The sequence below is a fragment of the Sorex fumeus genome, unplaced genomic scaffold (assembly GCF_029834395.1).
Source record: "Sorex fumeus unplaced genomic scaffold, SorFum_2.1 ptg000030l, whole genome shotgun sequence".
Lineage (NCBI taxonomy): Eukaryota > Metazoa > Chordata > Mammalia > Eulipotyphla > Soricidae > Sorex > Sorex fumeus.
This window is the reverse complement of record NW_026606087.1, coordinates 4,030,314-4,174,492: the sequence shown is the minus strand read 5'-3', so window position 1 is coordinate 4,174,492 and position 144,179 is coordinate 4,030,314. Positions and strand designations below refer to the sequence as shown.

The 144,179-nt window shown below is 40.3% G+C and overlaps 2 protein-coding genes and 1 non-coding gene across 6 annotated transcripts; all 3 read left to right on the top strand.

The window, feature by feature from the left end:
* The first annotated feature begins 15,762 nt into the window (after nt 1-15,762).
* Nucleotides 15,763-15,869, top strand: LOC130025606 (U6 spliceosomal RNA). The gene has a single exon (XR_008792741.1). It is a non-coding gene; the product is annotated as a U6 spliceosomal RNA (small nuclear RNA).
* A 40,862-nt stretch (nt 15,870-56,731) lies between these two features.
* Nucleotides 56,732-122,962, top strand: FAR1 (fatty acyl-CoA reductase 1). Of its 4 annotated transcripts, XM_056116225.1 has the most exons (13): nt 56,732-56,801; nt 56,832-56,886; nt 84,594-84,789; nt 89,311-89,486; nt 96,240-96,419; nt 97,995-98,172; nt 100,378-100,422; nt 100,540-100,658; nt 103,174-103,241; nt 105,007-105,178; nt 114,999-115,128; nt 119,065-119,192; nt 121,412-122,962. In XM_056116225.1, the coding sequence occupies exons 3-13, from the start codon at nt 84,601-84,603 to the stop codon at nt 121,572-121,574; spliced, it is 1,548 nt and encodes a 515-aa protein (XP_055972200.1). In that variant the 5' UTR covers nt 56,732-56,801; nt 56,832-56,886; nt 84,594-84,600; the 3' UTR covers nt 121,575-122,962. The 4 variants fall into 4 exon arrangements, with proteins under 4 accessions (XP_055972200.1, XP_055972198.1, XP_055972197.1 ...); XM_056116223.1 differs by lacking the exons at nt 56,732-56,801; nt 105,007-105,178 and adding an exon at nt 105,453-105,624 and having other exon boundaries at nt 56,802-56,886; XM_056116222.1 differs by lacking the exon at nt 56,732-56,801 and having other exon boundaries at nt 56,802-56,886.
* On the top strand, nt 101,564-102,967 carry LOC130025372 (DNA mismatch repair protein Mlh1-like). The gene has a single exon (XM_056116330.1). The coding sequence runs from the start codon at nt 101,825-101,827 to the stop codon at nt 102,965-102,967; it is 1,143 nt and encodes a 380-aa protein (XP_055972305.1). The 5' UTR covers nt 101,564-101,824.
* Nucleotides 122,963-144,179: the final 21,217 nt, after the last annotated feature.

Here is a 144,179-nt window from a genome sequence, read left to right as displayed (position 1 = left end):
GCACGTGTGGCTGGCCTCTAAGCCATGGAGCAAAATTCCTGGTACTAATCTCAGCCATTCTTGGGTGTTAGTCTCCTATTTTGTTACTTTATGTTCCCCAGATGAATGTAATCTTTCTATGTCTATCCCTCTCTTTTTGACTCATTTCACTTAACATGATACTTTCCATGTAGTACCACATGTATGTAAATTTCATGACAAGAAATAGCTAAGAGGACTGAACCTCTCACTCAGGCCACATCTCTTCAACTTCATCGTTCTTCCTTCATTAACATATGCCTCAGAGACCTGGGCCCTACGAAAACAGGATGAGAATGCTATTTGGGTCTCCCAAAGAGGAATCGAAAGAGCTATGCTTGGAGTATCACGCTTCACTCAAGTGAGAGAAGGAATCCAGAGTTCCGATGATTGAGAATCAGGGACTCTGTTTCGTTTGCCAATGCGTCAAAAATCAGATGGGCCAGAAACGTAATGTGATTTGGAGATGACCGCTGGACTAGAGCCATTACTGACCGGATTCCATGGGATGTCAAAAGATTGTGTGGCCACCCATCTACGAAATGGTCAGACTTCTTTGTCAAGACCCTGAATGATCAGTTTGAGGCTCTTCGTGTTCCTGGAGCGAGCAGATGCCATTGGGATACACTAGCACGAGACAGGGATGAATGGAGATGTTACTGGCGCCTTCTCAAGCAAATCGATGAGTAAAGGGATGTCAAGTGATCAAGTGATCAAGTATCCTGTTACCATTCACTCTGATGTCCTGACTTCTATAAAGGACCATTGTAATTATATTATATACACCCAGATCATAAAGGATAATCACCCCACTTAAAATTTATAATTTAATCACATCTGCAAAGGTTTTGTCATATAATGTAATCAATAAAAATCATTGATTTTTGTGGGGGACACTAGACTGCCAAATTACTTTTCTGACATTTTTCACAGAGATTTTGGTCTGTAACAAAACTATGTGTAAAAAACCCCCTATTTTTCAAAGAATGAAGAAAATTTAAAGTAATATACTTATAACCTTGGAGGTATGAAGTCCTTAAACAAGCCTCAGAAATTTAAATCAGAATGACATAACTTGTCCTAAGACAATTGAAAACTTGAAAAATTCAGAGTTCAATTCCTCCACAACAGCAGTAAATTAAACTAGAAAAACAAAACAAAACAAAACAAAAAAACCCAAAAAAACCTCTACCAAAACCAACCTTTTCAGAAGTCTAGAAACTTACCAAAAATTTACACTAGCCAGGCAAATGATTAATCAATAAAAACAACCAGATTAATCTGAGTAAAAGAGCTTTCTATCATTGTTATTTATTTATTTAATACGTTTTATTGGATCAGCGTGAAATATAGTTACAAACTTGAATGATTACATTTCAGTCATACAATGTTCCACCAGCGCACATTTTCGACCACCATTGTTCCAAGTGTCCCGTCCTCCACCCCCACCCTATCCCACTCCCTGCATCTATGGCAGGTACAATCTTTATTACTCTCTAATTTGGGGCATTATGATTTGCAATACAGACACTAAAAGGCCATCATGTTTGATCCTTGGTCTACTTTCAGCAACATCTCCCATCCCAGGCGATCCCTCCGATTATCATTTACTTGGTGGTTCCTTCTCCATCCCAACTGCCTTTTCCCACAGCATGTGGGGCTGGCTTCCAAACCATGGTGTGATACTACTGGCCCTTATTTCTACTGTCCTCAGGTGTTAGTCTCATGTTATGCTACTTCATATTCCACAAATGAGTGCAGTCATTCTATGTGTATCCCTCTCTTTCTGATTCATTTTCACTTAACATGATACTCTTCATGTCCATCCACTTCTATGCAAATTTCATGATTTCATCTCTTCTAACATCTGCATAGTATTCCTTTGTGTAGATGTACCAGAGTTTCTTTAACTAGTCATCTGTTCTCTGGCACTTGGGTATTTTCCAGATTCTGGCTATTGTGAACAATGCTGCAATAAACATACAAGTGCAGTTGTCATTTCTACTGTGTTTTTTGCATCTCTGAGATATATTCCTAAAAATGGTATTGCTGGTTCATATGGAAGCTCAATTTCTAGTTTTGGAGGAGTGTCAATATTGTTTTCCAGAAAGGCTGGATGAGTCGGCATTTCCGCCAACAATGAATGAAAGTCTCTTTCTCCCCGCATCCACACCAGCACTGGTTGTTAAGAGCTTTCTATCATTGTAACATACTCATTCCTTCTATTCCTATCTCCTTTCTTTTAGCAATAGCTTGAATCTTCAAAATAACATCCTGGATTCTTGGTATAGGTTCTTAGTACTAGAGTGCAAAAGAGTCTCTAAGAAAAGAAGACATAAATGGGGGAAAACAAAGAAAAATGAACTTAAGGAGTTCTACCATGGTAGGTAGTTAGGCCTTGCAGGTGTTTGAAAGATTCCTTGAGATTTCTGGTCAAAGGACTAGCTTTTTTTCACCTTTCTTGGATATCTCTCAAGACTGAGTAGCTGCCTGGATAGTGTTTGCCAAAAATATGCAACAGGGTCCAGAGAGATAGTGCAGCAGTTTAGGTATTTGCCTTCCTTGCATACAACTGACTCCAGTTCAATTTCTTGTTCCACATATGGTCCCTAATGGGGACCTCCAGAGCTCACTCATGATCATAGAGCCAGGAGCGTGAGTAGGTGTGGTCCCATGCACTAGGTGTGGTTTCACTCACTCCCATCTCACTCCCTCTTGCCAAACCAAACCAAACCAAACATTTAAAGGCAAATACTATGTGCTGCTGTTGGGGTGAAAGATAATGTATGAGTCAAACTACAGAAAAAGAAAAATTGGGAGGAAAGGTTGGTAAAATGCTTTGGAGAGCAAGGTTTGAAAAGCCCCCACGTATTTCTGGAATTCTAAAGACTGGGCTTATGCCTACGATTAGTGTTTGTTTAAAAACAACCTGAGAACTCCTTGAGCACTCAAGTTGTCTGCATGTTCTGCTCAAGCAGTAAATTAAAATCAATGAAGAAAAATTTGTATCTATGTGAGTTTTGCAAGTGTGAAACTGGAGGATTTTCTCTTATTGTGATTTCATAAATTTAAGGAAATCTCTGTCCAATTACTAGCTACTAAGATATTTGAACAGAAACTTTATGACTCCACAAAATAAGAAAGAGACAGGTTTGTAAAACTGATTCAGAAGTAAACAAAAACTATAATAAGTAGCAATAAAAAAATCCTAGGAAGAGATTGTGACTTCTGGAGTTGTCATGGTATAATATTCATAAAGTGTTTTCTACAGAGAAGTAAAGAAAACCAAGCAAAGAAAGCCTTTTTAAACATAATATCAATCAAGAGAAACAAATCATTAAAAAAAAAACCAAATTCTGGAGCTAAAAAGTGCAATAACTAAAATGTAAGAAATCACTTGAAGGTTTTTTAGATTGAAGCATGCAAAAGGATCCAGTTCCAGGGCTTCCCTTTGTGTTCATGGTGCGGGGCTTCAGGTTGAGGAGAGTGCAGGCCTGGCTGCAGCACTCACACCTGGGTTTGATTTTAGAGGGACACGATGAGGGGTAGAGCCTGGCAGAGGACAGGGTTCCAGTGGCAAAAAGCTGCAGGGTTCTGTCCCAGGGCTTCCTAAAGTAAATTATTTTATACCTGCTAAGGGCGCAGGCTTGTGGGGTGGGTGAGAAACTGGGAACTTTGGTGGAGGGAAGGTCACATTGGTGGTGGAATTGGTGTTGGAACATTAAATTTCTGAAACAATTGTATTTTAAAATTTTTTTAATTTAATTTTTTTAATCACTATGAGATAGAGCATTATAAAGCTGTTCACAAATGGGTTTCAGTCATATAATGTTCCAAAACCCATCCCTACAACGGTGTAATTTCTCAGCACCAATGTTACCACTTTTCCTCCCATCCCCCCAAAATACCCTTCACCTCAGTCTGCCTCTATGACCTCAGTCTGCCTCTATGGCAGGCACCTCTCATCTCTTTTTCTCTTTCTTTCTCGTTTTAGGCATTACGGTTTGCAATACAGATGCTGAAAGGTTATAATGTCTTTTTTTTTTTTTTTTTTTGCTTTTTGGGTCACACCTGGCGATGCACAGCGATTACTCCTGGCTCTGCACTCGGGAATCACCCCTGGCAGTGCTCAGGGGACCCTATGGGATGCTGGGAATCGAACCTGGGATGGCCGTGTGCAAGGCAAAAGCCCTACCCGCTGTGCTATTGCTCCAGTCCCTATCATGCCTATTCTTTTACTTATTTTCAACACTCAATTCCTGTCCAGAGTGATCATTTCCAACTAAAGTTGTATTACGGACCCTCCTTTATCTTAAATACCCTCCATCCTGACACCGTTGTGGTAACATTGACCAGTACTCCTGGCCCACTTTCCCTGGCCTTGGATATTAGTTTCATACTATTTTTTTTATATCCCACTAAATGAATGCAATCATTCTATATCTGACGCTCTGTGTCTGACTCATTTCACTCAGCATGATGCTCTATCCAATTATAGGCAAATTTCATGACCTCATTTTTTCTAATCGCTGTGTAGATGTACCATAATTTCCTAATTTCCTAATCCATCATGTAGATGTACCATAGTTTCTTTATTCAGTCGTCTGTTCTCCGGCATTTAGGTTGTTTCCAAATTCTGCCATTGTGAGTAGTGCTGCAATGAACACAGAAGTACAGATGGTGTTTCTGCTATGTGTTTTTGGGTCCCCAAGGTATATTCCCAGCAGTGGTATTGCTGAGTCAAATGGGAGCTTAATTTCTAGTTTTTATGAAGAATGTCCATATTGTCTTCCAAAAAGGCTGGACCAATTGGCATCCCACCAGCAATGAATGAGGGTCCCTTTACCCCCTGTATCCTCTCCAGAACTGGTTGTTCTTGTTCATTTGGATGTGTGCCAGTTTCTGTGGTGTAAGATGATACCACTTTGAGGTTTTAATATGCATCTTCCTGATGATTAGTGATGAAGAGCATTTTTTCATGTGCCTTTTGGCCATTCAAATTTCTTCTTTGAAAAAGTTTCTGTTCATTTCTTCTCCCAATTTTCTGTGGGATTTGATATATTTTTCTTGTAAAGTTCTACCAGTGTCTTGTATATATTTGATATCAAACCCTTATTGGATGGGTATTAGGGGGAATAGCTTTTCTCATTCCATGGTCTGCTTTTGTATTTTGGTCACTACTTTTATGTGCAGAAGCTTCTAAGTTTAATGTAGCCCCATTTGTTTATCTTTGCTTCCACTTGCTTAGTCCGTGGTGCTTCATCTTTGAAGATGCCTTTAGCTCCAATGTCATGGAGGGTTTTGACTATGTTTTCTTGCAAGTACCTTATGGATTCAGGTCTGATATTGAGGTCTATAATCCAATTTGATCTGAATTTTGGGCATGGTGTTAGATAGAGGTTTGAGTTCATTTTTTACCATGTAGTCGTCCAGTTTTCCCAGCACCACTTGTTAAAGAAGCTTTCCTAGCTTCACTTCATATTTCTTGCTCCTTTGTGAATAAGTGATCATATATTTGAGGGTCTGTGCCAGAATATTCAATTCTATTCCGTTGGTCTATGGGTCTATCTTTATCTCAATACCATAATGTTTTAATTATTGAAACACCTGTATTATCAAAAACTTTGTAATTTTTTGGTAATGTTTCAACAAAATTTCAAACATTAAAAAAAGAATTTTAAGACTCACCATCATACAGATTTCATGTAATGTGATGAAACTAGATGAGATCTAGCAAGGAAAGATAGATAGAGGAGAAACCTGGGCATTAATCCTTGGTGGATTTCAACAGATGCTGAGGAGGGAGAATCAACAATGGAGCCTCTAAAGGAAACATCTTTGAATGAAAGAAAATCTAAAGAGTCTGATACCCTGAAAGCCAACTGAATAAATAATTAAAAAAAGAGGAAATGTTCAACTGTGTCAAACACTTGAGGTTACACTGTTTCGTGTGACTGAGCTTATCAGAAAAGATTGAGAAATGATCTTTGAATTTGGAAACATGAATATCAATAACTTTGCTAAAGTTGCTGGCAACATGACTGGAGTAGATTAAAGGTGGAATAGGAAGAATAAAAATAGACAACTTTTAATTTTTTTTAAATTGTAGTAATGTTTCATTATGACGTTATATAAATTTCAGGTAGTCATCACTGAAAATGTGTCTTCACAGTCACCACTAAAAGTTCAATTTAAACAATTTTTTGTGATATTTTATGTAGTAAATTAGAACTGGGAAGTAAAATAGCATTTTTTACATCATCTGGTAACATTAAGAGCATATATGATCCCCTCTCTAACATGCTCTGCCTTTTGAAAATCTTGATACTGTACATACGCTGGCATCGGATGCATCCATTGAGGACCTGATGGTGCAAACGCGAAAGATCAAGTATGACACCATTCCTCTGACCGAGACGAGAAGGCATCAATCACATCACACCGTTTTTGACACTGGGGAAGAACTGTTCCTTGGAACAGGTGACAAAATAGGCATTGGTGCTGTCGGTGTCCTTGTCAACATGAACTTGGCCATGAGCATTGATTCATTTGAATGCCTAACAACCCGAATTGGACGATTACGCTTGAATAGATGTGGCTCACTGCCCACAGTTTCTATCTTCGTTGTCTACGCACCAACATCAAATTATGATGAAGGAGAAATTGAGAAGTTCTACATGGAGCTGGAGAAGTTCTATAAAGAAGACCATACATTCTACAAGATCATTGTTGGTGATTTTAATGCCAAGATAGGACCAAGAGATCAGCCGAAGAACTCCACATCAGGACCCATGAATGGAACGAACAGGGTGAGAGGCTGTCTGAGTTCATCATGTCGACCAAGACGATCCATGGTAACGCACAATTCCAGAAGGCCGAATCTAAACGTTGGACATGGGAGTCTCTCGGTGGACAGTTCCACAATGAAATTGACCACATCATATTCAATCGATGGTCTTGCCTGACCGATGTCGCTATTGTCCCGAAATTACAAACAGGATTGAACCACTGTCCCCTTTGTGCAAAATTTTAGTTCACAGAGCGCAGAGAAAGGGCTGCAAAGCTAAAGAAGAGAACTCCCAGAACGACCACCAACTGGGATCTCTTTGGCACTATTGCGACAACATGGGAAGATGCCATTGTTGACAACATTGACAAAGAGTACAATCGACTGGTTCAGCACCTACATGATTGTGCGAGGGATGCCAAGAAAGAGATAGCTACAAAAAGATGACTGTCTTCAAAAACTCTCGAGTTCATTCACCAACGTGACTTAGTGCAAGCCTCAGGCAACAGCAAGCGAACTTCGAGCTCACAAAGTAGTGCAGAGAAGTGATCAAGGAAGACCTCAAAGAGAGAAGAGCAGCAGTGCTGGCAGATGAGGCAGAAGCTGGGAAAAGCATTCGCAACGCCCGCCTGTCCTTCGGCAACTACAAGACCAAGATGACTGCCTTCCCACATCCTGATGGATCTATCACATCTTCCAGAAGGGCAACGGAGATTATCCATGACTCCTACTCGGATCTCTTCAATAGCCACATCCACCTGCCCACATACCAAATTCCACAGGATGGATATGTTGTTCCCAAAGTTCTCCCTTCTGAAATCTGACATGCCATTTCATCAGTAAAGAAGCGAACAGCACCCAGCCCGGACAAGGTCAGACCTGAACACCTGAAGAACCTGCCGTCAGTACTCATCAATACACTGGCTCGGCTCTTTACATGATACCTGTCTGAATACAAGGTTCCATCCCAATGGAAAACCAGCAGGACTGTACTACTGTAAAAGAAGGGAGACATCCACGACATTGGCAGCTGTCACCCTATCTGCCTGTTGTCTGTTGTCTACAAGCTGTTCACTTGAGTCATCCTGAATAGGATTGGCAGAACACTAGATGAAGGACAACCATGCAAGCAAGCTGGGCTCCGAAAAGGATTTAGCACAATTGCCTACATGATAACTAAGCTCATTGAGGTTTCTCTGGAGTTCAAGATGCCACTCTGTCTAATGCTCATTGATTTAAAGAAGGCCTTTGATTCTGTTGAGACTGAAGCTGTCATCGAGGCCCTAGCCAAACAGGGCATTCAAAGTCAATACAGAAGTATCCTCCGTGAGCTGTATTGCAGATTCACTACCAGGATCTCACCATTCTACAGGGAGGTGATCATTGACGTCAAGAGAGGGGTTCAGCAGGGTGATACCATTTCACCAAAACTCTTCAGTGCCACCCTCAAGAACGTCATGCGACGACTGGAATGAGAAGGAATGGGAGTGAAGATAGACGGTTGGCAACTACACCTCCTCTGCTTCACTGATGACATCGTTCCTATAACACCAAACATCAGCCAAGCGGCACAAATGCTGGTGGACTTCGATCATGAGTGTGGAATGGTCGGACTACAGCTGATCTCACGGAGACAATATTTATGAGAAACGGTCTCATTCCTGACTTTCCATTCACTCTCAATGGGTCAAACATTTCCGAATGCAACAGTTATGTGTACCTAGGTCGAGAAGTCAACATGACGAACGACCTGGCACCTGAGTTGCGCAGGAGGAAGAGAGCGGCTTGGAACGCCTTCAAGAGCGTTGAAGAAGCAGCTATGAGGACAAAGACCCTCCAGCTCCGGGCACATCTCTTCAATTCCACCATTCTTCCTGCATTAACATATGCCTCTGTCACCTGGGCCCTCCGAAAACAGGATGGGAACGCTATTTGGGTCTCCCAAAGAGGAACTGAAAGAGCTATGCTTGGAGTACTTCGCTTCACTCTAATGAGAGAAAGAATCTGGAGATCCTACCTCCATTGATGGTCAAGAATCAGGGATGCTGTATCATTTGCCAAGGCGTCAAAAATTAGATGGGCTGGACACGTAATGAGATTTGGAGACGACCACTGGACTAGAGCCATTACCAACTGGATTCCACGGGACATCAAAAGATCGTGTGGCCGCCCACCTATGTGATGGTCAAACTTTTTCGTCAAGAACCTGAATGATTGGTTTGAGGCTGTTCGCGTTCCTAGAATGAGCAGACACCATTGGGCTACATTAGCATGCGACAGGGATGAATGGAGACATTACTGGTGCCTGCTCGAGCAAATCGATGAGTAACGGGATGTCAAGTGATCAAGTGATACTGTGCAAAAGGTTTTACTATCTTAACTTGTTCTCTGAACTTTTGTCCATTTATATGGTTCAGATCCACACACATCAAATTGGGTTAAGTATAGAGCAACTAAAACTCAGATATTCCCTGATCTTTCTCCTTTATGAGAAATTTATCACTAGAAACTATCTGTTTTCATTAGCATTCTTCCCAGGGATTCCCTAATCAGAATCACTTCTAGTGATTAATGATGCAAATTCCTTATTTCTACCCCAGACTTACAAATCAGGATCTCTTTAAGTACACACACATTTGAGAACTATTGCTACTTCTTCCTATTTTCTTTTTGGTTCTTGGCACTTACTTAACTTTGCATTATTCTCCTAATATCGTCCTTTGGCATTCCTTACAATGCAGGGCCCATTTCACACATACTACACTATGTAAGTTTGAGATATGACTCTGTTATTTACCACCTGGCAATATGATCTTTGAAAATGTATAAAAGATATTCTATTCTTTACCTCTTTGTCCCACAGTACAGGATATCAAGGAGCAGTCCTCAACTGATTAAGCTACCTTGCAAGAACAACTAGATAGAAAACTTTGAGGTTGGGGGTTGGAGCAATAGTATAGTGGGCAGGGCATTTGCCTTGTAAGTGTCCTACCTGGATTCAATTTCTGGTATCTTATACAGTTTCCCAAGCACCACCAGGAATAATACCTGAGTGCAGAGCCAGGAGCAACCCCTGAGCATTGCTGGATGTGGTCCCCAAATCATACCCCCCCACACACACACAAAAAAAAGAAAAAAAACCCTTTGAGGCCGAATAGTCAAAGTCTTCTCTAGGTAGTACTAGAGAAGCTGAATTAAATAAGCCATGTAAGCTTTGAATATATATATTTTAAAAAGTTGTTAAGGAGCAGTCAAGAAAGTGTTATTTATTAAAGATACAAAGTGAGCTGGAGAGATAGATCAAAGGGCTAGAGTGCTTGCTTTGCAGTCGGAGCCCGAGGTTTAGTTCTCGGTACAACATGGTCCCTCAAGCACTATATCAGGAGTAGCCTCTAGTGCCAATGGATGTGATCCACCAAAAAAAGAAAAGAAATATACAACTATCTGTGAAATAGCAAAATTACAAAGAAGCTTTAACAGATATTCAGTGACTTAATAAATGAGTATGAAATAAGGACAATTGTTACTGTCACTGTCCTCCCATTGTTCATCAATTTTCTCGAGCGGGTACCAGTAACGTCTCCATTGTGAGACTTTGTTGTTACTGTGTTTGGCATATCGAATACGTCACGAGTAGCTTGCCAGGCTTTGCCGTGTGGGCGAGATAATCTTGGTAGCTTGCCAGGCTCTCTGAGAGGGGTTGAGGAATCAAACTTGGGTCAGTCATGTTGACCACTTGCAAGGCAAACGCCCTACCCGTTGTGCTATCGCTCCAGCCCAGGGCAATTGTAATTAAGCAATATGTGATTAATAGGTGAAATCTTGCAAGAGGTAAATAGTGCTAAGAACTAGATGGGTCAGTTTGAAATATGTCTGTTTTTCAGTCACTGGATGATGTTAAGCAGTAGATTACTCAACTTATTTATTGATTTATTTATTTGCATTTTGGGTCACACCTAGCGATACTCAGGGGTTACTCCTGGCTCTGCGCTCAGGAATTACTCCTGGTGGTGCTTGGGGGACCATATGGGATGCCTGGGATTGAACTCAGGTCGGCCATGTGCAAGGCAAACACCCTACCTGCTGTACTCAACTTCTTTAAATTTAAACTTTTTTCCCCATCTGTAATAATAATGACAATAATAAGCTATTGTTTGCATTGAGTAAAAAGAATTATTTATAGTGTCTATAACAGAGTATATTTAGTAAATGGCACTTTTTTCCTACTCTGTTCTCTCATGGGAATCTAATTTTTAATTAAATATTCCAATATTTAAAAAAATAATTCCCCATAAAATATAGAGGGAAATTAAAAAACTTGATGTGGGTTTATGTCTTGATGTGTAGGACCCAGGTTCTACCCTACCACCAAATCAAAACAAAAAAACAAAAAATCTCTAAAATATTGATGTGGAGACCTGGTTCTAAATTAATGTTTTGAGAGAAGTTTGAAGCCTATCATGTTCTATATTAGGAAGCCAAGGGATTTAGTGACTCGTGGAAGAGACCCCTAGGTTTAATAAAATAATAGTCTTGTCAATAGAGATCTAAGGCCAAAGCCTTCCCTCCCTGCAGAGGAAAAATTAACAAATCCAAATGTGTTATTTTTTTAAATTTAGGCCTTATGATTTTCTAGACTATTAATAATGGAGTTTCACGCATACAATGCTCTAACTCTAATCCCATCACCAGTGTACCGGTGTCAGCATCCCTCCACCAATGACTCAAGGTTTTCCTAAAGCCCTTTTTATTATTTTGTTTTATTTATTTTGCTTTTAGGCCACACTCGGTGGTACTCAGGGCTTACTCCTGGCTCTGTGCTCAGGGGTTACTCCTGGTGGGCCTGGGAGACTATATGGGGTGCCAGGGATCAAACCTCGGTGGACTGTGTAGAAGGCAAGTGCCAAACTGCTGTACTATCTCTTTGGTGCATCTGAAAACTCTTCTAAAAGTCAGGATTTTTTGGGGGGGCGGAGGGGGGACTCAGAGTAGGAACCATTATAGCTCAGAGACAGTTCAGACAATAATAATTAAACAAATATTTTGAAAAATAGCAGAAACTCAAAAGTTTTCCTGAAGATGCAGTGAGAAGGGAAGAAATTTTAAGATCTTTTCTAGTCTCTAGGCTTTTTAAATTAATCTGTTGAAAACAGCTGCCTCACTGTTTAGTGAATCCTTTCTGCTGCTTTGAATTTTAGACACTTGATTTGCCACTAGGACAGATTGTGGCAAATATATTTCTATTTATTAAAAGCAGAAATCCAATGAGGAAATTGTTCTGCTTTTTGTTGCATTGTTTGTGGAGAGACTGGACAGCCAACCCAAAGGACACAATGTTCCCTCTCTCAGCTGCACCAAGCTCCTTTTAGTGGTTAAGACTTATTTGGCAAGGTATTGAATACCACAAGGAGAAATAAAGTTATTTATTGTATTTCCAGACCCAACCATGATCCGACTGAGTAACTCTTTGTATTATATGAAGACCTCACCTGAGGTCAAATGTACAACGCTGAGACTGGTAACCTCCCAACTAAAGAACACACTAAGCAGAAACATCAACAAGCTGCAGAGATGCCTTCAGATCCCATGCCAGGCTGAATCCCATATCTGGGGAACTCCGGAGAAGGGCGGATGAGGAATCGAACCCACCCAAACAGAGCCCTGGCAGCCGAAAACCTCCAGAACCCAATCCATGCTCATGGCGGATCTCTAAAGGGTTGGATGAGCTTCATTCATGAATATATCTGTTGAAAAACTCAGGTATGCAGATTCTGTGACCCAAATCTCGAGGGTTCTCACAGAGTCGGGGCTGGGTGACCTACTGCCATACCCCTGTTCTTCTAAAAGCCTGGTAGTCATGCCCATGAACTGCCTCTAGCACCATATAAACTCACTAACTGGCCATGATCCAGAGACTCACAAATAAATCTTGGAAGAGATCAACAAGCTGCAGAGATGCCTCCAGACCCCAAAGTCACCATTCAGTTAAAAATTTAACTCCAGCTGTATCATGTTATTTAAAATTTTAGAATTCCTGGAGTGTGTGGGTGCATTCATGGCTGTACAACATATCATACTCTATACCACTGATGTACAGGAGTAGGACAACACATTGGATGGGATGTTAAGTTGAAGACAACCAATCTTGATTAAAAAAATATTAGCACACAAGGCTCAACCTGTAACAACATGTTAGTAATCTCTTATATAAGGGCTTAATGAATACAGAGTGAGATACAACAGTTTTACACACTTTCTTGTAAGGAAACCATTTTTGATAATTTTTAGTGAATTATAAATAACAAGCAATACAAAATAAATTATTTAGTGCTTGGTATTGGGGCAGCCTTGGATGGTCGTTGAGACAACTAGACATGGTGATGGGAAGGTCTAATGGTGGTGGGATTGGTATTAGAATATTGAATTTAATGAATTATTGCGAACAACCTTATAAAAATTAAATTAAAATTAGAAAAGAACATACCAAACATAGGTTTTCCCTCATCCTTTGTAGAGGGATGTCTATGTCACTATATATTTTCTGCAGTAAGTAAAATAAGAATTTTCTTTTATTATTATTATTACTATTAATTTTATTTATTTATTTTTAATGGAATCACCATGAGATACAATTATAAAGCTTTCATGTTTGAGTTTCAGTCATACAATGATTGAACACTCACTTCTCCACCAGTGCACATTTTTCACCACCAATGTCCCTAGTATCATCCCCCATCCCATCCCTCCCTCTGCCTCTATGGCAGACAATTTCCTTCATACTCACTCTCTACTGTTTTTTTTTTAATTTGGGGGTTGCATTTATTTAAGACTTTTTACATGCCACTTTTAAAAGTATCCACATAGCCTCATAAAATGATCAAGTATCAACTTGATAGTGAATTGGTACTTAATGGTACTTAATAGTTTTCTCAGAATGACAAGTTACACTTGGTCTCCAGATTATAAAATCCTGTGTTCTCTCTCTCTTTTTTTTTAATTTTTATTAGTGAAACACCATGAGGTACAGTTGTAGACTTACAAATTTTTGTGCTTGGATTTCGGTCATATCATGATCAAATACCCATCCCCCCACCAGTGCCCATTTTCCACCACCAAGGATAATATCCCTCCCCCCCTATTCCCCCCATCACCCCCTGCCACTGTGGCAGGGCATTTCCTTTTGTTTTCTCTCTCCTTTTGGGTATTGTGATCAGCAAAAGAGGCATTGAGACTCACTCTCTACTTTTGAGCATTATGGTTTGCAATACAGATACTGAAAGGCTATCATATTTGGTCCTTTATCTACTTTCAGCACACATCTCCCATTCTGAACGATCTCTTCAACCCTCCTTGATGTAGTGACCCCTTCTTCAATCCAGCTGACTTTTCCCTTAGTTCATGAGGCAGGCTACCAACCATGAGCAACATTCCCGGCCCTGTCTCTATTGTCCTTGGGTGTCAGTCTGATATTATGCTATTTTATATTCCACAGAAGAGTGCAATAATTCTATGTCTGTCCTTCTCTTTCTGATTCATTTCACTTAGCATGATACTCTCCATGACCATCCACTTATAAGCAAATTTCCTGACTTATATTTCCTAACAGCTGCATAGAATTCCATTGTGTAGATGTACTAAAGTTTCTGTAACCAGTCGTCTGTTCTTGGGCACTCAGGTTGTTTCCAGATTCTGTCTATTGTGAACGGGATGCAGCGATAGCACAGCAGGTAGGGCGTTTGCCTTACAAGTGGCCAACACGGCCAACCCAAGTTCGATTCCTCTGCCCCTCTCGGAGAGCTCAGCAAGCTACCAAGAGTATCTCGCCCGCACAGCAAAACCTGACAAGCTACCTGTAACGTATTCGATATGCCAAATACAGTAACAATTGTCACAATGGAGACGTTACATGGCCCACTCAAGCAAATCGATGAACAATGGGAGGACAGTGGGAGGACAGTGACAGTGACAGTGGCTATTGTGAACAGTGCTGTAATGCACATACAGGTGCAGATGTCACTTAGTAAGAATTTTCTTACAAGAAACTGAATCTTACAGAATAATTGGATGATGAAAATTTTTATATTACAAATGGTTTTTGTCATTTAGGGAGGGAAAAATAGTTTACTTTCCATAGCAGATCTTCCTTGCTGTGTTCTAAGAAGTATTTCTGTGTGCAACTTTCGTTTTTTGGGGGTCGCACCAGTGATGCACAGGGCTTACTACTGGCTTTGTTTTTTGTTTCTAATTAATTTTATTGGCTTTTTGGGTCACACCCAGCAATGCTCAGGAGTTACTCCTGACTCTGCACAAAGGAATTACTCCTGAGGGGGGCTCGGAGGACCACATGGGATGCCAGGAACCCAACCTGGATCAGCTGCATGCAAGGCAAATGCTCTACTCGCTGTACTATCAATCCAGTACTGTGATCAGGGTTCATTCCAGGCAAGGGTTGGAGACAATATGGATTTTCAGGGATCGAACCCAAGTTATCTGCATGTAAGACAAGCACCCTACCTGTTGTACTGTCCTCTGGTCCCTGTATGTGACTTTATCATTACGTGGATATAAGTCAGGTATCTACTAACTTTGCTCTGAGAATTAAAATACCAAAGTAAGAGTATTTCAGCATACTGAAAGATTCTGTAATTTAGGTAAGAACTCAGTCATTTGGTCTCTCAGAAAATCAGAATATCCTACTCTCAAATAAGACATTTTTGCTAATTATTTTTAGCTAAAGGCAAGGTTGATAAAGAACATCAAATTGAGTGAAGGATCTCTGACATCCTTTCTACATAAAAACAGATCATAAACATTTCCCTGACAAAAGTGCCCTTTCATATGTGAAGTAACACTGTAGCACTGTCCTCCTGTTGATCATTAATTTGCTCAAGCGGGCACCAGTAATGTCTCCATTGCGAGATTTGTTACTGTTTTTGGCATATCGAATACGCCACGGGGAGCTTGCCAGGCAGCACATATACTAAAATTGGAATGATACAGAGAAGATTAGCATGGCCCCAGCGCAAGGATGACGTGCATATGTGAAGTAGAGAAGAATATCCTTCTCATTAGAAATTCAGGTCTATTCCTAAGGACTTACTGTTTTCTTGTTGTTTGTTTTTGTGCCTGTTTTTTTTTGTTTGTTCTGTGCCTGTTTGTTTTTGTGCCTGTTTTGTTTGTTTTGTTTTGTTTTGTGCCTGATTCTGTATTTTGTGCCTGTCTCTGCATTCAGGAATTATTTCTGGCAGTGCTGGAGGTACCATATGGGATGCCAGAGATTGAACCTGGGTAGGCCATGTGCAATGCAAACAACCCTACCAGTACTATCTCTCTGGCTCCTTATTAGTATTATTTTTTAAAATAAAATTGAACATGAATTGTCTTCTTAATTTTATTTTAGAATGTGCTTTGTGGGAGCTCACACACAGTGGTGCTCAGGGACTACTCTTGCACTACTCCTGCACTACATTTAGGAGCCACTCTTGATGGTGCCTCAGGAACCATGTGCTTTCAAGGTTCAAACCTGGGTCCCCTGCATGAAAACCATGTGCCCAGCCCACAGAGCTGTCTCTTCACCACCTTTGCTTTATCTCTCTCTTCTCGCTCGCTCGCTCTCTCTCTGTCCTCTCTCTCTCTCTCTCTCTCTCTCTCTCTGTGTCTCTCTCTCCCCCTCTCTTTCTCTCTCTCTTTCTCTTTTATTTAATGCTGGTGGAGGTATACTCCATGTGGTGATTAGGCCTTACTCCTGGTTTTGCACTCAGAAATCACTCCTGGAGGGACACATCAGGAGACCATATGTGGTTCCAGCGATCAACCTTGAACCCACAACATGCAAGGCAACAATTTACCTGTTGTACTATCTCTCTGTCTTTCCTTATAAGTTTAGTAATGGCTTAAATATTTTTTTGTTTTATTTGTTTGTTTCTATTTTTACCACTAACCATGATGTTAGCTGTGTCTTTTTTCGAAAAATTTAATTTCCTCAATCCAATAAAGGGCAGATGCCAACTGTTGGACCTGGTGGAGGTAGGGGCAAAGTAGGGTACAGAGGAAGACATCATAGGAAGGAAACAAGGAGGAAGGGGGACCACAGTCATAAAAAAAAGATTGAGAAATACTTCTCCATATCATGTGATTTAGCTAATTTAAATGTATTCATGGTATACTACTAACCTGTTTTACTTAACCTTCTTTTAAACCCCATGATGTATGGATTTTGTTTAATGTAGTTGTGTTCTAGGACTATTGAGTACTATAATTCCTTTATCGTAGGAATGTTAATACACTCCCTTAAATGCAAATTATTTGCTAAGTAGTATTATTTATTTTGGTTTTGGAGCCACACCTGGAAGTGCTCAGGGCTTACTCCTGGCTCTATGCTCAGAGCATACTCCTGACAGAACTCATGAGACCCAATATGTGCCAGAGACAGAACCTGGGTCTGCTGCATGCAAAGGAAGTGCCCTGTCCACTGTACTATCTCTCCAGCTGGTGTGTTGTATTCTTGTCTCACATTTTCACTTTCTAGATATTGCTCTGTTATTTTCTGGTATTGGTATAGAAGAATAATAGAATTATTTGATTTCTCTCTCTTACAGATGACCTTTTTCTGTGTGAATGCCTGAAAATTATTCTTTAATCTTTGTAATACAACTGAATTTGACATGTTTCTCTCAGGTCATCTATTTCATACGACTTTTTTTCTGGAATAACAAGCGTTCTTTATTTTTTAAATAACATTTATTTGGGGGAGTTATTGGGGAGGGTGAAGCTATGTGTTTAGGTATTAATCATAGCAGAGGATAGAGGACAACATGTGGTGCTGGGCATTGAATGCCAGCCAGCCACATACAAACAAATGCCTTACTTACTGTTCTATCCTCTCTGGCCCCGGGTTACATTTCTTTTAATACTTTTCTATTGCCTTTATAAGGATCATTCATTTAATGATAATAATTAGTCTTATGTTTAATTACGTTTGTCCTCTACAAGTGGCTAAATTATCTTCAGTTGTTTTAACCTTCCTATTTTCTTCCCCTCTACCATTGTAGAGATTAATTAGATTTTATTTCGTTGTTTGGTTTTGGTGCCTGGGATTGAACCCAAAATTTCATACTTATGAGCCATGTGCTCTAGTGCTAAGCCATATCTAGAGCACTGGCCCCTAATCCACTTTTCTTCTGTGTTAGACTCTAACTTGACTTGTATTCATTCCATTTCTTACTAATTCATATATTAGAAGATAGTTGTTGTCAGTACTTAATTATTTTTTAAAGTTCAGATTGTATGAAGGGGGGTTGGTTGGACCACTTTCAGCAGTGCTCAGGAGCTACTCCTGGCTCTGTGCTCAGAGAACTATATTGGTGCTGGGGATTCAATTCAGGGATGTGGCTATTTTAGTCTCATGCAAGACAAGTGCCTTACCTCTTTGGCTGAAATATCTTTCTTAGTTTTCAGTTTTTGGCCTACACCCAACATTGCTCAGGGTTTACTCCTGGCTTTGTAATCAGGCTGTGCTCAGGGAACCATATGGGATGTCAGGGATTGAACCCAGGTTGACCATGTGCAAGGCAAGTGTCCTACCCACAGTACTATTGTTTTAGTCACTCCAAATATATTCCTTAACCCTGTAATCTACCTTCTCATCTCTTCTAACTATTTTATCTGATGTTCAAACTCTTATTTTATTGGTTTAGTAATGATATTAAATTCTCTTAGTTATAAACTACACATACACTTCTTTTTTGTTTCCTAATACTGAGCATATTTAAATATGTTAATTATTAAACATTCCACTCCCCTCTAAATTTTAAAAAACATTTTGGTAAGTTGCAGGCAGAAGAAGTATGTTTAATGTAGGTCCCTATTTCTATCATAACTCAATTTTTTTCAGATTTTTTTCTACAATAACAAAATCACTAACAAGGCTCTAAACCAGAACTTCTTTTTTTTTTTTTTTAAAGAAATCACCTTTATTTGAACACAGTGGTTTACAGAATTTTTTATAATGTAGCTGTTTTGGAATTCAACGTTCCAACACCAAGCCAGTGTGACATTCCCAACATCATAGTCCCCTACTCCCTGGTATATTTTTAAATTTATTTTTAATTAGGACACTGTGATTTAAAAAGTTGTTCATAATAGAACTCTTTCAGGCCTACAGTTATATAGCACTATTCCACCACCAGTGTTCCCACAGTCACTAGTATTTTATACTTTCATTCCATGTTATATTTTTCTTTTCTTTTTTTTATTTAATTTTTTAAATTGGATCACTGTGAGATACACTTACAAAGCTTTCATGTTTGAGTTTCAGTCATACAATGATTAAACACCCATGCCTCCACCAGAGTACATTTTCCACTAGCAATGTTCCAGTATCCCTCCTCACCCCCCTCCATCCCTACATCTTCTTCAGCTTCTTCTTTTTTTTTTTTGGCTGCGTGCAATATTTTATTTTTGATTTTTTTTTTTTAATTAGTGAAGCACCATGAGGTACAGTTGTAGATTTACAAATCTTTGTGCTTGGGTTTCGGTCACAAAATGATCAAATACCCATCCCTCCACCAGTGCCCATTTTCCACCACCATGGATAATATTCCCCCCCACCCCCCCCTCCCACCCTGCCTCTGTGGCAGGGCATTCCCCTTTGTTCTCTCTCTCCTTTTGGGTGTTGTGGTCTGCAAAAGAGGCATTGAGTGGCAATCATGTACAGTCCATAGTCCACTTTCAACATGCATTTACCCTCCTGGGAGGATCCTCCAAACACCCTTTATTTGGTGCTCCCTTCTCTATCTGAACGGCCCTTTCCTCTAGGATACCCGGCTGGCCTCTAAGCTATGGAGTAATCCTCCTGGTGTTGATCTCAGCTATTCTTAGATATTGATCTCATATTTTGTTGCTTTATATCCCCCAGATGAATGCAATCTTTCTATGTCTATCCCTCTATTTCTGACTCATTTCGCTTAGCATGATACTTTCCATATTGTACCACTTGTATGTAAATTTCATGACTTCATCTTTTCTAACAGCTACATAGTACTCCATTGTGTAGATGTACCAAAGTTTCTTTATCCAGTCATCTGTTCTTGGGCATTCAGGTTTCTTCCAGTTTCTGGCTATTGTAAAGAGTGCTGCAATGAACAAACAAGTGCAGATGTCACTTCGACTACACATTTTTGTCTCTCTGGGGTATATTCCCAGGAGTGGTAACGCTGGGTGAAATGGGAGCTCAATTTCTAATTTTTTGAGAAGCGTCCATACTGTTTTCCAAAAGGGCTGAACTAGTCGGCATTCCCACCAACAGTGAAGGAGTGTCCTTTTCTCGCCACATCCGCGCCAGCATCGGTTGCTTTTGTTCTTTCGAATGTGGGCCAGTCTCTGAGGTGTGAGATGGTATCTCATTGTGGTTTTGATCTGCATCTCCCTGATGATTAATGATGTAGAGCATTTTTTCATGTGCTTTTTTGCCATTCGGATTTCTTCTTTGAGAAAGTTTCTGTTCATTTCATTGCCCCATTTTTTGATGGGGTTGGATGTTTTCTTCCTGTGGAGTTCAACCAGTACTTTGTATATCCTTGATATCAACCCCTTGTCAGATGTGTATTCGGTGAATATCCTTTCCCATTCTGTAGACTGTCTTTGTATTTTGGTCACTGTTTCTTTGGAGGTGCAGAAGCTTCTTAGTTTAAGATAGTCCCATTTATCTATCTCTGTTTTTACTTGCTCGGCCAGTGGCGTGGCATCTTTGAAAGTACCATTAGCCTCAATGTCATGGAGGGTTTTGCCAACTTTGTCTTCAATGTACCTTATGGTGTCTGGTCTGATGTCGAGGTCTTTAATCCATTTTGATCTTACTTTTGTACATGGTGTTAGGCAGAGTTCTGAGCCCATTTTTTGCATGTAGCCATCCAGTGATGCCAGCACAATTTGTTAAAGAGGCTTTCCTTACTCCACTTCACATTTCTTGCACCTTTATCAAAGATTACATGATCATATGATTGAGGGAAGATGTCAGTGTATTCAACCCTGTTCCATTGGTCTGCAGTTCTGCTTTTGTTCCAGTACCATGCTGTTTTAATTATTACTGCTTTGTAGAAGAGTTTGAAGTTAAGGAGGTTGATTCCTCCCATTTTCTTTTTCCCAAGAATTGCTTTAGCTATTCGTGGGGGCTTATTGTTCCATATAAATTTCAGGAGTGTTTGCTCCATTTCTTTGAAGAATGTCATGGGTATCCTTATAGGCATTGCATTGAATTTATACAATGCTTTTGGTAGTATTGCCATTTTGACAATGTTAAGTCTCCCGACCCATGAGCAGGGGATATCTTTCCATTTCCTCATGTCCTCTTTTATTTCCTGAAGTAGCATTTGTAATTTTCTTTGTACAGGTCCTTTACTTCCTTAGTTAAGCTGATTCCTAGGTACTTGATTTTCTGGGGCACAATTGTGAACGGGATTGTTTTTTTCATGTTGCTTTCTTCTCTCTCACTGTTTGCGTATAGGAATGCCATGGACTTTTGGGTATTGATTTTATAGCCTGCAACTTTACTATACGACTCTATTGTTTCTAGGAGTTTTTTGGTGGAGGTTATTGGGTTCTCTAAGTATAGTAACATATCATCTGCGAATAGTGAGAGCTTGATTTCTTCCTTTCCTACCTGAATGCCCTTAATATCTTTTTCTTGCCTAATCGCTATTACAAGTACTTCCAGTACTATATTGAACAGCAGTGGAGAGAGTGGGCATCCTTGTCTCGTCCCTGATCTTAGAGGGAAGGCTCTCAGTTTTTCCCCATTGAGGATGATGCTTGCTGTAGGCTTGTGGTAGATGGCTTTAACTATGTTGAGGAAAGTCCCCTCTATACCCATTTTGGCTAGGGTTTTCATCATAAAGGGGTGCTGGACCTTGTCAAATGCTTTCTCTGCATCTATTGATATGATCATATGCTTTTTATCTTTTCTTTTGTTGATATGGTGGATTATGTTGATTGATTTCCGAATGTTAAACCATCCTTGCATCCCTGGGATGAATCCTACTTGGTCATGGTGTATGATCTTTTTGATGAGTAATTGGATTCTATTTGCTAGTAGTTTGTTGAGGATCTTTGCATCTGTGTTCATCAGGGATATCGGCCTGTAATTCTCTTTCTTTGTGGTATCTCTGTCTGCTTTTGGTATCAGTGTGATATTCGCTTCGTAGAAACTATTTGGAAGTGTTTTTGATATTTCAATTTCATGGAAAAGCTTAAAGAGGATTGGGAGTAAGTCGTCTTTAAAGATTTGGAAGAATTCACTAGTGAATCCATCCGGGCCAGGGCTTTTGTGCTTGGGGAGACTTTTAATTACCATTTCAATTTCCTTGGTGGTGATAGGTCTGTTCAGGTATTCCAGGTCTTCTTGGTTCAGCCTTGGGAGTCTGTAGGAGTCTAGGAATTTATCCATTTCCTCGAGGTTTTGATGTTCCGTGGCATAAAGCTTCTCAAAGTACTCCCTGAGAATCCTTTGAATTTCTGTAATTTCTGTTGTGATGACCCCCTTTTCATTTCTGATTCGGTTTATTAGGGTTTTCTCTCTCCCCTTCTTTGTGAGTTTTGCTAGAGGCTTATCGATCTTGTTAATTTTCTCAAAGAACCAGCTCTTGGTTTCATTGATCTTTTGGATTGTTTTTTGGGTTTCCATCTCGTTAATCTCTGCTCTGAGTTTTATTATTTCCTTCCTCCTGTTCGGGTTGTGCTCCTTTTGTTGGTCCTTCTCCAAGCTCTTAAGCTGTGAGGTTAGTTTATTTATGTGGGCTCGCTCCTCCTTTCTGAGGAATGCTTGTAGAGCTATAAACTTTCCTCTTAAGACAGCTTTTGCTGTGTCCCATAAGTTTTGGTAACTCGTGTCCTCATTTTTATTCGTTTCTAGGAATCTTTTGATTTCCTCTTTGATTTCCATTCTAAGCCACTCGTTGTTCAATAGCGCACTGTTTAATTTCCAGGTGTTTGATTTAGTTTTCTGTTTTTGTGTGTGATTTACTTCTAATTTAAGCGCATTGTGGTTTGAGAAGATTGTTGATACAATCTCTATCTTCTTAATTTTATAGAGGTATGTTTTGTTGCTCAGCATGTGGTCTATCTTGGAGAATGTTCCATGTACGCTTGAGAAGAAAGTGTATTCAGCCTTTTGAGGATGAAGTGTCCTGTATATATCTACTAAGTCCCTTTCTTCCATTGTTTCCCTCAGATTAAGTATGTCCTTGCTAAGTTTGAGTCTGGTTGATCTATCCAGAGGTGACAAAGCGGTGTTGAAGTCTCCCACTAGTATTGTGTTGCTATTGATGTCTTTTTCCAAATCTATGAGTAGTTGTTTTAAGTACTTTGCTGGTCTCTCATTAGGTGCATATACATTTATTATTGTAAGTTCTTCCTGTTGTACAGATCCTTTGATCACTAAGAAATGGCCTTCACTGTCTCTTATGACCTTCTTCACTCTGAATTCGATGTGGTCTGATATTAAGGTGGCTACCCCAGCTTTTTTATGGGAGCTGTTTGCCTGTAGGATTGTTTTCCAGCCTTTGACTCTGAGTCTGTGTTTGCTTTGACTATTACGGTGTGTTTCTTGCAGGCAGCAGAATGTTGGGTTCAATTTTCTAATCCATCCTGCCACTCTGTGTCTTTTAATTGGTGCATTTAGCCCATTGACATTGAGAGAGATTATTGTTATGGGATTTTTTTCCCATTGTTCTGTTGAAATTACGTGTATTTGAGGGGCCTGTCCTGTCTTAAAGTAGCCCATTTAGTTGTACTTGTAACCATGGTCTTGAGTCTATGAAGTTCCTGAGCTGTTGTTTGTCTGTGAAACTGTGTGTTGTTCCTTCTGTTATGAATGAGAGTCTCGCTGGGTAAAGTATTTTTGGAGAGGCATTTATTTCATTGAGTTTTTTCACTATGTCCCACCACCACCTCGGGCCCTGAGGGTTTCATCAGAAAAATCAGCTGTGAATTTTAAGGATGCTCCTTTGTAAGAGATTTCTTTCTTCGATCTTGCTGCTTTCGGAATTTTGTCTCTGTCTAAAGTTTTGGTCATTTTGATCAGGATGTGTCTTGGGGTATTTTTGTTTGGATTTCTTCTAGCTGGTACCCTTCGGGCCTCCTGAATGTGGTCACAAGTTTTCTTCAGCTCTGGAAATGTTGTAGCAATGATGTCTTTGACAGTTTCTTCTTCATCAGGGTTTTCTTCCTGTCCCTCTGGGACTCCAATAATTCTTATGTTACCCCTCTTGGCTTCATCACGATCTTCTCTTGCCATCTGTTCCCGAACTGTGAGTCTCTTTTCCATTTTCTGCTCTTTTCTGGCGAGTCTCTGAACTTCATCTTCAAGCTCACTGATTCTGTTCTCAGCAGCTGTTACTCTGCTTCTGAGGCCTTCCACTGAGGTTTTCAATTCGCCTACCAGGATTTTCAGGTCCGACATTTCCGATTGCATTTTTCTCATTTCTGCCTTCAAATCCTCTTGTCTTTTATTGGCATTGCTTTCCATTGTTTCTTTTAGTTCCCTAAGCATCCTAAGTAGCTCCCTTCTGAATTCCTTGTCAGAGAGGTTGTCTAATACTACAATACTGTTGGTGTCTTCTGGGCTAGCCTCTTTAATAAGAAAGTTTGATGGGCTTTTGCGTTGCTTTACCATTGTGACCAGTGTGCTTTAGTCCTTCACGTTCACTGTTACTATTCTGGTTGAGTGAGGAGAGAGTTCCCGGATCCGTTCAGCTTTGTTGCCGCGGGATCTGATGTTGCCTCAGTTCCCGTCCCGCACAGGTCAAGGGAGAAAATCGGCAATTCTAGGGGATCGAGCTAGCTGTGCATTCCCTGGGGGAGTCTCAAGCCGTGGAGCAGGCTGTACCTGGTTGAATGAGGAGAGACTGCCAGGAGCCGTTCAGTTTTGTTGCCGAACAATGGGCCTCGGTTCCCGTCCGGCACAGATTATACTATTCCCTCTTATAGTGGGAAAGGATTATGGATAAGGTTTTGTCGATGGTAGGCACCCTTCTAAGTTTCTGAGTTTGACGTTCTTCTCAGTCAGGCGTTATTCTTTGTTTTATAGCCGACATTGAGTGAAACTTTTGGAGGAGGTGCTATTTGAAACTGAACTTATACAGCTGTTTTCAAACAGGTCTTTGTTGGAACTGGAGGGGAGGGGCGGACAGAATGGTGGTCGGTCCCCCGGAGCTGGATGGGCACTTTCCCCACTGGGCTTCAGGCGGGAATCTGAGGCACGGCTGGGGGTGCAGGAGCACTTCCCGGCTGGCCGGCCCAGACCCACCTGGAGGGGAGGGGCAGACGGAATGGTGGTCGGTCCCCTGGAGCTGGACGGGCACTTTCCCCACTGGGCTTCAGGCGGGAATCTCCTTCTTCAGCTTCTATGGCAGACAATTTCCCTCTTTCTCTCTACTTATTAAATCAACTTATTAAATCTGCTTATTAAACTTTTTCTGCTCTTGAGCTCTTTTCACCTGAGAATTTTTTACTCAACCTCAATTATATATTATATATTCTTAATAATAAGGGCTGGAGCGATAGCACAGGGGTAGGGTGTTTGCCTTGCACGCAGCCAGCCAGGCCGAGCCGGATTTGATTCCTCCACCCCTCTCGGAGAGCCCAGCAAGCTACCGAGAGTATCTCGCCCACACGGCAAAGCCTGGCAAGATACCCGTGATATATTCAATATGCCAAACACAGTAACAACAAGTCTCAAAATGGAAACGTTACTGAGCCCGCTTGAGTAAACTCAGTGAACAACGGGAGGACAGTGTTTTTGTTTGTCTTAAAAGTAAATCAGTTAATAGGATAAATCATAAAGAAAATTTAAAACATTATTTTTAAAAACTACATGATCCTACATGGGGTCATGATCTAAAGTTTAAGAAGGGTATTTTTTAATATCACATATCTAGTAACTAGAGCCAGTCAGTTTCAGAGTTGGTTCGGTAGTTTTATAGATACAGGTTGTTCCATCTTTTTACTCTGCCATGTTTCAAAATCACAGGATGATTGCCACAGTTCCAAGATTCAAGTCCATAAATACCAGTATCCAAAGCAGCAAAAAGCGGGATGAGACTAAAAGGATATTATTTTTAGTGCTTTATATTTTTTACAAAAGAAAATCTTGATTAGAACATTTTTTCCTTCTTCCTTTGTGTCCTAAGCAGACTTCCACTTCCATTTTCCAGAAAGAGATCACTTGTTTTCCTAAATATGTTTGCTCTGTAGCATTGTCCTCCCATTGTTCCTCGATTTGCTCAAGCAGGCACCAGTAACGTCTCCATTGTGAGACTTGTTGTTACTGTTTTTGCCATATCAAATATGCCATGGGGAGCTTGAAGGCTCTGGCCGTGCAGGCGGGATACTCTCGGTAGCCTGCCGAGCTCTCCGAGTGGGTTGGAGGAATCTAACCTGGGTCGGCTGCGTGCAAGGCAAATGCCCTACCTGCTGTGCTATCACTCTGTCACTGTCACTGTCACTGTCACTGTTCTCCCATTGTTCATTGCTTTGCTTGAGCGGGCCCAGTAACATTGTGAGACTTGTTACCGTGTTTGGCATATCGAATACATCACGGGTAGCTTGCCAGGCTTTGCCATGTGGGTGAGATACTCTTGGTAGCTTGCCGGGCTCTCTGAAAGGGGTGGAGGAATCGAACTCAGGTCAACCATGTTGGCTGCATGCAAGGCAAATGCTCTATGAGCTGTGATATCACTCCGGCCCCCTAAATATGTTACTGATAAAAAAAAGAACTACATGATCTTGACTGATTAAAGCCAGTGATTTTTCAATGTAGGGTGATTTATTTATTTATTTATTTATTTATTTATTTATTTATTTAATGTAGGAGTACTGCTATTTATTCAACCACTGATTAGCTGATTGAATTGGGCATGAACTCCACCTTACTTTTTTTTTTCCATTTTTTATCACTTAATCACTTAATCACTTAACTTCCCGTTAGTCGTCGATTTGCTCGAGCGGGCGCCAGTAACGTCTCCATTTGTCCCTGTCGCGTGTTAGTGTAGCCCAATGACATCTGTTCGCTCCGGGAACATGAAGGGCCTCAAACCGATCGTTCATGATCTTCACGAAGAAGTCTGACCATCTGGAAGGTGGGCGGCCACGCAGTCTTTTCACATCCCGTGGAATCCAGTCGGTAACAGCTCTAGTTCAGTGGTCGTCTTTAAATCTCATTACGTGATTCAGCCGAAGAGAAGGACTACATGGAGGGCGGGATCCACAGATCCCGAAGGAAAAAAAAATAAACAGTTTCCAAAAAGAGCCGAGATCATCGGGAAGTCCGAGATGGGGTAGGTACCACATCCCGCCTCCCCCAGATGGAACCCCGGTGACCAGAAACCTCTACAAGCACAGCTCGAGTATGCGGGAACTAGGACTTTTCCTCAAAAACGCTGGGACTACACCTCCCAGGTAACCTCAGATTCCGGAAGTCACGCCCACAGCCCGCCCCCCAGCGCCATCTTGACAGCATTCAGCCGAAGAGAAGGACTACATGGAAGGCGGGATCCACAGATCCTGAAGGAAAAAAAAAATAAACAGTTTCCAAAAAGAGCCGAGATCATTGGGAAGTCCGAGATGGGGTAGGTACCGCATCCCGCCTCCCCCAGATGGAACCCCGGTGACCAGAAACCTCTACAAGCACAGCTCGAGTATGCGGGAACTAGGACTTTTCCTCAAAACCGCGCGGCCGCTTATGTGGCCGCACAACATCTCTCTATATACAAAGTGATCCATGGGAAGTAAACCACCTAATGTTTCTCTCTGAAAATATAGTTAAGCTTGGAGCACGGCCACAGCCCCAGAAACACAAGGACTTAATGCAGAACCCAGCAGCTTGGAGCAGAAAAGTGAACGGGCTATGTGTTAACCCAGGCCATCAAGTCTGCCAGAGGGGAAAGGGTGTTGGTCCCTTCCGCCCTCCTCCCTCTGGAAAGAAAGGTGGCGGCCACATGGGAGCCTTGTGGACAGCAGGTATGAACCGGGGGTGTGGGGGCGACTAAAACCTCATGGGAAGGGGGGCGTTCCGGTCCGTCCTTCACGCCCTACCGAGGTCACCAGTTGCCCCCCACGAGCGGCTCTCCAGCACAAGGACTTAATGCAGAACCCAGCAGCTTGGAGCAGAAAAGTGAACGGGCTATGCGTTAATCCAGGCCATCAAGTCTGCCAGAGGGGAAAGGGTGTTGGTCCCTTCCGCCCTCCGCCCTCTGGAAAGAAAGGTGGCGGCCACATGGGAGCCTTGTGGACAGCAGGTATGAGCCGGGGGTGTGGGGGCGACTAAAACCTCATGGGAAGGGGGGCGTTCCAGTCCGTCCTTCACACCCTACCGAGGCCACCAGTTGCCCCCCACGGGCGGCTCTCCAGCACGGCCACAGCCCCAGAAACACAAGGATTTAATGCAGAACCCAACAGCTTGGAGCAGAAAAGTGAACAGACTATGCGTTAATCCAGGCCATCAAATCTGCTGGAGGGGAAAGGGTGTTGCCCCATTTGCCCTCTCCTCTCTGGAAAGAAAGATGGCGGCCACATGGGAGCCTTGTGGACAGCAGGCATGAGCCGGGGGAGCGGGGGCGACTAAAACCTCATGGGAAGGAAGGGGGGCGTTCCGGTCTGTCCTTCACGCCCTACCGAGGTCACCAGTTGCCCCCCACGAGCGGCTCTCCAGCACGGCCACAGCCCCAGAAGCACAAGGACTTAATGCAGAACCCAGCAGCTTGGAGCAGAAAAGTGAAAGGACTATGCGTTAATCCAGGCCATCAAGTCTGCCAGAGGGGAAAGGGTGTTGCCCCATTCGCCCTCTCTTCTCTGGAAAGAAGGATGGCGGCCGCATGGGAGCCTTGTGGACAGCAGGTATGAGCCGGGGGTGTGGGGGCGACTAAAACCTCATGGGAAGGGGGGCGTTCCAGTCCGTCCTTCACGCCCTACCGAGGCCACCAGTTTCCCCCCACGAGCGGCTCTCCAGCACGGCCACAGCCCCAGAAGCACAAGGATTTAATGCAGAACCCAGCAGCTTGGAGCAGAAAAGTGAAAGGACTATGCGTTAATCCAGGCCATCATGTCTGCCCGGAGGGGAAAGGGTGTTGGTCCCTTCCGCCCTCCTCCCTCTGGAAAGAAAGGTGGCGGCCACATGGGAACCTTGTGGACAGCAGGTATGAGCCGGGGGTGTGGGGGCGACTAAAACCTCATGGGAAGGGGGGCGTTCCGGTCCGTCCTTCACGCCCTACCGAGGTCACCAGTTGCCCCCCACGAGCGGCTCTCCAGCACGGCCACAGCCCCAGAAGCACAAGGACTTAATGCAGAACCCAGCAGCTTGGAGCAGAAAAGTGAACGGGCTATGCGTTAATCCAGGCCATCAAGTCTGCCAGAGGGGAAAGGGTGTTGGTCCCTTCCGCCCTCCTCCCTCTGGAAAGAAAGGTGGCGGCCACATGGGAGCCTTGTGGACAGCAGGCATGAGCCGGGGGTGTGGGGGCGACTAAAACCTCATGGGAAGGGGGGCGTTTCGGTCCGCCCTTCACGCCCTACTGAGGCCACCAGTTGCCCCCCACTAGCGGCTCTCCAGCACAGCCACGACTCCAGAGCACAGAAACCAATTTCTTAACTATCTGACTTTCAGTATAAATACTTCCAGGGTCAATAAGTAAAATAGCAGAAATCCAAAACCAACATTTAATTCTTGAACCCAGCTGTAGAAAGCAAATCACGTCACAATGCTTTTTAGCATGTCTGATTTGGTGGGGGGGGGGTAAACTCTAAATAATAGTGGTGAATCTTTTATTGAAACAATGAATCTAATCAAAGCAGATAGAGTGTTAACTAGAATTCATCTGCCCCACAGGGACTGGGAGGGGTGGGGGGTGGGCTTTTATTGGGGTTCTTCATGGTAAAAAAAAAGTATTGGTAAAGGGAAATGTGTTTGATATTTGCATGACTGAGACCTAAACCTGAAAGCTTTGTAACCTTTCCCACAGTGATTCAATAAATAAATAAAAATTAAAAAAATAAATCTCATTACGTGACCAGCAAATCTGATTTTCGACACCTTGGCAAATGAGACAGCGTCCCTGATCCTTGATCGTCGACAGATGTCAGAACTCCAGATTCTTTCTCTCATTTGAGTGAAACGTGATATTCCAAGCATAGCTCTTTCTATTCTTCTTTGGGAGACCTGAATAGCGTTCTCATCTTGTTTGCGTAGGGCCCAGGTCTCTGAGGCATATGTTAATGCAGGAAGAACAGTGGAATCAAAGAGATGTGCCCGGAGCCGGAGGTTCTTCGTCCTCTTAGCTATTTCTTCGACGTTCTTGAAGGCGTTCCAAGCCGCTCTCTTCCTCCTGCGCAGCTCGGATGCCAGGTCATTTGTCATGTTGACCTCTCGACCTAGGTACACATAGCTGTTGCATTCGGAGATGGTCGTTCCATTGAGAGCGAATGGGGCATCAGGAACGAGGCTGTTTCTCATAAACATTGTCTTCGTAAGATTCAGCTGTAGTCCTACCTTTCCACACTCACGGTCAAAGTCGGCCAGCATTTGTGCCGCTTGGCTGATGTTTGGTGTTATTAAAACAATGTCATCAGCAAAGCGGAGGTGGTGTAGTTGCCGACCATCTATCTTCACTCCCATTCCTTCCCATTCCAGTCGTCGCATGATGTTCTCGAGGGTGGCACTGAAGAGTTTCGGTGAAATGGTATCACCCTGCCGCACCCCTCTCTTGACATCAACGATCACTTCTTTGTAGAATGGTGAGATCCTGGTAGTGAATCCACAATACAGCTCACGGAGGATCCTGATGTATTGGGCTTGAATGCCCTGATTGGCTAGGGCTTCAATGACCGCTTCTGTCTCAACAGAATCAAAGGCCTTCTTTAAATCAATGAACGTTAAACAGCGGCATCTTGAACTCCCGAGAAACCTCAATGAGCTTGGTTATTGTGTGGATATGGTCGATGGTGCTGAATCCTTTGCGGAACCCTGCTTGCTCGCATGGTTGTCCTTCATCTAGTGTTCTGCCAATCCTATTTAGGATGACTCAAGTGAACAACTTGTAGATGACAGACAATAGGCAGATCGGGCGATAGTTGCCAATGTCATGGATGTCTCCCTTCTTGAACAGTAGTACGGTCCTGCTGGTTTTCCATTGGGATGGAACCTTGCATTCAGACAGGTAGCGAGTGAAGAGCTGAGCCAGTGTATTGATGAGTACTGACGGCAGGTTCTTCAGGTGTTCAGGTCTGACCTTGTCTGGGCCGGGTGCTGTTTGTTTCTTTACCGACGAAATGGCGTGTCAGATTTCGGAAGGGAGAACGTTGGGAACGACATATCCATCCTGTGGAATTTGGTATGTCGGCAAGTGGACATGGCTATCGAAGAGATTTGAGTAGAAGTCATGGATAATCTTCTCCATTGCTGTTCTGGAGGATGTGATGGATCCATCAGGACGTTGGAGGGCAGTCATCTTGGTCTTATAGTTGGCGAAGGACAGGCGGGCGTCCTTTTCCCGGCTTCTGCCGGGAAATACTTTTCCCGGCTTCTGCCGCATCTACCAGTACTTCTGCTCTTCTCTCTTTGAGGTCTTCCTTGATCGCATCTCTGCACTGCTTAGTGAGCTCGGACGTTTGCTTGCAGTTGCCTGAGGCATGCGCAAAAATACGCTGGCAAATTAGCTCAAGAGTTTTCGAAGATAGGCGATTTTTTGTGGCTATCTCTCTCTTGGCGTTCCTCGCACATCATGGAGGTGCTGAACCAGTCGATCGTATTCCTCGTCAATGTTGTCAACAATGGCATCTTCCCATGTTGCTGCAATAGTACCAAAGAGTTCCCAGTTGGTGGTCATTCTGGGAGTTCTCTTTTTGAACTTTGCAGCCCTTTCTCCCCGCTCTGCGAAGTAGAATTTTGCACGAAGGAGATGGTGGTCCGATCCCGTTCGAAGTTTTGGGACAACAGCGACATCAGTCAGGCAAAACCGTTGATTGAATATGATGTGGTCTATTTCGTTGTGGAATCGTCCACCGGGAGACTCCCATGTCCATCGTTTAGATTCTGCCTTCTGGAACTGTGAGTTACCATGAATGGTCTTGGTCGACATGATGAACTCAGACAGTCTCTCACCCTGTTCATTCCATTCTAGGCCATGGATCCCGATGTGAAGTTCTTTAGCTGATCTTCTCGGTCCTATCTTGGCATTAAAATCACCCACAATGATCTTGTAGAAGGTGTGGTCATCTTTATAGAACTTCTCTAGCTCCATGTAGAACTTCTCGATTTCTCTTTCATCATAATGAGATGTTGGTGCGTAGACAACGAAGATAGAAACTGCAGGCAGTGAGCCACATCTATTCAAATGTAAACGTCCGATTCAGGTTGTTAGGCATTCGAATGAATCAATGCTCTTGGCCAAGTTTGTGTTGACAAGGACACCGACGCCTCCAACACCTCTTTTATCGCATGTTCCGAGGAACAATTCTTCTCCAGTGTTGAAAACAGCATGGTGAGATTCGTGCCTTCTTGTCTCGGTCAGACCAATGATGTCGTACTTGATCATTTGCGCTTGTACCATCAGGTCCTCAATGGATGCATCTGATGCTAGTGTACGTGCATTGAAAGTACAGACGATCATTTTTGTCTTCCTTCGTTGTGGCAGCCTACGTCGGCCTTGAGATTTTGTCGGCTTCTCCTTTCTCATCCTTCTCAGTGCTGCCATGTCGGTGAAGCCTTCAGGGTCAGGTGAATGAGACCAGTTGTAGTTACTGGTTTTGGCATATTGAATACACAGCGGATAGCTTGCCAGGCTCTTCCGTGCGGGCGAAATACTCTCGGTAGCTTGCCAGTCTTTCCAAGAGGGATAGAGGCTTTTGGGGTGACCTCTAATCACCCTTGTAGGTGTTACCATATTTGAACTCTATCAAATATGGTACGACAATTCCAGAAGATGGGTATTTAGTGTCTTATGATGTGTCGTGCGGCCGCAAGCGGCCGCGCGGGTCCAGAAAGCATCCTGGAGTGTGGCAACGGCTGGGTAGTGGAAGTAGTGTCGCATTTTTTATAATTTTATTTATTGAATCACCGTGAGAGCAGTTACAAAGCTTTTGGGTTTAAGTCTCGGTCATACAATGAAACACCTGTACCTAAAACTCCAGTATACCCCCATCCCACACCCACCCCCCTACTTGGGGGTAGATGATTTCCACATTACTTTCTCTCTACTTTGATCACATTCAATATTTTGACACCAGACCCACCATTATTATTTGGGATTTTACCCCAACACTCAGATCTGCTGAAAAGGCAACAGTAGAAAATTTGTTTTCTACTGCTGGTTAAGAATAGTATATGATGCCGCATGGTTGCAGTAGTGGCTGAGCCATTTTGAAATTCCAAAATTTTAACACTTAAATCTGAAGAGATTTCTGCCAAAATGTGATGGGTTCTGAGATTTGTTCTTGAGTCTTGGGGATCATGACCATTAAGCAGCTTTATCAGGAGCCAGAAAGACCGTTCATGGGCGGCGAATTGGGGTCTCACTGGGATGGGGAGGAAAGGGCCAGCTCCACACCCATCCCGTGAGGCCCCACGTGTCTTGTCACTGTGGGCCCAAAACTGACTGTCCAGTGGCCTCTGGCGGATGGTGGCCACCAAGCCACCTAGGAAGAGCAGGCAGAGGAACAACATCCTTCCCTGCCTGGGGTGTCCCAGTGACAGTAACCTACTGTGGGGTCCAGACGCATTTCTGGCAAAAGCCACTGGGTTCCAAGATTTGTTTCTGAGTCTCTGGGATCATGGCCGTTAAGCAGCTTGATCAGGAGCCAGAGAGCCATTCGTGGGCGACGACTTGGGGTCTCGTTGGGGTGGGGAGGAAAGGGCCAGCTCCACACCCATCCCTTGAGGCCCCACGTGTCTCATCATTGAGGGCCCAACCTTGATGTCCAATGGCCTCTGGAGGATGACGGCCATCAGGCTGCCAGGGGGAAAAGGCCAAGGCATGAAACCTATTTCGACCTGGGGTGGCCCAGCACCGGTAACCTACTGCAGGGACTGGACACATTTCTGCCAAAAGCCATTGGGTTTCGAGATTTGTTTCTGAGTCTGTGGGATCACAGCAGGTAAGCGTTCCAATCAGGAACCAGAGAGGCCATGACTTCAATTATATAGCTGAGCCCGAGGTGGTTTGTGGGTGTGTCCCCCACATACCTAACTTTTGGCCATTTACATTCTTGGTAAATTTTGTCCCAAGTTTTTGGGGTCTGGCCAAAGGCACAGCAGTAATTTTGGGGTATCTGGAAGTCTGAAGGCGCCATCAGGCTGTTGATGCACTCGCCTCACAGGTACAGATTGACCTGCTGGCAGCACCATATCCCCCATAGGATAATTTTTACCATGCAGGGAACATTTGGCAACAACATCTGGAAACATTTTTGGTTTTCACAGTATAAGAAATCTGTTACTCTCACACAGAAGTTAAAGGTAAGGTCAAGGCATGTTGCTAAACACTTTACAAGGAACACCATAGCTTATTACACTTATGTGGCCAAAGGTACTGAGATTGATTATATCTAGTATAATACAATGAGAATTGATCTCATTTCAAGGATTTGGCACACTGTCATGCAAACCAAAATCAAGGTTTTATTGACAAGGATGAAGAGTACTTGCCTGAGTATTTATCTATATTCATTATCTAGAAAGGCCACTGTAGCTTGTAGCACTGTTCTCCTGTTGTTCATTTATTTGCTTGAGCAGGCACCAGAAACGTCTCCATTGTGAGATTTGTTGTTACTGTTCTCATTTTCAGAGATAGTTTACTTTTATTATCAAAAGAATTGAACTTTCTATAGTCGAAGTTACATCTGCACTTGCTTGTTCATTGCAGCACTGTTTACAATAGCTAGAATCTGGAAAAAACCTGAGTGCCCCCAAACAGATGACTGGTTAAAGAAATTTTAGTACATATAATCAATGGAGTACTATGTAGCTGTTAGAAAAGAAGTCACGAAATTCATATACAAGTGGTACTACATGGAAAGTATCATGCTAAGCGAAACGAGTTGAAGGAGAGGGACAGACATAGAAAGATTGCATTCATCTGGGGGACATAAAGTAACAAAATAGGAGACTAACACCCAAGAATAGCCAAGATAAGTACCAGGAGGATTACTCCATGGCTTTGAGGTCAGCTGCACACGCTAGGGGAAAAGGCAGCTCAGATAGAGAAAGGAGCACCAAATAAAGGGTGTTGGGAAGTTCCTCTCAGGATGGGAAATGCCTGATGGGAGTAGACTATAGACCAAACATGATTGCCACTCAATGTCTCTTTTGCAAACCACAGCACTCAATAGGAGAGAGATAACAAAAGGGAATGCCCTGCCACAGAGGTAGGGTGGGATAGGGCGGATATGGGGTGGGAGGGATACTGGGATCAGTGGTGGTGGAGAATGGGCACTGGTGGAGGGATGGGTATTTGATCATTATAACTGAAACCCAAGCACAAAAATTTGTAAGTCTACAACTGTACCTCATGGTGTTTCACTAATAAAAATATAAGGAAAAAAAAAGGATTGAACTTTCTCTCCTTTGCCATATACAGGACAAAATTTAGATCGACCAAAGAGATCTCAGATAGATATATTAGAGAGAACTGCTTCAGAGGCACACAATCATGAAAAGAGAAAAGAAAGTGGAATTTAACAAGTGAAAAATACTATTGCAGAGTATTAGGATAAGAACAATAAAAATTAAACTAATCAAAACAGTTTTAAAATAAATGTGGTCACTAATGAATAAAAATGGATAGAAACTGAATAAATTAGAAAATAGTACATTTGTGGTAGAATGCGTAATTAATATATATATGTATATTTCCAGGGGCTAGAGCCATAGAACAGTGGCGTAGGATGCTTGCCTTACACACAACTGACCCAGATTCATTCCTGGCACTCCCTATAGTCCCTCAAATCCACCTGGAGTAGAAATCCTTGAGCATAGCCAAGTGTGGCATACACACACACACATACACACACATACCTAACGGGTACTGTGAGTACTATTTTACACAAAAAAGATATTTTAAAATATTATTTAGTTAAGATGTGAGATGGGGAGATTATTTTAAATTAATGTTGCAGGCTAAATGTAATCACAAAAATCCTTATAAGAGAGAGTGTGAGGGTTAGAGTCAATAAGAAATGTCAAGAAGCAGAAGTTGAAGTGATGTGAAGAAGGGACCATTAACCAAGGAATGTAAGTGGTCTCTTGAAACTAGAAAAGGCAAGGGAAGACTTTTCCTCCTTCTTCTACAAGGAATCCAGTCCTGCTGATACTTATTTGAGACTCAGCACCCAAAACTTCTATTTATTATTATTTTTTATTTCAACAAGCTTTTTTCCGTTTTTTATAATTTTTATTTATTGAATCTGGAGTGATAGCACAGCAGATAGGGCGTTTGCCTTACAAGTGGACAACATGGTCAACCCGAATTCAATTCCTCTGCCCCTCTCGGAGAGCCCAGCAAGCTACCGAGAGTATCTCGCCCACACAGAAAAGCCTGGCAAGCTACCCGTGACATATTTGATATGCCAAACACAGTAACAATTGTCACAATGGAGACGTTTCTGGGTCCTCTTGAGCAAATCGATGAATAACGGGAGGACAGTGACAGTGACAGTGGCTATTGTGAACAGTGCTACAATGAACATACAGGTGCAGATGTCACTTAGTAAGATTTATTGGAATCACCGTGAGAGCAGTTACAAAGCTTTCAGGTTTAAGTCTCGGTTATACAATGAAACACCGTACCTTCACCAGTGCCCATTCTTCACCACAAAAAAACCCAATATATCCCCGTCCCACACCCACCCCCCCACCTGTGGGGCAGATGATTTCCAAATTACTCTCTTTCTACTTCAATTACATTCAATATTTTGACACCAGACCCAGCAATATTATTTGGGATTTTACCCCAACACTGAGATCTTCTGAAAAGGCAACAGTAGACAATTTGTTTTCTATTTCTGGTTATGAATAACATATGATGTCACGTGGCTGCAGTAGTGGCTGCACGATTTTGAAATTCTGAAATTTTTAACAATTAAATCTGGAGAGATTTCTTGCCAAAACCTACTGGGTTCCGAGATTTGTTCTGGGATGATGAGTCTCTGGGATGATGGCTGTTAAGCAGCTTGATCAGGAGCCAGAGAGGCCATCTGTGGGTGGTGACTCGAGGTCTCGTTGGGACGGGGAGGAAAGGTATGGCTCCACACCCATCTCGTGAGGCCCCGTGTGTCTCTTCACTGCAGGCAACAAACCTGACTGTCCAATGGCCTCTGGAGGATGGCAGCCACTGAACTGCCAAGGGGGAGCAGGCAGAGGGACATCACCCTTTCCCCCCTGGGGTGGCCCGGCGACAGTAACCTACTGAGGGGTCCAGATGCATTTCTGGGAAAAGCTGCTGGGTTTTGAGATTTGTTTCTGAGTCTCTGGGATCATGGCCATTAAGCAGCTTGATCAGAAGCCAGAGAGGCCAATTGTGGGCGGTGACTCGGGGTCTCGTTGGAACAGGGAGGAAAGGGCCAGCTCCACCCCAATCCCATGAGATCCTGCGTGTCTCATCACTGTTGGCCCAAACCTGACTATCCAGTGTCCTCTGGAGGATTATGGCCACCAGACCACCAGGGGGAACAGGCCAAGGCATGAAACCTATTCCCACCTGGGGTGGCCCAGAGCCGGTAATGTACTGCAGGGACCGGTCGCATTTCTGCCCAAAGCCGTTGGATTTCAAGATTTGTTTCTAAGTCTCTGGGATCACAGCCGTTAAGTGGTCCAATCAGGAACCAGAGAGGCCATGCCAATACAGATTGACCTGCTGGCGGCACCATACCCCCTCATTTATTATTTTTAAGATAATAAGTTTAGATTGATTTTGCACTGCATTGTCCTCCCATTGTTCATTGATCTGCTGGAGTAGGCACCAGTAACGTCTCACAACAAATTATGAGACTTGTTGTTACCGTTTTTGGTATATCAAATATGTCACAGGAAGCTTGCTAGGCTTTGCTGTGCAGGCAAGTGACTCTCGGTAATTTGCTGGGACTCCGAGAAGGGTGGAAGAATCAAACATGGATTGGCTGCGTGCAAGGCAAACGCCTTACCTGCTATGCCATCGCTGAACATTGTATGGTAAACGACCTCTCCTCCACTCCCCAAGTAGCTATTGTTGATTGTTTACTATATGAAAGGCACAGTGATAAACAATATACAAAACTATTTATTACTTTCATCACCAGAAAGTGTTTCATTGGCATTCAAGGGTTACTTGTCACTAATCAGGCAGTCACAGGAAAATCACTTAAACTTCTTTTCATCTAAAAGTACATTTTTTGTGAAAGAAGAGAGAGGGTGGGCAAATTATTAGGATCGGTTTTTAAAAAGTGTGGATGTAGATAAATGTAAAGCTGCTATCCAAACATTGGATGGATAAGAAATTTTAGAGGTCAATGATGTGCAATGTAAAGGTAAATGCTTTATAATTAGACAAACTGGATTAGAATTAGCAACTCATGACTTAGTTATGTGCCTTTGGATAATTTTTAAAAAATTCCTCGGTGTTAAAGATCCTCATCTGTAAAATAGAGAACTTCAAAATGAAAGAGGGGCCAGAGTGATAGTACAACGGGTAGCATTCTTACCTTGCATGAAATCGACCCAGGTTCACATGAGGCTGATCCCTAGCATCCCATTTCATCCCCTGAGTCCCTCCATAAGTGATCCCTGAGTACAGAGCCAGGAGTAAGCCTTGAACACTGCCGGTCGCTGTCACTGTCACTGTCCTCCCATTGTTCATCCATTTGCTTGAGCAGGCCCAGTAACGTCTCCATTGTGACACTTGTTACTGTGTTTGGCATATCGAATACGTCACAGGTAGCTTGCCAGGCTTTGCCGTGCGAGCAAGATACTCTTGGTAGCTTGCCGGGTTCTCTGAGAGGGGCAGAGAAACCGAACCTGGATCGGCCAGAATGGCCACGTGCAAGGCAAACACCCTACCCACTGACTCAAAAACCAAATAGTAATAATTTAATTAAAGATTTTCCATAATCAGTAATAATACCTACCTATTTTGTGAAGATGTATTAATATGTCAAACATTTCATGGATATTATTTCTAAACCTCCTGACAGATGAGGCCCCTCTTTCATTTTATTTTTTCTTAAAGTTTAACAACTACTTTACATGGTGTTTAACATGTCCCAGATACTGTTGTGCTTTAAAATCTTAACTGAGAGGCTGGAGAGATAGTTCATTGGGTAGTGCTGACCCAGGTTTCATTCCCGGCAGCATATTTGGTTCCCCAAGCACTGCCAGGAGTAATTCCTGAATGAAGATAGAGGAGTAGCTCCTGAGCCATTTTATTCTTGGAAAACTGAGGTACAGAGGTTAAATAACTTGTCACAATCATATACATAGTCTGTGGTGGTGGCCAGAATACTATAGTTCAATTTTAGAGTGGGGGTTCCTAATCACTACATTATATTCTCAAACCAACCACTACCGATTTCATAAAGGGAAAAACTTGTAATTGGCTGCTTGAAGAAATTTGCTAGAATGATCAAATGGCTTTGTACAGAGAGAAGCTAGTAATAGGTGTACTTTGCTCTAGAGAATGGGGACTGAGTCAACATAAGTTTTATTTCCTGAAAGAGCCTTGCATTTATACATACTGTAAATATTTTCTATACATAGGTGTGGTTTGTTATCTGAGGTCTTTACAAATGTTTCTAGGAGGAGGCTTTTTCCTAGAAGCCTAAGGGTGTTCTCAAAAAGCACCACCCAAAGAATAGGAAACAGGAGATTAAGAAACAGTGGTTTCCACCTTGCTGGGTTAGAATGATAATGATCTAGTGATTATTTTGGGAGGCATCTGTAGCAATTCTATTACGAAAAATATACAAAAGGAGTAAGTACCTAAGAAAGAAAAAAAGAAAGTTAATGAAGGAGGAGCGAGAGATTAGATTAATCTCCTAAATTAATCTCTTAGGAGAGACTACTCTCCCTCCTCCTTCATTACTTAGGTAGGGGTATCTCCTATGAGATACCTCCTGTGAGATATCTCATAGGAGATACCCCTACCTAAAAATGAGACCCAGGCAATGATAATGTTACCCACACAAAAAAGGACATAATGAACATTTAACCAGATGTGGGAAGAAATTGACTAACATGATGATTTGTCCATTTCACCACCATGCTTAGAAAATTGACAACAGAAAATATCTAAAGAAATGTTATAAACATATTCTTCTTCTTCCAAATACCTATAAGCCAAGTAACACCAGGACATGTTTATCAATCAACTACAGTCTCAGTTGAAAATAGAGGGAAATAAAATAACAATAAAATGTAACCTTTGTCTTCCAAGGGCTTGGGGACTGCATCCAAGAATTTAATGGACACAGGAAGATTAACTGGAGGAAAACATACTAATTTATGTCAGTTTTATGTTACACGAGAGCTTGTAATCAAGAAATGGAGGAGACATGAAGAAAAGGTAAGCATAAATATTTGGAGAGATATCACAGTGGGTAAGGAGCTTGCCTTGCATGTAGTCAACCAGGTTTCAATCCTCAGCAATGCATTTAGTACCCTGAGTGATCCTGGGCACGGAGCCATGAGTAAGCCCTGAGTATTGCCAGGTGTGGCACCAAAACAAAACAAAACAAAACAAAACAAAACAAAAAGAATACTTTTAAAATAGATTGAAAAAAAAATAGGCAATTGTGGGAAAATAACTGAACTGTTTTGGGAGGCCAAGGGAAGACAAGAATTATTTTTTAAAAAGGTGAGCTCCACAGGACTCACGGCAGAGCTAGCCAGTCCTAAATCAGCCCTGTTTTGAGAGAGAATTCTGCCTATACCAGACCAATCCTACTGAAAAATCCTCACAAGGCATCTGTGACTCCTTAAATCAGTAGAGGCACTAGCCTGATAGTTTGAACAGCAGCACTAGCTCACTGCTCAGACTACCTGGAACTTTAGTGCTTAGCTCCCTTCGCTTAGCTTATCCTTAGCTCCCATAAAACACAGGAATATGGAAAAATGAAGGGAATTCAGATAATCATTGACCGTGGATAAATGTCCAGGAAAGTTCTTTAGTAAATCAGAATGTTTTTTTTAACACTTTAAAGGATGAACTTTTAACTTTTTAACACTTTTAACAACTTTGAAGGGTTTCAGAGCAACAATGCTCTGATGCTGTTGATGAACTTTTAACACATTTAACACCTTTTAGGATGATTTCAGTGCAACAATCTTCTTGATGTTAACAGAACAAAGTAAATTTTTGGAAGTAGATTAAATTTGCTCGAGTGAGCCCAGTAACGTCTCCATTGGAGACTTTGTTGTTACTGTGTTTGGCATATCGAATACATCACGGGGAGCTTGCCAGGCTCTGCCGTGCGGGCGAGATACTCTCAGTAGCTTGCCGGGCTCTCCGCGAGGGGCGGAGGAATCGAACTTGGGTCGGCCATGTTGGCCACTTGTAAGGCAAACGCCCTACCACTGTGCTATCGCTCCAGCCCCAATTCAATGTACTGAGTGAAAATAATTTGCAACTAAGAATGGGAAAATATTACATGCTCATGTATTGAAAGAATTAACATTGTTTATTTAAATAATGTTAGAGGCACATAAATAGATACCTCTTGGAGATCCCTGCAAGCTACCAAGAGTATCCCGCCCGCATGGGCAGAGCATGGCAAGCTACTCATGGCATATTAAATATGTCAAAACCAGTAATGACTACAGGTCTCATTCCCCTGATCCTGAAAGAGCCTCCAATCATTGGGAAAAGACGAATACGAAGAAGCTGCTAAAATCTCAGGGCTGGAACAAATAGACATGTTACTGGCGGCTGCTCGAGTAAATTGATGAACAACAGGATGACAGTGATACAGTGACACAGTGAACATTGTTTAAATGACCATTCCACCCAAAGCAGTATACATATTTTATCCAATTTCCATCGAAATTCTTATACATTCTTTATAAATTCTTATAAATTCTTATACATAAAGTCCCCGAACAACCAAGTCATTCTGAGAAAAGTGAAGTTAAATGGTATTGCATTTCCTGACTTCAAATTATACTGTAATGCATTAGTAATAAAAACAGGGTGGCATATAAATATAGACTTTCAGACCAATGGAACAGAAATGAGAGTCCAAAGATAAATGGTCAGATCTATGGACAGTTAGTCTATGAAAAAGCAGTTAAAGTCTTTTATTGCTCCACCATGAAGTGCAGCAATAAAAGACTTCAAAATGAATGATATTGGGACTGGGAAAAAAGAGACAGAAAGAAACTGGATTCATATCTCACACTATACATAAAATTTAAATCAACATACATTATAGACCTTGAGATTAGACTAGAATTGATAAAATATGTTGAGGAAAACAAAGGCAGAATTCTCAAGGATAAGGACCTCTTCAGTATCATTAGTGATTTGATGCCATTGGCAAAGACAAAAACAAATAGGACTTTATCAAACTTAAAAGTTTTTACATGGAAAAAGAAAGGTGGTTTAAAATAAAAAGACAATTGAATATAATATTGAACAAAATATTGAAATCTTATTGAATAGAATAAAATATTTGCACACTAGACATCAGATTAAGGGCTAATATCCAAGTTATATAAAACACAATCCTCAATGAACAACAAAAATGATGAGGTTCATCAAAAAATTAGAAGAGGAGATTAACAGACATTTCTACTATAAGAAGATACAGAAGATAAGGCCAGTAGGCAATGAAAAAGGGTTTATTACCATATATTAGGAAGTTACAAATCAAAATGATGATGAGATATCATCTAACACAGTGCTAATAGCATATATTAAGAAGACTGAAAATAACCAGAGGGACATAGTGAAACTGGGGCTGTGGTGAAAAAGGAACTTTCATCAACTATTGGTTGAAATGTCATCTGGTTCAGTGTCTATGGAACTTTCATCAACTATTGGTTGAAATGTCATCTGGTTCAGTGTCTATGAAAAACCACATAGAAATTTTTTAAAAACTAAAACTAGAGTTCTCTCTGGAAAGAAAGATGGCGGCCGCACAGGAGCCTTGTGGACAGCAGGTTTGAGCCAGGGGTGGTGGGAGCGGCAGGGACCTCATGGGAAGGGGGGCGTAATGGGCCGTCCTTCACGCCCGACCGAGGTCACCAGCTGCCCCCCACGAGCGGCTCTCCGGCACGGCCACGACTCCAGAGCACAGAAACCAATCTCTTAACTATCTAACTTTTAATAGAAATTCTTCCAGGGTTAATAAGTAAAATAGCAGAAATCCAAAACCGACATCATTTTATTCTTAAACCAAGTTGTAGAAAGCAAATCATTTCACAACGCTGTTTCAGCATGTCTGATTGGGGGGGGGGGTCGTAAACTCTAAACAATAATTGTGCATCTTCTATCGAAACAATGTATCTAGCCAAAGTAGATAGAGTATTAACTAGAACTAATCTGCCTCACAGGAATTGGGAGGGGTGGGAGGTGGGGTTCTATTGGGGTTCGCGGTTAAAAATAAGTATTGGTAAAGGGAAATGTGTTTGATATTTACATGACTGAGACCTAAACCCGAAAGCTCTGTAACTTTCCCCACAGTGATTCCATAAAGAAATAAATTTAAAAAAATAAAAAAAAATAAAACTAGAGTTCCCATATGATACAGTGATTTCACTTATTAGCCTTTACTTCTCCAAACACAAACATACCAATTTAAAAATTAATATGCACATCTATGCTTACTGTAGGCCTAAATACAATAGCGAGGCTATGTAAACAACCAAAATGTGCAAAAAAGATACATGGTTAAAGAAGTCGTGGTAAACAGACACAATGGAATATACTGCAGCTACACAAAAAACCAAAATTTTATAGTTTGCTGCAAGTTAGATGGAAATGGAGGATATAATGCTAAGCAAAATAAGTCAGAAGAGAGGCAAATCCCAGTGGTTTGCATTCATCTATGACATATACTAACACAAGATGAGGAAATAGCAGTATCTAATGATAATAAACCCATGGCCTTGAATTACAAAATTGAGATTACCAAGCAGAGGGGTGGGGAGAGAGTGGCGTGTAGAGGAAGAGAATGAAGAGGTGGACTGAAAGTAACATAAGGACACTGGTGCACTTTGGTTGCCTTGGACACTTTGGTGGTTGGTGGTGAGGTCCAACAACGGTATACATCAAAACCATAAATGTTACACTAGTATAAACATGTGGTCTAAACTATAATAAGTTAAAAATGGAAACATATTTTAACAATGTCTTTTTGTACAGAATTCTCTCAGCTTTGATTTGCCATTGAAGAAGAGTTTCTTTTCTCCTGATTCACATGGGAGTTTCTTTCTTTTTTTTTTTTTTCTTCCCCAGGAAGAAAAGAGAAGATAAGAATTCCTTTTGTTGGGCCCGAGCGATAGTATAGCATGTAGGGCACTTTCCCTGCATGCACCATTCCATATGGTTCTCCAGCACTCCACCTTTAGGAGTGCACTGCTAGGAATAACTGCTGGGTGTGGCCCAAAAACCAAACACCAAAAGAAAGAAAAAGCAAGCAAGCTAGCAAGCAAGCAAGCAAGCAAGCAAGCAGGCAAGCAAGACTTTTCTGGCTTGCTCTTCAACCTCAAGCCCATATTCTCCCTTGATCATATTATCTTGCTTGCTTGTCTCTCAAGGATGCGAGGAGTTATTTCACTGTGGTTTAGATTTGCATTTTACTAATAAGTGATGTTGAACATATTTTCATATGTCTGTGAGACATCTATATGTCTTTATTTTTGCTTTTTGGATCACACCTGGTGATGCTCAGGGGTTATTTCTGGCTCTGCACACAGGAATTACCCCTGGCAGTGCTCAGGGGACCATATGGGATGCTGGGAATTTAACCCGGGTCAACCGCATGCAAGGCAAATGCCCTATCTGCTGTGCTATAGCTCTAGCCCTGACATATATATGTCTTTGTAAAAGCATCTATTCATGTCTTTTGCTTGTTTTTTTTTTTCCTTGGGTTGCTTAATTTTTCTTGGGTTGCTTTGTGTGTGTGTGTGTGTGTGTGTGTGTGTGTGTGTGTGTTTTGGTTTTGGGGCTACAAACAGTTGTGTGTAGGGCTTTCTCCTGGCTCTGTGGGCAGGGATCACTCCTGGCCCTACTTAGGAAATGGGATAGCGTGTCAGGGATCAAACCTGAGTTGGCAGCCTGCCCTGTCTGCTATCCTATCTCTCTGGTCGTGGGTTGCTTATTTTTTGTTACTGTTGTGTGACTTCTCTACATATTTTGCATATTACCCATTATGATGTGAAAATAACTATATTCTCCCAATTAAGCAATTTACTTTAGTTGTACGTTATGATTTTATATTGGATTTATAACTTTTCAATATTATATATCTACTACTGTTTTGGCCTTTTGAATACGCCACGGGAAGCTTGCCAGGCTCTGCCGTGTGGGCAGGATACTCTTGGTAGCTTGCTCAACTTTATATTGTAAGCCAAATAAATATAAGGGCTAGTTTGTGTCAATTTAGACTATATTCCAGTGAATGCCTGTACCATAATTAGACATTCTCTAAAACTTGAATACCCATTAGGGTTATTTCCTAAAGTTTTTCCTCAAACTTTTCCAGACGTAAGTCAAATTTATAAATAGTTAACCCATAAAATAACAATATTTAAATTTTTTTGTGACACAATTAGTATTCCCCCTAATATTCTAAAAAATATCTGGAGTACCTGTTACATCTAGAGTAGTAGAAACTTCCTGTGGCATATTCGATATGCCAAAAACAGTAACAATAATGGGTCTCATTCCCCTGACTCTGTAAGAGCCTCCAATGTGGCACCATTGGGAAGGACGAGTGAAGAGAGGGTGCTAAAATCTCAGGGCTGAGACGAATGGAGACATTACTGGCGCCCACTCGAGCAAATCAATGAACAACGGGATAACAGTGATACAGTGATACATCTACTAAAAATAAGTTCATTTGATGAGAAAACCTAGGTAGAAAAAGTTATCTATCTGCACTACTTTCTTTTTTTTTTCTTTTCTTTTCATTTTTGGCTACACCCAGCTGCACTCAGAACTTATCCTTGGCTTTCCAGTCAGGATTATTTCTATTATGTACTAGAACCAGAACATGTATGAACTATATGAATTCTAAACTATCATAACTAACGAGTGCAACCAGGGCTGGAGCAATAGCACAGTGGGTAGGGTATTTGCCTTGCATGTGGATGACCCGGGTTCGATTCTCAGCAGCCCATATGGTCCTTGAACACCGCCAGGAGTAATTCCTGAGTGCATGAGCCAGGAGTAACCCCTGTGCAATGCCGGGTGTGACCCAAAAAGGAAAAAAAAAAAGAGCGCAACCTGAGCAAGCAGCCTGGCTGAGTATGTGAACACAGCAACTAGATGTGTGACCCCCTGGTAAGCACCACAAGAAAGCATGTGTGTGACTCTCAATCATCGGCACAACAAAGGAAAGCAAAGGACAAGGAAAACAAAAAATTTTGAAATCACATTTGTGAAAATGGGTTTTTTTCTTAACTTCTACAGGAATGTGAGGCGTCTCCAGCTATTGACAAGATATATGGTAGTGGGGTGGACAGTATTAGGAGGAAGATTTACCTGAGCTCTGAAGACAAAGGAGGTTGAAATAACAAGAGCCCCTTATGGTCTAGGATCTCTCATTAAGACAGAATTACCTCAGAGTTAGCAAGGTTGGACAAAGAGAATGCTGCTGGGTCACTTTGTGTATTGTGTTTTGGGTCTGGTTACTGGACTGAAGCTAATGCTTCTATCCCTAACTTTCAGAGAACAGAGAAAATATACTCACTGGTAACAAAGCTAAATTCTCAAGACATAAAATAAGATGAAAGGGATATCTCCTTTTATGATTTTCCTTCTTATCACTTAATCACTTAATCACTTAACTTCCCGTTAGTCGTCGATTTGCTCGAGCGGGCGCCAGTAACGTCTCCATTTGTCCCTGTCGCGTGCTAGTGTAGCCCAATGGCATCTCTTCGCTCCGGGAACATGGAGGAACTCAAACCGATCATTCATGATCTTGACAAAGAAGTCTGACCATCTGGTAGGTGGGCGGCCACGCGGTCTCTTGACGTCCCGTGGAATCCAATCAGTAACAGCTCTAGTCCAACGGTCGTCTTTAAATCTCATTACGTGACCAGCCCATCTGATTTTCGACACCTTGGCATATGAGACAGCGTCCCTGATCCTTGATCGTCGACGGATGTCAGAACTCCGGATTCGTTCTCTCATTTGAGTGAAACGTGATATTCCAAGCATAGCTCTTTCTATTCTTCTTTGGGAGACCTGAATGGCGTTCTCATCTTGTTTGCGTAGGGCCCAGGTCTCTGAGGCATATGTTAATGCAGGAAGAACAGTGGAATCAAAGAGATGTGCCCGGAGCCGGAGGTTCTTCGTCCTCTTAGCTATTTCTTCGACGTTCTTGAAGGCGTTCCAAGCCGCTCTCTTCCTCCTGCGCAGCTCGGGTGCCAGGTCATTTGTCATGTTGACCTCTCGACCTAGGTACACATAGTTGTTGCATTCGGAGATGGTTGTTCCATGGAGAGCGAATGGGGCGTCAGGAACAAGGCTGTTTCTCATAAACATTGTCTTCGTAAGATTCAGCTGTAGTCCTACCTTTCCACACTCACGGTCAAAGTCGGCCAGCATTTGTGCCGCTTGGCTGATGTTTGGTGTTATTAAAACAATGTCATCAGCAAAGCGGAGGTGGTGTAGTTGCCGACCATCTATCTTCACTCCCATTCCTTCCCATTCCAGTCGTCGCATGATGTTCTCGAGGATGGCACTGAAGAGTTTCGGTGAAATGGTATCACCCTGCCGCACCCCTCTCTTGACATCAACGATCACTTCTTTGTAGAATGGTGAGATCCTGGTAGTGAATCCGCAATACAGCTCACGGAGGATCCTGATGTATTGGGCTTGAATGCCCTGATTGGCTAGGGCTTCAATGACCGCTTCCGTCTCAACAGAATCAAAGGCCTTCTTTAAATCAATGAACGTTAAACAGCGGCATCTTGAACTCCCGAGAAACCTCAATGAGCTTGGTTACCGTGTGGATATGGTCGATGGTGCTGAATCCTTTGCGGAACCCTGCTTGCTCGCATGGTTGTCCTTCATCTAGTGTTCTGCCAATCCTATTCAGGATGACTCGAGTGAACAGCTTGTAGATGACAGACAATAGGCAGATCGGGCGATAGTTGCCAATGTCATGGATGTCTCCCTTCTTGAACAGTAGTACGGTCCTGCTGGTTTTCCATTGGGATGGAACCTTGCATTCAGACAGGTAGCGAGTGAAGAGCCGAGCCAGTGTATTGATGAGTACTGACGGCAGGTTCTTCAGGTGTTCAGGTCTGACCTTGTCTGGGCCGGGTGCTGTTTGCTTCTTTACCAACGAAATGGCGTGTCGGATTTCGGAAGGGAGAACGTTAGGAACGACATACCCATCCTGTGGAATTTGGTATGTCGGCAAGTGGACATGGCTATCGAAGAGATTTGAGTAGAAGTCATGGATAATCTTCTCCATTGCCGTTCTGGAGGATGTGATGGATCCATCAGGATGTTGGAGGGCAGTCATCTTGGTCTTATAGTTGGCGAAGGACAGGCGGGCGTTACGAATACTTTTCCCGGCTTCTGCCGCATCTACCAGTACTTCTGCTCTTCTCTCTTTGAGGTCTTCCTTGATCGCATCTCTGCACTGCTTTGCAAGCTCGGACGTTAGCTTGCGGTTGCCTGAGGCATGCGCCAAACCACGCTGGCGAATTAGCTCAAGAGTTTTCGAAGATAGGCGACTTTTTGTGGCTATCTCTCTCTTGGCGTTCCTCGCACATTCATGGAGGTGCTGAACCAGTCGATCGTATTCCTCGTCAATGTTGTCAACAATGGCATCTTCCCATGTTGCCGCAATAGTACCAAAGAGTTCCCAGTTGGTGGTCATTCTGGGAGTTCTCTTTTTGAACTTTGCAGCCCTTTCTCCCCGCTCTGCGAAGTAGAATTTTGCACGAAGGAGACGGTGGTCCGATCCTGTTCGAAATTTTGGGACAACAGCGACATCAGTCAGGCAAAACCGTTGATTGAATATGATGTGGTCTATTTCGTTGTGGAATCGTCCACCGGGAGACTCCCATGTCCATCGTTTAGATTCTGCCTTCTGGAACTGTGAGTTACCATGAATGGTCTTGGTCGACATGATGAACTCAGACAGTCTCTCACCCTGTTCGTTCCATTCTAGGCCATGGGTCCCGATGTGAAGTTCTTCAGCTGATCTTCTCGGTCCTATCTTGGCATTAAAATCACCCACAATGATCTTGTAGAAGGTGTGGTCTTCTTTATAGAACTTCTCTAGCTCCATGTAGAATTTCTCGATTTCTCTTTCATCATAATGAGATGTTGGTGCGTAGACAACGAAGATAGAAACTGCAGGCAGTGAGCCACATCTATTCAAATGTAAACGTCCGATTCGGGTTGTTAGGCATTCGAATGAATCAATGCTCTTGGCCAAGTTTGTGTTGACAAGGACACCGACGCCTCCAACACCTCTTTTCCTTCTTATAATAACTACAATAGACAGTGGCAAGAAAAAGCATAACACAACTTATAACCAACGACTACTCAAGAAAGTTACAAGAGCCACAATTCAAAGAACTAATTTGACAAACTCTTTCTTGTCAATCTACATTCACAAATTGAAAATGATAAAACTTGTATTACTCCTTCTGCATCTGGCTTCCTCAGGCAGAGATCTGGGAGACCAATGTGATTCTTACTAACTGACAAAACGCTGGTTTATGTCTCAGAACCTCTATATCTCAGCATTTGTCATATATTTTAGTGGAGGCAAAGTTTTGCCTTTTCTTAAGGTTTTGGTTGGGGGGTTAAGAATTAAACTGACAGAACGGTAGTTAAACTGGTAGTTAAGAATTAAACTGGATGATAGTTCCAAGGGCTGAAACATAAGAGGCATTCGTGATGCCTGGGCCCTGTTACTCCATGATATGACATCCTGAACACCATGGCATGTAACTATGGAAGCCTCCAAGCACTGCCCAGTTTGACCCTGGCATCCTTCAGCACCTCTGGACAAGAAGAGTACCACACAGGGCAGGCACTGAGTAGAAAGTAGGCGGGGATTGGGGGCATGAATATAGCTTGGGAGATCTACCACTCATCCACCAAAGAATTCAGTGGAGGTGAGAAAGATTATCATGAGAAAAATGCATAGATTATAATTTTTATATCACATGAGCACTCTTAGAAGATGGAGACACAAAGAAGTGGCACTTTGGTTTAGGGAAAACATCTCAGGGAGTTTTATCTCCCCTTTCAGGGAAGAAAAGAGCAGATTTGAATGCACTTCTTGCACCTGCTACCTTTCACGTATTTTAAGTACAAAATAAACTTTAAGCCAAAACAGATGATTTAGGAGTGGCCTGTCAAGAACCAGAAGGCAATGGTTAGCAGATCCAAGAACATAGTTCAATTTTTGTTCCACCTTGATTAAAACTGCTGAATAACTGAGTATCAGATGATTCGCCTCCAAGTGAAAAACCAACATTTCACAAATTTCTGAAGCACTCAGAAAAGTTTCTGGCATTAGGTTTCACCTTTATTTTAGAGATTAGAAAATGAAGATACATATGTGTGTAATTGTTCAAACTGACAATTAACTGATGTGCAAATCTGTTAGAAAGTAAGAAGATTAAATAAAGGTTTAAAAATATATTTAAAGCAGGTCAATTCTACTAATTCTGTATGTTATTATTAAGTATAGTGTAAGGTAGGTATAATCAAATGAATTTCAGAGAGTAACTGCCACCTGGGTCTCTTGAACTGAGTTATCTGAAATTTCTATCCTGTAAAAGAGAGCCTGTCTAATGCCTTTGAGATAGCTGTGATGGGTTCTCCACAGAAACTACAGAAAAAGTTGTTTTCTGTAGTTTTGTCAAAACAAACAAATGTAATGTGAAACAGTTCTTTTTAAATACCACACATTCTCCCTTGTTATGAAATCTATAAGGATAAAGCTTGGGAAAATTATTTCAAAAAAGGACTTGATCACTTGACATCCCGTTACTCATCGATTTGCTCTAGTGGGCGCCAATTACGTCTCCATTTGTCCCTGTTGTGTGCTAGTGTAGCCCAATGGCGTCTGCTCATTCTAGGAACATGAAGAGCCTCAAACTGATCGTTCAGGGTCTTGACGAAGAAGTCTGACCATCTCGTAGGTGGGCGGCCACGCGGTCTTTTGACGTCCCATGGAATCCAGTCGGTAATGGTTCTAGTCCAGTGGTCATCTCCAAAATCTCATTATGTGTCTAGCCCATCTGATTTTCAACACCTTGGCAAATGAGACAGTGTCCCTGATTATTGACCATCGACAGAGATTGGAACTCCGGATTCTTTCTCTCATTTGAGTGAAGCGTGAGACTCCAAGCATAGCTCTTTCGATTTCTCTTTGGGTGACCAGAATAGCGTTCTCATCCTGTTTTCATAGGGCCCTGGTCTCTGAGGCATATGTTAATGCAGGAAGAACAGTGTAATTGAAGAGATGTGCCCAGAGCTGGAGGGTCTTCGTCCTCTTAGCTATTTCTTCGATGCTCTTGAAGGCATTCCAAGCCGCTCTTTTCCTCCTGAGCAACTCAGGTGCCAGGTCGTTCGTCATGTTGACTTCTCGACCTAGGTACACATAACTGTTGCATTCGGAGATGTCTGTTCCGTTGAGAGCAAATGGAACATCAGAAACAAGACCGTTTCTCATAAACATTGTCTTCGTGAGATTCAGCTGTAGTCTGACCTTTCCACACTCACGGTCGAAGTCAGCCAGCATTTGTGCTGCTTGGGTAATGTTTGGTGTTAAGAGAATGATGTCATCAGCGAAGCAGAGGTGGTGTAGTTGCGGACCATCTATATTCACTCCCATTCCTTCCCATTCCAGTCGTCACATGACGATCTCGAGGGTGGCACTGAAGAGTTTCGGTGAAATGGTATCACCTTGTTGAACCCCTCTCTTCACATGGATGATCACTTCCTTGTAGAATGGTGAGATCCTGGTAGTGAATCCGTAATACAGCTCAGAATATTTGTATTTGTATTTTTCCAGTAAATACAAGAAAGGACATTCTCTGATAATTATTATGGGGAATTTAATAATTATAAAGGTAGGAAAAATGACTTGATAAATATGTAAATAAATGTAGCATAGTAGAAAGAGTATAAAGCTTGTTATCAAATTCTAGACCTGGATTTCCATCCCACCCCTGCTTCTAAGAGTTATATCACTTTAGCAAACTGAATCTCAATAATACTCTTTTCTAAGAAATTAGAAAGAATATATGAACACTTGCAGAGTTTCTGTGAAGACAGAATGAAGAATCTCATGAAAAAACTGTTATGATATTGACAGAAAAAAACACATAAGTAGGAAAATAATGACATAAAAAGTGTTTCTTCAGAACAGAAAAGGATTTGCATAAACATAAATGCTTGGCTGTACTTGTTTTTAAATAAATTACAAAATTAAGGATTCATACATAACCATAGCTACATTGTATGCAGCATGTATTTTTGGTATTATTTATAGATATTTCTCATTAATATCAGGTATCTTTCTGTCAGCTGATAGTTGTGCATTTTTCAATTTTAATTTTTTGGGGGGTGGCCACACCAGACACACTCAGGCAGTGCTCAGGGGTAACTCCTGCTTTTGCACTGAGGAATCATGCCTGATGGTGCTTGGGACACCATATGGGATGCCAAGAGCCCTACTGCTTCAGCCCTTAATTGCACATTTTTTGCCTTGGTATAATCTAACCTCATTATAGAACTATGCTTTTCTGCAAGGATAAAAAATCATATCCAGGTGTTTCATATTTGAATAAAATAAGATTTTCAATATAGTCAATTTTAAGGGTTCTTGTTGATGACAGGAATAATATTTGAATGAAATATTACCATTTTTGATGTTTATTACATTTTATAGGTTAGGCTTTTTTGGGGGGGGTAACCAGTGATACACAGGGGTTACTCCTGGCTTTGCACTGAGGAATTACTCCAGGAGGTGCTTGAGGGGACCATAAGGGATGCTGGGAATCGAACTCGGGTCAGCCGTGTGCAAGGCAAATGCCCTACCTGCTGTACTATCGCTCCAGCCCCATTATAGGTTAGACTTTTGACAAATTCTGTGAAGACAATTAAATCTCACTTTATGAAACAAATGGTAAAGGTAAAGGTAAAGGCCCTCCCGTTGTTCGTCGGTTTGCTCGAGCAGGCCCAGTAATGTCTCCATTAGAGACTTTGTTGTTACTGTGTTTGGCATATCGAATACATCACGGGGAGCTTGCCAGGCTCTGCCGTGCGGGCGAGATACTCTCGGTAGCTTGCCGGGCTCTCCGAGAGGGGCGGAGGAATCGAACTTGGGCCGGCCATGTTGGTCACTTGTAAGGCAAACGCCCTACCGCTGTGCTATCGCTCCAGCTGGGCATTTGCCTGCACGCAGCCAACATGAAACACATTATTTAATTTCTTCCTTTTTCTTCATAAGTATTGATTTATGCCTTTATGTAGTTAAAAATCAAGATAGTTGCACAATTTAACAACTAATGTATTCCTGATAAATAGTGCAAAATTGCATATGAGATGCTTATAACTCTTAGCAGTAGCTAACTAAAAGTTCCTAGTTTCCTGAAAACAAAAAAAAAGCGCCTCTAAATATAGGCTGGGCTAGATGCCCTTTATTGTTTACCCTCATCTTGCATATTTGAAATTTGATTTGTGCTTAGTCTATCTACTACATGAGAGACTCTGCAGAAAAGACCTTATTTATGTGCCTATATCAGGGGTAAATAAAGGTAAAGGTAAAGGCCCTCCCGTTGATCGTCGATTTGCTCGAGCGAGCGCAGTAACGTCTCCATTGGAGACTTTGTTGTTACTGTGTCTGGCATATCGAATACTCTCGGTAGCTTGCCGGGCTCTCCGAGAGGGGCGGAGGAATCGAACTCGGGTCGGCCATGTTGGCCGCTTGTAAGGCGAACGCCCTACCCGCTGTGCTATCGCTCCAGCCTTTTATGGCCCTCCCATTGATCGTCGATTTGCTCGAGCGGGCCCAGTAACGTCTCCATTGGAGACTTTGTTGTTACTGTGTCTGGCATATCGAATACTCTCGGTAGCTTGCCGGGCTCTCCGAGAGGGGCGGAGGAATCGAACTCGGGTCGGCCATGTTGGCTGCTTGTAAGGCGAACGCCCTACCCGCTGTGCTATCGCTCCAGCCCCCTTTATCAGGGGTAAATAAAGGCATTTATATGAATGGGAACAATTATTTTAAAAGTTATTTTTTGGTTTGGGGCAACACCCAATAGGGCTCATGAACTACTCAGGACCTGCTCCTGGCAGTGCTGGACTGAGGGGGAGGGGGGTGTTGGGAATCACCTGGTGTGAGGACTTAAATCCAGGGCCCCTGTGTGCCAAGCATGTGCTCAGTCTTCTGAGCTATCTCTCTGCCCAATGAACAATTTAATAACTAATAACTAAATTAAATATGATTATGAATACTGTAATCTTTGTTTTACTGCTTAGAGCCCTTTCAGAGTCTTGAATTTGACCAGTGACAAAGAATTTGACAAGAATTTTATTGATCTGGGGTCAGAGTGATAGTACAGCGGGTAGGGCGTTTGCCTTGCACGTGGCTGACCTGGGTTTGATCCCTGGCATCCCATATGGTCCCCCAAGCACCGCCAGGAGTAATTCCTGAGTGCACAGCCAGGAATAATCCCTGAGCATAGCTGGGTATGACCCAAAAAGCAAAAAAAAAAAAAAAAGAAGAATTTTATTGATTTTTTTCAAAGTTTTTCATTTGATACTGGCTATTTTAGAATTGTGTTACTAGACTGGAGCAATAGCACAGCGGGTAGGGTGTTTGCCTTGCATGTGGCCAACCTGGTTCGATTCCTCTTCCCCTCTCAGAGAGCCCGGCAAGTTACCAAGAGTATCTTGCTCACACAGCAAAGCCTGGTAAGCTCTCCGTGACATATTCGATATGCCAAAAACAGTAACAACAAGTCTCACAATTTGTTGTGAGATGTTACTGGTGCCCGCTCCAGCAAATCGATGAACAAGGGGAGGACAGTGCAGGACAGTGCAGTGCAGTTACTAGACTGAGTTTCAGGAACATGCATTTTGCTGAACCTATTGAAATGTGTCAACCCTCAGGGTAAGCAGCTGTGACCTTTTTGTTGTATCCCCTTGGGAAATGACTGTAATTGATCTTGGACTATGAGTTCCTCCCAGATGGAAATCATTATATCCAAATGTATGTCCTCTGGGTTCAGAATTGAGATGGCCACATGTGGGTAACTAGGTATACTTCTGTAGTTTCCATTTGGGTGCAACATCAGTAGTGCTCTGGCGCCAGGCCCTGAGAGGTGACTGGCACAAAACAAGGCCAGGCACTGAAAGGAGCTCCAAGTTCCCAAAGAATAACCACAATACCCATCTTCCGGGACTGGAGGGAGAGCACAGCGGGTAGCGGGTAGGGCGTTGGCCTTGCATGTGGCCAACCCAGGTTTGAAATCCAGCATCCCATGTGGTCCTCTGAGCACCGCCAGGAGTAACTGCTGAGTGCAGAGCCGGAAGTAACCCCTGTGCATTGCTGGGTGTGACCCAAAAAGCAAATAAATAAATAAATACCTATTCTTCCTGACTCACCCTTAAAGCATCAAACCTGTTCCTGCATACAAGCCACCGTGCCAGGACCTTTCATTCTCTCACCTCACCTCTCCTCAATCCTCCCTCACCCCCTTCAATTTTTCTACAATTCATAGTCTTTGACTTCATCATAATAAAACTGAAGCTTGAGAGCTTAGATATATACTCCTATCATTACAGAGGAATTCCCACAATCCTTGCATTATTTAGAAATGTGAGATCTTATACAAAAAGTACATTAAAAAGTGCACCTGGCTCCGTGGTGCGCTTCGATGACTCTACCTAAGCCCCTGGAGCTCCCACCCAAGTTTCCGCTCCCTCCCCCCTCAGTTCTCATCAGGGCATCAAGGGGGCTTCAATCCTCACAGAGATAACCATTACTCTTTTTTTCTTTTTTACCACGGGGTAAGTTTTGTACGGAGTTATTTTGGAGGGAGTGGGATTATTTAACCAGAGTTCCTCAGGGGCTGGACCAGACGGCAGAGCACGGGTCCGTCCCTAAAGCTTCATCTCGGGGAGGTTCCGGGGTTCACGGAGCCACGGCGTCGTTCTCACCGGCCCGAAGCAGCGTCGAGGCCGGGCCCCGAGCGGGCCAAGTCTGAAACATGCCACAATGGCCGCCCCGCGGACGGCCGCGTGGGTCTCGTCCCATCTCCCTCACCTTTCCAGAGGACGCCCCTGCGCCGCGCGACCGGCAAAGCCGGGCGTGGCGCTGGGCGCGACCCGTCGGAACGCGAGCGGTCGTCGCGCCCAATGGGGACGCTCCCGAACGCAGGGAGGCGGGGGTGGGCCGCGAGCCATTTGGCTAAACTTTCCCCCGCGGGCCGGCCAGCCGCAGAGCCCACCCCCGCGATCCGCTCTCGGCCCTCCCATTGGCCGTTGGCGTCTCACCCGGCCCCGCTCCCGCCCGAGCCGAGACGCGGCCGTGCGGTGGGAGGCCGGAGCCCGGGAGGAGGGGGAGAGCGGTCCTCCCGCAAGGGAGAGCGAGGGAGCCAATCAGAACGAGAGATGGGAAAGAGGCGCCACGCCAGCCAGTCATCTCCCTGGGCACGGGCCGGGGCCGGCTGACGTGAGTGTGGGCGGCAGCCAATGGGCGTGCCACTCCGCTCTTCAGCAGCCGGTCGGGGGCGGTGGGAGAGCCAGTGAAGAGAGCGCGACGGCGGCGGCGGCGGTGGCGGCGGCGGCGGCGGCGGCAGCGGCAGCGGAGCCATCGCGGGACAGTGAGGGAGCCAGCGAGGCCGGAGCGTCTTCGTCTAGGTGAGAGGCGGGCGGCTGTGGGACCGGGAGCGACGTGGGCCGCGGCGTGAGGGAAGTGGGGTTGGCCGGCGGGGCCGAGGCGGAGGCGACCCTCGCTGCCCCGCCCCCGCCCCCGGAGCCGGGCCGGTGCGCTTCGGCTCGGGTGGTCTCCGAGCGGCGGGAGCGGGACGCAGTGGTCGGGAGGGCCCGCGGACGCGCCCGCTAGGGTGGGGCCTGGTGTGTAGCCTCGGAGCCCGGGGGCGCCGCCCGGGGTGCGGAGGCCGCGGGGTGGTGGCGGCGAAGGTGGGGCGGGGTAGTTCGCCGCGGACCGGGCTCGGGTGCGCTCGAGGTTGGCAGCCCCCACGAGCCCCCTCGCCCCCCACCACCGCCGGCTGCCACGATGTGGGGGTCCGGGGAGGAAGAAAGTGATGTTTGGACCGAGGGTGATGCTGAGGAGAAGGGGGTTGGGGCGCCGGTGCGGAGCCGGCGGAATGTTCCGATGGGCCTCGCGGATGGAGGTGGCGATCGGGGAAAGGGTGGCTGGAAAAGGGCCCGCGAGGGAAGGGGAGGACGACAGGCTCGGGTTGGGAACGTTCCGCTGTGGGGGACGACCGGGGGCACTTCGATCTGGGTGGGAGAAGAGGCACCTACGGAAACCGGAAGATGACCGAGTGGAGGTTCTGGGTGAGGTGTGGATGGCAGAGGCTGGCGGTCTCCGCGGGGCGGGCGAGGCGGCGGCCAGCTAGCAGAAGCGGGCAGGGAGCGAACGGGTTTAGGTTTTATGTGCGGTCGCAGAAGGGTGTGGATCTTTTATGAGTAATTAAGCAAGAGCCACTCTGTTCTGGTAGAGCCCCGAGAGTCGAATGTCTCCGCCTGCCAAGTTCACAGGCAGGTTTCCTGCTCGTTCGGGGCCGAACCCGCAGCCTCGCCCCCTCTCCCTGCACCCCACTTGACAGCCACTTGTTTTGCCTCAGAAGTTGGCTTCTGGTGGGGTGGCAGTTAACAATCGCCTATTTCTCGAACGTTTCGATAAAAAAAAAGGAAGGGCCAGGGATGTAGCTCAGTGGTCGAGTGTTTGTTTGCCTTGCATGTGTGGGGCCGTGGGTTCCATCCCGTGTTTCCTAACAGCGCGCGCGCGCGCACACACACACACACACACACACACACACACACACACAAAGGATTGGCGTTTAAACCAGCGTCGGAAGATACTTTAGAAAATCTGCCCTACAGGGGAGTTTCTGGGCTGTCTAGTCGAGTATGTGTAATGTAGAATAAAGATGATGCAAGATGTCTTTCAGTAAATAGCAGAAGTGAGTGCTAATTCTTGCCATCTTTGGGATCTCTTATTTTGTTTGATACAGAGTTTGTCTGCTGTGCTTGGAAAATTGTTTTGATCTTGGATGGAGTTTTGTAGTTAAATAGATTCCAGAGTTTCTCTTATGGGGGGGGGGGGGATGAGGTATGCTCGTATAACTGATTCTACTTTTCTGTTTAAAGCTTTTGGAACATACTCAGGCTATGCTCAAGGGTCACTCTTGGAAGTGCCACTAGGGGATCGTGCAGTGCCAGGGATGGGGAGGTGGGTGGCTTCTGCATTCCAAGTATGAACTCTAATCCTTTGAACCATCTTCCTGGCTCTGAAGCTTTTGGAAGTTTTATTTATAGAGTTTCTGTACAGGTTGAGGGCAGAGAAATGGAGTAGGAAAGAAGGAGACCCACTGCCACATTGTCACTCTGAAGTCTTAATTTCTGTTTGAGAATATGAGGACAGGGAAGAGTTAAGCATTTCTTGACAAGGCGCAGAAAACAGGAACCAAAGAAGGCTTTTTGTTGTCTAGGATGTTTCTTACGAAGTCAACAAAGCGTGATCGTTAACAAACCATTCTTGATGTAGAAATAATTCTGTGCAAGTAATTTCTTGGTAATGCATTTCACTGATCACATTTTATTCTTAGTATAGTAGAATATCAAGAGCCAAGGTGCTGAAGTGATTCAGAGCAGAGGAATAATCCAAGTTGTATGAAGTTAATCAGGAAAGGTTACCTAGAGAAGGTGAGTTTTGAGCTGTCTTTTGAACTAGGAGTGGGATATGGATTATTGAAAGGTATGATGAGTGCATTCTAGGATTTGTACATGCTTTGGGCAACTTTGTGCAAGAAGGATTAAAGATCTGAGTGAAGATTTAAAGGTATGGAAATCAAGTTTATTTGTAGCTTAGTTGATAAGTGATGGTTTTATATTGTGGCTAGGAGAGAAGAATTTGAATAGTTGATGAATTAGAGATAGAGGAAAGAGTACAAACATAGTTGTGAGAATACGGTGAAGGAAAGTTGGGAGGAGAGATAAATTTTGTGTTTATATATTAGAAATATTTTTGACTTGATAGCAAAATGTACTATATGAAACTTTGTGCCAGATACTGTCTTGAGCTTTCCAAGCTTTACAATCCTTTGATGTCCCTATTATATAGGAGAGAGAACTGATAATTACAGAGATTTAATTTGTTCAGGGTTCACATAGCTGGTAAGTTGTAGGTAAAAATAGGTGAAATCAGTAAATATTAATTGAGTTTTATACTCTTTCTGCTAAATGTTGCAGATACATATTTGATAAGATCCAAAGCTCCATCCTGAGCCAATTTTCAGAGATTATCAGGATTAACAGACAAGAGCCAGTGAATAAAGAAAAAAGATTGGTCAGACTTTTGTAGACACTGAGGAAATACTACTTGTTTAGGGTAGAAAGAGGAAGTGGTGAGCAGCCAAATATGTAGCTGAGATAAAGACCCAAAATTGAGGGGAAGCTTTTATATTAAGTAAGGAAAGAATCATGTAAATTTAATCTCAAGAAACCCAGAATAATGATATTAAAACATAGGGTGGTAGTTGTGTTTAGTCACAAGTGTTCTTTACAAATAATTTTGGTATAATTACCAAATTGATACCAATTTTCTAATTGGTATCTCTCTTTGTAATACTTTGCTTTGTTATACTTTGTAATAACTTTGCTGTTAAGACATGGGTATTTTAAGATTGATTTGTACTATTTTTTTCACTTTTCCAAATTAAAAAAAATATTATTACTCTTATTTTTAGTGGAAACAACAATTTGAATAAAATTAATAAGGGGACTAGTTTGAACTATATTTGAGGTGAGAGAAAAGATGATCTTTGGTGCCTCTATGGTACTATATTACTACCTTGGGTGAAATGTTACTATCACTGGTGAAATGTATAGAAATCACATACTGAAAAATGACATTTGTTAATCTTAGGGTTCAGGTGTGCTAAATTTCCCAGGATTATGGGTCTCTGAAATGCTGGGGTTTTTTTTTAGAGTTTATTAGATAAAGATTGACAAAATGACTAATACAATTGATTCATTTTAACTGTAACTTATTCATTATAATCTTCCCTCTTCCCACTCATTGCTTCTGTAGTTCCTCTCTTCAGTGAGTCTATAATGGTCTTTAGAGGCACAATAAGGAAATACAAAAGTGCTGATTTCATATTTAACTAACTTAAGCTTTTTATTTTGTGGTTCTGATTTGAAAAGAAAGAAAAGACAGATTTGAAGAAAATAAGCTTTCTTTATGAAATAAGTATTCCAAGGCAAACAAGATTTGCTTAACAATAGTACAAATTTATCCCAGTCTTCCCAGTCTTTAACATGGAGAAAAGACTCTTTTCTTTTCTTTTTTTTTTTTTTTGCTTTTTGGGTCACACTTGGCGATGCACAGGGGTTACTCGTGGCTCATGCACTCGGGAATTACTACTGGCGATGCTCAGGGGACCATATGGAATGCTGGGAATCGAACCCGGGTCTGCCGAGTGCAAGGGAAACGCCCTACCCGCTGTACTATCACTCCAGCCCCCAGAGGGAACTCTTTTTTTTTTTTTTGCTTTTTGGGTCACACCTGGAGATGCACAGGGGTTACTCCTGGCTCTGCATTCAGGAGTCACTCCTGGCGGTGCTCAGGGGACCATATGGGATGCTGGGAATCGAACCCGGGTCAGCCGCGTGCAAGGCAAATGCCCTACCCGCTGTGCTATCTCTCCAGCCCCGGGAAGACTCTTTTAAGTCCAGAAAGGACCTAGATTTTAGTTAAATTTTCTTTGACCCATAGGATTATGGGAGAAAATTTAGTATTTCATCTAAGTATTCTACTATGTTCTTTAAACAAATGATCCCATTTAATTCTAATAATTTTTTTAGGTCAATATTCCATTTAATAGGTGAAGAGAACGAGTCTCAGAAGTTCATAATTTTCCAAAATTTGGAGAGGTAGCTGCAAGCTGAGCTTCAAATCATGCTTTAGCTAATGCAGAAACTCATGCTTATGAGATAAATGGCAAGAGATATTATACACAAGTTTTAGAAAATGCCATATACATAGCCTTAGGTATATAATTATTTCATTAGATGATGGGACTTTTGTTCTGTGTATTTATACATTATGACACTTGAAATGATAGTTCTCAATGCGATAGGGCATTTGCCTTACAAGCGGCCAACATGGCTGACCCGAGTTCGATTCCTCCGCCCCTCTCGGAGAGCCTGGCAAGCTACCGAGAGTATCTCGCCCGCGCGGCAGAGCCTGGCAAGCTCCCCGTGACGTATTTGAGATGCCAGACACAGTAACAACAAAGTCTCCAATGGAGACGTTACTGGGCCCGCTCGAGCAAATCAAGCAAATGTCTTAGATAGGGGTGCACTATGTTATATTTTGAATAGTGATTCCCTAAGTGGTAATACCACTGCAGGGGGTGGAAGAGGGGTAGCTGGAATCATTTCGGGGGGTTATAGTAGCTGCTGGTGTAATGGGGGACACATTCTATTTGTTCAGTTAAAGAAGGTAGATTTCGGGGGCATTGAGTATTTTTTCTTTCTTTTTTCTATAAAGAGGACTGTTGGCCAAATAAGTTTGAAATCTCCACTTCAGAGGGACATGTTTTCATAGTTATTATTTAGTTTTGTTTTTTGGGTCACACCTGGCTGTGCTCAGGACTTATCCCTGCCTCTGTGCTTAGGGATTACTTCTGGGGAGTGTTGGGGGTCAGTATGGGTTTCTAGGGATTAAACTGGGACTGTCTGCATGCAAGACAAGCGCCTTATCTGCTGTGCTATCTTTTTAGCCTCCATTATATTTTTTTGTAACCAAGATGTATTTTATGTTTATATTTTAAAATATTAATGAAATAGGTACTACATCTTAAAGCTGGTTATATCTCAGAATTGAGGAAAAGTAATCTTTATATTGGGCTGGAGTGATAGCACAGTGGTAGGGCGTTTGCCTTGTGTGCAGTCGGCCCGGCCAAGCTGGGTTCAGTTTCTCCGCCCCTCTTGGAGAGGCCTATAGTATCTCGCCCGCACAGCAAAGCCTGGAAAACTACCCATGACGTATTCAGTATGCCAAGTACAGTAACAAGTCTCACGATGGAGACGTTACTTGGCCCGCTTGAGCAAATCGATGAACAACAGGAGGACCATGACTGTGACCGTGAATCTTTTTTGAAAGTATTTTAACAGTTTCTTACGTGCATTTTCTTTCTTGCCTTTCTTTACTTAGCCTGTTACTTTTTTTAGTATGGTATAGAATTAAAATATATATTAATAATAGTCATTTTTCTACTTAGTGAATGTTAAGGGAAGAAAATAATGTAGAAAATTTACAATATATTGTGAAATCAATAGATCTGGGTTTTAATTTTGGTTTTGTTAGCAATATGATGTATAACTTGAGACAATTCACTTCCCTTTATGAGCTTTAGTTTCCTCAATTATAAAATGGAGGATGAAGGAAACTTTTAGCTTTGTTTACCACTAACTAACTACATTTCCTTTCTCTTTCAAAATGTGGATGCCTTACCAAGGAAGTAGCTCAGGGAGTTGGAGTGCATTTTTTGCTGGGAGAGGCAGAGTTTTTAAAACACAGTATTATGGAAAATTGCCACTCTAAAAATGTGATATTAAATATATTAACTTTTTTTGAGGGATCCCACAGCTTTCAGTGCTTGGGGACCCTGTGGTGTCAGGGATTGAATCCTGGGGCTCCTGCTTGCTATGTATTGGCTCTAGCTTTCTGAATCATCTTTTTTAACATATCAAAACATTTTATGAACAAATTCATAGTTGGCTAATATCCGTATGTTTATGTTTAATCATGGTAATAACTAAAAAACGTCTAAGTTTTTGCTTCAAAATATAAAAGAGGTAGCAGAATTAGAACTGAAACAGAACTGATGAGTTGCTCATTGGTAAAGTTGGTGAGATATAGGGACCAAGAAGGTGATTAAAAAAGCTGAAGGGCCAGAGCTGTAGTACAGCAGTGAAGGTGTTTGCCTTGCACGTGGCCGACCTGGGTTCGATCCCCAGCACCCCATATGGTCTCCCCAGTACTGCCAGGAGTGATTCCTGAGTGCAGAGCCAGGAGTAACCCCTGTGCATCACTGGGTGTGACCCAAAAAGAAAGAAAACTGAAAAAGCTGGAGCCAATACATAGCATGCAGGAGCCCCAGGATTCAATCCCTGATACCACAGGGTCCCCAAGCACTGAAAGCAGTGGGACCCCTCAAAGAAGGTTAATATATTTAATATCACATTTTTTGAGTGGCAATTTACTGTCTGAAGGGACAGCAAAATTGAGACTGAATATATATATACAATGTAACAACATCTGATGATCTATTAAAATTGGCAAGAGAGAGTCTGTGCAGGAAATGACACTATTTCTGAATGAAAGTAGCATTTTAGGCAATGGTCATAGGTAGAAAATAAGGGTAGAAAAATTACATTTAGATTTATACAGAGGTTTTGTTGTTGTTGTTGAGGCTTATTATCCAGTGGTGCTTGGGGCTTTCTCCTGGCCCTGTTCTTCGGGATCATTCTAGTTAGTGCTTTGGGGACCCTATGTATTGCTGGTCATAAAATGAAGTAAGGCTGTGTACTTGGCAAGTGCTTTTAACCCCTGTGGTCACTTCAGTCCCCAGATTTTTATCTAAATATATCTTTAGACTGCTACAAGATGTTATTGACATACAGACCTTGCATCAGTACTGAAAAATAAGTCAATTGCTATATTAGATTTAGGACCCACACTTTGAATTTTATTACTATGCATGGAAAATTATTTCACTTAGTCCACTATAAAACCTTCTAAATATATGTTTTAATGTGTCTGTTTTGTCTTGTGTGTGTGAGAGATATCAGCTTTCAAGAGTAAGTCATGGGATTTTATTTATTTTGATATGTGGGAGGGTGTTTTGTTGTTGTTGTTCATTTTGCTTTTGGGCTCACCTGGCAGTGCTCAGGGCTTACTCATGGCTCTGCACTCAGGAATCATGCCTGGTGGGCTTTGGGGACCATTTGAGGTATCAGGGATCGAACCTGGGTTGGTTGCATGCAAGGCAAGTACCCTAGCTGCTGTTCTATTGCTCTGGGCCCTTATCTTTAGGGGTTTTGCAATTACTGCAAATGACGCTGCTTAGGACTTAATTTGTGGCTCTGTGCTCAAGCATCACTTCTGGTGCTCAAGCGACCATGTATGGTACAGGGACTGAAGGTTGAATTGGGTTTATTATGTGCAAAGCAAGTACCTCAAATCCTGTATATTTTCTCTGTCCCAGGTGAGATTTTAAATAGGAGCTCTGTGTGTTTAATTAAAAAGTAACCTTTTGCTAAGTTTAAAATTACTATGGAGTGTCTAATTTATATGCTTTTATGAAATTCTTGCCAGAAAGGTTGGCATGGGAGTCACATGAGAAATTCTTTCTGAATTTAAGAATTTTCTTGCCATTTAGAGTATTGACTTAAATACTTTGAATAATTAACAGAATAAAATCTTCTATTCCATAACACAAGAATTCGTTTATTTTATTATTACTATTATTTGTGTGGGCTGGAGTGATAGCACAGTGGTAGGGCGTTTGCCTTATAAGCGGCCAACATGGCCGACCCGAGTTCGATTCCTCCGCCCCTCTCGGAGAGCCCGGCAAGCTACCGAGAGTATCCCACCTGCACGGCAGAACCTGGCAAGCTACCCGTGATGTATTCGATATGCCAAACACAGTAACAACAAGTCTCATATGATGGAGACGTTACTGGGCCCACACGAGCAAATCGATGAACAATGGGAGGACCAAGACCCGTGATTATTTGTGTGTGTGTGTGTGTGTGTGTGTGTTTGGGTCACAGCCATCAGTGCTCAGGGCTTACTTCTGTTCTGCACTCAGGAAACACTTCTCGTAGGGCTTGGGGGACCATATGGGGTGCCAGGGAATGAACCCGGATCCACTGCGTGCAAGGCAAGTATCCTACCTGCTGTACTGTATTCCAACCTCTTTTCTTTTTTAAGTAAAGAAGTCTTATTAAAAGGAAGGAAAAAGAAAATATGCCCAGGAAGGAATGTAGGGTCCAAGATAGTCCTGTGAAGTAAAAGAAAGAAATTATATATCCCAAGTTGGGATGTCGACGATTCCAGAGTTGAATGTCTATATAGACTTTCTGTCTTTGAGCTATACCTGGCTGTGCTCAGGGCTTAGGGGACATAGGTGGTGCCTGGATCCAACCTGGGTTTCTGTACTATCTCTTTGGGGCCCCTCTACAGAATTTTTTTTTTTTTTTACTTAAAAAAAATTTTTTTGGCCACACCCTGCAGTGCTTTCAGCTTACACAGCAATCACTACTGGTGGGTATAGGGAACCATACTGGGTGCCAGGACTGAACCTGGGTCAGCTATGTGCAGGGTAAATGCCCTACCCGATGTCTTCTTTCTGTCCTCTCTATAGAATTTCTTAACCAAAGTCATAAACAAACCTCTTGGAACATGTCAAAACTTTGTGCTCTTTACCCAGAAAGATATAAGTACAAACTTAGTTTTTATTTAATTTAGAAAAATTACTACAACTCTGTAACTTATCACATATATCACATATCCTTGGGGGTCTGTAGATTCTAGTATGATAATCCATTAAATGGATAGGTAGAAAGCATATTGCTAAGATTCAGTTCAAATTTTTATCTGTGTTTGCTGCTCATCTTTTACAAACAAGTGTTTTGATTAGATGATAAAATTATAAAACTCAATGAAAATGCTTAATTTGAAAAAAATACACTTATTATATTCTTGGTGGTATTGGAGGAGCATATATGTGGCAGCCAGTTTAACAAATATGTAGGAATGATTTTACCATTTAAAATATAGTACTTTACATGATGACTGCCCCGAATGGACAGAAGGTAGATATGACTTGAGAATAGAAGCTGAAGAGATAGTACAGGGGTTAAGGAGCTTGCCTTACATACAGCTAACCCTGGTTAGGTTAGATTCTTAGTCTCCCAAATACTGCTGGGAATGAAACTTGAGTGCAGAGTAGAGTAAACCCTGAAAACTGTTGGCATATTCCCCCCAAATAAAAAGTCACTCCTTAAAAACAGAATAAATAAATAGGACTGGAGTGCATGCTTTGCATGCAGAGGCCCCATATTCCATCCCTGGCACCATGTGGACCCTTGAACAGCCTTGAGTATTCCTAGTTATGTCTCCTCTGACCCTAAAGGGAATAAATAACATTTTTCTCCAAAAGTGAAAAAGCCCCCCCCCCCCTTTTTTTATCTTGTCTGGTCCATATATCACTAAAATATGTGAAGGACAGAGCTGATAAAGTACTTTGAGATTCACATTCACCTTAAAATAACTTCGAAAGACGCTGCAGTGACTTAGAGATGTGTATTGGGCTAACAAAGATTTGATTCATGGTGGAATCCTCAAATTGTGATTTTTCTCTTTTAATCATTCATCTAGTTTGAAGCAAATACATTTTTTTATTCCTAAATAAATTTCTAGGAAATAGGTGGAATTAAAATATTGTTGATTGCACTTGATATAAAAGTGGCTATTAGTTTGAGCAGAATAGATGGTTTAGTTGCTAATAATGACATTTGACTGTGCAGAGCAGAGTACAGACTGTATAGGTTAATACTGGGAGAATTGCTTTAGCGTGATAACCTTTGTGACCTATTGGAGTTAATAATTTTCTGAAGTGTCTTTTGAGGGGGGAGGGGGCACACTGTCAATGTTCAGGGGTTACTCCTGGCTCTGCATTTAGGAATCACTCTTGTTGATGCTCAGGAGCACATGGGATGCTAGGGATTGAGCCCCGGTTGGCTGGGTGCAAGGCATGCACCTTATCTCTGTGTATGGCTCCAGCCCTAATTCTCTGAAATATCTTATGTGCCACTTGGAAATGACTTATTCAAATTAATCATAATAGGTATATTGATTTGGGAAGTAGAGAATTTATCCATCAGTGGCTAAATGCTTCCCCTTTGTTTAATCTACTAATGATTAGAGAAATTAATTGGCAGAAGATTAAGTGGTTAGAGGCATTACAGACAGTTTAGATAATCATTGTTTGGCTTAATTTTTTAATGTCTATTGCTCTTACTTATTTCGGCTCTTTTTAATTCTGCATCTCAGGCTTTTTGTTCTTGTATTGGTACCAGGATTTGACAGGTGTATAGCAAGTGCTATACTGCTGAACTATGTATCCTACTCTGGATCTCAGTTTCTGCATAAGGAAGTATCTCTACTGATTGGTTTTTTGCTGTATGACTTTGTTCCTCAATCAATGAATTATAAAAAGTTTCCTGAATTTATATTCTCTGTTTCTTTACTATACTCACTCTCACCCCATTGTTAGCACAATCAACCCTTACCTGGCTTTATTGGGGTAAGCTTGAGACTAATTTAGTTTCACTTTGGAAACAGATACTAAGAATCCAGAATAATCATTGAACATCATAACTAACTTTCTGAGATGATTTCTATCAGACAACACTTAGTTGCAAGGTGTTATTTAGAGTCTTGGCATTGTTTCAAAAAGAAATTAGTAAATTTATTTTGAGACTTTTTAAAACAGCGTTTCACCGTTTAGTTTAGTTTGCTTACACGTTAATGGGAACACTACAGTCAAAACTGGAGACCTGAAAAATCATTGATATCCACATGCAGAGATAAAAGGCTTTAATTCTGAGATCTTAACCTACATTTCTGGTATGGGGCCAAGAAGACTTGCCCCTACATTAATGATCCCAAATTTTGGTATAAATCCTTGGAAGAGTGGCACTCAGATATATTTTAAATCTTGCTTTTAAAAACTGGATCATTCTTTAGTTCAATGATTTCCACTTTCTAGTAGAATAATAACTTTGATGATATTAGTATTTGGGAGAGACAGATTTTCTAAGGTATATGGATAGTTCCTAATTGAATTATAAAACAGAAAATACTTATCTTAAAATTCTTGGATAGTTAAAAGCTATAGGCCTCAGACCCTAGCAGTACAGTTATACAAAGAATTCTACTGGTTAAGCAAAGTGCTAAAATAATGAAGTTTCACTAATGGTGATTTTTTTGGAAGGTCAAAAAAATCAAGCAGTGCTAAGAGGCCTGGATTGGGGTGGGATCAGGAGACCTATTCAGTTTTTCACACTGAGAAGGTGATCCAGTCTGAGGTTCTTTATTCTGTGGTGTCACAGATTACCAGGGTCACCCCTGTGTGGTGGATTACCCAGCAATGCTTGGAGGACCATAAGAGCTGGGGATTGAACCAGTACTGTGGGGGAACACAGGTTGTCTAGTATTGAGTTTACCTCACACATGGCTTGGGCTTTAACCCCTTAAATCTTTTTTTTTTTTTTTTTGCTTTTTGGGTCACACCTGGTGGTGCACAGGGGTTACTTCTGGCTCTGCACTCAGGAGTTACTCCTGGTGGTGCTCGGGGGACCATATGGGATGCTGGGAATTGAACCCGGGTCGGCCGCGTGCAAGGCAAATGCCCTACTTGCTGTGCTATCTCTCCAGCCCCTAACCCCTTAAATCTTAAGCTTGAACTTTCAGTTCCCCTGTCACTGTTCCCCCATTGTTCATCGATTTGCTCAAGTGGGCACCAGTAATGTCTCCATTGTGCGACTTGTTACTGTTTTTGGCATATCAATATGCCCCGGGGAGCTTGCCAGGCTCTTCTGTGCAGGCAGGATACTCTGGGTAGCTTGCCGGGCTCTCTGAGAGGGACAGAGGAATCGAACCCAAGTCGGCCATGTGCGAGGGAAATGCCCTACCCGTTGTGCTACAGAAATCCTGTCCTCTCGGGTCCCCAACTAATGGTAATTTTAAATTGAAGAATAATAGTAATAATTGAAAACCATGACTAGGTAAGACAACACAATTCATAGCAAGTGTCCCTCTCGAAAATTTACAGAATTCCAGCTTTTGAGCCTGTTCATGGTAGAAGCTTTGCAGCATTGGTAGTTGCAGTTACTATTTATTATATGTAAATTGGATTTTTGGGTACATTTGAATAACATGCACCTTTTTGCTTTGTTTTGGTATTTGCACCATATCCACCAGTGTTCAGGGATAGTAGTGCTCAGGGGACTAAGTGGTGATGGGGATGAAACCTGTATCTCCTACATGGGCAGTAGCCTCTTGAGCTATCTCTTCAGCCCTTATCTTTGCAATTCTTTAACAACTGGCTTAGTAGTTTATTTATAAGTAGTCATGCAGATCGAAGGAAGGTCATGCTTCCTAAATCATTTGTATTCTATGGGAGGTTTGCCCATTTTCTGAGAATTATTACCTTACTGGACTGATAAGGTGATCACTGAGCTTTTCAAGATTATTGTTTCCCTGTTTTAAATTGTGTAGAGCTGGACTTAAATTGGGTTCAGTGGGTTTCTGTACCACAGGACATTTTGTAGTCTTTGATATGTTAATGTACTTTGTTAATCTCTTGATTAAGGATAAGGTATACAGTTTCCCAGCCTTATTTATCACTTTGAAAAATGCCTTAGAGAACAGGAGTCTGTTTTTAGGGTTCACTCCTGAGAACAGATTCTGAAGGCTCTACAAGAAAGTGACCCAAGAGAAACAGAGGAAATACAAACTACAGCAGGAGCTCATATTTCTGTTTTTAAGAGCTTTAAGTTATTTACTTAAAGTCTACACTCTTTCAATTTTAATTGTAGAACTGCATCTGCTTCTACAATAGTGAAATGCTAGGCTAACTAACCTTTGTTAATAGTCGTTGGTAATTTTAAATTAGACTGCATAAATAGTAACTTTTTAAAGTCCATTTTTGGTTAAACCTTTGGTCTTCATTTTTTCAGTGTAAAAACAGATTTTCCGTTTTCATTGTTGAGTAATTTTAAACATTTTTATATTAGTATTTAGGTATAGAGTCAGATGCACACATTTCATGATTTTTAAGCAAAACTGAATATTTACATTTCCTCTATTGGAAAAGTTTGAGAAACACTATCTTTGTAATCCTCTGCCGGTACCTTCTTGCATGTGGAGAGTGGTCTCAGCATGGTGGTGGCTAGTTCTGGAGGTCTTCGGCTGCCGGAGCCCTGGTTGGGGCGGGGAGGGAAACTCAACCCGCTCCCCTCCAAGGGGCCCTGGCAAGGACAGCCAGGCGCGGGAGCAGGAGACTGCGCTGTTCTCTTCCGGGAGACTCAGAGACTATAAAACCCAGCTCCCAGAACCTTATTATCTCCCAGACATCTTATTATCTCATTCCTACTTTGGACAAACTGGCAGGCTACCGAATGTAACCTGCCCACATGGCAGAGTCTGGCAAACTTCCCGTGGCGTACCCAATATGCCAAATACCAGTAACAGTGATGGGTCTCATTCTCCTAAACCGGAAAGAGCCTTGTATATGGCACTTTTTAAAAAAATCTCAGGGCTAGGAGGAAGGAGACATTACTAGGGCCTGCTTGAGGCAATCGACGAACAACAGGATGGTCGTGATCGTGATCTTTGTAATATCCATGGAAATACTAGTATTGCATTTGTATATTAATACTATATTTTGGCTTCCTGAGTTTGAAAGCATTTGGTTAAAAATTCATGTCTTAACTTGAAATAATTTTAATTCAGGTATGTAGGGACTAGTACAGTTTATGTATAGAAAAAAAATTACCTGTGACTAATGAAACGTAAAAAAAGTAAAACTGGATTCCTCCAAGAATGGAATTGAATACATGTTTTTGCAAGCAGTGAGATCAGTGTATTTGCTAATAACCCATATTAACAAGAGCACTGCTCTTCTGTTGGCTTTATAGTTGAAAAAGTTACCCCATTGACACAGGCCTTCCGAACAGAAAAGAAAAATTTTAAATTTTCTTGTTCTAAATATAATTTAAATATATTTTATAATAAAATGAAATGATTTAAATAATGTATTTAATGATAAAATAGTTTTAAGTTTTAGAATTGATGTTTCCTTCCTAATGGATGAGAATGTGACTTCGAACAGTGTCTGTTTGATTTTTTAAAGTAGTCAAGGAATTATGTCGAGTATTTTCCAGGGTAATGAGTTCTTTGGAGGCATTTAAACTCTTACACAGTGCTGTGCTTGGGGAGCATAACTATACAAAAATAGTTGTGTAGATCTTCAAAACAAATGAATTCATTGAGATTTTTTACTACCAAGAAGTACCTTGGACATTGGGGAAAATAGAATACAGAGAGTTAAATATTGGTATATCAGTGTCTGTGTAGGCAAACAGAGTGGCCATTATGAGACTTCAATGGGTGCTTATACCAGGGTTGGACACTGGCATCTTTTATTGAAAAAAGAAATGTTAACCCAAGTAGCTGGAGTTATTCTTTTGTTTCTGGAAAAATATCTTATAAGCCTTAATTTGCGAAAAGGGCAAAAAAGAATCAACTATTATTATCGTCAATTGACAACAGTAAATAATTTGTTCATTTAGAATTTGCATCTTGATCCTTTTGTTTTTGGATTGCTTTTTAGAGTTGTCCTTTTATGTTGAGACTTAAAACATTAAATATTTTATTATTTTAAAGATATAGTAGCAAAAGGGTTTAGAAGACACTTCAGAGGGCTGGCACGCATGATTTGCTTTTGGGAGCCTTGGGCTTAATTCCCAGCATCTCATGTTCTTCAGAACACTGCTGGGAGAAACCTGCAAGCACCATCAGGTGTGGTTCAAAAAGGAGAAGAATTAGTAGAAAAGATACTAGCCCTTTCGTTCCCAGTATGATACCTCTAGATGGGAATCTCTTAAAACCTAAAAGGGACACACACACACACACACACACACACACACACACACACACACACACACATTTAACCTATAAACTGAAGACTCTTTGTGATCTAATTAAAATGAATTCGACTACTTGGTCTGTGTATCAAATTCAAGTGGTAATTGGTAAAGGTTTATAGTTAATTGAACTAGGGAAGATCGCATTTTTATTCATGAAGTAAGATTATTTGTATGTAAAATACACCAAAGTTATGAGGCCCATACTTTCCAAAGGAGTGTGAAAGGCTAAAACATAGGTAGTAAGCGACTTTTTCTTGGCTCTGTGAAAAGGGTCCAATATGATTAAGTCATTAAAGTCTACTAAAGAATAATAAACAGTTACTTCACCATGTTCTTTGTGGCAGATTGTATTTTCTAAGAATTGCTATAATATATTTTTCCTGTTTCACATGTTCTTCCAATGTTATCTTGACACTTCTCAGTCTAAGGGGGGGTTTATGCTTTGCCTCTCCTCTACCCTCCTTGCTTGAATTTGGGTGCTCCCAAACAGTGTAAGTTCCACTATATGAGTTACAAGGCAAAGTTAGAGAAGATGTGGGAGCTACTAGCTTGCTAGAATATTGGCTTGCTAGAATATTTTCTTTTGTTTTTGGGTTACACCTGGCAGTTTTTAGGTGGCTTTTTTATTTCAGGCCCTCCCGTTGATCGTCAATTTGCTCGAGCGGGCCCAGTAACGTCTCCATTGGAGACTTTGTTGTTACTGTATCTGGCATATCGAATACTCTCGGTAGCTTGCCGGGCTCTCAGAGAACGAATCTAGTGCCACCTATATCCGAAGCATGTGCTCTAACCCTTTGTGCTTCAACTTGGTTCAGTCCTTCACAGATTCCTAATTTATTGTGAAGAAGAATAGAATTATTATTGTTATTTTAAGAACAAATTTCAGAGTGCTTCTGTTTTATAATGATAATCAAAACACTACTTTTCTGAATCTGCTAATATATCCTGAGATTTGACAGATTGTTTTGTCCTACCAATCTTTGGAAAAGCTGTTCTTAATTATTTAGTAGGTTGTGTTTGATAACTGAAAACTGCCTTGTGTGTTAGAGTTCATTATACACTTGTTATGGTCCGAAACTTTGGGAATCCTTTGTTCTGTATCTTAATTTTAGTTATTTTGATATTTAGCGTTCTCTTTATTTCCTCGAACTGCTGTATCAAAGTACCACAAACTGACTTAATTCAGTAGAAATTTATTCTCTGACAGATCTGGAGACAAGAAGCATAAAAATCTAGGTGTCAGAAATGTCATGCTTCCTCAGAAAGAAAGGGATAGACATAGAAAGATTGCATTCATCTGGGGAACATAAAGTAACAAAATAGGAGACTTACATCCAAGAATGGCCGAGATTAGTACCAGGAATTTTACTCCGTTACTTGGAGGCCAACCACACATACTAGGGGAAAAGGGAGCTCAGATAAAGAGGGGAGCACCAAATAAAGGGTATTGGGAGGATCCTCCCAGGATGGGAGAAGCATGCTGAAAGTAGACTATAGACCAAACATGACTGCCACTCAATGCCTCTTTTGCAAACCACAACACCCAAAAGGAGAGAGAGAGAACAGAGGGGAATGCCCTGCCACAGAGACAGGGTGGGATGGGGGGGTGGGAGGGATACTGGGATCCATGGTGGTGGGAAATGGGCACTGGTGGAGGGATGGGTATTTGATCATTGTATAATTGAAACCCAAGCACAAAAATGTGTAAGTCTGAAACTGTACCTCATGATGTCTCACTTTAAAAAATTTTTTTAATAAGAAAAAAAAAAAGAAATGTCATGCTTCACTTGAAACCTGTAAGGGGGTTGCCTTTTATTTTTGTTTTGTTTGGGTTCAGTTTGGTTTTGTAAGTAAGCCCTAGCTGTGCTCAGGGCTTGCTTCCAGATCTGTACTCGGGGATCACTTCTGGCATTGCTCATACCATAATGTGGATCCTGGGGATCAAACTCTGCTTCTGGGGGTTGCCTTTTATAGCATTTTTTTTTTTGCTGGTATTTTTAGTGGTATTTGGTTTATAACTAAGTAAAGTAAAGTAAAGGCCCTCCCGTTGATCATCAATTTGCTCGAGCGGGCCCAGTAACGTCTCCATTGGAGACTTTGTTGTTACTGTATCTGGCATATCGAATACGTCACGGGGAGCTTGCCAGGCTCTGCTGTGCGGGCGAGATACTCTCGGTAGCTTGCTGGGCTCTCTGAGAGGGGCGGAGGAGGTTTATAACTACGTATCTTTAATACCTTGTTTTGTTGTCACATGGTATTCTCCCTGTGGAACTTTCTTCTCATGGCCCTCTTAGAAGGACACTCAGGATGTGGGATTAGAAAGCCGCCCTAATTCAGTATGACATAATTTACTTCAGTTAACTCCTCTTCAGCTATCCTTTTTTTCCAAATAAGGCCACATTCAGAAGTTTTCAGAGTTAGGATTTCAACATATATTTTTAGGGAATAAGAATTCAATTCTTAATAAGCCCCAAGGGAGGTTAGTGTAATTATGTTTTAACCATTTGTACACATTTTACTCTGGAACAGATGTGAATATGTTTCTTAATCAGTGTCCATGCTGCTGTATTTTTTCATTGTTAATTCCCCTTCCCTCTAGCATATTTGCATTTTTTAATTTTATGAAAATTTTAATTTTTTTCTTTCTGCGTCACATCTGGTGATGATGCGCTCAAGAATTACTCCTGACGGTGCTTGGGGGACCATATGGGATGCCTGGGATCGAACCCTGGTTAGCCACGTACAAGGCAAATACCCTACCTGCTGTGCTAGACTCCAGGCCAAAAGTTTTTTTTTTTTAAATTTTTTAATTTTTATTACCACAGCGGGTAGAGCGTTCGCCTTACACGCGGCCAACATGGCCGACCCGAGTTCGATTCCTCCACCCCTCTCGGAGAGCCCGGCAAACTACCGAGAGTATTCGATATGCCAGACACAGTAACAACAAAGTCTCCAATGGAGACGTTACTGGGCCCGCTCGAGCAAATCGACGATCAACGGGAGGGCCTTTACCTTTACCTTTAATTTTTATTAGTGAGACACCATGAGGTATAGTTGTAGACTTACAAATTTTTGTGCTTGGGTTTCAATTATACAATGATAATACCCATCCCTCCACCAGTGCCCATTTCCCACCACCACAGATTCCAGTATCCCTCCCACCCCCCCAACCCCCTCATCCCACCATCCCTCTGTGGCAGGGCATTTCCTTTTGTTCTCTCTCTCCTTTTGGGTATTGTGGTTTGCAAAAGAGGCATCGAGTGGCAGTCATGTTTGGTCTATAGTCTACTTTCAGCATGCTTCTCCCATCCTGGGAGGATCCTCCCAATACCCTTTATTTGGTGCTCCCTTCTCTATCTGAGCTCCCTATTCCCCTAGCATGTGTGGCTGGCGTCTAACAATGGAGCAAAATTCCTGGTACTAATCTTGGCCATTCTTGGATGGAAGTCTCCTATTTTGTTACTTTATGTTCCCCAGATGAACGCAATCTTTCTATGTTTATTCCCGTCTTTCTGACTCATTTCACTTAACATGATACTTTCCATGTAGTACAACTTGTATGTAGATTTCATGACTTCATCTTTTCAAACAGCTACATAGTACTCCATTGTGTAAATGTACCAAAGTTTCTTTAACCAGTCATCTGTTCTCGGGCACTTAGGTTTTTTCCAGATTCTGGCTATTGTAAAGAGTGCTGCAATGAACAAACATGTGCAGATGTCACTTCAACTATACTTTTTTGCCTTTCTGGGATATATTCCCAGGAGTAGTATTGCTGGGTCAAATGGGAGCTCAATTTCTAATTTTTAGAGAATCGTCTATACTGTTTTCTAAAAGGGCTGAACCAGTTGGCATTCCCACCAGCAGTGAAGGAGGGTCCCTTTCTTGCCACATCCTCGTCCAGGCCAAAAGTTTTAATGATTTTTAATTGTTTTGGCTCATTGATTCCTTTGGGAATTTGATTTAAAAAAAAAGCAGTGCATTTTTCTTCTAGGAAAATGTTTTTCATGTATGCATGGAAATGTACACTTGTTCATGTTAACATGTAAAGAAACACAGTTAGTTTGTATGTAACTTTAACATGATTTTGGACTATTCTCCGAAGTTTGTTCATGACCTTCTGATTTAGAGTTAATTTCTGTTTATTAAAGATAACTGAATCACTGTTTCCTTTTTAAATTTTTAGTGTGGGGATCAAACCCAGGGAGCAGGAAAAAAAGGGAAAGGAAAAAGGTGTATGTATGTGTGTGTAAATATATATATATATATATATATATATATATATATATATATATGGTTTCCTCATGTTCATGTGACACAGTGCAGCTCTGTGGAAAATTTTGTATTTATGTGATAGTGTGATAATATATGTGTTTTTCTGTGTGTGTGCGTGTGTGTGTGTGTGCATGCATATGTGTATTTATCACCTTTTGTTTTAAGTAAATTATAAAGAACATCAGGCTTTTCTCTGGAGAGTAATCTTGGTCCATTGAGACCTATGCATAGTAGACCTTTATGTCTTGCCACAGTGTAAAATCAGCTTTTGATTGTTATTTAAAGATGTTTTTGAACAAGATAGTGGCCAAGGGCTTATGAGTGTTACAGAATTATAGTTGTACTTTTCTTCACTTCTGGTCTTTTCTCTAAAATAATCCTGTCCAAACCTCACTCCTGAACATCTTACTGGCATTTCTTTTTTAAAATGCAGAATTTTTTCACATACCTTGAAAAGGATATAGCTTTTGTTTTCTTTTTCATTAGCCTCTGGCATGTCTGTGTTTTTGGAAGCTGGTATTTGTTGGTTTGTTTTTGAAGTTGTATTAAACAAATACTTATTATCCATTTTGTAGTGTTATCTACACAGTAGCTCTAGTAGTAGTGAAATCACTGACAATGGATTTTTACACTATACAGTTTTTCTCACTTGTATTTCATTTTCCTGATGCAGTTATACTATGGTAAAAATATACTAGGTTTTTTTCTTAATTATCTAATGACATATTCAGTGCTACAGTGAATACACACAAATCGTTCCACAGAAGTTTTAGAATAGCTGCTAGATAAATTTTAAAAAACGAAATTATAGGTACAAGATAATACATCATTTAAAATTGGTATATAATGCCATTTTGCATATCCCCTAATTTATAGCTTTATCTGTATATTAAGGGACTAGATTCCCTGAGTTTACTTTCATTTTGTTTTGTTACAGATTTTGGTTTTGTTTTGGTCTTGTAAGCCTCATAACTGAAAAAAATGTAACATGTTTTAATTTGTTTCTTTCAGGGAGGGTTAGATTGAGCATCATTAAAGCTAGCTAAATCATTTTTAATTTTTCCTGTTTACTCTTCTATGTCTTTTGCCCATCTCACCAATCATTTTATTATTAGATTGCAATTATTATCTTTATGTTAACAGAAATTTGTCTGTTGTATTTGATACCATATACTTTTAAAAAATCATTTCTAACATATGTTAATGTAATATGGGGGATTGCATGTATGTACTCATACATGCAAAAGTAAGATTATTTTTTCACTGAAGTATAATTGATATAAACATTAATTTCAGGTTTACAGACAATGATTTAATATTTGTACCTATTATGAAATGATCATCACAGTAAGTCTATTAAAATTTTTCACGATACATCTCAGTTTTTTTTCTTGTGATGAGAACTTTTAATATCTACTCAGCAATTTTTAGATAAGCAATTTCAGCACAAGCAATTGTGCTATTTTTCATTCCCTTATAATAAAAATTATGCTGCTTCCCTTCACAATTTTGCAATATTGTGATAATACAATGCAGGGGTTAACCTTGGCTTTAGTGATCACACACTTGGTGTAGTGCTTGAAAGGGGTCGCACACATTTAGCTGTGCTGTAGTGCTTACTGGTGGTCACATTTTTGGCAATAGTGCTTGTACATTGCACATTCTTTTGTGGTTCTGTGGGTTCCAGATACAGAACTACTGGACCGCATGTGGTACATTGTGGGCAGCATTAGCAGTCAAACTCATGGTGTCATTCTTTCTGAGGGGAGGATATTTGGGCCATACTTGTGGTGCTTTAGCCATAACTGGTGATGTTTGGGGGGTCAATGCTGTTTCAGGGATTGTGCCAGGACCAGCTGCATTTAAGACTATCATCTGAACCATATAACCTCATTCTTGCCAGGCGTATAATTTTTGTCATTGAGATGTACCTTCTCACCCCACCTCACCCTCCTATGCAGTGCAGTACTATTAACTATACATTAGTCCCCGTAGATTTTTTTTTTTAAATTGTTTTTGATCCACAACCAGTTGTGCTCAGGAAGCTCAGAGCTCAAGAGTGATTCCTGGCAATGCTTGAGGCATTACGTTGTACCAGGAATCAAACCAGGAACATCTGCATGTAGGGCAAGTGCCTTACGCTCTGTACTATTTCCCTGGCCACCATGACTGACTTATTTTATAGCTGGACATTTATACTGGTTATTAACCTTACTTAGGAACACCGGGATAATGGGTGAAGTAGCAGTGGGAGTGAGTGGGTCTAGTCATGTGATTCAGAATGAGTCTTAGCATCTCTTAGAACTTTGAGAAATGGAGACTCTTAAGCTCATCCTAGATCTTTTGAATCAGAAACTGGTTAACAGTATCTCGTCCACTTGTGTTCTTATTAAAATTTGAGAAGCAATAGTAGGCACCTGATCCGAAAGATTGCACCTGATCTGAAAGATTGCTACATCTCAGAGTAGGGATGGTGGGCTTGTGAGATTCTAAATTGGACACATTAAAATCTTTGAAGTGTTGGATTTAGTACCTGAACGAATTAGAGACAGGGAGGTCTTGGATATGGCTTTATTGCTGGAATGTTTCATTCCCTGGAGAGTTACAGAAGGTCCAGAATTCATTAGGGGTGAAGTAGTATTTCCAAATAAAAGCTTAAAGTTTAAGAACAGGTTCAGCAGTGAGGAAATTGGGTAGAGCTAGTTTAGGTAGGAGTGGTAGAGTTCAGTTTGAGTGTAAGACTCATTGTGAAAACAGAGAGAGAGGTAGGGGGAGAGGGAGGGGAGAGAGAGAGGGGGAGAGGAGGGGGAGGGGGAAGGTTGGGGGTTGGGTGGAGTGAGAGGGAAACTGGAACCATTGGTGGGAGGAAAAGTACACTGGTAAAGGGGCAGGTATTGGAACATTGTATGACTGAAATTCAGTCATGAACAACTTTGTAAATGTTGTATGTCACTGTGGTTGAATTAAAAAAATAAATGGAAAAAAAACAAGACTCATTGGAAAATAGTGCAACTGGGACAGAACCTCTAGTCTATGCCAGAGGTCCAGAAACTTTCTGTAAAGGGCCAGACACTCTTTCAGAAATGGTGGGCCATGAAACATAGCTACTCAACCCTCCTGTTGAAGTATAAATGCAGGTATGGATGATTAACCAAGCTGAATGTGGCTGTGTTTCAATAAAATTTTATTTGTTAAAATATATACTTATCCCAGGGCCATAGTTCACCATTCTGTGGTCTAGGAACATACATTAGAATAGTAATAAACTAGCTTTTTGAACTGCTGGATGCTTTTAGAAGCTTATCTCTACTATATAATAGACTGTAGATTTAAGGCAGAGGGCTATTCTATATATCCTGTATTGCTGGGGAAATCAGTGTTATAAAGCTCTATTAGGTCTTTTCTCCTTGTGTAATGACTGAGTGGGGGTTTAATTTCTAAAGGTAGATCGAATGGCTGTTTTTGTTTGTTTGGGGGGAGCACCCAGTGCTGCTCATAGATCACTCCTTGTAATGTTTGGGAGACCATATGTGGTGCTGTGTATCAAACCTGGATCATCTGCATACAAAGCAAGCACCCCACATACAAGGCAAGTGTGCTGTATTATTGCTTTGGTCTCTCTAATGGTTGTTTTAATCCTGATGTGTTACTGTCATCATTTTACCTTGCAAATATGTTAGGTATTATTTTTCAGTTTGGTTTTCAGGAAACCTTTCTTAAATCAACCGTGATAATAAAAATTGGAGAGGACTCTTAGAACCATTTAAAACTGATTCTGAACTCTAGAAAGGGTGTTTAAAAAAAAAAGACAGCTTTTGGAGGATTACCTACCCCCCCCCCCCCACCAAAGTCAGCTACTTTTGACTTTGTTCTCAAGAGTGAACCCTGCAATGCTCAGATGACCATATGTGATGCTGCGAATTTGAACCAAGGTTGACAGAATTCAAGGCAAGACCTTAATCCCTCTACTTCTTCTCTGGCCTGACAGCTGAACAACTTTTAGGGGCTAAACAACCTTTAGATGGATCAAAAAGGGCAGGAGCTCATACCTTGTATCTGCAAGGACCTGATCAGTGCTTGGCCAAGAGTTTGATCTCTTACGCCTTTTGTTCTACCAAGAACTGCTGGTGGACCATTGCCGACCACTGCCAGGGTAACCTAGATAGTAGCCAGTTCTGGCCCCTAGTAATATGGCATTGCTGTACTGCATTGCCAGGCTGAAATGACAGACCTGCATAGCTGGGCAGAATATTGCTGGAAATTGCCCCTATGTAGTGCATGGGAGCTGCCCACACCAAAAATAATTTAATCAGTGAATAATTATAAAGTGAATGCTCTCTAAAATTATACTCAACGTAAGAAATAGAAAGTACTAGATTTGCAGACGGCTCATTTAGTGCCTTTTCCTTCCTTTTCAGAACTACTGTCCTCTGATTAGTTTTCTTTCATTTGACTTTTTTACAAATGGGATAACACTAAATATATTTTTTTTAGCATCTTGGGTTTTTTGGCTAATATTTGACAGCTACTTAAGTTTCACTGCTACAATGGATTTTTTTTTGTTGTTGTTAGAATATCCCATTGTTACTGTTACTATTAATGAATATTTGAGGGTTTCTTTTTGGAAGTTTCATTTTAGGATTTCAAATTATAATACTACTTTGAATCTTGTTTTTCACACTTTTTGGTGTTCATTAGTATGTATTGTTGAGTGGTTTCTCAAGGTGATTGTATATATTATATAGTTCTGCTATACTGAAAGTATTGGAAGAGCTATATTTTTTACTACACCATCATCTGGGCTAGAGCGATAATACAGCAGGTAGGGCATTTGCTTGCACGCGGCCAACTTGGGTTCGATTTCTCCATCCCTCTGGAGCCCGGCAGCTACCAAGAGTATCCTGCCCGCTCAGCAGAGCCTGGCAAGCTCCCCATTGCATATTCGATATGCCATGAACAGTAACAAGTCTCACAATGGAGACATTACTGGTGCCCGCTTGAGCAAATCAATGAACAGTGGGAGGACAGTGCTACAGTTCAGGGCTACACCATCATCTACAAGTTTGAGGGCTCTAAAACTTGGGGACAGGAAAATGGTATTATCTGGTCCTATTGCTCCTAGTAAATAAAACAGGATGAGTCTGTTGCCTGATTTCCTTCAGGAAGCTTTTGAAGACTTGCTGAAGCCCTATTTTCAGATAGTCAGTATGGGTAATTATGTATAGGTAGGCATATCTATTGCTTTTTTTGTGCTGTTAGGTTTCATTAAAGTCTGCTGCTGCTAAAACCATTAATTTCTTTAACAAATGAAAAATGGGCATATGGGAGTATTGTACTATCTAGTCCAAAAGCTATGGACTTTATTTTGAATAGAAGAGTTTTTCTTTTCCTTAGTCTAAAAATTACACTTATAGGGGCTAGAGAGATAGTACAGCAGGTAAGGCTCTTGCCTTGTACGGGGCCAACCGAGGTTCTACCCCCAGCACTCATTATGGTCTCCCAAGCCCCACTGGGATTGATCCCTGAGCATAGAGCCAGGAGTAAGCCTTGAGCACAGCTGTGTGTAGCCTGCCCCCCACCTCCACCACCCCAATAAATAAAAATTAACACTCATAAGTAGATGATTTTTTTAGGAAAAAAATATTAAAATATTTTGGATTAAAATATTTCTAGCTGCCAAGGGGCCATACTGACTAGCAAGGAAGTAAAGGGAAGATGAATAAGGAAATGTAGTTTCATGCCAAACCTTTTCTGAATTCTATATTTAATCCTCACAATATGAAATGATGAGGTTTGGGGTGTAGATTGGCACAAAATCTCTACAGAACCAATCAGGTAGTGAGTAAAATCACTATTTGGCCAGCTTTACTCAATCCAAGGGCTTTCTGTTCATTGTGGCATTGGCTATTGAAAGACTTGTTTCCATAAAGGAGGGACCTACCATATTTAGTAGAAGTGGTTGATAGCAGGGTCTGATTTCCTGCAATACTAATAATAGCTTCACTGGAGATTTTGTTATAGCACATACAGAAAAAACTTCTATTATAGGTTTCTGGTAGTGCCCTGAAAATTAAACGGATAACAATTATTAATGGTAGAAATGTTATATATGTCTCATATATATATGTACATATATATGTGCGTGCATGGCAGACACCCTACCCGCTGTGCTATCGCTCCAGCCCTATATGTGCGTGGGCTGGAGCGATAGCACAGTGGGTAGGGCGTTCGCCTTACAAGCGGCCAACATGGCCGACCCGAGTTTGATTCCTCCGCCCCTCTCGGAGAGCCCGGCAAGCTACCGAGAGTATTCGATATGCCAGACACAGTAACAACAAAGTCTCCAATGGAGACGTTACTGGGCCCGCTCGAGTAAATCGACGATCAACGGGAGGGCCTTTACTTTACTTTTACTTATATATGTGCGTATATATATACATATATATATACACGAAACATTCATGAAGGCCTCACAGAAAAAGTGAAAACCATAAAAGAGCTTTATATGCTGCTTTAATAAAAGGTGTTAAGTTTTTTAGATAAAGGAAAAGTAAATATAAGGGGATAATAATGGACAGTAAGGTTATTTTGGTCAGGTTTATTTGTATTGGATCACCTGGTACCAGCTTTACATCTTCAAAAATCTTGGAGATTTCTCATTATCACAGTCTATGTTTCTCTGAAGTTTTTGGCTTTAGTCCGATCAGGGAATCTCTCAGAAGACTTCTGTATCTGTTGATTCTTAATTGCCTTAAACTCAATATTATGTCCAAGTGACATTGTAGGTTACATATTCTGATTACCTGTGCCAAAGTACACAAAGTACACTATTTTTCAAAGGTAGTCAAATCCAATACATATTTTCAAAATGGTTGGATTTTGGTAGGACAGTGACGGCTCTCCTGTATTGAGTTCTCCTTGCCTACACGAAAAGTTTTTCTTCAAATGGAATTACTGATTGAGAGTGCATTGTGTGTTTGTTTTTAAAATGTCAGTAGCAGCCAGATAGGCCTAAGACGTAAAGTTTATTTCTCCCTTCCTGCCCCCACCCCGGCAATTTTTCTTTATCCTTCTCTCCCACATATATTGTGGATATTTGGAACAACCTTCAGTCTTACTTCTCTTGTCCTTAGCACCTGTGTCGGATGCTCTTCTTGAGTAGATCTGGATACTGTGCCTGGGAGCCAGAGTTTATTCAGGAAGTAAGACTGTTTTGGTTCTGCTGTTTTGTGAACAATCTTTTCATGACCTTGATTTTTATGTTTTAATCCTGCTTTTTGATTCTGAGTTTGGCCTTTTCTGTTTGGGGATTGGGACAGCTCTAGCCTCCTTACAGTTCTACGCTTGTTTTTTGCTTGGGCTGTTCTTCTAGTAATTCATTGTCTTTGTTTCTTTTCTTTTCTCTGCTTGTTAATGGGGCTGTTATTTTCAAATTGTTAAATTTAAAATCTTATTTTTTAAATTATGAAAATTTTGGACATAAAACAGATTTTGTATATACTTCTAGTTTTAAAAAAAATGCAATTGAAACTCCTTAACCTCCCTTCTGGGTTGTATTGCACTTCCTCTCATGCATCCATTAATATGGTGTGTTTCTAAACAATAAGCATTGTCTTGAATGTAATCTTTGAAATACTGCATGAATTCTGCATTCCCCATTCCCCTTCCCAATTCTTTATGGTTCTTTTGTTTTACTATAATTTCTTTTCTACTATACCAGTGAAATTTGGATAGGAGGCTATTGGCCTGTGTATTTCTTGGACTTTTTTAGAAGGGAAATTTAATCTTTAGTCTTTTGGCTGAATTGTCACTACAAACAAGTAGGGGAAGGAACTTGAAGTAAGTTATTACCTTTTCTTGTTTCAACTGGTAGTGATACAGTGTCTATGACACCTATTACATTACACAAGTTAGGCAATTGAGTCTTGTTTCTGACCTCTATTTGGTGTTATAAATCCCTTTGTATACATAGAAACACCATTCATTCATGTTTGAGATTTCACTGAGGCTTAAATAAAGATTTGGACTTTTCTTGCTGGAAGGGATTTTTAGAGGCTAATACAAACTACAAAAGAAATATTCAGATCCAGAGAAGGTGAGTGACTTTCTAAGGTGAGCCAGTGGGAAAAATACAAGTATTAGAAATTATTGCTGTTCCCTCCATCTTAATTGGAGGTTAGAGACTCTTTGCTAACATTCAACTTTGATTTTTCCTGTCTTTTAAAATACTTATTGAGGTATTTAGAGGTCTTTAGTATGTAAGAGTAGGCATAAATCTGATACTTATTTGCTCTTTTTTTTTTTTTTTTCAGGATCAAAATGGTTTCAATCCCAGAATACTATGAGGGCAAGAATGTCCTCATAACCGGAGCTACTGGTTTCCTAGGGAAGGTACTTCTGGAAAAGCTGCTAAGATCTTGTCCAAAAGTGAATTCAGTGTTTGTTTTGGTGAGGCAGAAATCTGGACAGACACCCCAGGAGCGAGTGGAGGAACTCATTAGTTGCAAGGTAAGTGTGGAAATTAGTGTTTGAAGGAAAGAGAAAAGTGCTTGTGTTGTAGTCATCAGTAGCATAATGTATTTCTTCAGTATTTTGAAAAAATACGTAAAGATACTTCAGATTGGCAATAAATTGAAAATACTTATCAATTGGAGATAGACGCTTTCCTCTATGATGAGAAAAACTAACAAATTTTAAATTAGTGGTAGTATTTAACATAATTTTAGAATATTTTATTTAGGAAATTAACAATTACCTGATATTTTAAATAATCTTAATGATGGTAATTAAATTATAATAAGAGACTTTATGCTTAAATCACATTTAAAAATTTGTCAGAAACAATGAACCTGGAGCAATTGTATAACAGGTAAGCCATTTAAAAAATGCCTTGCCAAACATGATTGCCACTCAATGCCTCTTTTGCAAACCACAACACCCCAAAGGAGAGAGAGAACAAAAGGGAATGCTCTGCCACAGAGGCAGGGTAGGATGGGGGGGATGGGAGGGTGGAGGGATACTGGGGCCTGTGGTGGTGGAAAAGGGGCACTGGTGGAGGGATGGGTACTTGATCATTGTACAACTAAAACAAAAATTTGTAAGTCTACAACTGTACCTCATGGTGTTTCACTAATAAATTTAAATAAATAAATTTAAAAAATGCCTTGCACATTGGCTGACCCGGGTTCTATCCCAACATCCCATAAGTACCCTCTGAGCACTCTAGGAATGGTTTCTGAGTGCAGAACCAGGAGTAATTTATGAGCATTGTTGAGTGTGGCAGCCCGCTAAAAACAAAACTAAATAAAATTTGTAGTCACTGATTATTTCTTACAGCAGTATTAAGATGTAACAAAGTCATGTATTCCTGTATAAATAAATAACAGGATGACAGAGGAATCATAAGTACTATCAATAGAAAAATATTGCTAAGGAAAAAATGAATGTAGACTTAAATTATTTCACAGAAGTTTTTGTTTTTCGGTCTTCTATTTCCTTTAAAAAAAAATTTAAAAATTGAGATTCTATGATTCACAATACCGCTAATGATGGTACGTGATCCAACACCAAACCCATCACCAAATCAGCTTTCAGATTTTCTTAAAGTGAGTAGATTTATCTTACATTCATTGATAGTGTTTTATATGGTATTAAGTGTACATTTTTAGTTAGTAAGAAGGCGCCACATAATTTATAGCCTTCTAGAATATCTCTGACATTTAAAAAATAAATAACAAATACAACGGTATAGATGTGGCTTAGCAGTTGAATACATACCTGGCATGTCTGAAACTCTTAGTTTTATCCTGAAAATAGGTAAATACTGTAAAGTAAAGGTTTCTTTTTAAAACAACCTTTCCTCCAGAATTGGAATGGTGTATGCATGAAACCATCATTAGCAATATTATAAATATTATAAATCACAGTACCCCCCAATCAAGATTAAAAAACAAACCCGGAAACCACTAAGTCATTCTGAACTTTCAAAGAATTGCTGAAAAGTGCCAAAAGATATGCTGATCAATTATAGATTTAGCAATTCATTAGAGTTAATGGAGCAATAGTACAGCAGGTAGGGCATTTGCCTTGCAAGTGGCCAATATGACCAGCCTGAGTTTGATTCCTCCGCTCCTCTCGGAGAGCCTGGCAAGCTACTAGAGTATCTCGCCCCCACGGCAAAACCTGCGATGAACAATGGGAGGACAGTGACAGTGACAATGACAGGTATGGTTTGTATTGGTCTGTTTCTATCTTCAGTGGAAATCCATAATAGTGATTAATGTTTATTGAGTACAAGAAAAGGGAAAAGGTTGAGTTGAGATTAAACTTGTCAAGTAGCATAATCAGTATTGTTGGTTGGAAATGTGTTTTACGATCTCCTTCCTATAGATGTTCAATGTAATCCCATAATATTGTATTAATATTTTTTTATTGCTTAGAACAATGTGATTTATCTGTTTAATTACCCTTTTATATTATATTTAACCAGTTTGAGGCAATCGCCATTTTTTTTTTCCTAAGTGCCTGGTTCATATAAAGTACTTAGTGAATATTTTAGTAGTTAAAGAATGCATTAACATTGAAGCTGCTGGCTCACAGTTGTGGAGGGAAAACTGTCCGATGCTAAAAGTCGTCTAAGATGGTTCAGATGGGCTTTTCCCGTAGATTAAAAATTCACTGCTTAAATTGCAAGTATGAACTTTAATCATTGTAAAGTTAAAGGTTATTATAGAAGTGATCTGGAGGTAGAATCTAAGTTCCTTTATATAAATTGAGATTAAAACTTAAATTTGAGTTACAAAAATCATCCTGAGAACTGATTCTTTAGTTAAATTTATTCTTTTTTAAATTTTTTTATTAGTGAAACACCATGAGGTAGTTAGATTTATTCTTGCAAGTATGCCTAAGCAATATTGAATCATCTGATTAACATGTACAGCATATTTCTCAATTTTGTGCAGTTTCCAGTCTGCATCTTTTTTTTTTTAATTTTATTGAATCACCATGAGATAGTTACAAGCTTTCATGTTTGGGTTACAATCACACAATGATCAAACACCCACCCCTCCACTAGTGCACATTCCCCACCACCAACATCCCCAGTATAACCCCCCTTTCCCACCCTCCCTCTGCCTTCATGGCAGACAATATTCCCCATACTCTCTCTCTACTTTTGGACATTATGGTTTGCAATACAGACACTGAGAGGTTATCTTGTTTGGTCCTTTATCTACCTTCATCACACATCTCCCATCCCGACTGGTTCCTCAAGCCATCATTTTCTTAGTGATCCCTTTTCTGTTCCAGTTGCCTTCTTCCCTTTGCTCATGAGGCAGGCTTCCAGCTATGGAGCAATCTTCCTGTCCTGTGTATCTATTATCCTTAGGTGTCAGCCTCATATTATGTTGTTTCATATTCCACAAATCAGTATAGTCCTTTTATGTCTGTCCTTCTCTTTCTGACTCATTTCACTTAGCATGCTACTGTCCATGTCTATCCATTTATAAGCAAATTTCTTGACTTCATCTCTCCTAACAACTGCATAGTGTAGATGTACCAAGTTCTTTAACCAGTCATCTGTTCTAGGGCACTTGGGTTGTTTCTAGATTTTGGCTATTGTGAACAGTGCTGTAATGAACATATAGGTACAGATGTCATTTCTACTGTGCTTTTTTGCATCCTCGGTATATATTCCCAGAACTGGTATTGCGAGGTCATATGGAGTCTGCATTTTTTGGGGATGAGATTGAGACCACATCCAGCTGTGCTTAGGGTTTTCTTCTGGTTCTGCACTCAGATCACTCGTGGTGGAATTTTCAGAATTTTCAGGTGGAATTTGGGTAACTGAGGATCAAACTTGGATCAGCTACACGCAAAGCAAGATCCTTTCTCGCTGTATTATCTTTCTGGTTCTCAATATTTTCTTCATTTTTTCCCTTTTTGGTGGGGAATGACTGTACTCAGGATTTCTGGTTCTGAGTTTAAGGATTACTTCTTTTTGCGGCTGAGGGGGCCATGTGCACTCTTGGGGATTGTACCTGAGTTGATTGAGTGCAGGGCAAGGGCTTTACCCTGTACTGTCTACCCTACATCCCCTCCCTGCATCTTTATCAGCTTTTTTTCTCTTTAATATATTTAGTTTAAATTTAATATTTAGTAAAAATTTAAGATTGTTAGAATATGAATCATGGTAATTCAATCAGGTAATGCCATGAAGTAATAAATTCAGGTCTTAAATTTAGAAATTATGTACATAATTTAAACATTGTTCTGGTCTGTACTACTGAGGTTTATCTGACTGTATTTAATATGATCTGATCAACAGACATGGACAGTTCTATTTAACTTGACAGAGTACCAGCTCTCTGTCCTTAGCAAGTTATTTTATTTTCTTATATTTCAGAGGTAAAGGTAAAGGCTCTCCCGTTGATCGTTGATTTGCTCGAGCGGGCCCAGTAACGTCTCCATTGGAGACTTTGTTGTTACTGTGTCTGGCATATCGAATACTCTCGGTAGCTTGCCGGGCTCTCCGAGAGGGGCGGAGGAATCGAACTCGGGTCGGCCATGTTGGCCGCTTGTAAGGCGAACGCCCTACCTGTGTAAAATGGGGATTAATACGGTGGTTCTCCTATGTTGTTTTTTATTCAGAATAACAACAATTAAGAATAACAAGGATCAGAAAAGATAGTACAGAGGTTAAGATGCTTGTCTTGGGTCCTGCCGATCCCAGTGCAAATCCCAGGCTCTTCATGCCCTCAGAACAGTGCAGGGTTCCCTCCTGAGCACAGAGTTAGGAATAGCAAAATAGCCCCATGAGTATAATCATGTGTGCCCCAAACTCTACCTACCGCTCACACCCCCATTAATTAAAGTTGCTTTAAAAAACCCACAACAACCATACATTGGCATACTTGAATTTTTAAAAATAGTGATGTTTGATGGGGTAATTAAAAGTGTGTGTGTGGGGGGGTGATAGTGGATTTTCAAAAGTTGAAAACTGCCCTAAAATATTTTTCTCTCCCTTGATAGCTCTTTGATAGATTAAGAGATGAAAATCCAGATTTTAGAGAGAAAATTATAGCAATCAGCAGTGAACTCACCCAACCTAAACTGGCTCTTAGTGAAGAAGATAAAGAGATTATCATAGATTCTACCAATATTATATTCCACTGTGCAGCTACAGTAAGATTTAATGAAAATTTAAGGTAAGTAAAGGTATTTCTATGATATTTGAACTTCAGAACATAGTTAAAAGATTTAATTTTACTTATTTAAGTTGCTAAAGTGATCTGAAACTGCCTTGTATTATTTCTAGTTTTATTTTCTAATAGAGTGGTAAGAGAATACCCTATATGATTTTCTTTCTGCTCGTTAAACAGCATTGAATAACTAGTATTTTATTGAAGGAAGTTATCATGAATTTTTAATTTTGTTTTGTTTGGGGAGTTCACACCTAGCAATGATCAGGGCTACTCCTGGCTCTGCACTCAGGGTTAATGCCTGGTGATTCTCAGAGGACCATATGGGGTGCCAGGGATTGTACCCACTGTACTATATCTCGGTTGCTAATTATTATGAATTTTAATACGGAATGGCTAAGAGGAAAGACATGGGAACTATGAATCGAAGAAAGAAAAGTTTACATCAGGTTGGAATATGCCATAAACACTAATAGTTCTCCTTACTCCCTCTCTATTCTCCATAAACTTCTCCAGTCAGAAGTTTATGCCCTAACAATTTTATTTGTCTATTTCATACATATCTATCAAAAAAATGAAATTCAGCTCTTTTTGCTGAGTTATGCAAAGCAGCATACATTTAGATTGTACCTTATCTTTATTTTAATACTTGATCGATTTGGGGGCTGGAACAATAGCACAGCGGGTGGGGTGTTTGTCTTGCAAGCCGCCAACATGGCTGACCCAAATTTGATTCCTTCACCTCTCTTGGAGAGCCCGGCAAGCTACCAAGAGTATCTCGCCTATACGGCAAACCCTGGCAAGCTACCTATGACATATTCGATATGCCAAACACAGTAACAATTGTCACAATGGAGACGTTACTGGGCTCGCTTGAGCAAATCGATGAACAATGGGAGGACAGTGACAGTGATCAATTTGGAAGCTGGTCAGAGGAACAGTACAGGAATTCAGGCACATGCCTATACAAGGCCTGTCCCAGTTCAATTCTTGGCACTGTGTGAAACCCCCCCCCCCCCCCCCCCCCCCCAGGCAAGCATTGCTGGATGCAACGCAGCAGTGCAACACAGGGAAAGTGGATAATCCCTAGCAGCATCGTACAGCCTGAGCAGCACCATGTTCTTAGACTCTTACATTGAGTTGTGGGCCCAGTTGACCAAGAATCACTGAGAGGTTTCACAATTACATAGAGTTAATTTTTTTTAAATGTTTGAAATTAAGAAATTACATGCAGTTCACTGCAATGTAGATGTATCTGGAGAGTAATTATGTTGAATGATATCAATTCAGAGGGAGAGTAACTAACACTCAGAATGATCTGTCTTGTGGAATGTAAAGAAATCTCATAGGGGAATATCAAATGCTCAATAGCAATAGAAAGGAAGAGCAGAAGGACTGGTCTTCAGTAGGAAGCTTTACACTGGGGTAAGTAAGGGTGGGGATGATAAGTTAGGGAAAGGAACACTAGAACAATCAGGGAGTGGAAAAGTGCCTGCCACAGAGACCGGGGGGAGGGGGGTGCAGAAGGTAACTGGGGACATTGGTGGAGAGTACTGGACACTGGTGGGGAAATTGGTGTTGGAACAGTATACACCTGAAACTTAATCATAAATATCTTTGTAACTTTATCATTCACAGTTACTCATTAAAAAAAGAAAATAAAATTAAGTATTTCCTATAAAGGGCTTTGAGATTATTTTCCATATTATTTTTAAATGTGGAGGGGCTGGAGAGATAGCACAGTGGGTAGGGTGTTTGCCTTGCATGCGGCCAACCCGGGTTCGATTCCCAGCATCCCATATGGTCCCCTGAGCACCTCCAGGAGTAACTCCTGAGTGCAGAGCCAGGAGTAACCCCTGTGCATCACCAGGTGTGACCCAAAAAGCAAAAAAAAAAAAAAGTGGAAATATAAACTTTAATTGCTATAAATGTGACAGTTCAGCATCGCACAATTACAGTATGCTTTGCCCATTTTTCCGGTGAAGGCACTGTACTAGTCCATTATGTTTCTGTTATAGTACTTTATAGTTTTCAAGGTACTTAACTATTTTTTAAAATAGAATTACCATGAATTATAGTTATTCATGATTGACTTTCAGGCATACAATGTTCCAGTTCCAATCCTTTCACCAGTGTCTCATTTTTTGCTGCCATTATCCACATTAATATTATCGGCCAGTTCATTTCATATTTGAAGTGAGGTAGTTTTTTTTATCATTTATTGTTTGGTAATTAGTTCTGTGTAGTCATTATATGTTCATGTATTGAAATCTTATTAGAATGTATACTTTCATTTTTATAAAATTATGCATGTGTGTATTTGTGTGTTTAAGGTTGAATATTTGCCAATTATATCTTTGGATAGTGTGATTACGGATAGGTTTTTAATATCCAGAGATTAACCTAACAGATCCTTCTCCCCTCTGGAAATAGTGTTTTCCCCATAATTCCAAATTTCATTACTTATTTTCATAATCAAATGGAAAGAGTAGCCAAAAAAAATCCCCAAAAAAACAAAAACGGTTTTCAAGGAAAAAAAAATGGTGGGTAATTGTGATATTATCTTTGGATTAAGGGGGAAATTGATTTAGACATTGTAAATTAGCATAAAACTCTTAAGGTAACCTTTTGAGAACCAGAGTATCATAATGTGACTGCAACTTTCTCCCTCTTTCTGTTTCCTTCAGGAGTAGTTTCCATTAATAAAAGAGAAAAAAAATATTATTATTATTTTTTTTTTGCTAGGTAAATCATAGTAATAGGAAGACAGGTTGAAATTTAATTGTCATTTTCTGTCATGTCAAGTTGTGTATAGTACTTGCCTCATCTAAGGCACAGGCGTGTTTTCTGTGTTTTCTGGCTCAAGTTATTTCTTTTTTTTTCAGTGACCTAGAAACAGTCTCCCTCCTCAGAAGCCTGTAACATAATATCTTTGTGTACTTCTTACTAAACACTCCTCTTCCTATCCCCATTGTTTTGCAAATGCAAAAGAAAATAACACATTGCCTTACAAATACACGTTGCCTGTCTAGAAGACAGTGTTCTCTCTGTGAAATGTCTTATTTATTAGATTTCCATTTGAATTGAAAATTCTCCCTTATTTGAGATAAAGAAGTAAAAGATACACTCATGATTTTAATACCTTCATCCTTTGATTTCATTCAGTTATTCTCGTATGTTTTTCCAGTTGGTGGTGACCCAGAAGTTGTCCAGTCCTCAGGAACCTGTAACAAAATAGTCTTCCAAAGCTCCCTCTCCATCCCCATTGTTTTACAGCATGATAGACATCAAGGCACTGCTTTACAGCCAAATGGAACAGATGCTCTCTGAGGCATTCTGACCTTTCTATACTGAAAATATAAGAATTTTGGAAAGATTAAAACTTTAAACTTTAACACAAAACTTTTTTTTTGCAACCTATTTTTGAATTAATATTAGTTTTCATAAACAGTAAACAGAATTTAAAATTTTACATATAGGAAACAACTTTCATACTTTTTTAATTATAACTTTGTGATTATGATGTTATTCTATAATATTGTGTATCTTAATTTATAGATTTCCAATTAGTTTCAGCAAAATCAGGGAATTTTTACATTTCTTTTTTAAAATAAGTTTAAGAAATTAGGTTAGAACAAATTTTTTCTCTAAGTTAACATACCTCAAAATATAGTGTAATTACTAGCATGTGATACTGAATATTTCAGTTGTTTTTCTCTCAAGCTATAAACAAAGAATTACAAAAACTATTTACTTTCTCATTAGCTTAAGTAATATTTATTGAATTTTGGGGACTGAGATAGGAATAATGCTAAATGTACTTTTGTTTTATGATGTTATTTACTTTGAATAAATTTAAATTCTTTGGGGTATCCTGATTTCCAAATTTTTATGTTTGAAGGGTAGAGTTCCCTTAAATCACCAAAGCAGAACAGCAGCTGCATGTTCTATAATGCAATATATTTGGAGCTTTTTTAGGGGGAGATTTGGGAAGGGGGCACACCTATCAGTACTCAGTCCTTATTCCTGCCTCCGCACTCAGAGGATCATATGTGGTACAAGTATGGACCCTGATTGACTGCATGCAAGAAAACACCTTACGTGCTGTACTGTCTCTCCAGGCCCCATAACTATTTAATTCTTACACTGTCTACCTGGAGTTAGTATCAAGTTCCACAGGTTAGGGATTCAAGATGCAGCCCTTCCTACTTCCAAATCAAATGTCCATCAGTATAGTTTGTAACTTGCTCATCTGAACAAGTAGAGGCAGTTATTCCCATGATTTATAGTGACTCATAATCAACTCATGTTCTCGTTTCTCATAATCAGTTCTGTCCTTGGAGTTGATTAGTTTACTAGAGTGATTCACAGAACTCAAAAAATGTAAACTTTAATAAAAATAATAACTACAGCACTAGTTTATTATGAAAGGTTCTAAGTCAAGAATAGCCAGGTAGAAAAGATGTATAGGACACGGTCTGGGAAAAGGATAAGGAGTTTTTGTGTCCTTAGTGAGCACTATTCTCCCTACAGTTTCATTCATTCATCAATTGGAAAGTATTCTCAGTTCCCTCCTCCTTTTGAGTTTGCATTGAGTCTTCATTTCATTAACTTAACTGATTAACTTCATTGGCCACTGGTGATAGATTCACTCTCCAGACCCTTTTACTCTTGTTTGAAAGTTGGACTAGCATTAGTGATACTGAATATTTCAGTTGTTTTTCTCTCAAATAAGCTATAAACAAATAATTACAAAAACCTGGATAGTATAGCAGGTAAAGTATTTTCTTGCATACAGCCAATTGGGGTCCATACTTGGTACCACATATGATCCTCTGAGTGCAGTGACAGGAATAAGGACTGGGTACTGCCAGGTGTGGTCCCCCCACAAATCTCCCCACAAAAATCCCCCCAAAATCATGAATGGGGGTGAGGGAGTAGGGGTAAAGGTTGGGGAGGCAGGGCGGGCAAGGCCAGGCGGGAGGGAAACTAGGGACATTGGTGGTAGGAATGTACACTGGTGAAGGGATAGGTGTTGGAACATTATATGACTGAAACCCAATCATGAACAACTTTGAAACTTCTATCTCGCTGTGGTTCGCTTTAAAAAAGGACTAGTGGTTCAAAATGCAAAAAAAAAAAAAAAAAAAGGAAGTTGGATCTTTTTTTATTTTTTAAAATTTTGTTTTGCTTTTTGGGTCACACCCAGCAATGCACAAGGGTTACTCCTGGTTCATGCACTCAGGAATTACTCCTGGCAGTGCTTGGGGGACCATATGGGATGCTGGGAATTGAACCGGGGTCGGCCGTGTGCAAGGCAAACGCCCTACCTGCTGTGCTGTTGCTCCAGCACCCCCCCCCCGAAGTTGGACATTTTTAATGTAAAAGTTGGGTTTCCTGGCAACCAGTTCTTCTCCTTAGATTCTATTCAGAATATTAAATTTATTAATATTAATATTTATAAGAGAAAATAATTTCTTTATCACTACCTATATTTTGGAAATTCCAAGGTATCTAGAGGGAGCTTTGAGCCAGGAACTTTGAATGAAGACTTAATGTATTTCTTACTCTGAATCAGATTTTCAAAGCAGAATGTATAGATACTTTGAGGTCTGGCAATATACCTTGTAATCTACATACCAATTTTTTTTATAATACCTCTTTGAATTTTTAGGTAGTCTTTTAAAAAGTGTTTGAATTAATTGCTATAGAAGGATATGTACATAAACTTATATATGACATAAGTATATACATATTTATATAATATAAAATTTATGTCAATGAAATACTACATTTTGGGACTTTTAACTTTTTTTACCCTATTAATGACACTGCCTTATATTAAAATTAAGTAACCATTCCAGTTTATTCTTGTGTTATACAGCCAAATCACAAAAATAGTATACATTAGAAAATCAGTATGCAAAGGAAATCTAACATGACTTCAAACTGCATGTATTGGGGTCCCAGGGATAATACAGGGTGTATTACCTTGTACAATGCTTACCTTGCACTCCGGTTGACCCCAGTTTGAATCCTGGTACTGTAGATGGTCTGTGCCAGAAGTGAACCCTGAGCATAGACAGGAGTAAGCACAGAACCAGAGTATTCCCCAAGCACCACTGCGTGTGTCCCTGTCCCCAAATGTTTTTTATTTTTTTAAATTTTAAAAAAAATTTTAATTTTTGCTTTTTGGGTCACACCAAATGTCTTTTTAAATGTATACCTAAAAGCAAAAGACTGAAGTTATATGTGTATTTCTGGATAATTAAAATGTTAAATTTATATCTATTTTTAAAATCTGGGGCCAGAGAAATAGCATAGCAGGTAGGGTGTTTGCCTTGCACACGGCTGACCCGGGTTTGATTCCTCCGCCCCCTTGAAGAGCCCAGCAAGCTACCAAGAGTATTCCGCCCTCATGGCAGAGCCTGGCAAGCTACCCATGACGTATTCGATATGCCAAGAATAGTAACAAGTCTCATAATGGAGATGTTACTGGTGCCTGCTTGAGCAAATCGATGAACACTGGGAGGAGAGTGACAGTTACAGTTTAAAATCTGAATATGGAGTTTATTTCATCAGTAAATCTTAAGACACAATGACACAATGGATCTTCTTCATATTGAAATAAAATATGCAAAGTCAACTAAGGGACAGTTGTAAAACAGCAATCTATGTTTCTGTCTGTAATGGAATTGGTTTTTTTAAATATGAAATAAATGTTGTAATTCCCAACTTTTTATTGTCATTTTTTCACAGAGATGCTGTTCAGTTAAATGTGATTGCTACACGACAACTTATTCACCTTGCACAGCAAATGAAAAATTTGGAAGTATTTACGCATGTATCAACAGCATATGCTTACTGCAATCGAAAACATATTGATGAAGTAGTCTATCCACCCCCTGTGGATCCCAAGAAGCTGATTGATTCTTTAGAGTATGTTGGTTTAAAATTTATGTACTTTTGCTTTGATCCCAACATCTTGAACCCCAAGTCTCTAGTACTTGATCTATTTTTAAGTAGAGCAAGTGATATAAAAGATCCCTTTTCTGTCCTTTGGTGATTTTCAGTCTCTTCCTCTCCACTTCTCCACCCACTCACAATTACACATACATTTATATCCCCTGTTCAGCAAATTATTTTATATTTGCTCACTCTTTTTCTCACATCCATTTACATCTAAATGGCTATTGAAGTCATTATGGAACTTCACTTTTGATCAGGTGTGAGAGCTGGAGGAAGAACTCTCTGAACAACTTATTCCACGGTATCAGGGCCTCTGATATTTAGGAAATTAATTCTAGTTACTAACATGCAGCTGATATCCATAGAGACTAATTGCCTACTCAAAAACAAGGTTCTAATTTATTACAAGATCACCCATTTTGTTTTTCTTAGTGGATATATTTACAGAGAAGCCATTAGTTACTAGTAAATCAGAGGAGCCTTAGTCCTTTAATTGATACTCCTAATATTTCTCTTCTTAGAACTAGAATTCTATAAGTAATTACTGTATAAAAATATCTGTGAAGATTTGATGTATAGAGAATAAGTGAAATATGTTTATACTGTGGCCAAGATTTACTTTGCTTCAGCAGTGCTTTTTCATCATGTAAAGCAGACAGGATCAGAGCAAAAACAAAAAGGGCATTATTTTCTTTATAGATTAATTATAGAAACATTCCAGTCAACCATCATATCTTCATATATTTGTAAATCCTTTCATAATATTTCTTTATCTCTTTTTAAAATTTTTTCTCTTTCCCTCCAGTTATTTTGTCCCTTTTTTTTTGTTTTCCTTAGATCTCCGTTCTTACCAGAAGTACTACCCACTCTCTTAGCCAAATTATTTTCCTCTCAAGAATGCTGTATAGTGTTCATACCTGCCTCTCTAATTTTTTTCTTAAAATGAGCAATAGGTCTTTTATTCTAATTGCTATGAGGGAGCAGATAAATTGTTAAAAATGAAGGAGAATACACTAAGATACTTTCAGGGCTAATTCCCTGGTTTGTTTTCTGAACCCATTTTATTTGACAGTCCCCAAAATCTGCCTCCTTTTTCTCACAAATTAGTAAGCTAATGTACTTAAAAAGATTAAAAGGACTGTAGAGATAGCACAGAGTAGTTAAAGTACTTGCCATGTGTGGTGACAATCCTGGTTTGATCCCTGGCACTGCCAGGAATAATACCTTACTGGTACACAGGGCACTGGGTATACTAGCTATCGCCTAGATGCTAAAGGAAGATAAATTAATTCATATTGCCTTTTGATACTTATCATATAAGTTATGAAAGAACTTGGTTTTTAGACTTTTCTTGCAGTATATAAGATGTGAACCTGAAGTTGAAATTTAATGAAATGAAGACTAATTTATGTTCTGTAGTAAAATTTGGCAAATCATTTGAGTCAGAGCAGTAGATAAGTTTGAATGTACAAAGTTAAATGACTTTTAATTTTATAGTAAAGCATCTGAAAATAGTTCCTTTTTTTAATGGAATTTGTTTATCAGGTGGATGGATGATGGCCTCGTAAATGATATCACACCAAAATTGATAGGAGACAGACCCAATACATACATATACACGAAAGCATTAGCTGAATATGTTGTACAACAGGAAGGTGCAAAGCTGAATGTGGCAATTGTAAGGCCATCGATTGTTGGTGCCAGTTGGAAAGAACCATTTCCAGTAAGTTAAAAATTTTTATAAATAGTTGGATTGATAATTTTAAGTCATAATTTTAAAAAAGTGTTGGCAGTTGTTTAAGAGCAGGTATTTTTGCTAAATATGGCTTACTATGATAAAGTTGTTTCAATTTATAGAAGAGACTTTTGTTGGTATATTTATTTTTAATGTATATAAAAATGCAGATCAAAAGTGTAAAAGCCTTTATTGAAAGGTAAATTAAGTGCTCTGAAGTTTTGACTGGAAGGACAGCATTTCCTCTCTTTGAAGTTCATAGACATTTATTGCACTTTAAAAAAAATATTATTTTTTTATTTTTTGAAGTTTAGCATGGCTACAATAGTGTTAGCATTTGTGGTATTGATGTACATGCATCTTCACCATCACCAAAGTGTCCAGGACTACTCAGCACTGTCCCTACATCACCCCGATTCCCCCTCTTTCTCTTGACCCACTGCTTGGTTTCTTAGTTCTTCAGTCACAAGCTTAGAGTATGTTCTCATTCAGTATTATCTTTTCTTTGTTTTATGTATAAGTTCACCACATATAAGTGAGATCATCTGGAATTGTTCTTCTCCTTGGACTTTTTTTGCTCAAAAGCCCGTCAGGTCCTTTTTCCTGTCACAGTTGTAGCAAACCACAAGAATTCATTTTTTATTTTTACAGTAGCTGTACAGTATTCCATTGTGTGTATATATCACTTCTTTATTGGATACCACTAATAAATTTTTTAAAATTAAGAAATTGTGTGGACTCTGATACATCAATATTGACTTTTAAAATTATTTGCTCATTTTTCTTGTTGAAGTGAAGGGAATAGAAGTGAGAATATTCTGCATCTTATTTTATTGACATTTTAGTACCTGGAAGATACCTCCTTATATAAACAAACCACAGGCCAAAAGATATAAGCTATTTCTGTGATAATTTTCTTTCTTTTGCTTTTTTTTTTTTTGGCTTTTTGGGTCACATCTGGCAATGCCCAGGGGTTACTTCTGGCTCTGCACTCAGGAATCACCCCTGGCAGGGCTCAAGGGACCACATGGGGTACTGGGAATCAAACTCGGGTCGGCCGCGTGCAAGGCAAACGCCCTACCCGCTGTGCTATTGCTCCAGCCCCGATAATTTTCTATAGAAAATCAGGGTGAAGTATTTTACAAATCTCTAGAATAAGTGAAATTTAACAGATAAATTGACTCAGGAAAAACCTAGGTCTGCCTCTGATGGTAGCAAGAATAGCATGTTTTGTTGCTTTGACAATCTGTTCTCTTTTATTCACTAAATTTGAAGATTCACTATTTCCCCTAAACCTCTGGATATTAAATCAGTAAATAGCAAAAGAGAAAATGAACAAGTTTAGTGAATATATTTGATACAAGAATTTCTTATTGTAATCTTCTGTGGAAAATAGCATGATGGTTTCTCAGAAGAGAAAAATAGAATTCTCTTATGACCCAGCAATTCTACTTCTTGGCATTTGCCCCTCAAACCACAAAAACATCAATCCAAAAAGATAAATGAATACTCATGTTCATTGCAGCACTTCATACAGTAGCTATTATGTGGAAACAACCCAGATATCCAGTGACAGATGAATGAATGAAGAAATTGTGGTATATATACACAATGGAATACTATTGCTGGTGTAAAAAATAGATGAAATCATGCTGTTTGCTTCATTATGGATGTAACCATAGGGTGTTATGTTAAGCAAAGTTAAGTGAGAGGCAAGAGGTCAAATACCAGATGATCTCACTCATTTGTGGGGTAGATAAGAAAATAGACAGTACTGAATAATGATAAGCTGTTGGCTTTGGAATACAAAACCGGTTACTAAGCAGTGATGAGAAATGGGGGCAGATGGTAGATTAGACTTAGAGGCACTTTGGTGGTAGTTGGAATGCAGTAATTTTTTACTTAGATGTCACAAATTTTAAAACTGTTGTGAATCACCTAAACTGTAATAAATGTTTCTTAAAATTTCTCTTTGCAGAGAAGTAACAGGAGGATAGGAATTCTTTGAAAATTATTTAACTGTTTGCTGTTCTTTAGGAAGACTGCTTCTCTTTGGGATGTGGGTCTTAACTTCTAGTTTAAAAAAAATAACTACTAAATATATAAATTAGATTTTATGGTATATTTATTAAATTTTAATTAAAAATCTCTAGTGTTTCTAAGTAGTTCCTTTTTTTTGTCTTTTTGGATTAGGGATGGATTGATAACTTTAATGGACCAAGTGGTCTTTTTATTGCGGTAAGTAAACTTTTAGCTTTATTTTAATATTCTGATTTTATTGTTTTCTATATATCCTTGTATATGTTAAATATGCAAAGGATATACATTAAGCTATTGTTTTTAATTTCAACACAGGCAGGGAAAGGAATTCTTCGAACAATGCGTGCCTCCAACAATGCCCTTGCAGACCTCGTTCCTGTGGATGTAGTTGTCAACACAAGTCTTGCAGCAGCCTGGTATTCCGGAATTAATAGGTATATGAGACATAATGTCTCATTAAATCTGTAGTAACTTGGAAGGAGCCAGGGAGATAGCTCAAAGGATTGTAGTACTTAGTATTCTGGAGCCCCAGGTTTTATCCTTGTCACTACATGATCCCCCGAGCATCACTAGAATAAAGCACTAAGGTGAGAGTAGCCCTACAATGCTAGAACCAGTGCTATGTATTAACATAAATTAATTTTCTCAGACATACTATTTCTTAGCATTCATTATCACTTCCTGTTGCAAAAATGGTTTATCACAGTTCACAGTTATCCCAAGTAATTAACTTGTATATATCAGATATGACACAATAGAGTACCTTTAGTCTAATACTCTTCCAACTGAACTACTTCCTTTGCCAAAGTACTAGTAGCATCATAGGTGACAACTTAGCTTTAAACTTTTCAGAGACCTTTTTTCCCCCAATTTGCCCTACTTTTGATGGAAATATATATGATTATATGAATATATAGCTTCTGGTGAAAACAAATATTCACTGTCACTCATTTTTTAAATTAAATCCTCTGAGAAAAGGAAAATATAGGGGAGAGCTTAGATTTTTTCGTTATTTTTCCTACATTTGAAAATAGACACTCCTACTTACATCACTTAATCACTTAATCCCCGTTATTCATCGATTTATTCGAGCGGGTACCAGTAACGTCTCCATTCATCCCGGTTGCGTGCTAGCGTAGCCCAATGGTATCTGTTCGTTTTAGGAACATGTAGAGCCTCAAACCGATCATTTAGGGTCTTGACGAAGAAGTCTGACCATCTTATAGGTGGGCGTCCACGTGATCTTTTGATGTCTCGTGGAATCCAATCAGTAATGGCTCTAGTCCAGCGGTTGTCTGTAAACCTCATTACATGTCCAGCCCATCTGATTTTTGAGGACCTGTTCTACAACATATCCACGAGAAGAAAAGCTTTAAAAAACCCAAGTGAAGAGTATGGGAAAATTTTGGAAGTTGTTGGCAGGTATGCAATACACAATTCAGGCATTAGTTTCTCGGTTAAAAAACAGGGTGAAACGGTAGCTGATGTTCGAACACTGCCCAGTGCTTCGACTGTTGACAATATTCGCTCCATCTTTGGAAATGCTGTTAGTCGCGAATTGATAGAAGTTGAATGTGAGGATAAAACCCTCGGCTTCAAAATGAAAGGCTACATTTCCAACGCCAACTACTCGGTGAAGAAGTGTATCTTCTTACTCTTCATCAATCATCGGCTGGTAGAGTCAACTTCCTTACGAAGAGCCATAGAAACAGTGTATGCTGCATACTTGCCCAAAAACACACACCCGTTCCTGTACCTCAGTTTAGAGATCAGCCCCCAGAATGTGGATGTCAACGTGCACCCCACCAAGCACGAGGTGCACTTCCTGCACGAGGACAGCATCCTGGAGCGGGTGCAGCAGCACATCGAGAGCCGCCTCCTGGGCTCCAACTCCTCCCGCATGTACTACACCCAGACTTTACTACCAGCCCTGGCCGGCCCTTCTGGGGAGGTGATCAAGTCTGCTGCGGGTGTGGCCCCCTCAGCTGCTTCTGGAAGTGGCGAAAAGGTCTATGCTCACCAGATGGTTCGCACAGACTCCCGGGAACAGAAGCTCGATGCTTTTCTGCAGCCCCTGAGCACGGCCCCATCTGCTCAGCCCCAGGCCTCGGGCCCAGAAGACCAACCAGATGCTCCCAGTGGCAGGGTCAGGCACCAAGACCAGGAAATGCTGGAACTCCCAGCCCCGGCTGAAGGGGCTGCCAAAGATCAGAGCTTACAGGGGGCTGCCGCAGAGAAGACCTCAGACAAATCAGAGAAGCGAAGCCCCCCTTCCAGTCCGGACAACCCCAGAAAGAGACACCGGGAAAACTCTGATGTGGAAATGGTGGAAGATGATTCCAGAAAGGAAATGACCGCAGCGTGTACCCCCCGGAGAAGGATCATTAACCTCACCAGTGTCCTGAGCCTCCAGGAAGAAATAAATCAGCGGGGACATGAGACACTCCGGGAGATGCTGAATAACCACTCATTTGTGGGTTGTGTGAATCCTCAGTGGGCCTTGGCACAGCATCAGACCAAGTTATATCTTCTCAATACCAGCAAACTGAGTGAAGAGCTGTTCTACCAGATACTCATTTATGATTTTGCCAATTTTGGGGTTCTACGGTTATCGGAGCCCGCGCCCCTCTTCGACCTTGCCATGCTCGCCTTAGACAGTCCCGAGAGTGGCTGGACGGAGGAAGATGGCCCCAAAGAAGGTCTTGCCGAGTACTCCTACTTACATAAGGAACAAAAATATTAAAAGAAAATGTACTTTGATAATTATTCGGTAGAGCAAAGGGGATGAAGGATATTAGTAAATAGTCATCAGATACAAAAATTAATCCTTTATGGATAATTTTTGATATAGTATGAAAAGGTATCCATCATCCTCATAAATGGTAGGATTTACATTGGATAAGTTTGGTATTTTTTTTGTGTTTTATTGTTTTAATCTTTGTCTTACAGACCAAGAAACATGATGGTGTATAATTGCACAACAGGCAGCACTAATCCTTTCCACTGGGGTGAAGTTGGTATGATTTTACTTGTGTTTGTGAATGTCAGAATAAATAAATATGAGAGAATTGAGAATGTTCACTGAATTTTTATGTTAGAATAATCCATGAGATATTCAGGCTACCAATTTATTCTTAATTACCATCTTACTATATCTACCAATGTTGCCTTTGTGTCACAAATTTTAAAATAGTCTTTTCCTTCTCACCTTTGCCCTGAACCTTACTGTTTTTCTGCTATCATCTACAGCAACCTTCATAGGTAGTTGTAGTGTGGAAGAAGTACCCTTTTTTCCCTCATGAACACACTCAACCCTTTTGCTGCTTGTAGGCAACATTCTTTTTTTTTTTATTATTAGTGAAACACCATGAGGTATAGTTGTAGATTTATAATATTTGTGCTTGGGTTTCGATTATACAATGATCAGATACCCATCCCTCCACCAGTGCCCATTTTCCACCACCATGGATAATATCCCCCCACCCCCACCCTCGCCTCTGTGGCAGGGCAATCCCCTGTGTTCTCTCTCTCCTTTTGGGTGTTGTGGTCTGCAAAAGAGGCATTGAGTGGCAAACATGTTCAGTCCATAGTCTACTTTTGACATGCATCTCTCCTCCTGGGAGGATCCTCCAAACACCCTTTATTTGGTGCTCCCTTCTCTATCTGAGCTGAGTAGGCAACATTCTTAATAGCTACAAGAGTTGGTATATCACAGGAGAATAGCTAGTGGTCCCAAGAGTAATAAATGGTATTAGCAAGTAAGATATTTTGCCAGAATATTTTGTTATATTTATTAATTTATATAAATTCACAGATTCATAGCAGGTAATCTGAATGCCATGTTATTTGTTTTAAAATAAAAATGGTCTAACTGAAGGTACTATTGTGCAATTATTTTTAATTTACTGGTTTATGCTTCAGATTTTAAGCAAAATACACACATGGCATTGATTTAATAAGAGGTCTTATTTTACCTCTAATTAAGCAATTTTTGTTACCCTTGTGACAGCTTTGAATTTTAATGTCATTTGTCCTTGGGACTTTTTGTGGCATTTTAAATTCAAATATGATGATTAACTATAAGAACATATCAGAGAAAATCCAGATGGTATTTTAATTTTATAATAATGATCTTGTTTTACGAATTTTAAAGCACTTAAATTAGCTTTTTTTGTAAATTTTTTATTGTTTCTAAGTTTAATAAAATTCAAATTGAGCATTAACTTTTAGTGAATTATCTCAATACACATTTCCATTAAAGTATTAACATAGATGATAATAGATTTGATTGTGTTGACATTGCATAACCTAAATTACAGCAGAAGTTAATTTTGGGTTGTTTTAAGCTTGTTGATGTGTGTTACTTTGATCAACTTAATTATTCATAAGCAAAGGATGATGATCTTCCTTTTCTTTTTTAAGTAAGTACAGTAATAGGAATCTGGAAAGAGGAACAGAAAGAAAGAAGCTATCATGAGAGGTGAAATAGAGAAAGTGACATTGTAAACTGACATAGGTAAAATATTAAAAGGATTTATAAGTGACTTTTAGCCAAAATTCATTCATCTAATTAAAATCCACAAATAGTGGCAGTTCTGAAACCACTTGAGTTCAGCAGTCTTAATGCCCACATTCTCTTAGCTACTTTAGAGAGTAGTTTTTCAAATAAGAGCACTCTGACATCTTTGGTAAATTATTTTGCTTTGTAAAAAACATGACTTTTTTTTCAAAACTTCATTACATGGTTATTATCAAAGCTGTTACACAACTTCTCTTCCTCAGAATATCATGTAATTTCCACTTTCAAGAGGAATCCTCTCGAACAGGCCTTCAGACGGCCCAATGTAAATCTAACCTCCAATCACCTTTTATATCATTACTGGATTGCTGTAAGCCATAAGGCCCCAGCACTCCTGTATGATACCTACCTCAGGATGACTGGAAGAAGCCCAAGGTAATGGTGACTAGCTCTGTCTTATCTGTTCCTCTGACTGTTAAACAACCCATGCTTACACTAAAATGCATATTAACTTTGTATTTGTTTTGCTTATGATAAGGCTTATGGCCTTTTGTGAATGGAAGACTTTATCAGAAAAGCAAAGGTAGTGTTGTAAGTTACTCTTGGATGATACCTTATTATCATGTACTGATTTCTAGGTTTAAGTTTAGGTATTTTTTCTGAATAACAAATAACATTCAAAATGCTTTGACACTTATTTTTCCTACAGGATATTATCTAATTCATTACTTCAAGATGAATCCTTTAAATCAAGTATTAAGGCGCCCCAATATTAAGCTCTGTACCAACAACTTATCGCTTCATTATTGGAAGGGTGTCAGACATACAGTACCTGCATTATTGCTCGATCTTGCACTAAGGTTGACAGGTCAGAAACCGTGGTAAGAAGAATAGCAGTGAATACACTCTGTATTGGTAAGGTGGTGGAAGCTTGCTGGAGAGACAAAAAGTCGCTAGCATGAGCTTTACCTTTAGAATTACTAACCTGATTAATCACAATCACAATCAGGACGTTGGGGCATTTCTTAGAAATTGGGAATATTTGGGGAGACTATGAATATCATTTTACTGGACCATTGATCCTCCAAAATCCCATGGTATAAGAAATGTCCAACGTCAAGTTTGTCATTGTTATTATAAGCTGAAATAGAGTCCTTCTGTCTCCCATAAAAACTTAGTTTTATAGGGGAAAAGGGTAAAATGTTTTCTTTGTGTGGATTGCGCAGTTTTATATACAAAAACATAGGATACGTTTAGAAAATTACTTGAAATGTCTCAGCTGCCCATTCAGCTTATAATATGATAATTTCAGTTTTTTGACTAATTTCCCAAGTTGAGAATGTCATAGTTTTTAAAACAAAGTTAATAAGAAATGAAATTTATATTTTTATAGTCTTTCTTTCTTCTTCCTTTTCTTTTTTTATTGAATTCCTACAAACTTGAAGTCCTTTTTCACCACATTTACAAGTAAACTAAAAATGTTACTATAACATATTTTAAAAATACATTGATATTCAATATAGAGCCTTTTGAGTGGAGAGTTTAGGATTTGAGTGTCAATGTAAAAAGAAGATACTGTAGAACTTCCATCAACTGCTCAAAAAAAATAAAAAAGTATTTTTCAGTTATAGTGTATCAGTGTCTGAGTTACATGTAGAGATTTTCTGTAAATTCATTTGATTATTTTTTTTCTGTTAGATATGGTAATATGTGAAAAGTGTTCAATTGAGCAACTTTAGGATAGGCAAAGAAATAATTGAATAAAAGATCCAAAATTTATATAAACTATTTTCAAGTTTTTCTAGAGTTATCTATAAAGCACAATACTTGTCATTGGCAGCATTCTTTTGTGACCAAAAGTAGGTGAATTTATAGGTTATGCCAGTCCTTACTTGATGTTAATAAAGATGTTGTAAAATAGGATACAGAAAAACTGTCCTGTCACTGTAGCACTGTCCTCCCTTTGTTCATCGATTTGCTTGAGTGGGTACCAGTAACATCTCCATTGTGAGACTTGTTACTGTTTTTGGCATATCGAATACGCCACGGGGTGCTTGCCGGACTCTCCAAGAGGGACAGAGGAATCAAACCCGTGTCAGCTGCATACAAGTCAAACGCCCTACCCATTGTGCTATCACTACAGCCCACAGCAAAACTAGGCTAAGAAAAAGGAGCAGATTAAATATATCAAAGTACCTTACAGTAAAGGAGCTTAGTAAAACTTTCAAAGTGTATGAATAACCAAAGTTTATAAAGGATGTTGCTCCATATGATCTGAAATTTAGTCACTTAAAATAGAAACATTTTTATTCCTTCTAATTTCTTTCTTAGCTCAGGACTAGGTATTTGAGGACAATTTTAGCTTGGAGATTTCCTGTGTGTATGTGGTCAGATGGAGCTGAAAGAGGGGCCTGTCGTGGAATAGCTAGTATCATTATCTTTCATATAGAGATCACAAAGGTATGAGTATGAGTTCTTATATGAAGGAGAACCAATGGTCTCTTCCAAAAAATAGTGATAGGTAACTGAACTATTTATAAGGTCAATGACCTACCTCTGGAAGTCATGCAGCCTACTACTACCTCATTCTTTCAGCCACATTGAGTCACAAGTCCTTTAAGATTCAAGGAAAGTAAATAGAATCAAAATAATGCTGTACGTGGGAAGAAAGATATTCTTGAGTCATTTTTAAAAATGCACACTATAGTCACATATTCTTTAACTTCTGGTCACAGCTATTTGTATTCCCCTTTCATGGAAAATAGACTCTTCCTTCATATCCCTCATCTCCCTAGATCTCTTGACTTCAGCTGAGTCCGGTATTTGATTAGCTAAATCCTATACAATTGTGGATGAGGCTTTTTAGAAATGATTGTCCAGGTGTGTAGTTCAAGTATTTATCTGAAAATTTGATAACTAAAGTATCAGTTTATCTGCTGGTCTCATAATCAGTATAAATGGCAGAGCAGCATAGGAAAAGAACTTTAAAATACTTTAGACTATCTTGGTAGGAGAGCTAGGGATGTATACAGGCAGGCGGGGCGATCATTCGTCCATAACAGTTGTGAATTAAAGTTGTTTACGTGTTGATGGTTTCTTAGAGCTTTTTTTGACTCTTCTCTGATACCCTTGACTTTGCTTTCCGAGCCATCCTATTTATAAAAAATAACCTGTGTTTGCAATTGAGTAGTCTGCTTACTCCAATTCCTGTCCATAAATTTGGGAGACCCCAAAGCAAAAATTTGCAAACTTCCCATGTAAAGAAAGTTTACAAGATATTATAAATATCAGTACTACTTATATATTCTATTTATATACGAAATATATTATAATATTTATATATTAAATATATTACAACTTTATTACAGAGATTATTAATATTGTAAGCTTTGCACGCTATCCATTTTTGTCGTGATACTCCGCTTACCTGTTAAACATAAATCCCACCACCTTTCAACCACTAAACTTTGTAACAGTACACAAAATATAAATGAATAGGCATAAGTATTTCACTAAAATTTTACCCAGATAGGTGAGTTTGGCACCTTTCTGTCTCTGTCACTTGAACAGTTAACTGATAAAATTTCTTATAAAACTGGATTTCCCATGTATTTGTTTTTCGACTACACTACATTAGACCAGAGCCATACACAAAAGGTCTCTTTGAAACATGCTCTTCTGTATCTTGGGATTCCTTATGAAACTGCTATGTGACAATACCCTTAAGTGTTAGATCCTTAAACTTCCTGTCCTGACTCTTAAACAGTGGGTTCAGTGAGATAGATTTATAAGATTTGGAGAGAGCCTTTTGTTTTTCTGAAAGGTTTCTGGGATACTACTTAAGATATTTTTGTGGTGTTAAAAAGAATCTTACATCCATATTCTGGATTTGAAGGAATTTTTATCTTGTTATTTTTTGACTATGGGGGTTCTGGGGGTGGTTTTTGTTTTAGTTTTTGTAACTCTTAGCTGTGCCCAGGGTGTACTCTTGATCCTGTATTCAGGGATTGAACCCAGATCTGCTTCATGCAAGGCATGTGCCCTGCCCACTGTACTAGCCTCTAGAAAGAAGTTCTTAAGGAATTCTTAGTTGCCATTCTTTTTCTTAAAATTCCACTGAAGTTTTTGTTTAGTTTGGGAGGAAGGAAAGGGCTCCACACTCAGCTGTGCTCAAGGCTTACTCCTGGGTCCTTGCTGAGGGATCATTCCTGGTGGTGCTCTGGGGACCATATGTGGTACTGGGGATCAAACCCAGGACTGCTACATGCAAGGCAAGCACCCTACTTGTACTATCCCTCTGTCCCCTTAAATCCTTTGCTTTTAAGGATATCTTTATTCTCTTTGAGGAAAGTTTCTTGACTAAATAACTGTTAGCACATACTATTGCTAGAGAGTACTGTTTACCTTCCAGCAATATTTTTCTCATTTTAAGCTCTCATTAATAGTTGTCTTAAAGCCCCCTTTTAGGTTTCTGGTGCATTCCTTTTGGCTAGCATTGGTCCTTCAAAGTTTTACCAGTATTCCCTTGAAGTGCTTTCCAGATTATATCACCTGTAATACCAAAGCCAGTATTACATGCTTTAGAAATTTATTCCCAACCCCTCACTTCCCATACTAAGATCTGCTCACATTATTTGTGCAGCATGGCAAATAGTCTGAAACTTATTTATTATCTTAGAATAATACCACTGTTCGAGAGGGCCAGACACAGTAACAACAAAGTCTCCAATGGAGACGTTACTGGGCCCGCTCGAGCTCGAGCAATACCACTGTTATGTCTCAAAATTTCTATGGGTCAGAGATTATAGAAGACTGGCTAGATGGTTTTGACTCCAGATCTTTCAGGTGGCTGAAGTCAGATGGGGACTAGAGCAACTACCCTCAAGGGAAATGATAATGGAAAGGAGGGTACTGGAACAGCTGGGATGGCCCAGCATATTTCTCTGTTGTGTAGTTTCAGAACCTTTCCATGTGGTCTCTTCACATGGACTAGTTTGGGCTTCCTAACAGAATGGCAGCCTCAGGGGAGTTGGACAGAATACATGGCAACTGAAGGCTTCAAGGGTGAGTATTCCAGTGAACAAGTCTTTTTTTTTTTTTAATTTTTATTAGTGAAACACCATGAGGTACAGTTGTAGACTTACAAATTTTTGTGCTTGGGTTTCAGTTTTACAGTGATCAAGTACCCATCCCTCCACTGGTGCCCATTCTCCACCACCACTGATCTCAGTATCCCTCCCACTCCCCAACCCCACATCCCACCCTGCCTTTGTGGCAGGGCATTCCCTTTTGCCAGTGAACAAGTCTTAAAAGCTCTATCACCTTTTCTAAATCTCAACCTTGAAAGTCAGCAGTGTCACTTTCAGTTTATTCTCTTGATCATAATTATCCTCACCTTTTGATGTAAAAGATAGTCAATATGAATTTGTAGGTGAGCATGTAAGATGAAAAATAATATTGTCATCTTTAGAAATTAAAATCTGCTCCAAATTGGAAGCATCAAATAAACAATCTGACCTGAATTTTATACTTTTCAGGACTTTCTAAGTATCAAATAGATTATTGTCCTTTGTGAACTAAGAGTGTCATCAGCAAGAGAGAAATTATTTTGGCAATTTTACAACTATTAAGTGCAAAGTAAAACTAAATATTATATACTGTTTTAACTTGTTCAGCTGTTTACTGAGAAAGTTATTGGACTTGTATTGAGAAATGCTTTCATCTACATCAAACCAGTATTAGTCATGTCATGATAATGTCCATTTTATTCATTTACATTCTGAATATCAGACAAAAAAATCTGACTTGCTGTATATCTTGAATAATTTTAAAATTTCATACAAGCAATATATATATATATTTAGTCACTGAAATTGCTAAGTTATTTATGCTTGGGTTTCAGGAATACAATGTTTCAACACCAATATCTTCAGTTCTCTTGACAACATTTTTTAAAAACATGCATCATGTGTTGCTACTTAATAGTAACTGGAGACTAGGCATGCATGATAGCATTTTATATAGGTACAAGTTTTCTGTGATTAAATATGAAATTGTATCCCTGAAACATACACATGTTAATAGCAAAATAGTTAAGTTAAATTACTCTAACTTGAAATTTAGCAGATATTTTGTCATTGTAAAAAGTGTCATTTTTGAGAAGAAATACAAAAGGCACATGAAGTAATGCTCTGCCACTAATCATCAGGGAGATGCAAATCAAAACAATAATGAGATGTCATCTCACACCACAGAGATGCATCAAAAAAAAAAAAAAAGAATAACCAGTGCTTGTATGGATGCAGGGAGAAAAGGACTCACATTCACTGCTGGTGGGAATGTCGACTAGTCCAGACTTTCTAGAAAACAATATGGACATTCTTTAAAAATGTAGAAATTGAGCTTCCATTTGACCCAGCAACACCACTTCTTGGAATATATCCCAAGGGTCCTAAAACAAAATAAAGAAATGAAGAAGGCATTTGCACTCCTATGTTTTTTTCAGTATTATCCACAATAGTCAAAATCTGTCTACTGTTGTCTTTTCAGCAGATCTGAGTGTTTGGGTAAAATCCCAAATAATAATGGTGGGTCTGGTGTCAAAATATTGAATGTGATCAAAGTAGAGAGAGAGAGTAAGGTGGAAATCATCTGCCCCACAGGTAGGGGGAGGGTGTGGAATGGGGCTATAATGGGGTTTTTGGTGATGGAGAATGAGAATTGATGAAGGTATGGGTGTTTCATTGTATGACCAAGACTTAAAACCAAAAGCTTTGTAACTACTCTCACGGTGATTCAATAAATAAAATTATAAAAAATAAAAAAACAACGTAAGGTGGAGTTCATGCCCAATTCAATCAGCTAATCAGTGGCTGAAACTAAGGTACATAAACACAGTGGAATATTACTCAGTCATAAGAAAAGATAAAGTCATGTAATTAGTTGTTCCATGTAGGGATCTAGAAAGTATCATGCTGAGTGAAGTTAGAGAAAGAGTGATCTAGAATGATCTCTCAGATGTGGGATATAAAGAAACATAAAGGTGAAATTACAAATACCCAGAGAAAATGGAAACAAAGAACATGAGAACTGGTATTCCGAGTAGGAAACATGGTAACATGTTATGTATGAAACCTATCAGTAACAATACTGTAAACCAGTATAAAAGCATATGGGTGTCTCTCTGTATGTGTATAAAAGTTTATATATATATATATGTATATATATATAAAGAGTCATAGAAGAAGACTGACTGGAGAGAGGCAAATGGGGTGAGGGTATTGGTCTTGGGAATTTGACACTGGTGAAGGGGATAGGTGTTGTAAAATTGTATGGCTGAACAACTTTGTAATTTACGATGACTAAGAAATAATTTGTTTAAAGTGGTATTTTTGAGTGCTAGGGAGATGGTTTAAGAACTACAATATATGCTTTGCATATGGAAGCCCCAGGTCTAACCCCTGACACAGAGTGGTTCACTGAGTACCAAGCTGGAAGTAGTCCTCTCCCCAATCATTGTGCCAGGTATAATAGCCCCTGGGTACGTTAATAACTGCTAGGTACAGGTATAATCCTCCTCCCCAAAAACCAAGATTTTTTAAATGTCCCCACCCCTAAATATTTAATTTTAGCTTAGTTGTGACCTCTTTGAACTTGCCCTTTTGGTGAGGGGTGAATTTTGTTTTTTTGGTGTGTTGTTTTTTGTTTGTTTGTTTGTTTTTTTGCTTTTTTTGTGTCACACCTAGTGATGCATAGGGGTTACTCCTGGTTCTTTACTCAGGAATTACTCCTGGTGGTGCTCAGGGGACCATATGGGATGCTGGGAATCGAACCTAGATCGGCCCCATGCAAGGCAAACTCCCTACCCACTGTGCTATGGCTCCAGCCCCAAGTGAGGGGTAAATTTGGGGGCCTTTCAAGCAGTGCTCAGGGGACACTCCAAGCAATACTCAGTCAGCTAGGCTACGATGGTTTGATGTTTCAGCTCAGTGGTGCTGTGTCTACCCTGGTAGTATTCTGTGGCCACCAGGGCCACGCCCACATTTAGGGCTGTCCGAGGTAGTAATTGGATGTCTTGTGGTGCCAAGGTTTGAACTTATGTCCTTGGCACATGACACTGGTTACCGAACTATTTCCCCAGCCCCATTAATTTGCACTTCTTTATATGTGTGATTTTCATGAAGGATGATTTTGTCCCATGTAATGGACATTTAATAACATTTGAATATTCCTTGTCAAACCTGGGAGAGAGATGCTAGTGGGTGTAGAGTGATTATGCCACCAGGAGTCTTTAGAGTGTACCCTACAATGCTACTCCAACAAAGAATCATCTGACCTAAACTATCTGTAGGAGTGAAGCTGAGACTACTTTCACCAGATCATTTCACGTGATCATAAAGATTGGCTCAAGTGGCACAACACTTGCAGCTCTGGGTTTTGTCCCAAGGACCATATTGCCTACTGAGCACCGCTGGGTGTGGCCTTGGTGGCTCCTCCCCCTTCCTTGGCCCCCCGCCCCTCCCCCGTCCCCGAAGATCTTGCTTTACTCTAAAGGATTGTGTTCTTTTGCAGGTTTTTAGAATATATAATAATTATTTAGAACATAGTTGACAGTATAATCACTGTCATCTGCTTTGGGGGGATATGTTTAACCAGAGTGATAGTGCAAATGTTTAAGTTTCTTTTTATCCCACAGTACTCAGTCCAGTAACTTGTCGCTTAATAAATAATTTGTGAGCTTTACAATTAAACATAGCCTTTGAAATTGTCTTTACCACTCCAATATTTTGGTGTATTATTTTTGAACGACTGAATTTTTTATTGGTTTTAGGATTGTCACTTGAATAAATTAGAAGATAAGACTACTTGAAAATTGTTAGTGTAAAAAGGAGTTAGGCAGAAAAATTTTAGTAAGACATGTTGCTTATGTTGATCAACTATTTGTGCATTCAAGTGTACTTCTGGGTGTTACAGTGGATATTGATTTTTAATGACAAATCTCTTATCTTTTTGTTGTCCCTCCTGCCTCCCCCCCCCCATGCTTTCTATCTAGATGAATTTTCCTGCTGAATATATAGTGTTTGATTCCCAAAAATTTTTTTTGGTATTTAATGAAGGTTTTATTTTAAAACAACTTTATTTTTGTGCATGAATTACAGCTTTCATAGATATGTTTTCTTTCTCTCATTTTGAATTAAGTGCTTCTAAATATATAAAATGCCTTCAAATTGTTTAGCTGATGTTATTATTTTGATTACCCCTCACCCACACTGCTCAACTTCCAATGTTCTCATTTTCTCTCATTTTTATTATGTGTAAAGGTCTAACTTTGGATTTTTCTAAAGTGCCTTGTAATGCTGATTCTTATTGTGGGAATATAAATAGGATCCTTCTAAAGTATTTCTCTGTAAAATATTTTTCTTTTATCAGAGTTAGAAATTTTGGGTTAATTTTGTTTCAGAAACACTTTTTCCTACTTAGGTAATTATCATTGCATAGATGTTACTGCTTGGGGGATGGGTAGTGTTTTGAGATCAATGACTTATAGTGACTCATGACTTATAAAATGATAGATTTTAAAATTGAGGTCTAACATTTTAAAAAGAAATAATTACTTAACTTCCCTATTTCTGTAAGAATGTGGAAGATTTGGTGAGGTGAGCAAATATGTTGAATTTCTATTTCAGAAAGCCTTCAGCCTGAGTCATTGATTTCATGGCACATCCAGACAATCAACGGTGGTACCTGTCAGCATAAGAGAGAAAATCATTCTATATGTGTATATATATATATATGCATATGTATGTATATGTATATATATGGTAGAGAGTTCATTAAATTAAAATGAATATTTCTGTATATATGACTTTACGATGTTGAGATAATGTAACACTACATAGAAAAATCTTAATAAATGAAGCTGAAAAAAAGAGTAAGGGAATACTACTTGAGAATATTTCTTTTTAGTTCCCACACATTAAAATTTTTATCTTAAAGTATTGTATTTCCTTTGCAAATTATTTTATCAGCAGTCCTTTCCCTAGGCAGCACTAAACTCATTTACTGCTGTATCAAAATTTTCTCCCCATTTTTGATATAAGATGCAGAAATATTCTTATCCTGGTTTGGTACTCTTGTTGAATTACATATTAAGATTTTACTGTTAATGCCTCCATATAGAAACTGGTACTCTGGGTAGTGATGACTTTTTTCTTGTCTGCAAAATACAGATCTGTTGATTTTTCTTGTAATACAGGATGATGAAAACAATAACCCGTCTTCACAAAGCTATGATGCTTCTTGAGTATTTCACAAATAATTCTTGGGTCTGGAATACTGACAATGTCAATATGTTAATGAATCAACTAAATCCTGAAGATAAAAAGGCGAGTATTTTCTGTTTCATTTAGTAAATAAGTAGTAGACTGAAGAATATTTAGAGAATATTTAGTGGGTGTAGAGTGAGTATGCCACCAGGAGTCTTTGAAGTATTTGCTTTGTGCAACTTTTATTCAGTATATAATCTCATCAAAGCACCAGTCATGATTATTGGTGGTAAAATGAAGTCGCTTTTAGAATTTATAATGTAAAAAAAAATTATGTGTTTGAGAGTGGCAGAAATATTTTCAGTGTCATTGAAAAGTTGATTTCTTTCTTTCCTCTAATACCAGACTCAAAGAGAACTTTAACCTTTTTATTCATTCATTCCCACTGTCTTCCCCCATACATATGTTGTGTTTTGAGAAAAAGCTATCAGAAATAGTTTTACATCTCTTTTTATGTTCTACATTTTGCTCTTTGTTTTAAACAAACTGTTCTTTTTGAGGTCACTATAGGTGCTTTTTTAAAAGCTTAAATGAAGCATTATCTATAGAACCTCTTCCTTTAATATTTAGGACCTTTGAGGTAATTTTAACAGTGATTGCTATCCAAACTGGCAGTATAGTTATATATTTATTTTAATTTTATTTTCTTAGTGAAGAAGATAATTTTTATTGAATAAAACATGCTTAGAAAGATGTGAGAATAGAGAAAGAGGGGAAGTGTGTTCAAGAGAGAACACAGGTTTCTCCAGAGTGAAAATAAGCAAAGAAACCTAGAGACAAGCAAGCAAGATACATGTTCAAGGGAGAATGAGGACTTGAAGAACAAATATAATGTAGAACATTATACATTAAAGAATTATACATGACTTTAGTTCTTAGATTATTTTGTTCAGTTTTAGATTTATCTTAAGTATTCACCGTGGTTCTGTGGTCTCAGACCTCTTTAGGATCATTTTCTTTCTGCTTGAAGTATAAAGTATATCCAGAATACCAGAATATTATTCCATAGGGAAACTATTTGTAGTGAACTGTTTTCTTTCTTTCCCCCTAACTTTACTTAAGCATCTTTAAAGGTGTTTAAATGGATTTATCAAAAAATAGTTCAATAATGGGCCTGGAGCGATAGCACAGCGGGTAGGGCATTTGCCTTACACGCGGCCAACCCAGGTTAGATTCCCAGTATCCCATACGGTCCCCCGAGCATTGCCAGGAGTAATTCCTAAGTGCAAAGCCAGGAGTAAACCCAGAGCATTGCCGGGTGTGACCCAAAAAGGAAAAAAAAAAGTTCAATAAAAGAAAGTTGTTTTATCTCACTGTGGTGTTCCTAAAGAATTGTCTGAGGCATTTCTAAGATCATTGTTGCTATAGCCTTCTGTGTTAATTGTTTTTGTTTACTGCACTTAATGGGCTTCTATGCTGCTTTCCCATATAACTTACTGTGCTCCTTCCTACTGGACTGTTAGTTTTGTAGAATTTGGAGGTGTTGCATGATCACACACCCCAGGAGCTTTAGAACTGGATGATTCTTTGGCTTGATGTCCCTTGGTATTAGTCTTGAAGCCTTGATGCTGGGTCCTTTATATGGATATGGGACCTGCCCTTCTCCCGAGACGGCCCAGAGTTTTCAACCCAAAGACTGGTATACCTAGGAGTTTCATCAGCCTGGCTCTTTTTAGTGTGAAACTGAGCTCTTTTATATGCAGAAGACTGGGGTGTAGGTGCAGCTGCTGGGACTTTTAGCAGGGCAGGAACTTGGTCCCACTCCCTCTTGGAGGGCGCCAGTTTTTAGCCCAAAGACTGGTGTGCCTGGGAGTTGCTTTGGTTTGGCATTTCTTCCAAGATTACATTTACAAACTCTATTTTTATCTGACCTGCCCTATGTTTCACCCTTTTTTCTATAATATGATACTAGCTTGTCAGTGATACTCTTTTTGTGGTATTGCTTGCTTTGTGTGTATGTGTGTGTGTGTGTGTGTGTGTGTGTGTGTGCTTTAATTGTGAACACTCTCCTCAGCTGTGCAGATTTAGAGTATTGTATTATTTCTGCATGACTTAAGTTCCCAAGTATGCTGTTTTTCTCTCTACCAACGTGTGTAGTGGGTTTATTTTTTAATTTTGACACTGAAGATACAAATTTTCAGTTCTTACCTTTGTTTAGAAATACTATAGAAGACCACTTAGGGGGACCAAAGCTTTATAGTCAGCTGTCTTTGCACAGTCTTTAAAGCTGTTGTAATTTACCAGGGTACTGTAGATAATCTCAAACTAAAAGATTGTGGCTTCTCTTTGGTACATCTACACAATGGAATACTATGTAGCTGTCAGAAAGGATGAAGTCATGAAATTTACATACAAGTAGTACTACATGGAAAGTATCATGCAAAGTGAAATGAGTCAGAAAGAAAGGGATAGACATAGAAAGATTGCATTCATCTGGGGAACATAAAGTAACAAAATAGGAGACTAACCCAAGAATAGCTGAGATAAGTACCAGGAGGATTACTCCATGGCTTTGAGGACAACCGCACATGCTAGGGGAAAAGGCAGCTCAGATAGAGAAGGGAGCACCAAATAAAGGGTATTGGGAGGTTCCTCTCAGGATGGGAAAAGCATGATGAGAGTAGACTATAGTCCGAACAAGATTGCCACTCAATGTCTCTTTTGCAAACCACAGCAGGCAAAAGGAGAGAGATAACAAAAGGGAATGCCCTGCCACAGTGGTAGGGTGGGATGGGGGGGCGGGGGGTGGGAGGGATACCGGGACTGGTGGTGGTGGAGAATGGGCACTGGTAGAGGGATGGGTATTCGATCATTGTATAACTGAAACCCAAGCACAAAAATTTGTAAGTCTACAACTGTACCTCATGGTATTTCACTAATGAAAATTTAAGGGGAAAAAAATGAATTTTGTTTATAAGGCACAGTGTTTTCAGAATCATGTTATTGAATGAATGTAATAGCTCAGAATTATTCCTCATATAAAATGTAAGACTTTTGAAACTAATTTAAAAAAAAAATGATTGTGGCTTCTGATAATTGGTGTTTACTGAAGTGGGCCATACCATCTCCACCACCTGGGAGCGGTCACTGGAATGGTCCGGTGAAGGGTTGTAGAAGTTTCTAGTGCAATTGACCAGAGAGGTAAAAGTAAAGGTAAAGGCCCTCCCGTTGATCGTCGATTTGCTTGAGCGGGCCCAGTAACGGCTCCATTGGAGACTTTGTTGTTACTGTGTCTGGCATATCGAATACTCTCGGTAGCTTGCCGGGCTCTCCGAGAGGGGCAGAGGAATCGAACTCGGGTTGGCCAGAGAGGGGAGCGTATTTTCTGTTTATTCACTTAAAGAAGATAGATTTCCAAGGAATCATGATAGGGTTTTTTTAATTTACTTTTCTCAAAAGGCGATGATGATAGGTGAAATAAGTTTGGGAACCTGTTTGCTAATTTCTTATTTTTCTCCTATCAAACCCTTCAACTCCTTCCACCCAATGCACAACACATGCTGCTCTTTAAGACAGTATTTACTTGGGGGCTGGAGCGATAGGACAGCGGGGAGGGCGTTTGCTTTGCATGCAGTTGACTTGGGTTCAATTCTCAGCATCCCATATGGTCCCCGAGCACCGCCAGGAGTAATTCCTGTGTCAAGAGCCAAGAGTAACCCCTGTACATTACTGGGTGTGACCCAAAAAGCAAAAAAAAAAAAAAAAAAAAAAAGACAGTATTTACTCTAGTGAAGAAAAAGAAACTCCCCTCAGGCTCTCCTTGAGTTATTGCCTTCTCTCTAAATAGCAGTTCTCTGGATTTTTTATACCAAATATTTGTTTTATTCACTTTTACTTCATACACATGATTTCATACTGTATTTTTTATTCTTTTGTTAATACAGATTTCAAGAATTCGATTAAGTAAGACATTTTGAATTGTGAAAATTTTTAGATAGACATTGTGAAAAAAATTACCCTAAAAAGTGACCTTTATCTATATTTGTTTTATTGTAGACCTTTAATATTGATGTTCGGCAATTACATTGGGCAGAGTATATAGAGAATTACTGCATGGGAACTAAAAAATATGTATTGAATGAAGAAATGTCCGGCCTCCCAGCAGCCAGAAAACATCTGAACAAGTAAGTTCTACATACGTTTATATTTCATCTTTATTAAATATTAAGGCACTTTCTTGGATAAACTGGTGAATTGCTATTATATTTAGAAATAATATACTTTGGGATTGAAGCTATAATTTAGCTAAAGAAAGCTGAAATTTTATCTGTTTATCATCTTTATCAAGAAGTTCAGGTTATGAATGCCCAAGAACAGATGACTGGTTAAAGAAACTTTGGTACATCTACACAATGGAGTACTATGTAGCTGTTAGAAAAGATGAAGTCATGAAATTTATATACAAGTGGTACAACATGGAAAGTATCATGCTAAACGAAATGAGTCAGAAGGAGAGGGATAGACATAGAAAGATTGCATTCATCTGGGGAATATAAAATAACAAAATATAAGATTAATACCCAAGAATAGCTGAGATCAGCACCAGGAGAATTACTCCATAGCTTAGAGGCCAGCCGGGCATTCTAGGGGAAAAGGCAGCTCAGGTAGAGAAGGGAGCACTAAATAAAGGGTGTTTGGAGGATCATCCCAGGAGGGGAGATGCATGTTGAAAGTAGACTATGGACTGAACATGTTTGCCACTCAAAGCCTCTTTTGCAGAACACAACACCCAAAAGGAGAGAGAGAACACAAGGGATTGCCCTGCCACAGAGGCAGGGTGGGATGGGAGGGTTGGTGGTGGGAGGGATATTATCCATGGTGGTGGGAATTGGGCACTGGTGGAGGGATGGGTATTTGATCATTGTATAATCGAAACCCAAGCACAAAAAATTGTAAATCTACAACTGTACCTCATGGTGTTTCACTAATAATAATAAAAAAAAAAATTAAAAAAAAAAGAAAGACTCGAAGAAATCTTATACATTTTGGAAGAGCTAGCTTTTGCATATTTTCTCTGTTCTGAATAATATTATAATTTTAAATAATAAAAAAAAAGAAGTTCAGATTAAATTTAGTTCTAGAAATCATTTATCTTTTTACTGCTACTAAATCTAAACATAATAGGAGAAAATTAAAAAAAAAATAAGAGTTCATTGAACGTTTTTTTGTGGGGTACACCCTTAGATGTTCATAGCACTCTTCCCAAAGCAGTGCTCTGGAGCTGTTCCTGGCAGTACTCAGTACAGACAGCCATGCAGTTCTAGGGATTGAACTTAGTACACCTACATGCAAAGTATACACTCCAACCCTTGATCCATTTTCCCAGAAACATCAAGTTTTGTTTTCTTTTTTTGACTATACTCAAATATATCTTTAAAAGAGGTAAAAGAAGGTCATACTACAAAGAATATTTTCTTTGTAAAATAGTTATATTTATTCCCTTAGATTCTTTATAAAAGTAATATTTCCTGATTGAAGGAAAAAGCCCTTCAGAAAATAGAAGAGGAAAAATTACTGTTAATTCAGAATTCAAACACAAAGTTAATTTTAACAGTAATTAGTTTTTTTTAAAACCATTTTTATTGAGGCACCAGGGTTTACAATACATAAAGTTAAAGGTGTCAAATGATCAAAAGTCAGGTGAACAATCAATAGAAGAACTTACAAATAAAGAAAAGCCCAGGATATTCATATCAGATCTGTCAAATCAGACTCAATGAACCAGAAGAGAATGAAGGGGTATAATACAAAAACTCATTGAAATGAACAACTAACCAAGAATATTCTATCCAGTTAGATTATCATTCAGATTTGAAGGAATGGTACAGAGTTTCATGGATAGACCAAAGTTTAGGGGATTAATAGCCTTGAAACTAGTTTTGCAAGAAATGTCAAAGGATAGGACAAACAGTAGTGTCTTTAAAATGTTTGTCTCTAGGATGATGTATATATCAGATTCTTTTGGGATTATATGGGAAGCTCCAGAAATAGTAGAGGGTATATTTGCTTTATCTACAATACACTTGCTTCTTAAGATGGTATTGGGTACTCAGAGTGATACTCAGTAATACTTATTGAATGAACAAATTTTCATCCCCAATACACTTGTTATAATTTTTTTTATGTTATTGTTAGTGGAGGTTATACATTAGGTAGTAGACTACTATCTAGAATCTGAATCATCAGGTTTTTGTTTTGCTAAGTTTCTAACTTAGCAGTTTTTTAAATAGGTTTTAAATAAATACATACTTAAACTTTGATTAGATTCAAAACTAACCATTGTTTTGTTATGCTATCACACATATTTGAGAAAATCTTATTTAATAAGTTCTTTATTTTCTAGGTTGAGGAACATTCGTTATGGTTTCAATACTATCCTTGTGATCCTGATCTGGCGCATTTTTATTGCAAGATCACAGATGGCAAGAAATATCTGGTACTTTGTGGTTAGTCTGTGTTACAAGTTTCTGTCATACTTCCGAGCGTCCAGCACTATGAGATACTGAAGAGAAGAATTAAAGCATTAGAACATCTGTGTATATGGTGGTCTGAATGAACAAATGTAAAATGTACTGAAATCATCTCACCTTTTGTCAAGACATTAAACCATCTTAGATCAGAGTGTGAAATAAATTATGGTACATTTTATGTAACATTTTAATGTTATCCTCATAAAATTTAATGAATACACTGTAATATGCCAGCTCAAATCTACAGTAGCCACCAAAACCATCACTTAATATTTTGATCCCTGGGGAAAAGGGTGGGGAAAGGTAGGAATGGGTAATAGGAGCACTGACCAGTTTAACTGTGCAATTCTGGAACCATATTAATTAAAATATGCCTTAAATTAGTGCATTTCTAATTCTGATATTTAGTGCAATGGAAAACATTTATTTGGACAGGAATAGTAGCTAAGGTTTTTGATATTTTGTTCTTCAGTGTTTGACTTTTTTGCATTGAAGTGGATTTTATTTTTGTTAAAATTACAGCCAAACTATTTTTACACCAATCCTGTAAGTTACTGAACTGTCTCTCAAACACGAAAGACATTCTCTAATTTTTCTTTTCCAGTAAGAGGTTTGATGTATATTATTTTTCTGTAAGCTGTCATTTGCTTTCATAATCAGAATTCTGTTACCACTTTGAAGTTCCTACTGAATCAAAATGGTTTTGAAGATCCTTAACAACATATACTGTAATTTGAAGGAAAATGAAATGAAATTTAGTAAGACTGTTAGTGTAAAAAAATAAAAGGACTACATTGTGCCCACATTATGACCAGTCAAAAAAAAGTCTTGTGAGATTTTTGGATTGTTTTAAGCTAAAGAATTTCTTGAGACCTTTGTGGGGATGTGACTCATACTTGTGTGTTCCTCCCTTTTGAAAAACTTATGATTTTTTATCAGTAAAAACTGAAAGTGCATTATTATGGAAGAATGTATTTGCAGATTGTCATAACATTTGTCACATCTGTGTAAACACATACTAATTTTTGACCTTGAGAGCTGAATTCCTTTAAGAGAAAAATACATAACATGTGTATAAAATTAAATAAAGGAATTTATTTACATACCACATAAAGTAGCAATCTGTTGAATGAGTTTGAAAATACCATTTATTTTTTCTGCATGTGGTTTTAGCTGTAGAAAAGAAATAAACTATAGAAACATGTAATATCAACAGATTAATGTATATTTTAATGATACACTGCAGTTCCCTTTAACCCTGTGTAGTAGTTAATTCTCCTTACTGTTTTAATATACATTGGATTTAATAGACTGATCAGCACAACATTCTAATTTAGCTGATCAAGTTTTACTATATATAAATCAGCATTGTTATCTTGAATATGTTCAATGAGGTCAGTTGACAATACAAAAAGTTACATAGAATTTTTGTCTTAATTTTGTCAGTTTAAATATAGTGTATAAGAAGTTTATTTTGTTGATTTGAGAAAAACTAAATGTAAAGGAAATCACCTTCTTCCATGCAGGTGTGTAATGTTGGAAAGAAAAAAATGCTTCCTTGTCGAAGCCAGATTTTCTGTAGTAAAACATTTAAACATTATTTTGAAATAAATATGTAATAAATATATAGAGATATAAAAGTTCTTTGGCTCATGATGCTAGTCTCTGGTCTAGGACCATACCTTGTTTAAGGTGTGAGAGACTGTTACAGTGTCGATAATGGATTAAATGATGCCTTTGATTTTAAATTGGTCTACATTATTAACTATAGATGCTCTATGCATTGAGTATTCCATCTCTTTAAATATATTATCATAATGTTTTAAAAACATGCTAACATTTGTATGATTTTTATACTTCTGCTGAATATATCTAGAATTAGATGAATTGCCTTTGCGTCTTGCAAAAAAAAAATCAGGTACAACTTTGATAGGCATATGAAGTACATAGGAGTATGTCTCTTCTCAACTGTGTCATTATTCTTGTAACTTAATTTAAAGAAATAGTAACTGGGAGGATGCTGAAGCCGAAGCCATTGAATTTTGTTTTGTTTGTTAAAGCTAATGAATAAAGTACTATGTCATACTGGAGCCTTGAAGTTCTAAAATTAATATGAAAAGTATGAGGGATTGTTAATCTTTATGAACTAGACAAAACTCAAGGATTTTGCAGATCGCTTTTGTTTGTGTCATTCACTAAATGATTTTAGTTCTATTTGATTATATTTTCTACTCAACCTCAATTTTAACACAATAGGCTGTTAAATAAATCGTAACAGTTTGACACATTTGATAAAGCTGTATTGTATAAATTTTTTGTTTTGTTCCCCCCTCTATTCACTCTGGATTCCTACAATTCTGGCATCTACATATGTCGATTGTGACATCATGTGAATATACTGATATTTGACTTGGTAACATTATTGTGTCTTAAAACAACACACATGTATAGCAGTACATTCTTTGACTTAAGGATGGTATAAAATAAGCATTGTTTGAATTTATTTATGCTTGGAATCAGGGAGGAAAACTTTTTTTGTGTGTTTATAGGAACTAGGTTTAAGGGTTTTTTGTTTTAAATGTAAGTTGGTAATCTTTTATAAAAAGCAAATTCAAGCATTATAGGGTGTCTTTGTAAATCAGAAAGTAATAAATGAAACCCTATATTTCCGTTACAAAATTTGTTGTATTTTTACAATATTCTGAAAATTACCCTGAGGTTACTTATAAGATAATGTGGTTGGGATTATAGGAAGCTGTTGGAGTGATAGCACAGTGGTAGGGCGTTTGCCTTGCACGCAGCCAACCCGGCCGAGCTGGGTTCGATTCCTCCATCCCTCTCGGAGAGCCCAGCAAGCTACCGAGAGTATCTCGCCCACATGGCAAAGCCTGGAAAACTATCTGTGACATATTTGGTATGCCAAACACAGTAACAAGAAGTCTCACAATGGAGACATTACTGGGCCTGCTCGAGTAAATTGATGAACAACGGGAGGACAGTGATACTCATTATAACTTAATTTTATTCAATTCCAGTTTTTCTGATAGCATTTTAATAATTGAAAGTCAGGGTAAACGTTTTTGTTAAGGTGTTATATTTATGTATTTAGTTAGGATGAGGTGAATTTTTATTTTCTGTACCAGGAGACTGCCAGATTCCAGAAGCTGTCTCAACATTGAATTTATAGCTACATTTTTCTCATTTATTCAATTAGTATAAGGGATTCTTCATTAGTAATACAGATTAACTATAATAATAATTAAAAAAAGAGCATCATTCCCCAGCAGTGCTAGGCTAAAGCATTGAATCAGTCAGGCCTCTATGGATGGACTATATATCACTGGGAGTGGTCCCTGGCCCCCTGAGTACTGTTTTGAGACATGCCCCATCTCACCCCACAAATGGCTATCAGGTTGTAAACGAGTGAGTATAAATGGTTTTCCAAACATGCTTCCAGACTGACTCTAAACTCTTAACTTGAAACCTTTAACTTGACTTTCTCCTTTTTGAGGAAAGCTCACCCTTTTGTGTGAGAATCTAGGAAAGGAAGGCTTGCTGCATAATTTGATACTAAAACTAGCAATATGATGAAAGAAATATTTTCTTACTGAATTTAGTTTTTATCTTAAAGCATTTTCTATTCATGAATGTGACTTTTTTTTTATGGTGGTATCTTAGCATATTTTTCTGCTACCCTAAAGTTTCCTAAATAAGTCATCTTTGTCAATTCAGCATAGTTGTACAAAATTGTTAAATAATACTTTTTTAAATTAAAGACAAATTTGAGTAACACTAAGTTTGATGTGCTGCTTTGAAAGTTAATGAGTCTAAAGTACATTTATTAGGACTGAGATATAGCTCAGCATTAGAGGTTTTGCCTTGCATGTATAAGGGTTTGATCCCTGGGGCCACAAATAAAACGTACTTAGAAAAATATAAGTGTGAGTTTAGTATTTTACTGTGGATCTGAACTCAGAGTAGGGCTTTAATTGTTTCATTGCAAATCATAGACAATACTTTGTTGTTGTTATTGTTGTTTTTGTTTGGGGGCTATACCTGCGGTTCTCAGGATTTACTGCTGGCTCTGCACTCAGGGATCACTCCAGGAAGGCTCTGGGGACCATCGGGAATGCTGGGGATAGAACTTGGGTTGGCTGTGTGAAATGCAAGCGCCATTTCCTCTGTACCATCATTCCAGCCCCTCCATAGATAATACTTTTATTTACAAGGAAAAGAGGCAATGGTGATTTTCCTGAATTTATTAAAATATATTCTTATTTTTTAAGTGTTTACACAGATTAAACTTCGTTAAACATTAAACTTCATTTTGTTTGCTTTTTTTTGGGTCACACCTGGCGATGCACAGGGATTACTCCTCACTCTGCACTCAGGAGTTACTCCTGGCGGTGCTCAGAATCGAACCCGGGTTGTCTGCGTGCAAGGCAAACACCCTACTCGCTGTGCTATCTCTCCAGCCCCTTCATTTTGTTTTTTAACCATTCTTAATGAGGTACTAGGATATACAATACCGTTAAATATACTTTTTCTTACATACATCATTTCAGTACCATATCCATCATCTAGAGAGCTGACTTCCTTCCACCAGTAATCCAAGGGCCCTTTGCAACCTCCCTTCCCCTTTAAACTCGGTTCTATAGACTAAATCTCCAGTTCCGCTGGTTTTTGCCATTTTTTCCCTCTATTTTTTATTTGACAGATGGGAGAGAGGTTTTTGTTTTTGTTTTTTGATTGTGGAGTTTAATTTCAGCTTACCTGAAATTCCACAAAAATTGTAAATCAATGATGAGTTGATAAAATATTTTTAAAATTTACGGGTACATAATTTTTTTTATTCTGTGCTAATCATTTTTAAATTTACACAAAATACATATGTCCTACAAATGTAGAATTTAGTAAGAGTATTAAGAAAATCTGAATTGGCCTGTAAATAGTATGAAAGTGTGTTTTATCCTAAGAAAAAGGATATTGACCTTATTTTAGAAAATACAGATAATGCTTAAGTCTTTGCATTAATTGATGGAAGATTATAATAAAAATCTCTATGAATGTAAAAACACCTGGCATGACAGAATATTCAGTATAACTGAAACATTACTTCACTATTGAAAATGTATCAAATTCTTTGGCAAGCTAGGAATAAATCTCTCAATCTAGTAGAAGGCAGTCATAAATGAATGTCATACTCAGTGCCAAGTGCTGAGAAATTTGTCTTTTTTTTTTTTTTAATTTTTGGATCACATGGCACTGCTCAGGGGTTACTCCTGGCTCTGCACTTAGGAATTACCCCTGGCAGTGGTCAGGGAACCATTTGGGATGCTGGGGATCAAACCTTTGTCAGCTGCATGCAAGGAAAACGCTCCAGCCACTGTAATATGTTCTGGTCCCCTTAAAGGTTATTTAACACTTCTTTCAAAGCTGGTTTCAAGGCTATGAATTGCCTAAGCTGTTGCCTATCCATGAAGTTCTGGATAACTCTTAATCTGAATGATAAATCTAGCTGGATAGCATATTTTAGGTGACATGTTCATCTCATTGAGTTTTTGTACTATATCTTCCCATTCTCTTCTCGACCATAAAGTCTTATTTTTTTTCATTTTTTATAATTTTATCTATTGAATCACCATGAGAGCAGTTACAAAGCTTTCGGGTCTAAGTCTCAGTCATACAATGAAACACCCGTACCTTCACCAGTGCCCATTCTCCACCACCAAAAACCCCAGTATACCCCCAACCCTCACCCTCCCCCTACCTGTGGGGCAGATGATTTCCACATTACTCTCTCTCTACTTTGAACACATTCAATATTTTGACACCAGACCCACCATTATTATTTGAGATTTTACCCCAACACTAGGATCTGCTGAAAAGGCAACAGTAGACAATTTGTGTTCTATTGCTGGTTATGAATAACATATGATGTCGCGTGGCTGCAGTAGGGCCATGTGATTTTGAAATTCCGAAATTTTAACACTTAAATCTGGAGGGATTTCTACCAAAAGCCACTGGGTTTCGACATTTGTTCCTGAGTCTCTGGGATCACGGCCGTTGAGCAGCTTGATCAGGAGCCAGAGAGGCTTTCGTGGGAGATTACTTGGGGTCTCGTTGGAGTGGGGAGGACAGGCCTGGTTCCACCCCCATCCCGTGAGGCTCAACAAGTTTTGTCACTGCGGGCCCAAGCCTGACTGTCCAATGGCCTCTGGAGGATGACGGCTACCGAGCCACCAGGGGAAGCAGGCAAAGGGACAGCACCCTTCCCCCCCTGGGGTGGCCGGTGACAGTAACCTACTGTGTGGACGCATTTCTGCCAAAAACCGCTGGGTTTCGAGATTTGTTTCTGCGTCTCTGGAATCATGACTGTTAAGCAGCTTGATCAGGGGCCAGAGAGGCCGTTTGTGGGCGATGACTTGGGGTCTCGTTGGGGTGGGGAGGACAGGCCCGGCTCCCCCCCATCCCGTGAGGCCCAAAATGTCTCGTCACTATGGGCCCAGACCTGACTGTCCAATGGCCTCTGGAGGATGACGGCCACTGATCCGCCAAGGGGGAGCAGGCGGAGGGACAACACCCTTTCCCCCTGGGGTGGCCCGGCGACAGTAACATACTGTGGTGGACCATAAAGTCTTATTTGATAGGTCTGTGAATCTTACAGATTTTTTCTTTTTTCTTTTAATTTGTTTTATTTTGTGGTCACACCCTGTGTGGCTCAGGGCTTACTCCTGGCTGCACACTCAGGAATTACTCATGGCAGGCTCAGGGGACCATATGGGGTACTAGGGATAGAACCTGGGTCTACTGCATGCAAGGCAAACACCATATTCATTGTACTATTGCTCCAGCCCCTGAACTTTCCTGTTTTGATCTCGCTGTTTTAAATATATTGTCTGTGTCTTTGCCTATTGTCATTCTTAGTACACTGTTTCTTAGAGTTTTTCTCTTTTGAGTCTATTTTGGGCCTCTTGGATTGGGCCTCTTGGATTGAGTGCCTGTATTCTTCAACTCTGGACAATTCTTATCTATGATTTCTTTTTAGTTCATCAAATTCCCCTTTCTGTTCTTCACAGACTCTGATAATTTTTATATTGTTACTCTTGAACTCATCCCATAGTTCTCTGGTGTGCTCTTCATTTCTTATTACAGTTTTCTGCCACCACCAATTTTTTTTTCTAGAGGTTTACTCTATCCCATTGTGAAACTCCTGATCTTTCCCTCAGCTGCTGTTATTTTGCTGCTTAAACTTACTGAGTTTTTAAATATCACCTACCATACCCACTCTTCCTCCCTCCTTTCCTACCCCTTCCTTTTTTTTTTCTCTTTGGGAGTGATACCTAGCTGAGCTCATGGGACCATATGGGGTGCCAGGGATCTAACCCTGATCAGCCATGTGCAAGGCAAACATCATACCAACTGTGCTATCTCTCCAGCCCCATTTTCTGTCATTTACTTGAGTTCATCAAGTATCCTCACTATGGTGTCACTAAAGTCATTCTTGGAGCTGGTTGGTAATGTTTGAGCTTCTGTGTTACTGTTTCACACTCACTGAGCTTGGTGGAATTCTGTGTCTTCCCCACCAGCTTTATTATACTCCTGCTTTGCTGAGGGTGAATCTTTATAGTTAGCCACCCCCGACACACAGGCGCACACACACACACACACACACACACACACACACACACACACACACCTCCCCAGAGTCTCTGAGGGATTGTCACTGTCACTGTCACTGTCTTCTTGTTGTTCATCGATTGCCTCGAGCAGGTCCCAGTAATGTCTACTTTGTCCTAGCCCTGAGATTTTAGAAAGTGCCACATTCAAGGCTTTTTCAGGGTCAGGAGAATGAGACCCATCATTGTTACTGGTTTTTGGCACATTGAATACGCCACAGGGAGTTTGCCGGACTCTGTCATGTGGGCAGGATACTTTTGGTAGCCTGCCAGGTTCTACAGAGTAAGAACTAGATGATAAGATGTCGCGCGGCCACATATGCAGCCCCGTGCTTCCGGGAGCAGGGTTTTATAGTCTCTGGGTCTTGACTGTTGATGGGATTACATGGTGCCAGGGGCAGTTGGTGGGTGTAATGCTTACATTCTGGAAGATGGGGATCTGGGTGGAGGAGGCCCCAGTCCCAATCCGAGCAAGCTTGGAGATCTACACCCCGGGTCCCACACACCTGGGTTTCTCGGCCAGTTCCTTCATGCGTGAGGCTTGTCTGAATGTGTGGAGAGTGGTCGTAAGCATGGCTGTGACTGGAACCGGAGGTCTCCAGCTGCCGGGGCTCTGCTTGGGGAAACTCAATCCACCCTCCTCCAAGGGTGAGGACAGCCAGGCATGGAGGCAGGAGATTCTGCACTGTTCTCTTCCGGGAGCAGGGATTGGGGTGCTCTTTTCCTTTTCTGTCTGTCTTCACCCAGTGATAGGAAGTGTAACTGTGAGCAGTGTGAGATTTGATGAGTAGAGCTGACATATGCATATGCATGGCTGTACATATAGGACCACTTGTTTCAGGAAAGAAGGTCCAGTTTCAGGAGATGTGGAGCTGGGCCTACTGATAAAGAGAGGTCACATGTGGAAGCTGCTAGACTTAGCTGGGAGGAAGGGAAATATGCCTCCAATCCCAACATAACTCTAGTTCCAAATTATTTGATACTCTCAAAAATTATGATACACACAATTTGAATGCTAAATCCTAAAGGTAGATAGTATGCCTTGTTTAGATCTGGCCCACTGAGCAATTATGTGAAATAATTGTGTATCAATAGACCACATAGAATCTCAGTGGGCCAGACCAAACATGCCTACCCTTTAGGATGTTATGATTTACACATAAGTAAACATAATTTTAAAATAACGTGTAAAGAAAGAAAACATACTGAAAACCAAGAAGAGTGATTTACAGCTTAGTGGTCCAGGAAAAACCATATATAAACATAATCTAAGGTGTAGTTTTAAGTCTAACTGGGAGAGATACTGGGATGAAAAAGCATTTGAGACATGGGAGGGCGGCAGGTGGGGGAAGCATGTGTAAAGACTGGCAAGTGTCAGGATAACAGGAAATATTTTAGTCTAGTAGGATAAATGAATAGGGGAAAAGTCAAGGGAGGCAGCTGATGATTTTGCCTGCTTAGAATACATTGGACTATAGATTGACTGTTAATGAAAATTCAAAACACACAAGCACAGGCATACCTAGTCATTGCACATCCAACTCCAATGAAATATGAGTGATGTTGGACTTAAAATGAACTGACTTACTACCTATATTTTCTAAGTAAGTTTACATATAGAGAAATAAGTCGGCTAGGATAGTGTCACTAAATCCTTTTGGGTGAGAGACTGGGTTTGAGCCACGCTTAGCTATCCTCAGGGTTTACTCATGACTGCTTAGAGATCATATGTGATACTAAGGATCGAACCAGGGTCATTGTGTGCGAGGCATGCACTTAACCCCTGCACTATCACTAAGGGTTTTTGTTTGTGGTTTTGGTTTTTGAGCCACACCCGGCTATGCTCAGGGCTTACTCCTGGCTCTGTGCTCGGGTGTCACTCCTGGTGGTTCTCAGGGGACCATATGGGATAATGAGGATGGAATCCAGGTCAGCTGCAAGCAAGGCAAGCATCTAACTCACTGTGCTATTATACTTCTACCCTCATCTTTTTAAGAATACAAGCAACACCAGTGTTTAAACGACTGGTCTTTTTGTTTTGTTTGTCTTGGCGCAATACTCAGCTGTACTTAAGGCTTACTCCTGGCTCAATTTGGGACCACTCCTGGCAGGGCTTGGCGGATCAATGGGGCTGGGGATTGAACCCAGTCAGCTGTATGCAAGGCAAGCGCCCTATCCACTATACTATCTCTCTGCCCCATTTGGTCTCCTTATGTTCATTTTACTCAAAGTGCAAATGCTGAGATCAGCAATGGCAGCAACTGCATCATCTGAGAACTCAATAGAAATCAAACTTCATAATGTATTTGAGATCCACTGTGTCAGAAACGGGTGGAACCCATCAGATTGTTTAAAAAAACTCTCCATTTTGTTATTTCTTTATACACCAAAGTTAAAGAACATAATCTTCATGACAGACCAATATGATGCAGAAGGTCTACAATACTAGAAGCAAGATTTTAAAAGTTCCTATTGAACAAAATACATAAAGTAATATAGAACAAATTATTACACAAAAAGTCCTGCTTTATAGTGGCAGACTTATAGGTATACTCATAGTAGCTTTGAGTGTAATTTAAAGTCACGGTGTACTCCATAACCTTGGAAGAATGCATTTCCATTTCCTTATGTTATCTTCTATTTCTTCTAATAGTGATTTCTAGTTTTCATTAAATAAAGCACCTTTAAAAATATTTAATTGAGATTCTATGGTGTACAATGGTTTCTCATGCATGTAATTTCAACACCCCACCTCCATCACAGCGTACCCTCCTTCCCCTCCCAAGGGCCCCTCCCAAGGCCCCTCCAACTCAATTGTGTGGATAAGTTCTCCCATGTTGCCTCTGTCACTATCTTGCTGTATGTCTTTTAATTCCCACATATGAGAGAGCTCACTCTATGTCTATCCCTTTCCTCCTGACAGACTTCATTCGGCATAATATCCTCTAGTTCCATCCATGTTGTTGCATATTGCATGATTTTGTTCTTTCTTGGAGCTTCATAGTATTCCACTGTGAATATATGCCACCACTTCTTGAGCCTCTGTAGTTGGGCATTTGGGTTGTTTCCATATCTTGGCTATTGTACAAAGTGTAGCAGTGAACATAGGTGTGCATGTATCTTTTTGAATTACTGTTTTTGTGCTTGGGAGATAGATACCAAGAAGTGATATCACTGGATCGAATGGTAATTCTATTCCTGTTTTTTTTTTTATAAACTTTTCCATGTCTTTTGAATATTGCTTTACAAAGCTAAACCAGAGGACATCCCCACCAACAGTGGTTGATTCTTTTCTCACCACACTTCCACCTCACTGGTTGTTTCCAGACTTTTGGATATGTCTGGAAACCTTTTTTTTGTTCATTCCTAGGTACATTATTTTTGCCGTATTATATATTGGATTAATTTTTTTCTCTTACCTCATTACATATGAAAATGCAACTGATTTTTGTGTAACGGTTTTATAGCCAATTCTTTATAGTTTCTTCTTTCTATTAATTTTTGGGCTGAGTCAAGTATAATTCTGTATCTATGAATAGTGATAGCTTGACTTCTTTTCCAATTTGAATCCCATTAATATCTAAAACTTGCCTAATTTCTGTGGCAGAGGCTTTCAATATTATGTTGAAAAATAATAGTGATTGTGGGCACTCTTGTCTGTGTCTGATCTTATTGGAAAGGCTTTCAGTTTTTCTCCATTAATGATGTTAGTTGTTGGTTAATTATACATAACCTGTGCCATAATGAGGAAAGTTCCTTCTATCATTTTTATTGAGTTTTTATCATAAAAGAGTATTAAATCTTGTCAAAAACTTTTATATCACATGGAGGGACCTGGAGAGTATCATACTGAGTGAAGTTAGCCAGAGGGGGAGAGGCTGACACAAAATGATCTCTCTTGTATGTGGGATAAAAAGAAACATAATGCCCAAAGACTATCCAAAGACAGTGGAAACAAAGAACATGAGAATTCTATTTAGTAGGAAATATGCCACTTTGAGGGGGCTCGAGGATAGGATGACAAATGCCTATGGTGGAGGGAAGCATTCAACCAGGGTGAGGAGGAAGTGGAGGTGGTGCAGAAAGGTGGTAAAATGTTATGTATGAAACCTTATCAGCAACAATACTGTAAATCATAGTGCAAGATATATAAATATATGTGTCTATATCACTTATCACTTAACTTCCCATTAGTCGTCGATTTGCTCGAGCGGGCGCCAGTAATGTCTCCATTCGTCCCTGTTGCCTGCCAGTGTAGCCCAGTGGCATCTGTTCGCTCTGGGAACATGAAGAGCCTCAAACCGATTGTTCATGATCTTGATGAAGATGTCTGACCATCTGGTAGGTGGGCAGCCACGCGGTCTTTTGACATTCCGTGGGATCCAGTCGGTAACAGCTCTAGTCCAGCGGTTGTCTTTAAATCTCATTACGTGACCAGCCCATCTGATTTTTGACACCTTGGCAAATGAGACAGCGTCTCTGATTCTTGATCGTCGACGGATGTCGGAACTCCGGATTCTTTCTCTCATTTGAGTGAAACGTGATAATTTTGTAATTTTATGGTGACTAAATTTTTTTATTAGTAGTAGTATTTTTTAATTTTATTTTTTAATTTTATTAGTGGGACATCATGAGGTACAGTTGTAGACTTACAAATTTTTGTGCTTGGGTTTCAATTATACGATGATCAAATACCCATCCCTCCATCAGTGCCCATTTCCCACCACCACGGATCCCAGTATCCCTCCCACCCCCTATCTCCCATCCCACCCTACCTCTGTGGCAGGGCATTCCCTTTTGTTCTCTCTCTCTTATTGGGTGTTGTGGTTTGTAAAAGAGGCAATGGGTGACAATCATGTTTGGTCTATAGTCTACTTTCAGCATGCTTCTCCCATCCTGGGAGGATCCTCCCAACACCTTTCTTTGGTGCTCCCTTCTCTATCTGAGCTGTCTTTTCCCCCTAGCATGTGCAGCTGGACTCCAAGCCATGGAGTAAAATTCCTGGTACTAATTTCGGCCATTCTTGGGTGTTAGTCTTCTATTTTATTACTTTATGTTCCACAGATGAATGCAATCTTTCTATGTCTATCACTTTCTTTCTGAGTCATTTCTCTTAACATGATACTTTCCATATAGTACCACTTGTATGTAAATTTCATGACTTCTTCTTTTCTAACAGCTACATAGTACTCCATTGTGTAAATGTACCAAAGTTTCTTTAACTGTGACTAAATTTTCTAAAGGCTGTCTTTTATCTCTTGATCACGATCATATGATTTTCATCTTTTTAGAATGTGGTATATAATGTAGTATAGTGTAGCAGATGCAGTTATTAATCATTCAATCGGTTGCATTTATTTGCATCATCCTTGCATCCCTAGGATAAATCCCACTCAATATAGTCTATGATCCTTTTAATGCATTGTGGAATTCAGTTCTCTAAGATTTTGTTGAACATATGTTTGCATCTTGCTCTCAGTAATATTGAGGGGTTTTTTTGTTTTGTTTTGTTTTGTTTTAGTGATGCCTGCTTTTGGTATCAAGATGATATTTTCTTCATAAAAACTGCAAGAATTCCTGTTTCTTCAACTTTCCCAAAGAACCTAATGTTAGGAAATAGGGTTTTTTTTGATGTTTTGAAAGAACTCTATGGTGAACCTCTCTGGATTTGGGCTTTTGTTTTAGGGAACTCTTTTGGTTACTGTTTCTATTTCTGAGCTAGTAATTGTTCTGAATAGGTTTTCTACTTCTTCCCTAGTTCAGTCTGCCTTGGTAGGTTTAAAAATCTGAAAATGTATCCATTAGAGATGTTCTAATTTAGTGGCATAAAAATTGTTGATAGTAATCTCCCATGATCTTTTATATTTCTGTGGTTATCGGTTGTGACATGTCCCTTTTCATTTTTTATCTGCTTTTTCATCCTTGATGGCAAGTCTAGCTAAGGGTTTTTCAATATTTATTTATTTATTTATTTTTATGTAGGAGTACTGCTATTTATTCAGCCACAGATTAACTGATTGAATTGGGCATGAACTCTACCTATTTTTTTTCATTTTTTATAATTTTACTTATTGAATCACCATGAGAGCAGTTACAAAGCTTTTGGGTTTAAGTTTCGGTCATATAATGAAACACCCATACCTTCACCAGTGCCCATTCTCCACCACCAAAACCCCCAAGTATACCCCATCCTACACGCTCCCCCTACCTTTGGGGCAGATGATTTCCACATTACTCTCTCTCTACTTTGATCACATTCAATATTTTACACCAGACCCACCATTATTATTTGGGATTTTACCCAGACACTCAGATATGCTGAAAAGGCAACAGTAGACAATTTGTTTTCTATTGATGCTTAAGAATAACATGATGTCGTGTGGCTGCAGTAGTGGCTGTGCGATTTTAAAATTTCAAAATTTTAACACTTAAATCTGGAGGTATTTCTGCCAAAACCTGCTGGGTTCCGAGATTTGTTCCTGTGTCTCTGGGATCATGGCCAGAAAGGTCGTTCATGGGTGACTACTTGGGGTCTCATTGGGGTGGGGAGGAAAGGGCCGGCTCCAACCCCCATTCTGTGAGGTCCCACGTGTCTCATCACTGGCCTCTGGAGGATGGCACCCACCAAGCCGCCTAGGGGGAGCAGGTGAAGGGACAGCACCCTTTCCTCCCTGGGTGGCCCGGTGACAGTAACCTACTGCGGGTCCGAATGCATTTCTGCCAAGAGCCACTGGGTTCTGAGATTTGTTTCTGAGACTCTGGGATCATGGCTGTTAAGCAGCTTGATCAGGAGCCAGAGAGGCCGTTCGTGGGCAGCAACTTGGGGTCTCGTTGGGGTGGGAGGGAAGGGCCAGATCCACCCCATCCCGTGAGACCCCATGTGTCTCGTCACTGCGGGCCCAAATCTGACTGTCCAATGGCCTCTGGAGGATGGTGGCCTCTGGGCCACCAGGGGGATCAGGCCAAGGCACGAGACCTATTCCCACTTGGGGTGGCCCAGCGCCAGTAACCTACTGCAGGGACCAGACGCATTTCTGCCAAAAAGCCTTTGGATTTTGGTATTTGTTTCTGAGTCTCTGGGACCATGGCCATTAAGCAGTTCGATCAGGAACTAGAGAGGCCATGCCTCCAATTATATAGCTGAGGCCGAGGTGGTTTGTGGGTGTGTCTCCCACATACCTAACTTTTGGCCGTTTAGTTTCTTGGTAAACTTTGCCCCAAGTTTTTAGGGTCTGGCCAAAGGCAAACAGCAATTTTGGGGTATCTGGAAGTCTGAAGGCACCATCAGGCTGCTGATGCACTCGCCTCACAGGTACGGATTGACCTGCTGGCAGCACCATACCCCCTCAATCTTTATTCTTTAGAAAAAGAAAAACTCTTGGTTTCATTGATTTTTTTTCTATAAAATCAATTTCCATTAGTTTTTATTATTTCCCTCCTATTTCAACCTTCCTTTGTTGTTCTGTTTCTCATATCTTCAAATGTGAGTTTATGTTATTCATTTGAACCTTTTTTTATATTTCCCAAAGAATGCTTTGGTATTTCCTTTTAGAACAGATTATGCTGTGTCTTATATGTTGCTCATGTCTTGATTTTCATTTGTTTCTAGTAATAATCTTGTTTCTTATTTCCACTTTTACTCACTGATTGTTTAGTAGTATGTTGTTTTGACTTCGAGTATTAGAATTTTGTATTTTGTTTATAATTTATTTCCACCTTTAACACATTGTGATCTGAGAGGTGCTTACTATGGTTTCTATTTTCTTGATTTTGTGGACAGTTGCTTTTGTGTTTCAGCAGAATGCCCCATGTGCACAAGAGAAGAATGTTTCCAAATTTGGGGGGCATGGAAGGCTTGTGTTTGTCCATGAAGCCCACCTCTTACACCTCATACTTTAAAGACAAAGTTTTCTTATTGACAGTATTGTCTAGTTGACCCGTCGAATTATGAGAGGGAAGTGTTAAAATCTGAATCTATTGAACTGTCATTAATACCTTTTTTAGACATGTTAGTAATATTTTATATATTTTGGTGCTCCATTGTTTGGTGCCTATATATTAATGAGTGTTAAATCTTAGTTTCTAGATCCTTTGGTCATTATATAATGTCTATCTTTGTCACTCTAGCCATTTAAAATTTGAGGTCTACTTTATCTAATATAACTATGGCCACCCAGCCTTTTTTAGACTACTGTTTTTAACTATATAATTATTTTCCAGCCTTTTACTTTGAATGTGTGTCACTGTGAGAGCTCAAGTGTGTTTCTGTAAACAGCAAAAGATTGGATTCAGTTTTCTGATCCATCCAGCCACTCTGCCTTTTGATTGAATTCAAACCATTGGCATTAAGCTAAATTAATGATACTAAGGAATTTATTGTAGTCTTTTTATATGGCTTTGTAAAATTTGTCCTTTCCCCCCTTTCATTTTCTTCCCTCTTCTTTGGTCACAGTCACAGTCCTCCCGTTGTTCATCGATTTGCTTGAGCGGGCCCAGTAACGTCTCCATCATGAGACTTGTTATTACTGTGTTTGGCATATTGAATATGTCACAGGTAGCTTGCCAGGCTCTGCCTGCAGGCGAGATACTCTCAGTAGCTTGCCGGGCTCTCCGAGAGGGGCGGAGGAATCGAACTCAGGTCAGCCATGTTGGCTGCGTGCAAGGCGAACGCCCTACCCGCTGTGCTATCACTCCAGCCCTCTACTTTATCACTTCATTTTATGAAGTGGTCAAGTTCTATTCGTCTCTTCTTGATTGTGTTAAGTATGTTTGTCTTGCAGTTATGTCTGACGTTTTGAATCTTATCCTTAATAATTTAAAAGCAAGTGAGCTTCATATTCAATTCATTGTATGAGACTCTAGTTTTACTCTTTCTTCCCTACATTTGTTTTCAGTATCATACTACCTCCAAGTAAGTGTTTTTTTGTTGTTTTGTTTTCCTTTTGTAGAACATTGTTTGGTGCTGCTTATAGGACAGGGCTGGAGTGATAGCACACCGGGTAGGGCGTTCGCCTTACAAGCGGCCAACATGGCCGACCCGAGTTCGATTCCTCCGCCCCTCTCGGAGAGCCCGGCAAGCTACCGAGAGTATTCGATATGCCAGACACAGTAGCAACAAAGTCTCCAATGGAGACGTTACTGGGCCCGCTCGAGCAAATCGACGATCAACGGGAGGGCCTTTACCTTTACCTTTACCTATAGGACAGGTTCAGGGGCCAGAAGCTTATTTTGCTCTTTGTGGAATTCTTTTTGTCAGTTTTTCAAATTTTAGTGATAACCTTATGGGATAGAGTATTCTTGTTTTGATTTTGTTGGCAGTGTCATACTTTTTTCATTCATCCTGTAGGTTTCATTTCATAAATCTGCCATGAGTCTTATGAGAGTTCCTTTAGATGTCATTTTTGCTTTTATCTTGCTGCTCTCTCTTGGCTGGAGTGATAGAACAGTGGTAGGGCATTTGCCTTGCATGCAGCCAGCCCGGCTGAGCTGGGTTCGATTCCTCCGCCCCTCTCGGAAAGCCTGGCAAGCTACCGAGAGTATTCAATATGCCAAACACAGTAACAAGAAGTCTCACAATGGAGATGTTACTGGACCTGCTCGAGCAAATCGATGAACAACGGGAGGACAGTGTTTGTTTTGTTTCTTTGCTTGCTGCTCTCAGCATTCCATCTTTGGCTTTTGCCATTTTAATTACATTGTGTCTTTCTATTCTTCTATCTGAGCTATTTTGGAGCTTTTTGAATTTTTTGATCCTAGTATATTATTTGATTCTCAGGTTTGGAAAGTTCTCAGCTCTAATTTCTTCAATAATTCTTCCCCAATATCGTCCATCTTCTTTCTGAACTACTAAAATGTGAACCTTATTCCTCTGAAAACTATCCCATAAATCACGTATTTTCTTCACTTTTCATAATTATTTTTCCCTTCTTTTCTTTAATGATGGTTTCATGTATCTTATCCTCAACTTCTGTGATTTTTTCTTTGACTTCTGTCATTCTGCTGCTGAGACCATCTATTGTGATTGTTCTCCTACTGTGTTCTTCAGTTTCGTGATACCTAATAGATGGTTTCTCACCTATCTCCTTCCATGTTGGAACTCTCTTTGATTGCTTTGCTCAGTTCCTTGAACATCCTTACCATAGTCACTGAAGTCTTCATAAGGGACGTTAGATAGGAGATTGGATTCAGAGACATGTGTTCAGCAACTTTCGCAGGCTTTTGTTTTTCATCCATGAATGCAGGTAAGTTACTCTTCCTTCTTTGTTTTTTCTTGTGCACCATGAGGGCTAGGGGTGAGGGTCTGGTTTTGTATAGGCCTGAGTATAGGTTTCAGTCAGCCCCTAGTGATGGGTGCTGAGCTTGCTTGTGTTGCTCCAGACTACTGCTTGGAATTTGTATCCACAGCTACTATGTCAGCTGTATCCCTAAAGACTGACAGAGTAGTGCTGTCTCCCAACGTTCTCAGTTGCTGGGCCCTCACCATGGTCATTTTATAAATTTGGGCAGAAGTGCACAATAGAACCTGTTTTCCTTTGTCCTTGGAGAAAATATCCTACTGATTCGGAGTGAATGCCTGCATTCAGCCAGATGCATTGTGAGGGGTGGGGGCAGGGACAGCTTTTGTTTTCCCCTGAGACAAGCAATGTCAGCCTCCACTGCTCTGCCCTCAGCTTAGAATGGTTGTGGGTTGCTTTCCTGACCTGCTTGCCAGGGCCACAAATGTCATGGCCTGCTGTAATTGCCAGTTCTGGACATTTTGTCTGTCTTAAGTCTTGCCTCCTACTATGGTTTTGTGAGAGTAGTGTTTTTAGTAGTAGGAAACACAGGGTTTCGGCCACACCAGCAGTGCTTGGGGATTACTCCTGGCTCTACCCAGGGACCATTCCTGGTGATGGTCAGAGAATTATATGCAGTGCCAGAGAGCAAATATGGTTGGCCACATTCAAAGCAAGTGCCTCTACCTGCACCCTCCCAGTCTACGGTGCTATCTCTGCATTCCTTAGGGTAGAGTTTCTAATAGACCAACGGCCAAGACCCAGAGACTATAAAAACCAGCTCCCGGAAGAGAACAGTGCAGTCTCCTGCCCCCGTGCCTGGCTGTCCTCGCCGGGGTCCCTTGGAGGGGAGCGGGTTGAGCTTTCCTCCCCGCCCTGACCAGGGCTCCGGCAGCCGAAGACCTCCAGGACCAGCCACCACCATGCTGAGATCACTCTCTGCACACATGAAGGTACTGGCAGAAGGACAAAGCCACGCGGGTTCCGGGGCCGAGATCTCCAAGCCTACTCGGATTGGGGCCGAACATCCTACACCCAGATCCTTCAAATTCCAGTAGGCGGGGGTCACACCCACCAACTGGCCCCCTGTAATCCCATCAACGGCCAAGACCCAGAGACTATAAAAACCAGCTTCCACATCTTTATTATGACATCTTATTATCTCATTCCTACTTTGGACAAACTGGCAGGCTATCGAATGTAGCCTGCCCACATGGCAGAGTCTGGCAAGCTCCCCGTGGCGTACCCAATATGCCAAATACCAGTAACAATGATGGGTCTCATTCTCCTAAAGAGCCTTGAATATAATCTCAGGGCTAGGATGAAAGAGACATTACTGGGGTCTGCTCGAGGCAATCGACAAATAACAGGATGATTTGTGATTGATTGTGATTCATTTATTTATTTGGGCTGGAGTGATAGCACAGTGGGTAGAGCATTTGCCTGGCACGCGGCCAACCTGGGTTTGGTTCCTTTGTCCCTCTCGGAGAGCCTGGCAAGCTACCGAGAGTATCCCACTCACACGACAGAGCCTGGCAAGCTCCCCATGGTGTATTTGATATGCCAAACACAGTAACAAAAAGTCTCACAATGGAGACATTACTGGGCCCGCTCAAGCAAATCGATGAACAATGGAGAACAGTGTAGTGCAGTGCTATTTATTTGGGCTGAAGAGATAGCACAGTGGGTAGGGCATTTGCCTTGCACGCAGCTGACCCGGGTTCAGTTCCTCTGCCCCTCTCGGAGAGCCCGGCAAGCTACGGAGAGTATCTCACCTGCACGGCAAAGCCTTGCAAGCTACCCATGACGTATTCGATATGCTAAAAACAGTAACAACAAGTCTCACAATTTGTTGTGAGACATTACTGGTGCCCACTTGAGCAAACCCATGAACAACAGGAGGACAGTGCTACAGTGCTATTTATTTATTTATTTATAATGTAGGCGTACTGCTATTTATTCACCCATTGATTAAGCTGTTTGAATTGGGCATGAACTCCACATTACTTTTTTTTTAATTGAATCACTGTGAGATACAGTTACAAAGCTTTCACATTTGAGATTTAGCAATACAATGGTTGAAAACCCAGTCCTCCACCAATGCACACTTTCCATCACCATGTCCCCAGAATACCCTCCCCCCCCCCCCCATCCCAGTCCTCACCCTTTCTTATGTCAAGCAATTTCCCTTGGGCATTATATTTTGCTTGAATTTTTCCACCTCCGTTCAAGTCTACCTGCCAGGAGCAGATACTAAATAATGTATTGTCCATTGCTCATTTTGAATATCATGGGTGTCACAGCTGCACACTTCTGGAATCCTAGATTGTAAATGGTTGGGTTCCAGAGACATTTCTGTAGGGCACTAATCCGTTTTGGGATCCAACTGAATGTCTCTGAACCAGGGTTGTTGGTGCACTAGGATGGTGCCCGGAGGTACTTTGTGGGGATGACAGCCAGGCTGACGATCCGGGGAGAGACAGCCCAGCACCTCTACCACTGTGTGGCATGGAGATTTAGTCCTGGAACCCACATTCCTGGGTCTTGCTTGTGGAAGCTCTTGGTCCCCAGGATTCCGTCTGGAGTAGGCAGGGAGACTGTATTGTCTTCCTGCTCCATCTGGGGTGCCCCGGTGAAATTGGCTCAGTATGGGGACTGGAGGGCTCTCCGGTGCTGTGGTGTCTTTTGGGACTCATTCCTAAAGTGGTGCCGCTAAGGTGGTGCCCATAAGCACATTGTAGGGGTGACAGCCAGACCGACGAGTGGGCAGGGATTCAGGGAGGGACAGCCTGTCACCTCTGTCACAATTGGAGATTTAGTTCTGGAACCCACATACCTGGGCCTTGCTTATGGAAACTCTTGGTCACCAGGATTCCATCTGGAGTAGGCGGGGAGACTGTACCTGCTCCATCTAGGGTGCTCCAGTGAAATTGGCTTGGTCTGGGGCCTAGAGAGATCCCCATCTTTGTGTTGTCTTCCAGGACTCGCTGCTGTGTCTCTGACTTTTAATCTCTTTTGAGATTAATTTATGGGTCTCTGAAGCAAGGCCAGTAATAGAGTTTACAGAGTGGCACTGGAGTTGGTTTGTGGGGGTGACTGCCAGTGCTTCCATGTGTATTGGGAAGTGGGGGAAGGTAGCCCACCCTAACTCCGTGAAAACCTGGAGATTTCAGTCACAAAACCTGAATGCCCAAATTTTCAGCATATTATATCTTGGTGAGGTTCATCCTGAAACAGTGGAGTCAGGCCGGGGGTATGGAGGCAATTTTGGATTGTGGAAGCAAATGGCTGCTGGGGGCTCTGCTGGCCAGACACAGGTCAACCTGCCCTCCTCCAGTTTGCCCCAGTCTTTTTAGCCATGCACACGTCTTATTAACTGTGGCTTTTGGTTTTATCTTATCTTATGAGATAAGACAAAATAAATGAGCTTAGATAGCTGAGCCAAGGTGGTTTATGGGCCTGGCTCACACATACCTTACTTTTGGTCGTTTAATTTCTTGGTAAACTTGGTCCCAAATTGTTGGGGTCTGGCCAAAGGCACAGCGGCAATTTTGGGGTGTCAGGAAGCATGAAGTCACTGTCAGGCTGCTGTTGCACTCGCCCTGCAGGTACAAGTTGACCTGTTGGTGGCATCATACTCCCCCTCCATATATTTTTAAAATAAGTTACTGATTAAGTGCATAGTGAAACAAATGCATTAAAAATGTGTCTTTAAAAGTGACATAAAAAAGCAATCCCGTTCACAATTGTGCCCCAGAAAATCAAGTACCTAGGAATCAGCTTAACTAAGGAAGTAAAGGACCTGTACAAAGAAACTACAAAACGTTGCTTCAGGAAATAAAAGAGGACACGAGAAAATGGAAAGATAGCCCCTGCTCATGGGCCGGGAGAGTTAACATCGTCAAAATGGCAATACTTCCCAAAGCATTGTACAAATTCAATGCAATCCCTATAAGGATACCCATGACATTCTTCAAAGAAACGGAGCAAACACTCCTGAAATTCATATGGAACAATAAGCCCCCACGAATAGCAATTCTTGGGAAAAAGAAAATGGGAGGAATCAACCTCCCTAACTTCAAACTCTACTACAAAGCAGTAATAATTAAAACAGCATGGTACTGGAACAAAGGCAGAGTTGCAGACCAATGGAACAGGGTTGAATACACTGACATCTCCCCTCAATCATATGATCATCTAATCTTTGATAAAGGTGCAAGAAATGTGAAGTGGGAGAAGGAAAACCCCTCTAACAAATTGTGTTAGCAAAACTGGATGGCTACATGCAAAAAAATGGGCTCAGAACTCTGCCTAACACCATGTACAAAAGTAAGATCAAAATGGATTAAAGACCTCAACATCAGACCAGAAACCATAAGGTACATTGAAGACAAAGTTGGCAAAACCCTCCATGACGTTGACGCTAATGGTATCTTCAAAGATGTCACACCACTGGCCGAGCAAGTGAAAACAGAGATAGATAAATGGGACTATCTTAAACTAAGAAGCTTCTGCACCTCCAAAGAAACAGTGACCAAAATACAAAGACAGTCTACAGAATGGGAAAGGATATTCGCCGAATACACATCTGACAAGAGATTGATATCAAGGATATACAAGGTACTTGTTGAACTCCACAAGAAGAAAACATTCAATCCCATTAAAAAAATGGGGCAATGAAATGAACA

Bases quoted from the DNA above. Each gene is read 5' to 3' on its own strand.
- FAR1 (XM_056116225.1), top strand. From the start codon at position 84,601: ATGGTTTCAATCCCAGAATACTATGAGGGCAAGAATGTCCTCATAACC. The intron at 84,790-89,310 runs GTAAGTGTGGAA...CTCCCTTGATAG, and splicing joins AGGAACTCATTAGTTGCAAG to CTCTTTGATAGATTAAGAGA. The intron at 105,179-114,998 runs GTAATGGTGACT...CTTGTAATACAG, and splicing joins ATGACTGGAAGAAGCCCAAG to GATGATGAAAACAATAACCC.
- LOC130025372 (XM_056116330.1), top strand. From the start codon at position 101,825: ATGAAAGGCTACATTTCCAACGCCAACTACTCGGTGAAGAAGTGTATC.